Here is a 125873-nt window from a genome sequence, read left to right as displayed (position 1 = left end):
GAATAAACATGTGCACAAACATACCATATGCAAATATTAGATAATGTTATCACTGCCTCTGTTCATGATAACACCAGTTCACTAGCTCACTAGTCACTTCAGGTCACTTTTCATAGAACACAACAGAGTGAAATGAGAGAATCATGATTGAAAAATGCCACTGTGGTTTTTTCTATGGAGACGTGTTGGTTTCTTTTCTTTCAGTTAAGATGTCAGATCCATGTGTGTTTTTTAGGTCATTGATCTTTTCCTGACTGGTTCTTCTTGTATACATTGAAGGCACAATCATGACATTTCCCATATCTACTGGGTAACCAAAATTTATCTCTTATAATTTTGCAATTAAATATGCATCGCATTCTATACATGTGTTTCGAACTTAGTTCATGCAGTCAGGATCATACAAACATACACTAACCCAAAGTGTCTACTACAATCATTATCAACCTAACTACAACCACAAGAACGAATCCAGAATAATAATCTATAAAAATAAATTTTTAAAAAAAAAAAAGTGGCAAATTTTAACAGAGACCCAAATCCAGACTGACAAGGAAAATTTCAGTAGTTGTCACAAATTATTATTTTTTTAAAGTAACGAGAGAATATATTAATACGAAAAGGAAATACAAAACAAAGGACAACTGCTGAGGTAGCAGAAGCCGACTTTACAAGCCAAGAAAAAGCTGACTTCACAAACATTAATTGTAGTTGTCACATTCTATGCATGTGTTTTGAACTTAGTTCATGCAGTCAGGATCAGTGTTTAATTTAAGTACGAATGCTAGGAAGGACTAACTCGCACAAGAAAAATAATAATAACTCACATATTTAAAATCAGTCTGATGAATTAATAATATACATAAGCATGGTGAAAGGATGTGAGGAAGAAGAAACTCACATCGATCCCGGCAACCAATGCCTGGCCTCTACAGGACTAGGCAATGTATTGAAAGCCCCTCTCATCTTGTTCCAGTTACAGCACGGTAAGACATCATCTGATCCGTAGTCAATAAAAATAAAAACCCAAATTCAAAAAGAAAAAAAAAAAGGAACAGAAACAAAAGATGAGTAAATACAGTTAAACAAATGCCTCACAAACATTAATAGAAGAAGAACAAAAAAAACACTCTACATAAGGAAAAAATGTAACAATACAAAAACCCAATTTGCAGAATGACTAAATCAACCAAAACCAGGAACTAAAACCAGAGAAAATTATAAAAACAAAGAACGAAGCCATGAAGAAAATCCTATAAAAAGCAAGATGCAAAAATTAAAAAAGTGAAACAAAAGGAATCAATCAGCAAAAAAGAGTAACAAAATGAAGAAAGAAATGCCAAAATGGCAGGAACAGTCCTACAAAAGAATTTAGTGGTGATTTTCAAAAGTTCAACACATCCAGGCCTTTAATATCAATCGAAAAGAAAGGATTAAAAAGAAAATATAAACATGGGCATTGTATTTAGAGATATGGCAAAGCTCCATCTCCCATGTGGAGATCAAATGGCTATCTTCTAGACTCATAAATAAAGATAACTCCACAGAACAATGACTATAAGAAGAACAGAATCACAGTAATTACATTATTTAGTGAACAAAAATGAGTTTTCTCATCCGCAATAGCATGATATAGGAATCGGATATACGCCTTACCTGCTTCTAATGAAATTGAAAAACCAGGATTTTGCAGAGCAGGAAATGTAAATGGTTCATTTTCTCCATTGACTACCTTAATTTCTGCATCTGGTTTATCACCAGTGGTGTAACCCTATTCCAGATCATAATAGTTGCTAGAGGGTTTTGGGTTTTCTTCTATTTTAAGTCGCACCTAGATTTCAAGCTGCACCTTGATTTCACGCGTCCCGTTTGGTTCCAACCTTGCATTAGGTTGTTCCATTCCTCTACGAGAACCATGGTAGCCATGTGATGGAAAGAAGCAGGCGTTATATTCATCAATCTAAGCTATAGAAGTGGTTTCAAAATGGTGGATTTGGGGTTTAGGAAAGATAGTATTATTTTTCATTATCTGCATAATAAAAACAAACACTTCTCTACTGAAACTTTCAGCATAGTTTTGATGCTTTGAGGTAGTAGGGTGGACCAGAAACACTTCTAAACATGGTTCTAGATATCATCTGATAGGACGTATTGATTTTGGGTAGCAAATGGGTCGGTCTGGGCTGAGCAAAGATTAAAATGTTGAATTGGTCTGGCCTGACATGCCCAAAATTCTAAGAGATGTTGCATGGTACTTGGCCTGAAGTAAATGGGTTTTCCTTTGGCCAACATCCCAGACAGACAGGGTCCACATTTCAGTGATCCGTTATCATCCATCTGTTGTAGCCCACCTTGATGGTCAAGGGACCATAATTCTATCTGCAAATCATGTATATGATAATTCTCTCTAAAAATTTTAGAGTCCCCTCAGCATATAGCTGACATTTAACTACCTTCTCTTAAAGACAATTTACCAAACCCTCCAAAATCAATTCAAATCCAAACAAAAAAAAAGGGGCTTGAAAGGATCAGATTCACTGACCACCAGAGTGCAAAGCATCAATCTGCAAAAAAGTCAGCGAATGCAAAAACTCATCTTTTTTTTAGAACAGGTTTGGTTATGTTATGAATGTGATGCAATAGCTAATAGTAGTAACCACCATAGTCTTTCTTTTTTGGATTGTTAGTCGTAGTGTATTATAACAACTGGGAAGTAAAGATCAATTTTAAAAAAGAAGAAATTTATGGAAAATAACCATTAGGACAACCTTCATAATGGTGATTTTATTATTCCATTCTTCATAACAGATATGACAGTTGTTTGAACACAAAGTATAGATCATTTTAAAAAATGCAGAGATGAAGGGAGAGAATGACGATTGTCCCAGCTGTTATTAATTACCATTGTATAAGATTCCTGATTGTTCTTTGGAACATTAATGCTATTATCTCTCAATACCACTTGAAAAGCATATTGGTTCAAAGTGGAAAGTATGCTTCTGCTTCTTCGGTGTTTACACCTGCTAGCCATTTGTTACAGCCACTTCTGCACTTCCACACCCAAATCCCACTAACTTTGCCCTGCAATGTCTTTCTTTTCCTATACTTCACCATTTTTTTATTGCTTTTTCACTAAATGCGGTTGCACTGTCTAAAAGACTGGGTACAAGTAATGGACGTAGTGAGAGGGAAAGACCATGTGAGCTCAAGTGCATTAAAATCCTCAAAACCAATGACCCAGATATTGAAGGATTCCAGCAAACTTAAGAAATCAGCACTTAAGTGGATGAGACACAATCTATTTCACCGCAATAAGCACTTTTGCATGCTATTTGGAATTCCTCCGGGAAAAAAAAGTGTGAAAAGCGAAGTCTCACGGAAAAATCAAGGAGTAAGTAAGAAAAAGCAGAGAGGCTCCCTTTTTTAAGGACGGGGAATGAAAGACAACGTGAAATCCTCAATTCTAAAAATTCTCAAATTCCCAAAATTCTAAAATCCCCAAATCCCTAATTTGTAAAATCAGAATATCCCCAATTCAGAGTCCACATTCAAATCTGTAAGCCCTAAAGTCGCCAAATCCCTAAATGGGGGTCCAAATCGAATCGGGAATCCACAAATTACTAAATCCCCAAATTCCTAAATCGGCATTGAGATTGAGAGAGAGAGAGAGAGAGAGAGAGAGAGAGAGAGAGAGAGAGAGAGGGCGTGCGTGGGTATGGAAGGCCTCTGGATAGAAGCCGGCGACCGGAGCTCATGGGTGCGTCTGGCTATGATAGTCTTTGGATCAAACACACAGAGACAGAGAGAGGTTGGGGAGCGGAAAGAGAGGGGAATCATGGGTGGAGAGAGAGAGAGAGAGAGGAATATGGCGGGGATAAGGGCGAGAGAGCGAGTCGAAGAGAGAGGAGGGTCGAGAGCGAAGTAGCGCGAATTGGGCGGAAGCGGATAAGCTCCTCGAGTGCTGACGCTCCACGAGATCGAGTTGTACGAACGGTTCATATGAGATCAAAGATAAATGGGCTCAAAATTATGTATTTATCATATCTACACCGTTCATCAATTTGGAGAGATCATTTTACATCGTGAGCCCAAAACTGACTAATTTAAAAAGTCAAGTGGACCACACCACAAATAGAAGTAGGGACACCGTTAAAACATTTGCAGGGCCCACCGTGACATTTACTTTCCATCCAATCTGTTCATAAGGTCACGAAGACATGGATGAAATGAAAAAACAAATATCATATTGATCCAAAATTTCTTTGACCCTCGAAAGGGTTTCAATGGCAGACGTTCAATTCTCCACTGCTTTTTACAGTGTGGTCCACTTGATTTTTGGATCTGTCTTATTTTTAGTGACGAACGATTTGGATATAACTCGTATCATATAATGAGACCCACATAGCTTGGCGACGTCAACACATCCGCTAAGTTGCTGCTGGACGGGGATTGGCTACTCCCCTGCCACCAGCCCGGTGGCTGGTGGTCGGTGCTCTGTGGCCCCCACCATGATTTATGTGTTTCATCGATTCAGTTCATCCATTTTTACAGATCAATCTAGGGCTTGATCCCAAAAAAGAGAGGGATGTAAATCTCAGTTGGACCACACCACAGGAAAAAAATAGTGATTGGATGTCCACCATTAAAATCCTCCTAAGGCCCAATGTACTGTTTATTTGACATCCAATCTGTTTATTAGGTCATACAGGCCCAGATGAAGGGAAAAAACAAATATCAGCTTGATCCAAAACTTTTATGGCCCCCAAAAGGTTTTTAACAGTCGACACTCATTCAACACTGTTTCTTGTAATGTGGTCCACTTGAGATTGGAAATACCTCATTTTTGGTCTTATATAACAAAATAATCTGAAAAAATAGATGGACGGCATAGATGAAAAACATACATCATGGTAGGGCCACAGTTCACTGACCACGAGTCATAGCCAATCCGTTTCCGTTGCTGGTGCATGGTACACCAGTCATGGACTTCCAAATTAGGTGCCTGCTAGCCCTACGTGGAACAAGAGATGGTCCAGTTGGGGACTCCTGGAGCCCACCGTGATGTATGTTGTCCATCCACTCCGTTTTAGGGTTCATTTTAGGATATGATACCAAAATGAAATTAGATCTAAGCTTTGAGTGGAACACACCATGTATCAATTGTAGACGCTTAAATCTCTATTGTTTTCTATGGAGTGGCTCATTTGGGTGAGCAATCTGCCTCCTATTTTAGCTTATACTTTAAAATGAATTGTTAAAATGCATTGACGGTCAGCAATCTGCCTCCTATTTTTAGCGCAATTGTAATGAAGTTATCCTGATTCACCGACTTTAGCCATTGGGAAAACTACTACACGACCGTTGGCATTGGTCATTTTTTTTTAGTGGAAGTTCCAAATATTCCGAGAGTAGCCTTTGATATGTCTTGAGAAGTTTTTAAGATCAAATTACCATTGTTTTTGGTTTAGTAGTTGTACAGTTTTTACGGCTGTATTGATTTTCCATGATACATGTAAATTGCGATAAATAAGTGTCACGTCTCGAAATTCAAATATAGAGTGTGCACCTTTAGACCTAAGTTTTGAGTTGTAACTCGTACATAAAGTGTACTAACTTCATTATATTATACGATTATTAAAAGATAAAAGTAATATTTATTTTATTACATTCCAACTAGGCCCATTCACGATCATTCACATAAAATGATTTAAGAACCAACATTCATTTATTCTCAATATTTATAAACATTCAATTACCATAAATTAGACGTCATTCACCAATCAATACAATTTGCCAATAAATACTTACTAAGAACTTAAAATAATTCAATTAAGTAAAATCAATCAAGTCTCACGTGTGTCGTGCACTAGTTCAATTATAATTTCTTGTTTCTTGTACTATAAATGCATCAGATGAGATGATCGTTCTTGAATTAGAGATCGTCAACCCCCGTTGGGTAAGCTTTTACCTTTTGGTAAGTAAGAAACTTCTCCCGTATTCCTTTCTAAAAAAACTTCTCTTGAAGAGTTACTATTACTATTCCAAGGATTGATTCATTGACCTCTCTTTCAACTAAGAGTATCTCTACCAACTCAACTATTGACTTGTTTTTTATTTTTTAATTAACATAAAATATTTAACTATTTATTTTATTTTTTAGTGCACAAAAATTTAGAGTTGTTACATTCTACCCCCTTAAAATAAAATCCCGTCCTCAATTTTTAAAAACTAGCATTTCAAAAGTTTTTTATTTTATTTTTGGCACTAGTTATGATGATATTATGGATAGCTCTAGGCACTAGATTGGTCTCTTAATTTATTTTTTTTTTATATAGTAATGAATTTATAATTATGTAAAATTTTGTCAAAAAACTAAGGTCCGTTGGATTATACACACATTTCGATACCCCACCCTTCCTGTCCGATCTTATTCACATGGCGAGGATCGTATCGATTATAAGGACTTGGAGTATACACTCCACGGAGGTTGCAACATGCGGATTCAGTCTTGTAACCATTTCCAATGGGTAGAGCATAGCATTGGGCCCAGCACTGGCTATGATCTCAAATGTCTTTAGATTGACCATGGCTCACAGGACCATTGGGAGGCAGATGATGCTTGCTAGATTGATGGCCATTAAATGTTTTGTATGATTATGAATGTCCGTCTTATGCATATGCTTCTGGTGTTGAAGTGTTAAAGTCTATTGATATACATTGATACACTATTCTCTAACAACTTAAGCTCTTAGAGAAAGTGGTTATCTAACATGGTATCAAAGTGGAAGTTTTGTGTTCAAAGCTTGAAAGTAGCAAATATTTCTTCCCAATATATTTGAGAACAAAATTTTCATATTTATTTTCAATGTTACAAGATGGATATAGATTTTTTTTTTTTATTATTTTTAAATAAAAAGGAGATCATACTTGTATTGGTATGGTAACTATGGCGGCCATTACAACCACTATTACTGTTACCAAGTACCTTGATTAGGTCTAACAAATATTTTATTAGCTACCATGCAAATATCACATCAATATAATAATGGTAACTAATTAATCATTAGCCTTTTAACTTGGGAACCTATGATCGGCGCCACATGCCCCAAGCTCTATAAGGCCCACCATAATATGTGTTTTATCTGCACTGCATGTCCATGTGTTTTGCTTGCTCATTTAAGGGCATGAGCCCAAAAATGATGCATATCAAAATCTTAAGTGTACCACACCGCTAAAAATAGTGGGGATTGAATGCCCACCATTGAAAACTTCTTAGGAGACATGGAAGTTTTGGACCAAGCTTTTATTTGTATTTTCCCTTCATCTAGGTCTATGTGATCTTATGAACATTATGGATGGCAAATAAAACATCACGGTAGGTACTAAGAAGTTTTCAACAATGAGCTTTCAATTAATCCCCAATGTTTTTGTGGTGTGGTACACTTGAACTTTGAGTTACATCAATTTTAGACTCATGACTGAAAATAAACTAGCAAAATGGATAGAAGGTGTAGATAAAACACATACATCATGATGAACCCATAGAGGTTAGGCCACATTGTGCCGCAGGATATCCCTATGGCACCTGGCAATCCACTTCCTTAATTTGGAGGGAACGGATTCGGTGTGGCCCAGTCTCAGCCAAGATGGTGCAGCCCTTACCGTAGGGCCCACCTTGATGTATGTATTCTATAGCCATGCCATCCTGGATCATTTCAGGGCATGAGCCTACAAATGAAGCAGATCCAAATCTCAGGTGGACTATACCTCAGGAACAGTGATGATTGACCATTAGAAACTTCTTGTGGGTCATTGGATCAAGATTATAACCTTTTTATTTTTTCCTTCATCCAAGCTTGTGTGACCTTATCAACAAGTTGGATGACAATTAAATATTATGGTGGGCCCTAGGAAGGTTTTAACGTGTGATATTCAATCAAATAGCAGTGAGTGGCACACAAAAATACTGTCACATCGCGTCACAAAGAATATCCCTAGCAATCAGCTAGTGAGATTTGATTGGATCACGTACCGCTCTTAGGAACATGCTTTGTATGAGCTCCATTTCTAAAGAAAATAAAATGACATAGCTGAGGAATAGTTTTATAGTTACCAAGGTGAAAATAGTCGAAGATCTCCCACGTTGGCAGTCCCAACCTTGCCCTATATGGCCCACAAACATATGGTTAAGAGAAGAGGTACAAAAATGAGCTACATCTAGTAAAATAAGAAAGGCCACAAATTGAAGGGCTAGAATCTTTCAATCAGAAAAATTTCAAGAGCATTATCAATTTGCAGTTGGTCCACCAGATTGACGGTTGGATCATCTAACCATGGTCAAAGAATCCCCTTCAATAGTGAATTGTAGTTTTGGTGATTATTTATTTTCTTTTTTAAAAAAAATTGTATATATCCCCACGTCTTTCTAGCATTTGTTTGATATCTCTTGCTTGTTTTTATTCTTGAAATTTGTAGCATGCCAAGCTCATGATAATTTATAATAAATCTCCCCCTGATGGGTTTTTATCACCCACTACTTCCAAATTGCATGCTATAGCTTTAAAAAGGAAATGACCAAAATGTCCTTATCACCTGCTTTAAATCATGGCCTTTGAAAAAGGTAGGTTGTGTCTGAAATGGAAGGGAAACTATATTAAATTAAAGGAAACTATATTCTTTTTGTTATAGAATACATGATTTCAATCAGGCCCTTAGTTATAAAAATACTCTCACGAGCCATTATAAAAATCATGCCTACCAGCAAGTTCAGCATGCGTGGCCCACCTGAGTTTCGGATCAGGTTGGTTTTTGGAATGTCACTTCATCTTAATGATTCACACCTGATGAATGGATTGGATGGAATATAAATACTATTGTTTGCCATATGCACATTCTACAATTTGTGGTTGGTGTTCCCTCCCTCTCCATTGTTCCCTGTAGTGTGGCCAACCTCGGTTTTTTTTTTTAATGAGGATGGCTGCTAGGCCTAAAATCCAGGGACGCACCCGATGTCCCGTGGGGAGTGAGCCCAGCTCAATTGTTGTAGGCACTACGTACAACAGGTGGTGTAGGGGATTCGGGTCCAATATAAGCAGGCAGCTCACCTGGTTAAAGAGTTTGATGAAAGATACGATAGTCCGCCCCACGGCCCACTTGAGAACAGAACCTGATGGAGAACGGATTTTACATATCCTACGTGGGCTCATTTGAAAGGCAAGTGCTAGAAATGTGCTTGCATGGTCCATCTGATTTGGTTTTAAAACCAAATGTTAATGGTCCACATTCAATGGAAAACTAACGGTGAGGATCCTCTGTTCCGGGTGTTCTATGTGAATTCCGGTTTGTGATATGTAAAAGTAGTGCATGTAAGGTCTTTATATGGTGGGTCTTATTGATCAAATGGTCTAAATTGTCCTAAAGGTTGGATAAGCAATCGGGTAAACCAGTGAGACCCACTGCATTGATATATCCTGAGATTTGTGTAAAGGGTAGAATGCTATAAGTGTGACATGCACACAGTATTTTAGAACAGAGTTCTATATTAAGAGGGCTGGGTCCCCAATCCTACACCAAGTCAGAAAGATAGGCATTCGATTTCACAGCAATGGCGACACAACAAGGTACACAATATAGTTCTTCATATCTTCATATCCAATGCACAGCAAGATCCGTTCAATTCCCCATATTAGAAACTTACAGTGCATACAAATACTCGGGTGTTCCATGTGCGCAGGCAGGATTATTACTTTAATTCTCTGCCTGTTGATGAACTCATACATAAATTAATCCAGACCACACAACCGCTTTGTGAAATGGGGACTAATAACATGGAGATAAAACATAGAAAGAGAGGAAAAAAAGAAAAAAAAAAAAAAAACACTAGTCTAGCTTTCTTTTCCCATTGATTACTAGAGATATCTGTAATGAGAAATGCAAAGCCACGTAGCAGTAGGAGAGACTAAGAGGTGTTCCATCCTGAGCCATTCATTAGGTGGGGTCCATCATGAATGTACCACGACCCAACGATCCAACTAGTCTCAGTTGGGCCAAACACGTGTTGTTGAATTTATGGGTATATTCAACTGGGACCCAGCTGACGATTGGTTCGGATCTCACACACGTGCCACATCAGCACATGTGCAACCTCTTTAACTTCCCCTCTATCACTATAGCCTTGTCATTTGCTCACTTTCACTAGCATGCTAGTTCTTGAGCGAAATCCTCTTGTAGAATTCAATCACATGAATGCCCAGCGAGATTGGAATATCCTTTGTTTCTGCAAATCCGGCTGCTTTTGCGAGATTGTCATACTCAGCCGCCGTCCGTTCCTTACCGCCGGGACTGCAGGACATCATCAATAGATCTTCAACGGCCGTCTGGCGTGAAACGGCATCTGTGCCAAGTACGGAAGGGACCACGAGCTCAACATTGATCACCTTTCCACCATCAGGCAACGCATTCCAGCAGTTCTTTAACAGCTTTACGCAATGATCATCGTCCCAGTCGTGAAGCACAAACTGCATGCAGCCATGTTTGGGTTTTAAATTTTCAACGTTAATAAATACAATGGACAGCTTAAAGACACGTAACCAAGCTTGTATGGCTAATCTTAGGATTTCAAATGGGCTCGTCTGGTTTGTTCTGCAACTAGAGCTCTCGGTGGGCTGGCTGGGTTCTGTCCAATCCCAGCCCACAAAGTAAAACCAGGCCTGACTCCTGCTGGGCCCACATGGGAAAAAAGAAATGGGCCCGAGCCCGTGTGTCTAGTAAAGGGGTTCTAATATTTCAGCCCATAGACAACCGCGGCACTCACGGCGATGTGGGGAGATTAGGATGGATGGTGGCTCATGTAACACTTATAGCATAGGCATATTAATACACATGGCAGGTGCAAGGCATTAAAAGATTGATAGTGACCCATGTAGATGAAATTAAATAAATAAACATCTAACTAACCTTCATAAAAATGGTCTCCGCACTTGGTACATCCTCAAACATATTTCCACCCACGTGTTCCACGCCTGCAAAACCAGGTAAAAGAACTTAGGACCATAGATACATCCATCCAAACACATGTACCACTATAAATATGCATGTATGCATATATACACCTATTTACACACCGGGTACAATCCTCGCATGGACAAATGTGCAAATGAGCTTTTAATGACTAGGAAATAATGGTTAGATCTTCTGTCTGGAAAAAATTAGATACTTACATTCTTTAGGTGGGCCATGACATACGAAATTGGCAGTTAAAAGAAATTTTTAGCCTTCCGCCATTTGTTTTAATATGCTGCAGCCTATGGGAAGTATGCAGCGACCTCATTTTTATGACAAAAGAGTAAACGGTGGAGCTCTCTGGATGTAAAGCTCATATCTCACACACATGTCACACGGTGACATACACCGACAATAGGTGTGGCTCCAATACACGTGTGAAATTAGCAAACCTAGAGAGAGAGAGAGAGAGAGAGAGAGAGAGAGAGAGGTATACCTGGGCAATGAGGTGCACTTTCAATTACATGAGGCAAATCAAAATTCGAACCACGTATGTGTGGAAAGTGGGAGACAATGGAAGAAATGCAGGTGCCCGTGCCCCCACCCACATCCATCAGTTGTTTCACTTCATTGAAACCTTTATACACCTTAAATATCTCTTTCATAGCAATAACAGAGGTATTGCTCATACCCTCTTGGAACACATTGTTGTACCTTGGCTCCTTCGAACCAAACCCAAAGATATCCACACCATGGGCCATCTCAAAAGGGGTACGCCCGCCTTCAATCACGGCATCCTTGAGATAAAACAAGCCCTCCATCGTTACTCGATCGAGGAAGAGTCGTGCTATTGGAGCTGCCGTGACACCATCCTTGTCAGGCACCAGGAAACCAGATCGGTCAGTTAGACCGTACAAGTGTTCCTGCACCCCACCCTTACCGTCTGATCTTGCCGACATGGTAAGGATCCTATCCGTTACAAGGACTCGGAGTATACGCTCCAAGGAGGTTGCAGCATGTGGATTAGATGTGGGCATTTTGGCAACCATCTCTGATGGGGAGAGCATAGCTTCAGGTCCAGCATTGGCAATGATCTCGAAGACCTTTAGATCCATCGCAGCTCGCAAGCTCATCGGGAGGCAGATGATGTCTCCCAGGATGATAGGCGTTAGACCGTTTGCATGATCGTAGACGTCCATCCTATGTGAGTCTGGAATCTTAGCAAAGTTGATACCTGCACTTCATTGATTTATAGGGGTTTGGATGATACAAGTCATTCAATGGAGGTCAGGAAACGGCAGCTAGAAGGAATCGTTGGGGTCTTATATGGGCGTACAGTGAGCATTAACGACTGACCAAGTGCAGTGATCTAGAAGGCCCATCACGTGAAATGGAATTTCACTTTATATATAAATATCTATAAGGCTCATGTCATATTAGTCCAAGTTGGTGACCCATCTATAGCTCGACTTCGCCGGATTATATTTTCGCCCTGAGTCCTACTTAATGACCCATCAATAATGGATGTACCATTTGAATGGTTTGGATCAATATACAAGTAGGCTTTAGGGCCTACTGTGATGTATGTGTCTTATCCACACCATCCATCCATTTTATCATCTCATCTTAGATCATGAGCCCAAAATTCAAACAAATCCAAAGCTCAAGTGGACCACATCACAGGAAATAGTGTGTATTGAACACCTGCCGTTGAAGATTCTTGTAGACACAAATTTTGAATCAAGCTGATATTTGTTTTTTTTTTTTTTCTTCTTCTTCCGTCCATGTCTTTGACCTTATTAACAGTTTGGATGGCAAATAAACATCATTGTGGGGTCCAGAAAGGTTTCAATGGTGGACATCATCATCCTTACTTTTTTCCTGTGGTGTTGTTTAATTTATCTTTAAATATACTTCAATTTTGGACTCATGCACTAAAATTGATCTAGTAAAACAGATGATCGGAGTGGATAAGACATATATTTTATCTCTAATCTCCCCGTGTTTTTTGGAGTTGGTAAGGAACCTTCCGAGGGTCATTCGCGTACGAACAGGAGTCCTTGATCCATCGGAAATACCTGTTACTTTTTAGAGAAACGCATCCACTGTTTTTTTTCTGTGGCCGAGCATCGGATCTGCCCTACTTTTTTGCTCACGTCATAAAATGATCCTGAGATAGTAATGGATGGGGTGGATTTCTCGCCCTAAAATGACCCTGAGATCGAGCGGACCACCAACCGGTGAAGTGCCTTTCTCAAAATTTCACAAGTTACATAGGATTATGGAGTTCTGGGTCCTGACCCTTGCTCCGGTGGTTGACTCTCAAGGGTTTCAACACCGGGTAAGGGTTCGAGTACCCATTGGTGGTGAAATTCCACTACGGTGTGAGTGCGTGTGCGTGCATAATTAAAAAAAAAAACAAAAAAAAAAAAACAAAAAAAGATTACCGAGTTCTCAACTCTCACAAGTGGTACCCGTGTTTAGATAACGTAGACCTCTGGTCTGGTGTGTCTCATCGTTGATGGACCGTATTTCTAAAATTTTCAGGCTGGATGATCCTATCCGCAGATCTTGTAATAATTTTCATTTGTGTGGACCATGAGCACATGTAAACAAATTCTCAATTTCTTGTGGTGTGGCCCACCTAAACTTTTGATCTGATTGTTTTTGGGCCACCGCTAGGCTCGTGAAACTGTTAGATGGAGTGGATGTTATGAGTAAGCACCCCACCAAAAACTTTCACGTGCCCAAGACTTTCCCAAGTCTTAACCCATTAAAATGAGGTACAACTGTGAAATAAAAGATCTTGAGGGGTAAATATGGGACGCGGATTAGATACTGATTGCTTGAGTAGCGAGACTGCTAATGAAGTGACGTCACCAAGTTCTGTGGACCTCATTATGATGCTGTATGTGTTGTATCCACAACGTCCATTCATTTAGATATATTATTTTAAGACATAAACCAGAAAACGAGGTAGATCCAAAGCTTTAGTGGGTCTCACCAAAGAAAACAGCCCGAAGATTGATGACCACTGTTGAAACCTTCTTAAGGCCCACCATGATTTTTTTCAAAATCCAACCTGTTCAAAAGTTAAAAAATACATCAAAGAAGAGAAAACACAAATATCAGCTTGATATAAAACTTTTGTGGACTTTGGAAATTTTTAACGGTGGTGTCACTCTCCCCACTGTTTTCTCCGGTGGGGTCTACTGGAGTTTTGGATGTTACTCATTCTTTGGATCCTACACTAAAATGATCTCTCCAGATGAATGGACGGCGTGGATACAAAACATACATCATAATGGGGCCCACAGAACTTGGTGACGTCACTTCGGTCGCAGTCTCGCTTCTCAACTCGTCGGTAGCCATTCCGCGCCCGTAAATATCTTTTAATGGTTCTGTTCCCCCATGCATCGTCGGTTGAATTCAATGCAACTTGCGTTTGACCGAATTTGCTAACACGAGGCGGCTACTTTAATTATTTTAAAATCAGCTTCTTTTTTTCGATAGCATATATCGTAGGCCGTTGTATTAAAAATAAATAAATTAAATTAAAAATCAATCAATAATTCGATTAATCTATCGATGTTATCCCTTTTTATTTTTTTTACACACGTGTCCCCACATAAGCAATCAAACCGGAAGCCTCAAGGTTGAAGTATGACCCTTTTTTTTTTTTTTTTTTCATCAATAGTCTAGGTTTTGGATGTTAGTTGACACAGGATGATTGTGACGAGGTCGAGCACCCTCTGACGAGGTCGAGCACCCTCTTCCTCAAGAATAACTACTCCAAATCGGGCTTATCTGAACTCCTCACATAGACATCTCAAATCCACAAGGAAAATGAAAGGAAAATAAAAATAAATGATCTATAAAATTTGTAATTTAATTGAAGATTGAAATAAATGAGTTCACAACCCTTTAAATAGGGATACTAAGTCATGGGAGAAGTTTGGAATCAAATTACAACTAAAACTCTTAGAATTTACAACTTATTATAAACAGTAAACTTACTATTTATAGACGGCTGTGATTTCCACGAGTGTGCAAGTTTTTCGGCCAAAAATAGTAAGTGTCCTATTTGGCTTCACCACGCCGTTCTACTAATTATTCTAAGAACTTTTCATGTTGGGCGCAACTCCTAAGGCCCAACAGATGAAGAGTTATAATCAAATTAAAACTTATTATTTATAGTAAAAACGAAATTAAAATATGGAAAGGACCGTCGATCAGATGGTATTTGGAAAATGCGGCATAGCAGGGTTGGGTGGCTAAAGTAGCTCGTCTTACCCCAAAATCATATATGGTACATCTGATAGCTCATTCTGGATTGCGAGATACGCCTGATTTAAGGTCCGACGGTCCGAATCACTCTGTCATCGATCGAGCCTTTTCTGATCCATCTTGGTTGGCCATGAAAATGTCCACGACCCGCTTTACATCACTACTCTAGATGGTCGACCAATCATAAGAATCTTACGGTGAGTGTATAATTCAATCAACAATTTGATCAAACTATCTGTAGATGGTTGAACATACCCAAAATCCAGGTGCAGCTTTGTCCATTGGCGCAACTCAAGGGTCGTTTAGGTGGGGAGCGAATTAGGTGTTTCCCGAGTAACACCGTAGTGGGTGTTTCCCTGACCATGGAGCAGGGCCTACCTTATATTGTTTGATATATCCACCTTATTCATTGGTTTTTTCTATTCATTTGGAGCACTAGCAAAAAAATTTATTGCATCTGGACGGTTTATTTTCTAAGTTTCCTTCTAATATTTATGTTGACTTATTGTTCCACATTATATGTGTTGATGCAGTAATCTAGTCGACCTCCTTAAACCAATTGAGACCTGCAAGACAATAAAAAGATGGAGACCCTGGCTGCTGCAGGGGACCTTCCGATGCCAAAGTCAGATAGGCAAGCTAAGTCCATCATCAGCTAAGATTTTTAGGTGAAAGGAATAAAAGAAAGGGAGAGAAGGTTCCTCTTCTCGCTCAGCAAGAATCCCCCCACGACCTTGGCTGACCTCCTCAACCAAGCTCAGAAGTACTCTAATGTTGAAGAGCTCTTCAGCTCACGAAAGACTATGAGGAATGGAGGAGACTCAACCAGGGAGAAATAACCCAGAGAAGAATGGACATCCGATCATGACAACAAGCGAAGGAGAGATGACAACTCAACCAGGGCAATGACTGAATAAACGACCTGAAAACAGGTTCAGCTCTTATACTCCCCTTAACGCCACGCCCGAGCAGGTCCTTATCGAAGTTCGAGATAAGCAACTCCTCAAATGGCTGAACAAAATGAAGACCAATGTCGATAAATGAGCTAAATGAAAATATTGCCACTTCCACCGTGACCACGGTCATTCTACTAGCAACTGCTTCGACCTAAAAGAGAAGATCGAAGCACTCATTCGCAACAAGCATTTTCGAGAATATGTCACCAAGAGAGAAGAACGGGCAGATCGAAAGAACGAACAACCCATCAACAATGAAGTTATAGGAGAAATCCGCACCATCTTCGGTGGACCTGCTGGAGGAGGAGATTTGTGCACCACTACCTGAAGGCTCAAGGACTTACGTGCCCCAAGAGGGTCTCGACGCAGAGCGCATTACGTCCATGATAGAATATTTGAATCACTAGTCATGATACATCTTACACATCACTTGCACTTATAGAGAATATAATTGAATCATAAGGAATATAACTGAATCTGAATCATAAAGAATATCAACTGAATTATGGAGGTTATAGAATAGCAAGACACATGCCTAAGCCGTAAAGATAGACGACACGAGGTCAAATATAATAAAGAAAAGAATGACAATAGTCAACTCTATAATACGAAGAATGGCAATGGCCAACTCAAATTAAGAGACAAGTGGCAGGGCTAACTCAAATATAGAGACGACTGACAGAGCCAACTCAATAAATTAGATAAGGCAGGGACAAGGCTTGTATCCATAGCCTCACACAAATTCAGAGAGTTCACTTGTATTTGACATCATGTCATAATCTCAAAATGGCCAATAGTTGTAATAATATTAATTAAATCAATTGATAGGATAATTCCCAGAAAAATATAAACATGGGAGGCAGGATGATTCACATCATTAAAGGTATAGAAAGACAAGATAATTCACATCATTAAAGGTAGGCAGGATAATTTGCATCTTTAAAAGCATGAAAAGACAGGATAAATATAATAACTTAAATTAGTGTAAGCTTAAAGGATAAAACCCTCACCTTTAAAGTCGAATTGTCCTCATCCAAGTCTATGTGTTCCCACATACCCTTTCACATTCAATATTATCCTATACCATCATATCTGAACTCGACGAGTCAACTTAGTCCTCTTCCACTCTTTCTTTCTTCCTTCCTTTCTTTCTCTTCTTTCTTTTCTTTTCCCTTTTCCTTTCTTTCCTTCTCCCCTTGTTGGACGTCCGCACTTCTAGCGAGTGGAGATTCTCTTCTTGCTGCCGCTTGACCGGTTTCTCTCTCTTTCTCCTTCACTATAATCCCAGGATGGTGGGTGGGGTGGTCTTTATATAGGCATGGAGGTTTTCGAACCTCCGTGCGTAATCTCTACACCAGGCGTGTCAGGCTGTAACTTACGCAACCCGGTAAAACAAGAGGAATCCCTTACACAGCCTCTGTCCTTACGCGACTGGGAAAAACAAAACAATGCAAAACGTTATCCGCATCCAATAGATCTCTTTCCAGATCTCTTCTTCTTCCCTCCCTAGATCAAATCAGATCTGGACGGGCCACCTTATAGACATTTCGGATCTTCCGATTGAATTAGCGACCGTTACCTAGATCACAGCTTTAGACGATTTGCGTAACACTCGTTCTTCCCGTAGTTTGCGAAAGAATCCCCTGTTTTCTGATGTCGTGGACGTCCCTCGACTTTCGAACGTTTCCGGTTGTAGTCGTATTTTGTTCTAATATGATTGAACGGTCCAGATTGGTATGGATCGTCGGAGGTTTGTCATGGAACGGTGGAAGGCTTCGGAGGTTTGTCATGGAACATTGGAAGGCTTTCTTTTACTTTCGTGTGTCTTCCGAACGCTGTTACAGCGAGCGAATGTTCTGTATTTCCTTGGTTTTGCTATATGCGATAGGTGGGGTCCACTATGAAGTGTTCTTAGAAGATCCGCTCCGTCCATCGGTTTTGTGGGGTCATGTTAGGCATCTACCTAAAAGATGAAGTAATTCCAAGTCTCTGGTGGGCCACACATTCAAGAAGCGTGTGGGTGACACACACCGTTAAAGACTTTTGTTACGCAGCGAGACATGGTTACATAAAGTCTGATTCATTTTCCTTTTGTGTGCAGTCATCCTGTGATGACCTTATGTGAAATCCACTTCATTCACCGTCTTTGTCCCACTATGTTAGGACACGGGATAAAAGATGAGAAAGTTTAGTAAATAAGGTGGGCGCACCATCTAAATAACTGGAAATTGACTTTCATTGTCAAATCATTAGTATCGGTTGAAAAGTGCAATGCATGGTGCTACTTTTATTTACCAAATTACCATCGATTCCTAAATCACCTTCCGACATCAGTTATGTTAGAGTGCACCGTCCAAACGCCCTCAAATTTGGTAAATATCCACTGTTTTTCATCCTCTTTCCATTGGTCTAATTTAAGTCCCGTTCTCTCAAGGATGTCCAACATGTTATTTTAAATGGCTAACGAACTTCGTACTCCAGGACTGGGATTACACATATCTTGTTGAAATATTACCCGGCGGTTTGGACATATAACCTAAGATCTTCAAAATGACTGGATTACCCTAATATTATGATGGCCCGTTTGGGAGATTCAAACGCGATGGGTAGTCAGATGACATTCTAAAAATGTGAAAACTTGATGGTTGGTACTCTGACAGTGCATACAAGTATATGTACGATCAATTTCATAAATGGATAGACATAAAGTGAGTTTATGGAGTGATTAAGGGTAGGACGTGTATACTGTTAGGTTCGAGTGACTTGTACACATGCATAAGTTTCTCATATTGTAATTCTAATGGTGGGTTAAGCATATTCATATGAGGTAAACAAGATGAACGGATTGGAATCTTGATCTGATAAGTGTACGGACGGATGTAGAGGTCAAGTAGCTAGTTTACTGTGATCTATGGGCTGAAATTCGACGTGTATGGTTAATTTATGATAATTAAGCCTGATATAAAATTTCACATGAAACGGATCGTGGGAACCATGTGATATAGAATTCAGGAGTATAAGTCAATGGCATTTTCGTAATTATTGCTGATAGTTTTGAGAAATCCAATGGCTCCACGTAGTTATAGGCACGTTTCTAAGAAATTCTTACCAAAGAATGCATATCCAAATCATTACGAATAGGGAGTTATTTGTCGTGTCATTTCCAGGAAAGTACTTACGTCAAATCACGTGATAGATGGTCTTGTCTTGAAATCAACTGTCAGATGGTTGAATTTATTGAATGGAGGTAATTCTCAACGGTTAGGTTTGTGTCAGGACGAGGATGTCAGGCTAGGATAGTTGGATTGGTATCGTACATGTGTACATACTAAGTAAATTTCTTGATAACGCTCGAGAACTTTCAATACTCGGGTATTGAAAAGTTCGGGGCGTTACATTGTGTCACAAGGGCCTCTTGCTTGCTAAGTAAACCCCTGAGACTTCCTCCTTGTCTCCTCATTGAAGAGACAGCTAGTTACCTATTCCATTGATACCTTTCCGTATGGCACGGAGTTACTTAAAGGCACCACCAATGTCTCCCAACTATCAGGCAATGAGCTAAGCAATAATAGAGCCTGTAATTCATCATCCAGGACTATCTTTATAGCGGAGAGCTGATTCACTATATCGCTGACATCATTCATGTGCTTACCCACAGAACCACCATCTTTGAACTTAAGATTCATAAGTCGTCGTATCAGGAAAATCTTATTGTCGGTTGTCTTCCTCTCACAGTTGAGGTCTCCATAGACACATGGTGGAATACGAAATCATCCAACCATTGTCTAATAAACCCCACCGCCTTCCAGTCCAACTTCTTCCAATCATCATCAGAAATATCATTGGATTTTGTTGATATACCTAAAATTGGAGAATACAGGTCCTTATAATAAAGTAAGTCCTCCATCTTAGCCTTCCATATGGTCCAGTTAGAACCATTAAGGCTGATCATCCTTGATGAGCCACCTTCCATAATTTAAAACCAATCCCACTCCGTTCAATGAACTTATCTCTGATACCACTTTGTTGGGGGCCTTGCACAAAACCTTAGGATCTAGCCTCCCAAAACACCAGAATTATGGGATAATAAAGCAATGTAAATAATCAAAGTATAAACCACACGACATAAGAGATTTTACGTGGAAAACCCTCAAAGAGGTAAAAACCATGAGACCTTGTTCAGATTAACAATCCACTATCAAGTAGAACGTTACAACCGATCACAAACACACACCGCTTGGATCAACCCTTTTTCACATACGCAGGAGTGGATAAACAATAAGAGAATAAAAAGAAAACGGAGAGATCTCACCGATCACGAGGACGTAGAAGCGCTGAGACGTCGACTCCCTTCCACAAGCTTCATCTCTCTCTCTCTTTTCTCTCTCTCTCACACCTTTGATAGCCCTAAACTCTTTGGCAAACCCTTGCAAAGCTTTAGGAAACCCTCTTACATTGTGTAGAAAGCCCTAGGTACCTCTTATTTATAGTTTAGGAAACTCACTTTCGCATGGGTGCGAAAACCGCCTCAAAATTCCACAACCTGCACAAAATCGCGGAAGTGAATCTGCGTAAGCTCGACTGGTCAAGCGGCCCACTTGACCAGTCGAGCACCTCCCTCGACTGGTCGAGCACCACGGAAAAATTCCAACTAATTTTGTTGAAGTTTGAGTCGAGCCAGGCTTCAACTAGTTGAGCCTCACCCTCGACCGGCCGAGCTTGTGAGGAAAAATCTCATCAGTAATAAGTAGCAAAGATTTTGCAAGATTTGAATTTTGGTGGAATCAAAATCTTTCAAAAGTGTCCTTTTTGATCCACCTCCAAGCTAATTTTCAAAATTCACTTGATTAGTGGTTATACAGGTTGCAAAATTCACTCAATTCCACAAGATTTGAAAACCCTGCAACCAAACGAGCCTTTCAATGGAAAAATATACGAGAGCAGTAATTTTTCCAAAAAGTGCCCAATATCGGAGGATTCAGCTTGGTAGATTGACCATGGGGCCACCATGATATATGTGCCCTGCATCCTTGTCATCCATTTATTTTGACAACCCATTGTAGGGCATGATCCGAAAATGAAGGGTGAATCACACCACAGGAGACTGATGTTTCCATGGTATGGTCCACTTGAGCTTTGGATCTGTTTCATTGTTTGGATATACCCTAAAATGAGTTGTCAAAACAGATGAATCGGCATGAATGTAAATGACATACATCACGGTGAGCCTCACAGTCAGGGATCCACCAAAGCCACGTCCTGTTTTGGGAATCGGAATGCATTCCATTTTTTTCTTGTAAGTAGTGGTGTGGTGTGTATGACATCCACTCCATCCAAAAAGATTCAGCACACTATGATTGACTAACCAAAAATCAAGATGAAAAATCAAGATGAATTATTAACTAAGTAGGCCATCCCATAGAAAATAATGTGAAAACAACCATGAACTCTTAATTCATGTGCAGTCCACCAAATGATTGGGTTAGTCTGACTTTTGGCCTTTGGGTCGTCTTATCATTATGGTGACACTGGTTACTCTAATTATAGTCCAATTAACTTATTTTAGAAGGGTTGCGTGTGGGTCCCACCATGTTGTGATTCAATTTGTTTTATAGGGTCTCTCGGGTCTCTCACCATGAAAGTCAGACGTCCCAAAAATCGTATCAATTCAACCGTCGTATGTGCCAAAATGTGAATTTGGAGGGTATGTTTTTTTTAAAGGTTATTATGGGAGCATGGATTTGTAACCCGATTCGGAACCCAGAGGATTAGAAACCCCTTGGATTTGCAATCCTCCCAGTGTGTTTGGCACCGGGGAGTGTGAATCAACTTTAATCCAAAAGTACCTATCCCTAGTATATTTACAGGAATATAAATTTAATTACTAAATCAACTTTAATATCTCTAATTAGTGAGAAATGTAATTTTTGATACAATAGTTGTGATAAGCCCGCTGAAATATATGGTTTGCCCGAAAATGATGAAATTCCAAGTCTTGGATGGGCCACAAGCATAAGATCATGTTTGAGTGACTAACCAATGATTTTTAATCATTGATTTACATGGACAATGTTTGGACGGTGCTGAACAATGTTTAGACGGTGCTAATTTACATGGACAATGTTTGGATGGTGTTGATCATCATTAGTGGGCCATGTGCCCAATAAAATGATAGTGTATAGTGACACACATGTTACACCTGCAACTATTAAAATGATTTTAGGTGTAATCCAAGCACTCAACGTATTGCAAACCCCCACAAGGAGTGGATCGGAAGCCCCCTTGATTTGAAACCCCCATTTACTTTATGCTGCCAAACAACTAGGGAATTGAAAACCCCCTCCAATCCCCTCCAATCCACGGTGCCAAACGCCCCTGATGATTGGTAGGCCTGATTTTTGTGGCATTGCATCATCTTCGCAGGACCCACTGCATGGATCAGATTTCTAGAGTTTCAAATTCAAGTATGACATAAGGGGCCCATCCACCCAAGATATTGATTGGACGAGACTCGCTTCAGTAGCGAAGGCGAATGAAGCCACTACGATTGATCATCTTTTGAAAGTTATTCCTTCCTCCCAACTTTTGGTTTAGGAAGTCGAAAGGTTCGGTTGGATAAAAAGGAAGTTGATTGGGTTTGACTCTGCACGGTCCCCAATGAATTGAGACCGACGAGTTGTGGTAATTTCAGGGGTGATGATGCGGTAGAGGTGAAAACTAATCTAGAACGTTGTATAGCAATCTCGCTACATTATATGTAGTTGGGTTCTCCATCAATCCGAAATGCTTAACTGGTCTGCTGATGGACAATGTTTCAAAGATCGTACATCACAGGTCTTTACTTTTCAGAACTTGACTTGGACCGTGAGCTGCTTTTCTTTCCCACTGCTGATTTGAAGGCTACCGACTACCTAGATATGATCCACTGCTCTCTGCATTTGAATCAATCTGCATCCATAATAACTCCCACTAAAGGACTCGGATTGGGTGCTGACCCAACACCCTAGGTAGCTGGTGGAAAAACTCTGTGCATGTAGACCATTGGTTTTGTCAGCTCATTTTAGGGCACGAGCCCAAAAATAGGAAGATCCAGTGCTCATGTAAACCACAGTATAGGAAACAATGGGATTGAACACTTACTATTGAAAACTTCTTGACTGCCTGACTATAATATTTATTTGCCATCCAACCAGTTCATAAAGTCACGTAACTATGGATGAAGGAAAAATAAAAATATCAGTGTAACCTAAACTTCTACAGAACTCATGATCCCCACTATTTCCTGTTGTAACCTAAACTTCTACAGAACTCATGATCCCCACTATTTCCTGTTGTGGTCTTCTTGAACCTTGGATATGCCTCATTTTTTGGCTCATGCTATAAAATGAGGTAGGGCTCACCCAACGCCATCCAATCCCAATCCGCAATTAAAAAAGAATCCTAGTAAGCGTGATTTATAAATATGGCTCTAGCCTATTAAGGTCCATACTCTACAGTATCATCTCCTTGGTTGGTAGGGAATTAATAGCAGGTCTAGTCGTTGCTGTTGGTATCATCTCCGCCATTGGTAGGGACTTAATAGCAGGTCTACTCACATTGCAAGATGTGACTGGATGCCAGTGTGTTGTTTAAAATATTTTGGGGATGCGAATTTCCTATGACCCACACCAAGAGAAAGTGCCTTTAGGCAAAGGTTACATGAGCCAATGAGAAATCCATTCTATCCATCGATCTTACGAGCTCATAATAGGACAGGACTTAAAAAATGAGGCAAATCCAAGACTTAGGTTGTTGGCGCCACACAAAATAGTGAGTATATTGAATTGACGGTCGTACTTTTGGGACACTGCTCACTTCCCATTGAAAACGGTTACATTTTAGGTATTAGGTCAAGATATCATTGAAGCCGGGCCATCCTGAAAAGAGCACGAATTAATGAGCACAGCTACGAGTAGACCATGCCCCAAGTTTCTCAAAGTTTAGAAGACCTTAGATATCCGATCTTTGGACTTTTCAATATATCTTAGCAGCTCCAAGTTCAGACCCATTATTTGGGGTATAGGTGTAGCAATGTTATTGGTGGAAGTCCCTTGATAAACATTGATATCCCTTCCTCTCATGGCTAGAGCTTTATAGAATGTGAGGATTAGTAGGGAAGGAAACATTACTCTTATTCTTACAGTGGTCTTTGGAAAGTTTTTTAAAGGTTAGAGAGTTCAATCATCACTGTTTCCTGTGACATGCTTCACCTGATATTTGGATATGCTAAATGTTTGGGATTGTGTCCTAAAATAGGCTGAAAAAATGGATGGGCAGAGTAGATATACAACATATTATCAAGGCGGGCCCTACGGCAAGGGTAACACCCACTAATCTGTTACCCAAGTAACACCTGGGGCTGTCAATGCGCTGGGTTAGGTCCGGGCCGAGTTATGTCCAACCCCAGCCTGCAATTCTAGAACCTAAGCCCCTATCCAGCCCATGACGGGCTGAAATAGTCCAGCCCGGGTCTGATCCGGGACATTTATACAAAACTTGACCTGAGTCCACCTAAGTCTGAGCCCTAAATATCTACGTGGATAAAGGATAATTTGGCGTGCGTCATGTGTGAGAGAGAGAGAGAATGAAAGAAAAGTGGGAAAAAAAAATAATAATAATAAAATAAGTATAGAAAAGGCTTACGGGCCGGGCCGTATTTGTAGGCTTTTTAGAGCTAAGCCCAGCCCAGCTCGGATCTGTTTATAATCGGGCTCTTGATTTAAGCCTGACCCGACCGTCGGACCTGATAAAGAAGCCCATTACGGGCTAAGCCCGAAGGCCCGTTGGGACTACCCGGCCCGCCGTCCTTTCCATGGGGCTAACCTTCTTTTATGTATTCTTTATCTACGCCGTCCATCCGTTTTGAAAGATAATTTTATGGCATGATCTGAAAAACAAAGTAGATCCAATTCTCAGGTGGACCATGCCATAGGAATCCATGGTGATTGACCATTAATGAGCCATAAAGGTTTTGGATAAAACTGATATTTCGTTTTTCCCTTCATTCAGGTTCATGTGAGTTTACCAACAGGTTAAATGGCAAATAAACATTACAGTAGTCCATGAAAAAAAATTTATTGATAGGGCGTGCAATCATCACTTTTTCTATGTTATGGTCCACTTGAGAGTTAGATCTGTTTCGATTTTGGGTTCATGTCCTAAAATGATCTGAAAAAATGGATAAATGACACGGATATATGATACATATATCAAGGTGGGCCCCACCGCAAGCGCAGCACTGTCTTATGTAGACAGGGGCCACACCTAACTCACTCTTAACAAACCATAGGCTCCACTTATTAGAAATCCAAACACAAGCACGTGCTTCAAAGCGTGAGGTCAAGGATCCTGAAAGTCCTGCAAGGACATCTCCGTGCTGGAAGGACTGAGATAAAATCACACCTCCTCCATCTACTTTGACGCGGACTCGGATTGTGCAGTCCAGCACACAGCATGACTAGGTACTCTTAAGCTGCTGAAAAATCTACGCGTGCCCCATCATGATATATGTGTTTAGTCCTACCATTCATTCATTTTGCAAATATCAGGTGGACCATAGCAAAGGAAACAGTGGTGAGTGAATGCCCACCATTAAAAACTTCCCCAGGGGTTACAAAAGTTCTGGACCCAACTGATATTTGTGTTTTCCTTCCATTCATACTGTGAGTTCAAAGACTGAGGTCATGGGTTCGAGTGCCCACTGTATGGTGTGTGGGTGTGCTTGTGAAGAAAAATATGTATGCCTCACCTCCTATTTATGATAAGAAAAATCTGAAATGGATCTAGGCCATCCATCATGTGGGCCCACTCTGATTGGCATACATAAAAAGAATCACTTTGATATGATGATCATAGACATCCATTCAATGACCAATAAAATGGGCAGTCCAATCATTTATTGGAAAGATATCTGATCATGGATCTGAACCATCTAGGTTATGGTCCCAACTCAAGTTCCCTTTCCTCTCGAGTATCACTTTGATGCCATGACCCAACATCTAACCAATAGCCAGAAAATGGATGGTCCAGATCATTTATAACCAAAAAGCTTGATGATATATTTGGATTGTCCATATCATGCCCACCACCTCTGATCTCCAATTCCACGTAAGAACTACTTTGATATGATGAACCTAGCACTCCAAACATCAGCAAATAAAATGGACAACCTAAAAAAGTAATGGGGAATTTTATTTTATTTTTAAGCATGAAGCTCATCATCCATCATCTGGGGAAATTACTGATCGTTGAAATAGCCCTTACCTGAACTTAACCCAACTTAGTACCAAGTTCAACATGCTTGACTGATCTAAGTTCAAGATGCCCCATCCCACACCAATGCATTGGATCGCGTTGGTGGAACAGAAAACCTCTGGTACTCTACAAAAGTATGATGGATGATAGTGTAATGTCTCGAAAAAATCCGTGCAAAGACCTGAGCATCAACTCAGGCAGAAATCACTAAGGATCGAAATCTGTAGAAATTAGACGAAAATTAATTAAGTACTAAACCGAATTAATCGATGAATTAGCTCGAACCACTTTCTATACAAACTGCAAGACTCAAAACTATTAGAATCACTAATTTAACATTTCCTAAAAACCTAGGATCAGTCTCAAAACCCAGTTGTTCCCTGGAACACATTGAAACTCCGTATCGGACATAAACCGCACGTCGAAAGTCCGATAACTGCGAAACTATAAGGTTATGACCACCTTACTAGGCTTGACAGCCACTACGGAAATTGAATCCAAAAAGTATCCAGAGACTCACAACTTGAGCCTGAAACGAAGTATGTAAGAAATGCAAATATCTTTAAAAAATGAACCCAAACTTAAGTGAATTGGGTCGTTCGCTTACGGGCGAAATTTAAGATTTCAGACCGTCATTTTTTACCAAACTTTACCCGTGGATCAGGAAAATTTCTCTGCACATGTCAATATACTTGTGGCCCTGATCGTGTAACGATGACCGTTGAACTGAAACGAGTCCCCCACGAATGATCCACTAATCCAATCGGACTAAAATCTTAACCTGGCGTAAATCCATTGTCAGGAAACTTTCTCCAGACCATATGCGAGCAATGGACCTCTAAATGAGCTCCGTTGGCCCGGAACAGCCACCCTTTGGCTATCCCCTAAGTATACTATGGCCCTGGGGCCATTGACATCACTTCTGGGCCTATATAATGCCCTTAACACACTCCTCTCTCATTCCATACGAATTTCTATAACCCTAAGAGAGAGAAGAGAGAAAAGAGGAGAAAAGAGTGAGGAGAAGAGTGAGAGATCAGGAGATCGTTGCTGGGATTTACTCCCACCACCTCACGTACCGAATCATCTCTCCCGTATCGCTACACCACCAATTCCAACTTCGTTTTGGGTAAGAAATTCTAACCCTAATCTATGTTAGGAATCCAAATAGAGAAATCGGTGAAATAGCTAACTTATTTCAATGTTTAGGTAGCCGTTGTGCTGTACACGAGGACATTGTGTACGAACCGAGTTCGTAACAGGCATACCGACGAAAGGTGCAGATTATAAACATTTAGGTTATGATTTTCAAGACTTTCAATGTCAATTAATGATTTATGACTGACTTGATTGCTGCCACATGTACTTAGATACGATGTTTTCCATGTATTACACATATATGAACTATGTTGAAATATAATGCATTCCATATGCTGTTGAAATGTTTGAATAAAAGTAAAATCATGACTTGTGTTTGCCATGACTATTAATCTAGAATACGTGACTGTTATATGTATGACAACTCCTTTGTCAAAGGATTTGCCCTAATATATGTTATAACTAATTTATTTCATGTATGTTGAAATGTGTAGTTAAATTGTTTGATAAATTGTCTAATTAAGAAATTGTTGATGAAATGTATTTATTAAGAGTGTCGAGATAAGATTCTCAACTACCTTTGTTGTATGAATGGTTTCCTTCATATAATTTAAATTTAACTACGTGATTTATGTACGAAATACATATGTATGATAATATGTTCACTATGTGTTTGCTAAAATGCTCAAATGAGATTTATATTTGAATTGGTTATTAAATGTTGTTTTAACTATCACATATGAATGCCTATTATATTTGAGTATGATTGACACTAATACGTAGTCCAGGCAATCGGTAACGATTTCCGATCAAGTGGCTGAACTAGTCTCGCCACAACGGATATGTTCGATGAATCCGAGTCGTAAGGTGATTATTGGCAGTGGTTAGGCCATGAGGAGTGCGTATGCACTCCATGTCGATTAATTTTAGCATGCGCTCGTACCAATTGAACTTGTCAAGTAACCCGATTGGCCTAATGTGTGTTTACCATGTATGGACACTACTGTTTGAATCTAAGGTACCACTTACCAATGTAAAGCTCGTTTAACCTTGCTACCACGATCCACTAAGACTCATGAGCTGGGCATGGTTGTATGGGACACCGTAATCGAGCTGTCGGCTTACGCTGGGGTGACGAGCCTCCCCATAGTGACTAGTAAGCAACCCAAACTCGTGAGCCGAATACGGTAGTATGGTATACTCTATTCGAGCTGTCAGCCTACGATCAGGTAACGAGCCTCTCGTAGTGACCTCGAGTATAAAATAGGCCTACATGGATGGTGATGAGCCTCCCATAATAACCTCGAGTGTAAACTTATGAACTTGTTTATCCACTGCTTTTAAATTAGGGGTGATGTTACCCTATAACTTGCCTATCGTATGTGATTAACTAGGATTGACGACCCTAAATGGATCATTGTTTGGATAAATGATATAAAGGGAGGTACCTTAGTTTCTCGAATCTGCTGTATGGATAAGCCTAATTAAGTACTTGGTTAACACGACCATGCACCGTACTGCATGTACTTTGGCGAGGAAGTGCACAGTAGGAGTTACATGCGCGATCGTGAGATGAAATCGCTGAGGGAGTGCAGGAGAGGGCATACATCATTATAGCATACCATTCCTGCATTAACAAGAGTACTTAGGATCTAATTGTTGTATTACTTTATCATTATTGCTTGACTGAATTAATAACATTTTAACCTTTGCCTTATAGTACCACTGAGTTAATCACTCACTCCCACTCTGGGACGATGTTTTAAAACACCAACCAGACTCTGTTTTAGCTGCAGATGATGATACGGCTTACGAGGCGGAGCCAAACTTTTATGATGATGAGGAGGAGTTCTCTTATGTACAACTATCAGGCGGGTCTATGTAGACCATGTACTGATTAACGGGATTATAGGGACTATATGATTTAGTCAGACATTCACATTTTTTCATTTTGTATATTTTGCAACAAAACATGTATATATTCAACCCAGTAACACACTCATACTCTGGAGGTTGTGAAACATGCATATACTTTATATATTTATCACAATCTTCCGCTTGCTTAATTTATCTCTCTTTAGAGTATGATATGCTGATTTAGTGTAATCTCATTCATGTTTAATGCACTAATACGGACAACATTTAATCATCATTATCTATGTTGCATAAGTGATGCGACGGATCTCGGGAGTTGAGCCTTTGCTCGACCCTCGAAATTCGGGGCGTTACAGATAGGCAAGCCCGTAATAAATTGCATCAAGATTACATGAGTGGAATACGCTTGATTCGAGTGAAACTATCCAAATTATTGCCACCAATTTAGATGTGTTGTGAACCAAAAAGGGGTTTATTTGGCTACCTGACAATCCAATTGAGGGACATTATCTGATAGTTAAAAATGAAAAAGTTTTTAAGATCAAATTGCCCTTGTTTTTGGTTTAGTAGTTGTATGGTTTTTAGGGCCCGTTTGATTTTCCATGATACATGTAAATCACGATAAAAAAGTGTTGTCCCAAAATTCGAATACAGAGTGTGCATCCTCAGACCCGAGTTTCGAGTCGTAACTCGTACATAAAGTGTACTAACTTCATTATATTATACGATTATTAAGAGGCAAAAGTAATATTCATTTTATTACATTACAACTAGGTTCATTCACGATCATTCGCACAAAATGATTTAGGTACCAACATCTGTTCATTCTCAACATTTATAAACATTCAATTAGTATAAATTAGGCGTCATTCACCAATCAATACAACTTATTAATAAATACTTGCTACAGACCTAAAATAATTCAACTAAATAAAATCAATCAAATACTTAAAAATCATACAACTAATACTATCATTCATTATATATAAATCAAATAATCCTAACAAAGAAAATTCTAATTAATTAATTAGGAACGGTCCAAATGCGGTCAATTCCACTCCTCACAGATACAGTCATGTCTCACATATGTCGTGCACTAGTTCAGTCACGACTTCTTGTTCCCGCACCAAGTCATTAGCTAATTTCTTATCTGTATGGTTTTTTCATCAATTAAAATATAAGCTGACAAGCTTACTGAGAAAACCCAACATGGTTCATGTTTATTGAAAATAAGAATAATATAAACAGATTATACACAATAATATGGATGCAATAATATATAAATATATTAGATGGGATGATCATCCATCTGCTTGGTTTGAAGATCGTCAACCTGCATCCACCCGTTGGGTAAACTTCCACCTTTCGGTAGGCTTGGGCATAGCTCGCATCCAGTAACACTCTACTAGGATCAACATTTCTTTCAGGGAGGACTCCTAGGATCGACCATACATTATATAAATGTAATGAATGATGGATGATGTATGAATGTATTATTTTTATAATTGTCATAGATAGTTGTCTTAATAAGTAAATTCAACGTACAATTATTATAATTCATGTAATCTGGCAAAGATTAGCATATAATTTACCACATCATATAATATTATAACAAAATAATCAAATCAGTACATCAATCAATCAAACCATCACAAATAATTTATTTTAATTCCAAGAAATCATGAGATACGTTGGGTTACTCACATGAGTCTAGTAGTATAGAATCCACAAGGTGATTAAGTTGGTTTGAATTCAAATATCCTATCAATTATATCAATGATATTGTTATTCATTAAGTTATATTACACAGTAGGGCCCACCTTTGATTAACATCCTACGTGGCCAACCTTAAATGATCAAATAATTAAATTCCATATATAACATATTCATTAAATTCAATTATTAATATTTAGATTTTCAAATAATTGATCGGGATGGCCCATCAGATTATTGGATCATTCATATTCTTTAGATCTTTGCATATTTTACCTCTGCACATTGGATGAATGGTATGGATTTAATTACACATACAACGATGGCTCATCTCAACCTTCTACGCCAAGTGATACCAACACTTATACAAAAATATGAGGTTTCATCATTAAATATTTTCATATCTGATCAGTGTGATCCATCCGATAGTCAGATTAATTTGAAAGTTTAGGCCCTTATATATTTTAGCCTTAAGGATTTAATCTGATTTAACCAAATGCACACTAATCCATCTCTACGACAAGAAACTTCGCATTTAATTTTAGACTTCCATAATTTTTACATCATATATACCCACAAATTATATTAACTGTATAAAAAAAAAAGTAATGAGAGAATGGACAATAACTTATCCGATATAATCCCTCTAAAATCCTCTCCCTTTTTCTGTAGGGTGTCGTATATAGGAAACTTCTCCCGTATCCCTTTTTAAAGAAACTTCTCTTGAAGAGCACATCCTCCCTTGTTCTGAATTTGAAAATTTTATGACATTTGATAATTAAATAATAATAATAATTATTATTATTATTATTACTTACTCTAAGAATTGATCCCTTGACCTCTCTCTCAACTAAGAATGTTTATACCAACTCAAATATTGACATTTTTTTAATTAAAATAAAATATTTAAATTTTTATTTTATTTTTTAGTGCACCAAAATTTAGGGTTGTTACATTATACCCCGTTTAAAATAAAATCTCGTCCTCGAGATTTGGAAACTAGCATTTCGAAGTTTTTTTTTTTATCTTTGGAGCTAGTTATGATGACATTATAGATAGCTTCAGACACTAGATTGGTCTCTTAATTTTATTTTTATTTTTTTATAGTAATGAATTTGTAATTATGTAAAATTTTATCAAAAACTAAGGTCCGTCAGCCTGTACACACATTCCAGCACCCTACCCTTCCTGTCTGATCTTAGTGACATGGCGAGGATTGAATTGGTTATAAGGACTTAGAGTGTACACTCCGCGGAGGTTGCAACATGTGGATTCAGTCTTATAACCATTTCCAATGGGGAGAGTATAGCATTGGGCCCAACACTGGCTATGATCTCGAATGCCTTTAGATCAATCGTGGCTCACAGGACCATTGGGAGGCAGATGATGGCTGCTAGACTGATGGCCATAAAACATTTTATATGATTATAGATGTCCATCTTATGCATATGCTTCTCGTGTTGGAGTGTTAGAGTCCCTTGATATACATTGATACACTATCATTTAACAACATGAGCTTTTAGAGAAAGTGGTTATCTAACGTGGTATCAAAGTGAAATTCTTGTGTTCAAAGCTTGATAGTAGCAAATTTGTCTTCCCAATATATTTGAGAACAAATTTTTCATATTTTTTTTCTACGTTACGAGATAGATATAGATTTTTAGAATTTTTTTTTTAAAAAAAAAAAAAGAGATCATACTCGTATTGGTAACTGTGGTGGGATATAGATTTTTAGAATTTTTTTTTTTTAAAAAAAAAAAAAAGATCATACTCGTATTGGTAACTGTGGTGGCCATTACGACCACTATTACCCTTACCAAATACCTTGATTAGGTCTAACAAATATTTTATTAGCTACTATGCAAATATCACCGCAACATGACAATGGTAACTAATTAATCATTAGCCTTCTAACTTGGGAAAGTGGATTGCCTATGGGGGGCACGACATGGCCCAAGCTCTACAAGGCCCACCATAATGTGTTTTATCCGCACTGTCCATGTGTTTTGCCTGCTCATCTAAGAGCATGAGCCCAAAAATGATGCATATCGAAATCTTAAGTGGACCACACCACTAAAAATAGTGGGGATTAAATGCCCACCATTGAAAACTTCTTAGGAGACATGGAAGTTTTGGACCAAGCTTATATTTGTATTTTCCCTTCATCTAGGTCTGTGTGATCTTATGAATAGGATGGATGGCAAATAAAACATCACTGTAGGTCCTATGAAGTTTTCAACAATGAGCGTTCAATCCCCAATGTTTTTTGTGGTGTGGTACACTTGAACTTTGGGTTGCATCAATTTTAGATTCATGACTGAAAATGAACTAGCAAAATGGATAAAAGGTTCAGATAAAACACATACATCATGATGGGCCCATTGAGGTTGGGCCACGTTGTGCTGCAAGGATATCCCTATGGCACCTGGCAACCCACTTCCTAAATTTGGAGGGAGGGGATTAGGTGTGGCCCAGTCTCAGCAAAGATGGTGCAGCCCTTACCATGGGTCCCACCTTGATGTATGTATTCTATAGCCATGCCATCCTGGATCATTTCAGGGCATGAGCCCACAAATGAAGCAGATCCAAATCTCAGGTGAACTGTACCTTACGAAAACAATGATGATTGACCATTAAAAACTTCTTGTGGGTCATTTGATCAAGATTATATTTTTTTAACTTTTTCCTTCATCCAAGTTTGTGTGACCTTATCAACAAGTTGGATGACAATTTAAAATTATGATGGGCCCTAGGAAGTTTTTAATGGTGTGATATTCAATCAAATAGCAGTGAGTGGCACACAAAATTACTGTCATGTCAGGTCACCAAGAATATCCTTAGCTATTAGCTGGTGAGATTTGATTGGATCACGTGCCGCTCTCAGGAACATGCTTTGTGTGAGCTCGGTTCCTGAGAAAAAAAAAATGACATAGTTGAGGAATAGTTTTATAGTGACCAAGGTGAAAATGATCAAGGATCTCCCAGGTGAGCAGTCCCAACCTTGCCCTTTATGGCCCACAAACATATGGTTAAGAGAAGAGGTACAAAAATGATCTACATCTGGTAAAATAAGAAAGGCTAAATATTGAAGGGCTAGAATCTTTCAATCAGGAAAATTTCAAAAGCATTATCAATTTGCAGTTGGTACACCAGATTGACGGTTGGATCATATAACCATGGTCAGAGAATCCCCTTCATTAGTGAACTGTAGTTTTGGTGATGAGAATGACCTGGTAATTATTAAAATAAAAATAAATAAATAAATAAATAATTGTACATATCCCAATTCTTTCTGGCATTTGTTTGATATTTCTTGCTTTTTTAATTCTTGAAATTTGTAGCATACCAAGCTCATGACAATTTATAGATATCTCCCTGATAGGCTTTCATCACCTACTACTTCCAAATTGCATGTTATAGCTTTAAAAAGGAAATGATCGAAATGTCCTTACCACCTGCTTTAAATCATGGCCTTTAAAAAAGCTAGGTTGAGTCTGACATGGAAGGGAAACTATATTAAATTAAAGGAAACTATATTCTTTTTGGTATGGAATACATGAGTTCAATCAGGCCCAGTTATAAAAATACTCTCACGCGCCATTATAAAAATCATGCCTACCAGTAAGTTCAGCTTGCGTGGCCCACCTGAGTTTCGGATCAGGTTGGTTTTTGGAATGTCACTTCATCTTAATGATTTGCACCTGATGAATGGATTGGATGGAATATAAATACTATCGTTTGCCACATTCACAATCTACAATCTGTGGTTGGTGTTCCCTCCCTCTCCATTGTTCCCTGTAGTGTGGACAACCTCAGTTTTTTTTTTTTCTATGAGGATGAATTTTGGCTGCTAGGCCTAAAATCAAGGGACGCACCCGATGTCCCATGAGGAGTGGGCCCAGCTCGATTGTTGTAGGCACCACGTACAACAGGTGGTGTAGGGGATTCGGGTCCAATATAAGCAGGCAACTCACCTGGTTAAAGAGTTTGATGAAAGATACAATAGTCGCCCCACACACAAACCTGTGGTGGGTATCCCATCCCCATTGTTCCCTATGGTGTGGCCCACCTGAGAACGGAACCTGCTGGAGAACGGATTTTACATATCCAACGTGGGCTCATTTGAAAGGCAGGTGCTAGAAATGTGCTTGCATGGTCCATCTGATTTGGTTTTAAAACCAAATGTTAATGGTCCACATTCAATGGAAAACTTCTAGGTGTTCTATGTGAATTCCGGTTCGTGATCTGTAAAAGTAGTGCATGTAAGGTCTTTATATGGTGGGCCTCATTGATCAACGGTTTGGATTGTCCTAAAGGTTGGATAAGCAATCGGGTAAACCAGTGGGCTGCATTGTAATATATCCTAAGATTTGCATAAGGGGTGGAATGTTATAACTGTGATAGGCACACAGTATTTTAGAACAACTAGGATGATCAGCGTGATGGGGTTTTCCTCCTCAGTTCAGAGGAGAGGTAGTGCAGATTGGATGCCTCAAATCTTGGCATTATTGCGCTGCTCGACCAGTTGAGTGGGCTGCTCGACCGGTCGAAGAGAGTTGCTTGACCGGTCGAGGCTCGCTTGACTCGAAGTTCAGCGTGCTATATTTTTTGGCCTCAACCAGTCGAGGGTCCGCTCAACCAATTGAGGGTCTGCCTCGACTAGTCAAGGGTTACGCAAATTCTGCACAGATTTTGTGTGGACTACATAAATTTGAGGCGGTTTCGTAAAGGTGCAGAAGAGGAGTTGCCTAAACTATAAGTATGGGTCCCTAGGGCTATTCTAGGGTATGTTAAGGCTTCCTAAAGTGATTCTAAAGGAAGAGAGAGAGAGGGAGAGAGAGAGAGAGAGAGAGAGAGAGAGAATAAAAACAGAGAAAAAGAGAGAGGAAGATTGTGAAAGGAAGGATTCTACTCGTAAAGGTGATCTACTGCGCAGTTGACGTCTCAGCGCTTCTACGTCCTCGTGATTGGTGAAATCTCTCCATTTTCATTGTTCTCTTATTGTTCATTCACTCCTACATGAGTGAAGAAAATTTAACCTAAGCGGTGTGTACTTGTGATCGGTTGTAATGTTCTACTTCGTAGTGAATTGTTCCTCTGGACTAGGTCCCGTAGTCTTTACCTCTTCGAGGGTTTTCCACGTAAAATCTCTTTTGTCGTATGGTTTGTGCTTTGAATTATTTCATTGTTTTATTATATCCCATAATTCTAATGTTTTGGGGAGGCGAGATCCTAAGGTTTTGTATAACGCACCCCAACAAAGTAGTATTAGAGCGTCCAAGTTGATTAAACAGAGTGGGATCAGTTCTGAATTATGGAAGGTGGCTCATTAAGGATGATCAGTCTCAACGGTTCTAACTGGACCATATGGAAGTTGGGAGACATTGGTGGTGTCTTTGAGTAACTACGCGCCAGACGGAAAAGTGTCCATGGAACAGGTAACTAGTTGTCTCTTCAATGAAGAGACAAGGAGGAAGTCTCAGGGGTCTACTCAACAAAAGTCCCTTGTGACATAAGATCAGGGGAGAGAAAAGAACAGAAAGGGAGGAAAAGCCCGAGATAAATTAAGAGGTAAGTCAAGTGCCAGGAAGGATGTTAAATGATGGAATTGTGGCAAGAAGGGCCACTACAAGTATGAATGTCATAAGAAGAAGAATGACAAGAAAGGGAAAGGAAAGGAGAAGAAAGATGAATCAGACTCCACTGCAGTCATTTCAGATGGCAATGTTGTACTTATTCTTTCAGCAGATCATGATGTTTGTCTCACGGCTACAAGTCAGGACACCGACTCGATGATAGAATCGGGAACCTCTTTTCATGTGACTCCACGCAGGGATTTCTTTACAAGCTACAAGTCAGGTAACTATGAGACCGTGAAGATAGAAAATGCTGGTATATCAAAGATCATAAGGGTCAGTGATGTCGATGTCGGCTGCACATTGGTTCTTAGGGATGTGAGGCATCTCAGGGATGTGAGGCACATTCCAGACCTTCGCCTCAACTTGATGTCGACAGGAAGGTTGGATGATGATGGCTATGAAAGCCGATTTGTTGGTGGGCGCTGGAAGCTTATCAAGGGTTCGTTGATCGCAGCCAGAGGGAAGAAGTGTTGCACCCTTTACAAGGCAAGTGTCAGTGTGTGCAAGAGTGGGTTGAACGCAGCGGAAGATTCAGCTACTGACATGTAGCACAGGCATCTAGGCCACATGAGTGAAGGGCTTCAACTACTAGCAAAGAAGCGGCTCTTTCCAGACGTGACAAGTATACCTCTCAAAACCTGTATTGACTGTTTATTAGGGAAACAACATATAGTTTCATTTGTTAAATCTGCTTCTCATGTTAATAAATTGCATGCATTAGATTTGGTTTATTCTAATGTTTGTAGTCCTATGAGGACAAAAAACTTGAGTGAAGCATTGTATTTTGTCACTTTTATAAATGATGCATCTAGGAGGGTTTGGGTTTATGTTTTGAAATCCAAGGACGAGGTCTTTGGTGTGTTTAAAATGTTTCACGCTATACTCGAGAGATAGATAGGTAGATCATTAAAGTGCATCCGCACTGACAATGGTGGTGAATACATTGGTAACTTCCATGAGTATTATAAGTCCCTGGGTATACGGCATAGACAGTGTGGCTGAGCGAATGAATCACACCATTGTAGAAATAATTAGATGCATATTATCCCATGCAAAGTTACCCAAGATGTTTTGGGGAGAAGCAATGCACACGGCAGTGTATTTGATAAACAAGTCTCCATTAGCTCCGTTGAATGGAGAAGTACCTGAGAAGGTGTGAACTGGACAAGATCCATCGTACAATCATCTCAGGGTGTTTGGATGCAGGGCATCCGTTCATGTACCAAAGGATGAGAGGTCAAAACTCGATACCAAGATCAATCAATGTGTATTCTTAGGATATGGTGATGAAAAGTTCAGATACAGATTATCGGATCCGACTGAGAAAAAGCTCATTAGGAGCAAAGATGTGATTTTCTTTGAAGATCGATGTATAGAAGACATTTGTAAACCTGAGAAGACCCAACCTAGTTCAAGTGAGCTAGAAGACATGGATCCGGTTATTCCTCTTATGGTGCCTGATGACGGAGGAGTACAATAAGGTGCAAAGGACAAGGGAGTTCCTATAGAAGATGGACCGGGGGAGCAGCCCCCACTTGATCTACCTGTTGAGCCACAGGTGAGGAGGTCATCTAAGAACAGACATCCATTCAAGAAGTACTCGCCGCATGAGTACATTATACTCACTGATGAGGGAGAGCTAGAAGATTATTCTGAGGCCCTAGCCAACGACCATAAGGTAGAGTGGTTGAAAACTATGCAAGAGAAGATGGAATCCTTACATAAGAACCACAATTATGATATGGTGAAATTTCAGAAGGACAAGAAAGCTCTAAGCAACAAGTGGGTATTCAGAAAGAAGGTTGAGCAGAAGAATTCACAAACGAGGTTCAAGGGTAGACTTTGGGTGAAAGGGTTTGGTCAGAGGAAAGGTATAGACTTCGAGGAGATATTCTCTCAAGTGGTAAAGATGACATCTATACGGGTGTTACTTAGGTTGGCAGCCAGCATGGATCTGGAAATAGAGTAGTTAGATGTTAAAACTACCTTTCTCCATGGTGACCTGGAAGAAGAGATCTACATACATCAACCAGAGGGGTTCGAAGTCAATGGCAAAGAACATATGGGTGTAGGCTAAGGAAGAGCTTGTATACGCTGAAACAAGCTCCAAGGCAATGGTACACGAAATTTGACTCGTTCATGTTAAAGCATGGATATGACATAACGGAATCGGACCACTGTGTGTTCACTCGCAAGTTCTCAAATGATGATTTCTTAGTTCTGTTGTTATACGTTGATGACACGCTCATCATGGGTAAAGACATCAAGAAGATTGACAGGCTAAAACAGGATTTATGTAAGTCATTTGTGATGAAAGACTTGGGCCCAGCTAAACAAATCCTAGAAATAGAGATAACCCGTGACAGAAGCAGCAAAAAGCTTTGGTTGTCACAAGAACGGTATATTGAGAAAATCCTAGAGTAGTTCAATATGAATACAGTAAAACCGGTCAGTACTCCACTGGATGGTCACTTCAAATTGAGCGACAAGTAGTGTCTAAAGACAAAGGCAGAAGTGAATGAGATGAGGAAGATATCTTACATATCAGCGGTAGGAAGTTTGATGTATGTTATAGTGTGTACGCGCCCAGACATTGCATATGCGGTTGGTGTTATCAGCTGATATCTTATTAATCCTGGCAAAGAACATTGGGCAGCGGTGAAATGGATACTACGGTATCTAAGAGGCTTATTCAGATTGAGCTTATGCTATGGTGACGGAAGATCTGTATTAAAAGGCTACACAGATGCAGATATGGCAGGTGACATAGACTCCAAGAAGTCTACATCGAGGTTCATGTTCACGTTTATAGGGGGAGCGGTCTCTTGGCAGAGTAAGGTACAGAAGGTCATAGCATTGTCAACGACAAAGACCGAGTACATTACAGTCATAGAGGCATGTAAAGAGATGTTTTAGATGAAAATGTTCTTACAGGAATTTAGCCAGAATCACAGTGCTATACACTTGAGCAAAAATCTAAGTCAGTACTCCAAGTTGAAGCACATAGAGATTCGGTATCATTGGATCAGAGAGACTTTTGAACAGAATGTGTTACAGCTTAAAAAGGTCCACATAGACGAGAATGGGTCAGACATGATGACCAAGGCATTACTCAATGGCAAGTTTGAGGTTTGTAGAAACCTGGCTAGCTTGAAAAAGGCGAATTCTTCCTGAGTCGGAAAGGGGGGAGTTTTGATGGCATTTTCCTCATCAGTTCAAAAGAGAGGTAATGCAAATTGGATGCCTCAAATCTTGGCATTACCGCACTACTCGACCAGTCGAGTGGGCTGCTCGACCGGTCGAAGGGAGCTACTCGACCAGTCGAGGCTCGCTCGACTCAAAGTCCAGGGTGCTAGATTTTTTTGTCTCGACCAGTCGAGGGCCTAGCTCCACTAGTCGAGGGTTACGCAGATTCTACATGGATTTTGTGCGAACTACATAAATTTAAGGCGGTTTTGCAAATGTCTGAAAGAGGAGTTGCCTAAACTATAAATAGGGGTCCCTAGGGCTATTATAGGGTATGTTAAGGTTTCTTAAAGTGATTCTAAAGAAAGAGAGAGAAAAAAAAAAAAAAAAGCTTGTAGAATGGAGGATTCTGCTCGTAGAGGTGATCTAATGCGCAGTCGACGCCTCAGCACTTCTACATCCCCGTGATCGATGAGATTTCTCCGCTTTCATTATTCTCTTATTATTCATCCACTCCTAAATGAGTGAAGAAGGTTTGATTTAAGCGGTGTGTGTCTGTGATCGGTTGTAACGTTATACTTCATAGTAAATTGTAACTCTATACTAGGTTCCGTGGTTTTTACCTCTTCGAGAGTTTTTCACGTAAAATCTCTTGTATCATGTGGTTTGTGCTTTGATTTATTTCATTGCTTTAATATATCCTATAATTCTAATATTTTGGGGAGGCGAGATTCTAAGGTTTTGTGCAATGCACCCCAACACAGCGTGTCCAACTTTTGAGAAGAAGAGTCCTATCTGAACTGGGCTGGGTCCCCAATCCTACACCATGTCAGAAAGATAGGCACTCAATTTCACAGCAATGGCAACATAACAAGGTACGCACTACAGTTCTTTGTATCTGCGTATCCAATGCACAGCAAGATTCGTTCAATTCCGCGTATTAAAAACTTATCGTGCATACAAATACTCGGGTGTTCCATGTGCGCAGGCAGGATTATTACTTTAATTCGCTGCCTGTTGATGAACTCATACATAAATTAATCCAAACCACACAACCGCTTTGTGAAATGGGGACTAATAACAAGGACTTCAGACTCAAAATTTTGTTGGTAGATATATTAAAACATAAAAAGAGAGGGAGAAAAAAAAAGAGCACTAGTCTAGCTTTCTTTTCCCATAGATTACTAGAGATATCTGTAATCAGAAATGCAAAGCCACGTAGCAGTAGGAGAGACTAAGAGGTGTTCCATCCTGAGCCATTCATTAGGTGGGGTCCATCATGAATGTACCATGACCCGACAATCCAACTAGTCTCAGTTGGGCCAAACACGTGTTGTTGAATTTATGGGTATATTCAACTGGGACCCAGCTGACGATTGGTTCGGATCTCACACACGTGCCACATTAGCACATGTGCATCCTCTTTAACTTCCCCTCTATCACTATAGCCTTGTCATTTGCTCACTTCCACTAGCATGCTAGTTCTTGAGCGAAATCCTCTTGTAGAATTCAATCACATGAATGCCCAGCGAGATTGGAATATCCTTTGTTTCTGCAAATCCGGCTGCTTTTGCGAGATTGTCATACTCAGCCGCCGTCCGTTCCTTACCCCCGGGACTGCAGGCCATCATCAATAGATCTTCAACGGCCGTCTGGCGTGAAACGGCATCTGTGCCAAGTACGGAAGGGACCACGAGCTCAACATTGATCACCTTTCCACCATCAGGCAACGCATTCCAGCAGTTCTTTAACAGCTTTACGCAATGATCATCGTCCCAGTCGTGAAGCACAAACTGCATGAAGCCATGTTTGGATTTTAAATTTTCAACGTTAATAGCATAAATACAATGGACATCTTAAAGACACATAACCAAGCTTGTATGGCTAATCTTAGGGTTTCAAATGGGCTAGTCTGGTTTGTTCTGCAACTAGAGCTCTCGGTGGGTTGGCTGAGTTCTGTCCAATCCCAGCCCACAAAGTAAAACCAGGCCTGACTCCTGCTGGGCCCACATGGGAAAAAAGAAATGGGCCGGAGCCCGTGTGTCTAATAAAGGGGTCCTAATATTTCAGCCCATAGACAACCGCGGCACTCATGGCCATGTGGGGAGATTAGGATGGATGGTGGCTCATGTAACACTTGTAGCATAGTCATATTAATACACACAGCACCTGCAAGGCATTAAAAGATTAACAGTGACACATGTAGATAAAAATAAATAAATAAACATCCTAACTAACCTTCATAAAAATGGTCTCGGCACTTGGTACACCCTCAAACATATTTCCACCCACGTGTTCCACGCCTGCAAAACCAGGTAAAAGAACTTAGGCCCATAGATACATCCATCCAAACACATGTACCACTATAAATATGCATGTATGCATATATACACCTATTTACACTCCGGTTACAATCCTGGCATGGGCAAATGTGCAAATGAGCTTTTAATGACTAGGAAATAATGGTTAGATCTTCTGTCTAAAAAAATTAGATACTTTCATTCTTTAGGTGGGCCATGACATACGAAATTGGCCGTTAAAAGAAATTTTTAGCCTTCCATTTGCTTTAATATGCTGCAGCCCATGGTAAGTATGCAGCGACCTCATTTTTATGACAAAAGACTAAACGGTGGAGCTCTCTGGATGTAAAGCTTGTCACACGGTGACATACACCGACAATAGGTGTGGCTCCAATACACGTGTGAAATTAGCAAACATATATATATATATATATATATAGAGAGAGAGAGAGAGAGAGAGAGAGAGAGAGAGAGAGAGGTATACCTGGGCAATGAGGTGCACTTTCAATTACATGAGGCAAATCGAAATTCGAACCACGTATGTGTGGAAAGTGGGAGACAATGGAAGAAATGCAGGTGCCCGTGCCCCCACCCACATCCATCAGTTGTTTCACTTCATTGAAACCTTTATACACCTTAAATATCTCTTTCATAGCAATAACAGAGGTATTGCTCATACCCTCTTGGAACACATTGTTGTACCTTGGCTCCTTCGAACCAAACCCAAAGATATCCACACCATGGGCCATCTCAAAAGGGGTACGCCCGCCTTCAATCACGGCATCCTTAAGATAAAACAAGCCCTCCATCGTTACTCGATCGAGTAAGAGTCGTGCTATTGGAGCTGCCGTGACACCATCCTTGTCAGGCACCAGGAAACCAGATCGGTCAGTTAGACCGTACAAGTGTTCCTGCACCCCACCCTTACCGTCTGATCTTGCCGACATGGTAAGGATCCTATCCGTTACAAGGACTCGGAGTATACGCTCCAAGGAGGTTGCAGCATGTGGATTAGATGTGGGCATTTTGGCAACCATCTCTGATGGGGAGAGCATAGCTTCAGGTCCAGCATTGGCAATGATATCGAAGACCTTTAGATCCATCGCAGCTCGCAAGGTCATCGGGAGGCAGATGATGTCTCCCAGGATGATAGGCGTTAGACCGTTTGCATGATCGTAGACGTCCATCTTATGTGAGTCTGGAATCTTAGCAAAGTTGATACCTGCACTTCATTGATTTATAGGTGTTGGGATGATACAAGTCTTACAATGGAGGTCAGGAAACGGCAGCTGGAAGGAATCGTTGGGGTCTTAGATGGCATACAGTGAGCATTAACGACTGACCAAGTGCAGTGATCTAGAAGGCCCATCATGTGAATGGAATTGCACTTTATTTATAAATATATATAAGGTTCATGTCATATTAGTCCAAGTTGGTGACCCATCTACAGCTCGACTTCGCCTAATTTAATTGATGGTGTTGGCCGGATTATATTTTCACCGTGAGTCCTACCTAATGACCCATCAATAAAGGATGTACCATTTGAATGGTTTAGATCAATATACAAGTAGTCTAAAGGGCCTACTGTGATGTATGTGTCTTATCCACACCATCCATCCATTTTATCATCTCATTTTAGGTCATGAGCCCAAAATTCAAACAAAGCCAAAGCTCAAGTGGACCACATCACAGGAAATAGTGTGTATTGAACACCTGCCGTCAAAGATTCTTGTCGACACAAATTTTGAATCAAGCTGATATTTGTTTGTTTTTTTTTTACCTTCTTCCATCCATGTCTGTGACCTTATTAACAGTTTGGATGGCAAATAAACATCATTGTGGCGTCCAGAAAGGTTTCAATGGTGGACATCATCATCCTTACTTTTTTCCTGTGGTATTGTTTAATTTATCTTTAAATATGCTTCAATTTTGGACTCATCCACTAAAATTGATCTGGTAAAACAGATGAACGGAGTGGATAAACACATATTTTATCTCTAAACCCCCCATTTTATTTTATTTTTTGGAGTTGGTAAGGAACCTTCCGAGGGTCATTCGCGTACGAACAGGAGAGTCCTTAATCCATCGGAAATACCTGTTACTTTTTAGAGAAACACATGCATCCACTGTTTTTTTCTCTGTGGCCGAGCATCGGATCTGCCCCACTTTTTTGCTCACGTCATAAAATGATCCTGAGATAGTGATGGACGGGGTGGATTTCTCGCCCTAAAATAAGCCTGAGATCGAGCGGACCACCAACTGGGGAAGTGCCTTTCTCAAAATTCACAAGTTACAAAGGATTCTGGAAGTTCTCAACTCTCACAAGTGGTACCCGTGTTTAGATAACGTAGACCTCTGGTCTGGTGTGTCTCATCGTTGATGGACCGTATTTCTAGAATTTCCAGGCTAGATGATCCTAACCGCAGATCTTGTAATAATTTTCATTTGTGTGGACCACGAGCACTTGTAAACAAATTCTCAATTTCTTGTGGTGTGGCCCACCTGAACTTTTGATCTGATTGCTTTTTGGGCCACCGCTGGGCTCGTGAAACTGTTAGATGGAGTGGATGTTACGAGTAAGCACCGGTAAGCCCCACCAAAAACTTTCACATGCCCAAAACTATCCCAAGTCCTAACCCATTGAAATGAGGTACAACTGTGAAAATAAAAGATCATGAGGGGTAAATATGACTTTTTAATGATCCCGTTGCCGCCATGCATCGTCGTTTTCAATGCAACTTGCATTTGACGGAATTTGTAAACACGAGGCGGAATATAATACTGGACTGCTATGATTCCAAGAATCTGATAACATAATTTAACACGTCCCTTCAATATAATATATTAATATTGCATGATTCCAAGGCTCTTGGCGTATTCATCGGGTTCTTAATAGCCTCCGTTTTGTAGGCCCCATTGGTCAATGGCACACAAAAATTGACTCATTCAGAATGTAGGGTCGCTGTCTAAAAATCAAGTTAATCTACTCATAGCCTCTCCTTAGATGTGCGACAATGTGTGACACCGCCTCATTAGAAGGGAGGTATTTACAATTGTCAGAAACTAGTGAGGAGATGTTTACCAAAAAAAAATACGACAATATGGACAGAGGAAATTGTTGGCAAGTCCAAGGTGAGAGGAGATGAAAAGTGGTTGTAAAATGTGGAAGATGCCGTTGTAACCTCAGAGGATATAAATATTATAGAGCTATATTCCAATGTACACAAGAAAGTATTGTATGTCAATCAAAGTAATTCATTTAGTAGACCCGTATCTTATAATATTGCAAAATCAAACTTTCCATTCTTACTAATACTTTTCTTCAATTTATATTTTTGTCTTCACGTTAGTTTGATGGCTACCAATGAGATAGATGTATTTGGTGGGTTGGAATTTTTATACCAAAGATCTGTACTATAGATATTCCATTCTTTCCGAGAAATTGCCCCAAAATTCTCCCTTATTGGAAGATCCTGGCCTCAACGTACTGTTGTATTTTTCCCGGTGAATGACTAATGATGCTTTTTCTTCTCTTTTTTTCGGTTGAAGTTCTTGCCACGGGCAATTGACGCTGGTAAGGACGTTAGATCGAGCACATCTTCCTCAAGGGGATAACATTTCAACATTTCCAAATTCAAGGAACTTCTCTCACATAGACTTCTTGAATCCACTGAGAAAAAAAGTAAGCAAAATTGGAAATAAATTCTATAAAATTCATAATTTGATTGATGAATGAAAGGGTGTCCTTTATGGCACCTAAATCATGCTTAAGAGAAAAGGTACAGCTGTAAATCTACATCTAGTGGAATAAGAAAGGCCAAATAACAAAGGTCTAGGATATTTCAAACCAGGAAATTTTCAAGGGCATTCTCCATTTGCAATCTTGACGGTTTCGATCATCTAAAATGGTTGAAGAATCCCAGCATGAGTGAATTGTAGGTACCTTGAGGAGCATGACCCTACAATTGACTTGGTTTTTTCTTCTCCTTTTTAAGTTTGTATATCCGGCTTGTCTTTCTAGCATTTGTTTGACACCTCAAAATAATAATAATAATAATGTAACATACTATGTTTGCACCGTTGGTAGACTCTCAGGAGTTTCAACACTTGGTCAAGGGTTCGAGTAACCATAGGTGGTGAAGTCCCACTACGGTGTGAGTGTGTGGGGGAGCATGTGCGTGTGTAAAAATAATAATAATAATAACTATTTATGCAAAAATCTGGTTCACCCTCACTGAGTTTTGAACACTGGTATCGAGCCCTGTAAGCCTACATAGGAGAAGGACAAACGAGACCCTGGCTAGAGCAAGGGACCCTTCGATGCCAAAGTCAAGATAGGAATCTGGGTCTAAGTAGTGTAGATGGGGCTTATTGTGTGAGATATTGCATACCTGTTCCTCTGTATAAGTCCCATATTTATACTTTTTGGTTAGACTAATCTCTTCCGGCAATCTTGGCACGATCTCTTCCATTAGGCGTAGAACACGCGCCCACTGATATCGTCGGTTACACTATGAATGTGGAATAACGGTCGATCTTGTCATGCGTTCTGCAGTTAAACCAGGATGAATGAGCCGAATATATCTATCCCAAACAAGTGCTCGGACTAAGCCGAGATGAGTGTATCCTAACCACTAGTGACCAATTGCTCAGATGATTCGAGCCCATGCATAGCGATGAGTTGGACCTTTATATTTTCGCTATTGCGCCACTAAGAGTATTTGGTGCATCTACTCGTTTGGCCAAGCAGACCCTAAAGATCACTTGGATTAGCCAAGTATTAATGTGGCTGTTTCGGGTTGGCTTCGCTTGTAGTCGAACCAAATTTTTCCCTAACAGAAGCCCCCTACTCTCTAAGTCCGAGCTCAGACTCAGGGAGTAAATGACTCAGAAAATGAACTGTCGCTCCCTCCATGATGACAAGTTGGCAAGATTGAAACGAACAGCCGTAATCATGGCTCTCCGCTATCAAGGCGTCGTACTACGGTAGTAGCCTTTTAGGTATGAGCCTATGATTGACGAACACGTGGCGACAGTTGAGGATTCGAATCACTCGGATGAGTAGGGTATTGTCGCATGGACATTGAGAGATGGAGGGTCGTCTATGCATTGAATGTCATTCAATGCTAGCAGCGTGTGGCTCAGCGGGTGTCAGTTCGGACGAATGATTTGACACCACATATGCAGCAGGGCTCGGCATCACGTCCTTTCAGCTTAAGAAACAGCTGTCTGTCATAATTACAACCGACGACTAACGCTATAAAAGTCGCCCTCTACTTCCATTTGAATCCTCTTGCATTCCATTTTCTCAGAGAGTTTGCGCTGCAAGTCATCCTCCGGAGAGCACTTTCCTGTGAGTTCTCTCAACCCTCTTTTAATTTCCTTTCATCTTACTATGTCAAATGATTCAGACGAAGTTCAAGTAGTCCGAGCAGTCGGAGACGACTCCGAGCCAGAGAGCACGGACTCCGGGCGTGGGGGCTCGGGAGGTCCCTTTAAGGCGATACCCCTTCGACCTCTTGTGAAGAAGACTACAGGCCCAAAAGCAAAAGGTCGCACCTAAGGGTTGAAGAGAATACCTCAGGATCCGGCTAGAAGGTGGCTGAGCCTTTGGAAGGCTGGCCCGAGGTCGTTGTCCCTGGGGGTTCGATCTTGGTTGAATCCTAGATTGCTCAAATTCATGTCGAGTACCAGATCCCCAACTCGGTGCACATCCGAGCTCCTTCCCCCCTTGACGCTCCAAGGGATTCGACTGATGGAGATGTTTCTATCTTCATTTACGCTCTCCAGCGCGGGCTTCAGTTTTCAATTCATCCTTTCACGCGCATGACGACCACATGTCTGAGGCTGGCGTCGGGTTAGCTTGTTCCTAATGCCCGGCGAACCCTAATCTCTTCGTGCATCATCTGGCGTCAGCTCAAGAAGTAGGATTTGACATCAGACGAATGCCTGTCTATGTACCAAGCCAAGTATGACTCATTTGAGCTGTGCTGGTACTATTTTTCAACGAGGAACCAATTTATCCTAGGGCTCGTCGTCAGACTCCCTTCTTCCAATAAGGATTGGAAGAGCAAATGGTTCTATGCCTCAGGAGAGTGGGAAGCACCTACGTCCAAACTCGATAATCTGCGGGTCAGAGTGCCCACCAATTTTTCCAACCCAGGTTGAATCTTTTGAGTTTAATACTACATTTTAGATTTCTGATTTGTTCTTTGTTCTGATCTTTGTCTTCTATTTGCAGATTATCTAAAAGGTCCCCCTGAACTATCTCCCTTCCTCCGAGCCCAAGTCACCAGGGCCTGGGTGCTCAAAGAAGAGTAATGCGTCTGGCATAGTATCATCAGTCCGGACAATCTTCTACAATCCGGACTTTGTAGATTCAAGCCCTTCCCCACCGCCCTGGGTAAGTCTCGCAGTCTTTTATACAATTTTAGTTTTCCTTGTAAACACGTCTCTCAGTTTAGCCTCTTTGACCAGGTATGACCGAAGCCTCAGGTTCTAAGAGGAAGAGGACGTCGTGCCCCCTTGTTAGTGTGATGATGAATTTCGAGCCTCGTGTGAAGATTACAGCGAGGAAGAAGAAAACTACCCCTTCTGTGGCCGAACCTGCCGTAGTTCCTGCTCCAGCCCCCAAGGCTCCTCCAACTGCCCCTCACCTTCCACCCGGGATTGAGAGGGAAGTGGTCGAAGAGACTGCTACCGTGAGTTTCTCCCGTGATAGGGACATCATGGATGAACCCGAGGGCATCAACCTTACAGCTGATGAAGCAGATTTTTTTGGCCGGAAGAACAGATACTTTGGTCGGAAGTGTTGCCGTGCCCAAGGCCGAGCCTCAGGCCTCAGCTGCTAGCAGTGTCGGGAGAGCCGCTGAACCGGTTCGAGATCGGAGGTATTTTCACTTGGCTATCATATGTCTCACCTAGTCGACTGGGCAGTAAAGCATGCACCCAAAACATCGATTGCCAACACTCTTACTCACCTTCCCAGTCGTTTGTCAATGACTATGCCTCGGTCTATTATACAGTAAGTTTTCAACTTGACCTGCTGGCTTTGATTGTCGTTTTGTATTTTCTAACTCCTTTCTTTCTCAAGCATTGCCGATGTTTCTTTTAATTCAGGAGAGACTAAAGGCGATGATTAAAATTGATGGGGAGAGGGTTGAGCTGGAAAGGCTCTTGAAGACCTCGGCCGAGGAATAAGAGAAGTTGATGGGCCTGGTGGGAGAAGGTCAATTAAGGGAGCTGATGCTCCAAGGGGAGGTCAACATACTTCAGTCTCATTTAGATTCGGCCGAGTCCGAACTGACGGACACTAAAGCTCATCTCAAATGGGTGGAGGAGGATAATGCACGGCTAGCGGCTGAAGTGGGGCAATCCAGACATGACACTACCGAGGCCCTGGCTGCGCAACATGCCTAGCTCGAAGCCTTGGCTGCTTCAAGACCTGTTATGACTGTTGAGGAGTTCAAGTCTTCAGCAAAGAGATCTTCCGAGATAGACAAAATCTGCTACTACGCCTATAGCGCCTGTTTGGGCGACTTTAGAGGACTCTATCTAGACCTTGACCTTAATGCTCTGGCTACTGAGGAGGCTGAAGATGCTCATGCCGCTGCCGAGGTCGAAGATGCTCCTGGCATTCAACATCCTAACTCCACTGCCGATCCTCCCCCTCAGATTAACTGATTTTACTTCCTCCTTTTGTAACTAAACACTATAGCGCTTTTGTGCTTTACACTTGTTAATTTTACTTTTTGGTTGATGATTCCATTCGTTAGTTGTGGATTGTGTTTGTGGGGGTTGTTGAGTGACGAGCCGACCTCTTCTTTAAGAGTTAGCTCATCAAAGGATTTCATTTCTACATATGAGAAATAACCCCTCGTAGTGTGCTTAGTTGACAAGGTGATCATCTTTTAGGTGGTCAACTCATCATCGAGATCTTCCTCCTCAGGAGGAGTCCCATGTAGACTGACTTCATGTAGAAAATAACATCTTTTATTTAAAATGTTGTCATAACAAACGGTCCCAACCCTTACATTATCCCCCTTTACGAATAGTAGATCTTTAAGTACTCGACATTCCAAGGATGCAGCAGTAGTCGTCCTTTCAAATCCTTCAAGCAGTAGGATCCCGGTTTAGCTGAGCCAGCTACTTGGTAGGGTCCCTCCCAGTTTGGCCTTAAAGACCCCACTCCGAGTTCCATTGTGTTCTGGAACACACGACCAAGGACAAGGTCTCCTCATCGAAATCACCTCATTTTAACCCTAGAATTGTAGAAACAGGCGACCTGCTAGTGTCAAGCCGTAACCCGCAATCTTGCGGTGTCCCTCAATTTTTCGAGCAAGTCGAGGCTTGTCATGATCTGCTCGGTATTCTGTTCATCTTGATAGGTACGTACCCGAGTGGTGGGGAGTCCTATTTCGACTGGGACTACGGCCTCTGCGCCTTATGAGAGAGAGAAAAAGGGGTCTTTCCTGTAGCTGATCGAGCTGTAGTTTTATAGGCCCACAGAACGAATGGGAGTTCTTCAGCCTAATTACCCTTAGCCTTCTCTAACCTTGTCTTGAGGTGATTCTTGATGATTTTATTCACAGCTTCCACTTGGCCATTGGACTGAGGATGACGAGGTGACAAGTAGGCGTTGACGATGCTGAGCCTTTGACACATACCCTTGAATCTGTCGTTGTCCAACTGCTTCCCGTTGTCAGACACAATGGTATGCGAGACGCCGAAGCGACAAATGACGTTCTTCCAGATGAAATACGTTATCTTCTACTCGGTGATATTTGCCACAGGCTCGGCCTCTTCCCATTTGGTGAAATAGTCCACACTACAATCGTATATTTAATTTATCCTTTGCCCCTAGGCAGGGGCCCAATGATGTTGATCTCCCATTGAGCGAACAGCCACGGCCCGCTCATGGGGGTCAGCTCTTTCGCAGGTTGTCTCAGGACAGTAGCAAATCTTTGGCATTAATCGCATCTTCGGACGAAATCCTTGGAGTCTTCTTGGATCATCGGCCAAAAGTATCCTTGACGGATAATCTTCTAAGCCAAGGCTTGGCTGCCGGAGTAATTCCTACAAATTTCTTCATGCGTCTCTTGGATCACATACTCTACCTCATTAGGTTATAGACATCTTAGATACGACTAAGAGTACCCTTTTTTATACAAAGTATCTCCTATCATTGTGCACCGTGTTGCTCTGACTCTCATACGTCAAGCTTCCAGTTTATCCTCAGGAACCTCACCGTCCGTGAGGTATCCAACTATATGATCTATCCAACTCGTAGTTGCTTGTATCGGGTTGATGGACCCTTGGCTGATAAGATCAATGCTTAGCTTATCCAAGAACTCCAAAAGGACAATCCTTGGGATATTCACTTCAGTTGCCGAGGCCAGCTTTGCGAGGGCGTCGGCCCAGGAATTTTCGGCTCTCGGTATTTTAGTCAAGATACACTCCTTAAATTTTCACATGATCTTTCGTGCCCCGCCTAAGTAGGCTATCATCATGGCTTCATTGGCCTCATACTCTGTCGACACCTGATTTACAACGAGTTGAGAATCGCACCGAACACCGATGAACTGGACTCCTAGGGTAACAGCTAACCTGAGTCTAGCTAGCAATACTTATATTTTGCTTCATTATTCGATGCTTTGAAGCCGAGCATTATCGCGTACTAAATGGTTGTTGCATCGGGCTCGAACAGAATTATCCCTGCTCCTCATTTTGAGTTGGATAACCCGTCCAAGAATAGGGTCCATTTAGTAGTCATCACCTCTACCCCAACATCCTCTGGGGGTGAAGGAACTTGGGGAACGGCAAGGTTTGTCGCTGAGCCTATAGGTGTCTTCGGGTCGGGTCCTCTGAGTTCGCAACTTTAAGTGGTGAACTCTGCTATAAAATCAGCCACTACCTAGTCCTTGATTGCAGACTTTGGTCGATACTATATGTCAAACTCTCCGAGCTCAACAGCCCACTTGGTCAGGCGTCCAGATACTTCAATCTTCTAGAGCACCTGTCGAAGTGGTGAATCGGTGATGATGATGATGGAATGTGATTAGAAGTATGGAAGTAGCCGTCACACAGAGACGACCAAGCCTAAGGCAAGCTTCTCCATGCTCGGATACCTTGTCTCTGCTGGAACCAGCGCCTTGGTAATATAGTAAACAAGATGTTGTTTTCCTCCAACTTCTCTTATAAGAGCTGAGTTGACCGCTAATGCAGAGACCGCCAAGTAAAGGAATAAGGGCTCTCCTTCCTCTAGCTTCGACAACAATGGTGGCGACCCTAAATATTGCTTCAGTTGCTGAAAGGCCTGCTCATAGTCTGAAGTCCACTCTGCCTTCTTGTGACCCTTCAATTGCTAGAAGAAGGGGAAGCATTTATCCGTGGCTCTGAAGATGAAATGGCTGAGTGCAGCGACCCTTCCATTGAGGCACTGGATCTCCTTCATTGTCTAAGGCGAGCTCATGTCAAGGAGAGCCTTGATTTTGTCAGGGTTTGCTTCAATGCCTCTCTGGCTAACTTGAAAGTCGAGGAATGTACCGGATCCCACACCAAATACACACTTAGTCGGATTTAACTTCATACAATACTTCCTTAGGATAGAGAAGGTCTCTCCAAGGTCTGAGATATGGTTGAATGCTCTGATGCTTTTTATGAGCATGTTGTCGACATAGACTTCCATGGTTCAACCGATCTGTCGGGCAAACATCTGGTTTACCAGCCTCTGAAATGTTGCTCCTGCATTCTTCACGCCAAAGGGCATGACTCGATAACAGTAAAGTCCTTTATCTGTGATGAATGTCATCTTTTGTCTATCCAGAGAATGCATCGCTATCTGATTATAACCAGAGTATGCGTCCATGAAGGTGAGAAGCTTATGCCTAGCTGTACTGTCAACCAGTTGATCGATCCGAGGAAGAGGAAAACTATCCTTAGGACAAGCTTTGTTCAAGTCCGAGTAATCCACTTAAACCCGCCATTTCCCATTAGCCTTCTTCGCAAGCACTACGTTTGCAATCCAATCTAGATAATGAACTTCTTCGATGAAATCAGTGTTGATGAGCTTAGTGACCTCATTAGCAATTGCAGCATACCTCTCAGGCTTGAAGGCAAATCATAATGAGACCGGGTGAAGACATCTCTATGCTGCCTTAGAAAGTTCAGAATTTACGCTCGCTGACTGTCAGATAGCAACGATCCGAGCCGAACTGTCTTGGAAGGGTCCATCTCATCAAGCGGGAATACCACAAGGTCCTCCATGGAAGAAATTTCTTCTAAGACATCTTCTTTGGGGTCGATCGTGTTGACTGTAAAGGTTTGTTTTACCGCGCCCTTCCTAACTACCACAGATTAGTAGCGTCGCGCCTCCTGTTGATCTCCTCGAAGGTATCCAGTTCCTCCTATCGCAGAGAATTTCATCATCAAGTGATATGTGGACACTACTGCTCTCATGGAGTTAAGAGAAGGTCGTCTAAGGATGATGTTGTATACCGAGGGCGTCTTTACTACCAGGAAGTTAACCAACAGGGTGACCTAGTTCCGACCTTCTCTGGCTATGACTGGGAGGGAGATTGCTCCCTCTGAGATCACCTTATCACTAGCAAAGCCATGTAGTGGGGTCCGAATGGGTCAGATGCGTGATCTGTCGATCCCCATCTTGTCGAATGCTTCGGAATACAAGATGTTGGTCAAGCTTCCTATATCGATTAAAATTTTATACACTTTTCGATTGGCTATGGTCATTGCAACTACCAGCGCTTCGTCGTGAGGGGGTTGAATCCGTCGCGCGTCGTCCTCCGTGAATGTCAATTTGCACGGGCTCATTCAAGGCTCCTTGCTCGGCCTGTCGGTAAGATGGATGTAATGCTCGAGGTCAATACTACGATCATGGGCTTTTCGAGCTTGGTTCGAATCCCCGCCTCCTGCCCATATATCGTATGTATCTGAATGGCGTCATTCATTGTTCAACTCAATAGTTCATCCTTCCGAGGTTGTTTCTCTTCCTTCACATACTGCCGCAGATGTCCTTTACGAATAAGAGTTTCAATCTCTTCCTTCAGGTCGACACAATCGCTGTTGTTGTGCCCATGGTTGCGATGAAAGCGACAGTATCTGCGCTTGTCTCGTTGACCTGCTTCTGTCTTCATGCAGCTTGGCCAGTGCAATAGCTTCTTATCCCGGATATCCAACAGGATCTGCTTCGGAGACATGTTGAGGGGAGTATATGAGTTGAATTTGCTTTCCAGTCTCCTACTCGGCCTCTGATCACGGGAGGTGCTCTCGTCCGACCTCCTTTTGTTTGCTTGTGATGGTATTTCATCTTTCCGCTTCTTTTCTTTTGATGAATATTTCGAGCCTTGGTTATTCTTCTGCGAGCTAAAGAACTCTTCAGCGTTTGAATACTTCTGAGCCCAACTTATGAGTTCTCCAAGCGTGGACAAAGGATTCTTCCCTATCGAGAAGAGGAACCTCCTATCTTTGAGTCCGCTGATCATTGCGGTCAGAGCCATCTTGTCGGAGTAATTGTCGACCTCCAAAGCCTCCTTGTTTAAGTGAGAAATGTAGTCTTTCAGCGATTCTCGGCTTTTCTGCTTGAGAGTGAGTAGGTAAGTTGACGGCTTTCGACTCTTCTTCCCGATAATAAACTACGTCTAGAAAGCTCTACTAAGCTCGGCGAATGTGCTAATTCACTTTGGCTTGAGCTGTCGATACCAGCTTCTCACAGCTCTGTCCGGGCACAGTTGCACCAGTGGGGCCACCGACGTGCCATCCTCATCTGGTACAAGGAAACGAGATTCGTCCGTTAGGCCATACACAGGTTCGGTCCTCCCACCCTCGCCGTCTGATCTTACCGACACGGTGAGGATTGAATCCGTTACAAGGACACAGTATACGTTCCAAGGTAGTTGCAGCATGTGGATTCGATGTATGCATATCTTGGCGATCATCTCTGATGTGGAGAGCTGGTCTCGAGCTTCGAGCCCAGCATCAGCTATGATCTCGAACACCTTTAGATCTATCGTGGCCTGCAGGGCCATGGGGATGCATATGCCGTCTACGAGGCGCAGGGTCGCTAGACGGCTTGCATGATCATGGACACCCATGTTATGTTTGTGCTTTTGTGGCCTTAGCACACCGGACGCTTATACCACTATGTGGAGTTGTATTGTGAGGATTCTAAGATGAGATTGCATGTCTAAAATTCGCCTCATTTTTTGGCTTAGTAGCTGGAAATATGGATGGACAGCTGGATATACGACAAATACATTGAAGTGGGCCTCACCTACTAAGTGGAGAGGATAGGAAGAGGAAAGAAGTGGCCACGAAAACTTCTGCCAAACAATGGAGAAAGAGACGTGCTTGGGTAAGTCAGCAAACCAAGAACCACTTGGTCGTAACTTTCATGAGATCCGCTCCGTCCATAAGTTATACTAAATAGTTAGGATACAACGATCACCACTAGAGAAGTGGCCACGAAAACTTCTGCCAAACAGTAGAGAAAGAGACGTGCTTGGGTAAGTAGGCAAACCAAGAACCACGTGGTCGTAACTTTCATGAGATCCGCTCCGTCCATAAGTTATACTAAATAGTTAGGATACAATGATCACCACCAGTTTTGTGTACGACCAACATTGATGCTTATATGCCATCCAAATCCATTCATATGATATGCCTATGAAAGAATTGCCAAATATCAAAAATATTCTAAAACTCAGGTGAGCCATCCATTACGGGAGCGGTTTGAATGGATCCCATAGAGGTCGGTGGATTCCTAGATGTCGGGCCCACTGTGATGTATGTGCTTTACATCCTTACCATTCATCCATTTTGATAACTCATTTTAGGGCATTATCCAAAAAAATGGAGATCCAAATCTTAAGTGAACCGTACTAAAGGAAACAGTCATGATTGAATCCCATCATTAAAAAATTCACAAGGCTATTAGAATGTTTATTTGCCATCCAACCCATTGATAAGGTCACAAAGACCTTGATGAAATGACCACACAATTATTAGCTTGATCTATTCTATATGACTTTTAATCTGGACCATGTAAAAACACATTCACTAGATGAATTTTGAATCCACACTTGTACCTGCCACTTATCAAGCACCACGTGTTGTGCAACCATTTGATCAGGTCTGTGGGGTCCACCACCTTCTTTGTTCTATCAAAGTACCGTTCTGAAACAGAAAAAAGCTGGATCATTTTTCACCTCGCCGCCTCTTCTCTATCTTTAGACTGACAGGGAGAGTAATGGGTCATTCCCAAATTGAAAGATCCAAAACGTGTAGCCCCCGACTTTTGACAAAAAATAAAAAAATAAAAAGAGTTAGATTGAACCACGGCCACTTGACCGGACTGAAAGAGGCTGAATTATGGTTGCTACTAGTACCTGTCAAGGAAATGACTCTGGTCCTGAGGCAACCCTGAGAGGACGTGCATAGGTATTTAGATGAAATTGGGTGGTGTTGGGGCCCTGCACAAAACCGTAGGATCTAGCCTCCCAAAACAAACCAGAATTATGGGATAATAAAGCAATGAAATAAATCAAAGCATAAACTACACCACACAAGAGATTTTTACATAAAAAACTCTCAAAGAGGTAAAAACCATAGGACCTCGTCTAGATCAATAATCCACTATGAAGTAGAACGTTACAACCTTCTTCACTCACGTAAGAGTGGATAAACAATAAGAGAATAAAAGAAAAAATGGAGAGATCTCACCGATTACGAGGATGTGGAAGCGCTGAGATATAGGAGATCACTTCTACGAGCATAACCTCCCTTCCACAAGTTTCCTCTCTCTCTTTCTCTCTCTCTCTCTCACACCTTTGATAGCCATAAATCCTTTAGCAAACCCTTGTGAAGCTTTAGAAAACTCTCTTACATTGCCTAGAAAGGCACTAGGCACCTATATTTACAGATTTGAAAACCCCTTTTCGCACCTCTTATGAAATCGCCTCCAATTTTCACAGTCCGCACAAGATTCAGACTCAAATCTATGTAAGCTCAACTAGTTGAGCAAAGTCTTCGACTGGTCAAGTACTATTCCCTCGATTGGTCGAGCCGGCTTTAACTAGTCGAGCACTATTCACTGAGCTCGCTGGACTTTGAGTCGAGTGACCCTGACTAGTGGAGCATTGTTCACTCGACTGGTCGAGCAGCACGGTGATCCCACTATTTGTGGCATCCGAACCGCACCACATCTCCTCTGACTTGAGGAGGAAAACTCCATCAAACCTCCCCATTTCTGACTCAGGAGGAATTCACCATCTAAGAACTTACACGTGAATACACAGTGGTCCGACTCCGTGCTGTCATACCCATGCTTCAACATAAACAAGTCAAACTTCTTGTACCATTGTTGTGGAGCTTGTTTCATCCCATACAAGCTCTTGCTCAACCTACACACTGTATGCTCTTTGCCTTTAACTTCGATGTACTCGGCCTCTGTCGTCGACAATGCTATGACCTTCTATAGTTTGATCTGTCAAGAGACCACTCCCCTTGTAAACGTGAACATGAACCCCGATGTAGACTTCCTGGAGTCTATGTCACCTGCCATATTTGCATCTGTGTAGCCTCTAACACGGGTTTTTTGTCACCATAGCATAGGCTCAACCTGAATGAGTCTCTTAGATACTACAGTATCCACTTCACCATATCATAGGTGTGGTTCTTATGCAAGAATCTCATCTCCTCTTGCATAGCTTTCAACTACTCTACCTTATGCTCGTCAGCTAGGGCCTTAGAATAGTCTTCTGGCTCTCCCCCATCAATGAGCATAATCTACTCATGCGGCGAGTACCTCTTGGACAGCTATCTGTCCCTAGATGGCCTCCTCACCTATGGCTCAACATGTGGATCAGGTGGGGGCTGCTCCTCTTATCCATCTTCTAAAGGAACTCCCTCGTCCTCTACACCTTGTTGTACTCCCCCGTCATCAGGCACCACCGGAGGAATGACTGGATCCATGTCCTCTAGCTCACCTGAACTAGGTTGGTTCTTCTCTAGCTTACCAATTACTTTTATACACTGATCTTCAAAGAAAACCACATCTCTGCTCCTGACAAGTTTCTTCTCGGTTGGATCCCACAGTCTGTGACCAGATTTTTCATCACCGTACCCCAAAAACACACACTGTTTGATCTTCATATCGAACTTAGACCTCTCGTCCTTTGGTACGTGAACGGATGCCCTGCATCCAAACACCCTGAGATGACTATACGATGGATCATGTCCAGTCCACACCTTCTCAGGCACTTCTCCATTCAACGAGGCTGATGGAGACCTGTTCATCAGATACACTACTGTGTGCATTGCTTCTCCCCAGAATGTCTTGGGCAATTTCTCATGAGATAGCATGCATCTGATTCTCTCAACAATGGTGCGATTCATTCGCTTAGCTACACCATTATGCTAGGGGGTCTTGGGAACCGTCTGTTCATGCCGTATACTCAAGGACTTACAATACTCGTGGAAGTCACCGATGTATTCACCACCATTGTCAATGCGGATGCACTTCAATGATCTACCTATCTCTCTCTCAACCATAGCATTAAACAACTTAAACACACCAAAGACCTCGTCCTTGGATTTCAAAGCATAAACCCTAACCCTCCGACATGCATCATCTATAAAAGTAACAAAATACAATGCCTCACCCAAGGTTTTTGTCCTCATAAGACTACAAACATCGGAATAAACCAAATTTAATGCATGCACTTTATTAACATGAGAAGCAGATTTAATAAATGAAACTCTATGTTATTTCCCTGATAAATAATCAATACAGGTTTTGAGAGGCATACCTGTCATGTCTGGAAGGACCCGCTTCCTCGCTAGTAGCTTAAGTCATTTCTCACTCATGTGGCCTAGACGCTTATGCCACATGTCAATAGCTGAATCTTTTTTTACATTCAATCCACCCTTGCACACAATGACACTTGCCTTGTAAAGGGTGCAACACTTCTTTCCTCTGGCTACGATCAATGAATCCTTGATGAGCTTCTAACGCCCACCAACAAATCGGCTTTCATAGCCATCATCATCCAACCTTCCTGTCGACATCAAGTTGAGACAAAGGTCTAGGATATACCTCACATCCCTAAGAACCAATGTGCAACCCACATCGGACTTCACACAAATATCACCGACCCCTACGATCTTCAATATGCCAGAATTTTTCATCTTCACGGTCCCAAAGTTACCAGATTTATAGCTTGTGAAGAAATCCCTGCAATGAGTGGCATGAAACGAGACTCCTGAGTCTATCACCCAATCGGTGTTTTGACTCGTAGTCATGAAACATACATCATGATCTGCTGAAAGAATAACTACAACGTCGTCATCTGAAACGACTACAGTGAAATCTAATTCATCTTCCTTTTCCTTTCCTTTTCCTTCTTATTCTTATGACATTCATACTTGTAGTGGCCCTTCTTGCCATAATTCCAGCATTCAACATCCTTCCTTATACTTAACTTGCTTCTTAATTTATCTCGGGCCTTCCCGCCCTTTCTGTTCTTTCCTCTCCCCTGATCTTGTATCACAAGGGCCTCTTGTTGAGTAGATCCCTAAGACTTCCCCCTTGTCTCATCATTGAAGAGATAACTAGTTGTTGAGGGTCAAATATTGCATATTAGACGCAGTTATTATTTGATTCTGCGAACATCATACTGTTTAATGCCCTGTTTTAATCGTGTTTATCATGCAAGGTGTATTTAGGACCTTAGACTGAAAAAGGGTACTAAAAGTATGGATTTGATGCTCTGAAGTCACCAAGGTAAGGGACGGACTCCAGTAGACCGAGATCGAGGAATTTACATGCCAGAGATCCAAGGAAATCAAGCTGTTCACGTTAAATAGGCCTGAAAAGTGTCCTAAATACAAGATCACAAGGTTCCCACCATCCGTTCGGCTCGAAACTTCATACAGGGCCTGAAGATCATAAATTAACCGTACACGTCAAATTTCAGCCATTGAATCATTGTAGAAGTGGCCCAATGGATAGATCAGCTCATAAAATCTCGAATTGGGGCCCACCTGAGATCTAGATATGTTCCAAATTTAGTCTCAACCCTTCAAATTAAGTGACAAAGTGAATGGACAGAGCAGATTTCTTACGAACATCATGACAGACCCCACATGTACATTGCATGTACATAAGGTACATGTGCACGAGAGGTGCACCGGACTCGGAGTTCGGTCAAACAAGGGGTTGACCCGTGCCTTCTTCTTCATGGAGACAGCGTCTAATGCTGTCCGATTTTTTTTGGCTAGTGGGCCCCACACATCATCCAAATGGATGATCAGATCCGTCCATTGTGTCTATATGGGGGAAAAAACCCTCGCCTAGGTGATCTTTTAGTCCCATGCATGTGTACCGCGTGAATCTTCAGAAAACGCAGGTTGGACGGCAAAGAAGAAAACTACATGGGCCACACCAAAATCAATTCAATATTGCCATTCCCAGATGGTTTTTTGTCGTGAATGCAATAAACGGAGTGGATTTCTCTTTTGATAAAGATCAGGGGTCCACCAAACATTCAGCGTCGGCGTACGGCCTATTTCTAGCGTCCGTGTAACGGACGGACTCTGTCCGTCTTGCGGAAGTTAGTGGGCCCCATACATCACCGGTACGACTGGTCCAAGCCGTCCATCTTGTAGAGAGCCTCGAACACTTCAAAAGCATGCTGATACTTTTCACCAATGCGTACATACGTGTGCGATACAGAGGCCACAAGCAGACTGCCCTGCAACGTTCAAAAGTAGTTTTATTGTGATTTCTCCTCTTGGCCGCATCAAAGGACGTTTAAAACCATCCGTTTCTGACCAAAATTTCGTTCTGAATCTAATGGATGGGGTGGATTTCTCCGAAAACACCTCTGTGGGGCCCACTGATCACGACAGCGCTGGACGTGCGGAAGGTTACGCACGTCCGTGAAATTCAATTTTTCAGGCGGTTGTGGCCCACCATCTTTGATCATATGGAAGATCTGAACCATCCATTGTGTAGGCCAACCAAAATACTTCCAAGAAACGTTGATTTTACAGAAATAATGCAAGGAACGCGAGAGTTATGAAGCCCCGAACTTGGCTATGAAAAGGCTTTTACCGCGTGTGCGATAGCTTTCCAAATCCGATTTCCACCACTCCAGCCACTCTAGTAGCTATAAAAAGAGTTCCAAAACGTGGAGAAGTGGATCCAAGCTTGGCGTGGGCAGCCGTGGAGGCCAAGAGAGAGGAAGAGACAGGGAATGAAGTTCTTTTAATTTTATTTTTTCTTTATTTTTGAGGATTAGTCTAATCATGTCTATTCTAGGCTAAACCTCTTAGCTAGGGCTAAGAGGTGAAGCTTGTAGCGTGATGGGAGGACTTTTTGCATGTGCTTTTTACTTACATTGAATTGAACTTGATATTAGTTTAATTTTAAGGGAATGTCTTTAGTTTTAATGGTCTGTTGTGACTGAACTTACAATGGGTCTGCGATAGCTTGGAGCATGTTCCTTTCCTTTTTATATTTATGATGTCAGGAAGCCCTGTTGTTCACCATTGTCCCCTGGGCATGGTCGGATAACAGTACCCTTCCTAACCTTCATAGCATGTTGATTGGTTGGTAATTAGTTTAATTCTGTTGTTTACTTTATCTCCTGGGCATGGTTTGGTGATGGAATCCATTCTAATTCATATACTTTTCATCTCTTTAAATTATATCAGAGGAAGTTCAGTTTAATTTCCATGATTCTTGATGCAGGCATAAGATCTCCTTGATCTCTACAAGTGGATCCTCTAAATCCCTAGTTTCCTATCTCTGATTTCTCTTAAGTTTTAGATTAATCTCTCACCATTATTTATCACTTTATATTGGATTTAGATTTCATCTTAAGCTAGTTCTATTTCTACCTAGTTTCAGATAACGTATAAGTATCAGTCCCTTGGGATTCGACCTCGGTCTCACCGAGTTTATTACTACATCACAACCCTATACTTTGGGAGTGAACACTAGTTACCTGTTCCATGGACACCTTTATATCTAGCGCGGAGTTACTCAAAGACACCACTAATGTCTCCCAATTGTCAGGCAATGAGCTAAGCAATAGCAAAGCTTGTAGTTCATCGTCCAAGACCATCTTCATAGCAGAGAGCTGGTTCAATATGTTATTGAGCTCATTCATGTGCTCAACCACAGAACCATCTTTAAACTTGAGATTCACAAGTCGTCTTATTAGAAAAATCTTATTGCCGGCTGTCTTCCTCTCATCTAACCCTTACAATTTCAGCCATAGGCTAGCGGCTGAGGTCTCCTTAGACACATGGTGGAATACGGAATCGTCCAACCATTGTTTAATAAACCTTACCACCTTCTGGTCCAACTTCTTCCAATCATCATCTGGCATATCCTTGGATTTTGCTGATATGCCTAAAATTGGAGAATATAAGTCCTTGCAAAAAAGTAAGTCCTCCATCTTAACCTTCCATATGGTCCAGTTAGAACCATTGAGGTTGATCATCCTTAATGAGCCACCTTCTATAATTCAAAACTGATCCTACTCCGTTCAATGAACTTAGCTCTAATGCCACTTTGTTGGGGGCCTTGCACAAAACCGTAAGATTTAGTCTCCTAAAACAAACCAGAATTATGGGATAATAAACTAAAGAAATAAATCAAAGCATAAACCACACCACACAAGAGATTTTTACGTAAAAAACCCTCAAAGAGGTAAAAACCATGGGACCTCATCTAAATCAACAATCCACTATAAAGTAGAACATTACAACCTTCTTCACTCATGCATGAGTGGATAAACAATAAAAGAATAAAAGAAAAAATGGAAAGATCTCACCGATTATGAGGACGTGGAAGCGCTGAGATATAGTAGATCGCTTCTACGAGCATAACCTCCCTTCCACAAGCTTCTTCTCTCTCTTTCTCTCTCTCTCTCACACCTTTGATAGTTCTAAACCATTTAGCAAACCCTTGCAAAGCTTTAGGAAACCCTCTTACATTACCTAGAAAGGCCCTAGGCACCCATATTTATAGATTTGGAATCCCCCTTTCGCACCTCCTGTGAAACTGCCTCCAATTTTCACAGTGTGCACAAGATCCAGACTCAAATCTGTGTAAGCTCGACTAGTCGAGCAAAGTCCTCGACTGGTCGAGTACTGTTCACTCGACTGATCGAGCTGACCCTCGACTGGTCGAGCATTGTTCACTCAATTGGTCGAGCCCGCCCTCGACTGGTCGAGCACTATTCACTAAGCTCGCTGGACTTTGAGTCGAGTGACCATCGACTGGTCGAACAGTGCTCTTGACTGGTCGAACAACGCAATGATTCCACTTTTTGTGGCATCCGAACCGCACCACATCTCCTCTGACCTGAGGATGAAATCCCCATCAAGTGGAATAGAATTGCATTTCGTCCCCTGCAATTCCATCCAACATTTCGAGAGGATGGAAAAGGTTGGGATTATGTGAGACGGAATTGCATTTAGTCATGCCAAATTGCATTTGGTCCCATGTGGGATTTCTATGAATTTTGAAATCTACTACACGTGGGCCCTACATTGATGCATGCATTTATCCATGCCATCCATCGATATACACCATTTACATGTGACATTCTTATTATATATGTGTACAAGTGAACGACATCCATTGTGAATTTGGTCTATTGATTACAATTTCATACTCCACCAAACATGATTTTGCTTAATATGGTGCTTCACCATAGCAAAATTTTTTATCCCAAACATGGTAATGGATGGCTACAATACCACGGTATTTGCGTACATGCAATCATTGTGCAATCTGGGTTCAAGTACCCAAGTGGGCAATGTGTTTAAAATATAAAAATAAAAATAAAAATAACAAGGCTATGAATGGGATAAATTCATGAACTTATTATATTTATGGGTTTGCATTAAATATAAATTCTAGAAGATTGCATTTATTACAATGCACAAAGAAAGTCTCTCATCCTTTGGATGATTTAGTAAATCCCGTAATAAAAACTAAAATACACTATACTTTTGTTTCATTAAATTAATCATATATAATCATAAATAGCAGCTACTAAACAAATCAAAAAATCCTATGGGAAGACTTGTTATCCATGTTATTGATTAGGTGGGTCCCATTGTTGATATGGAATCTGAAAAGGTCTCTAAAATAAATGGGGCCTTCTGATGGGGTTTTCCTCCTCAGTTCAGAGGAGAGGTAGTGTAGCTTGTTGTACATCGGATGCCTCAAATCTTGGCATTACCACGCTGCTCGACCGGTCGAGTGGGCTGCTCAACCAATCGAGACTCACTCGACTCAAAGTCCAGTAAGCTGTATTTTTTGGTCTCGACCAATCGAAGTGGTCCTTTGACCAGTCGAGGACCTGGCTCGACTAGTCTAGGGTTTCGCAAATTCTGCGCGGATTTTGTGCGGACAGCGTAAATTTGAGGCGGTTTCGCAGAGGTGCAGAAAGAGAGTTTCCTAAACTGTAAATAAGGGTCCCTAGGGCTATTCTAGAGTATGTTAAGGCATTTTCACGACCAAGGTGAGAGAGAAAAGAGAGAGAGGAAGCTTGTGAAAGGGAGAATTCTGTTCGTAGAGGTGATTTACTATGTAGTCAACGTCTCAATGCTTTTTACGTCCTCGTGATCAGTGAGATCTCTATGTTTTCATTATTCTCTTATTGTTCATCCACTCCTACATGACTGAAAAAGGTTTAATCCAAGTGGTGTGTGCTTGTGATTGGTTGTAACGTTCTACTTTATAGTGAATTGTTGCTTAGGGCTAGGTCCTATGGTTTTACCTCTTCGAAGGTTTTCCACGTAAAACCTCTTGTGACGTGTGGTTTATGCTTTGATTTATTTCATTGCTTTATTATATCCCATAATTCTAGTGTTTTGGGAGGCGAGATCCTAAGGTTTTTATGCAACGCTCCTAACAAAGTGGTATCAGAGCATTCAGGTTGGTTGAACGGAGTGGGATCAGTTCGAAATTATGAAAGGTGACTCATTAAGGATGATCAGTCTTAATGGTTCTAACTGGACCATACGGAAGGCTAGGATGAAGGACTTGCTTTATTGCAAGTACTTGTTTGCTCCAATTCTAGGCATATCAACAAAGACAAAGGATATGTCAGATGATGATTGGAAGAAGTTAGACCGAAAGGCGATAAGGTTTATTAGACAATGGTTGGACGATTTCGTATTCCACCATGTGTCTAGGGAGACCTCAGCCGCTAGCCTATAGCTGAAATTGCAAGGGTTGCATGAGAGGAAGACAACCGGCAATAAGATTTTTCTGATAAGACGACTTGTGAATCTCAAGTTCAAAGATGGTGATTCTGTGGCTGAGCATATGAATGAGGTCAACAACATTTTGAACCAGCTCTCCGCTATGAAGATGGTCCTGGACGATGAACTACAAGCTTTACTATTGCTTAGCTCATTGTCTGACAATTGGGAGACATTGGTGGTGTCTCTAAGTAACTCCGCACCAAATGGAAAGGTGTTCATGAAATAGGTAACTAGTTGTCTCTTCAATGAGAAGACAAGGAGGAAGTTTCAGGGATCTACTCAACAAGAGGCCCTTGTGACACAAGATCGGGGGAGAGAAAAGAACAGAAAGGGCTGGAAGGCCCGAGATAAATTAAAAGGGAAGTCGAATGTCAGGAAGGATGTTGAATGCTGGAATTGTGGAAAGAAGGGCCACTACAAGTATGAATGTCATAAGAATAAGAATGACAAGAAAGGAAAATGAAAGGAGAAGGAAGATGAATCAGATTCCACTACAATCGCTTCAGATGGTGACATTGTAGTTATTCTTTAAGCAGATCACGATGTATGTCTCACGGCTACGAGTCAAGATACCGACTGGGTGATAGACTCGGGAGCCTCGTTTCATGCGACTCCACGAAGGGATTTCTTCACAAGCTACAAGTCTAGTGACTTTGGGACCATGAAGATGGAAAATTCTAGTATATCGAAGATCGTAAGGGTCGGTGATATTTGTGTGAAGTCCGATGTGGGCTGCACATTGGTTCTCAGAGATGTGAGGCATATTCCAGACCTTCACCTCAACTTGATATCGACGAGAAGGTTGAATGATGATGGCTATAAAAGTTGATTTATTAGTGGGCGCTAGAAGCTCATCAGAGATTCGTTGATCGCAACCAGAGGGAAGAAGTGTTGCACCTTTTACAAGGCAAGTGTCAGTGTGTGCAAGGGTGGGTTGAACGCAGCAGAAGATTCAACTACTGACATGTGGCACAGGCGTCTAAGCCACATGAGTGAAAAGGGGCTTCAGCTACTAGCAAAGAAGCGGCTCCTTCCATAAGTGATGGGTATACCTCTCCAAACTTGTATTGACTGTTTACCAGGGAAATAGCATAGTTTCATTTATTAAATCTGCTTCCCATGTTAATAAAATGCATGCATTAGATTTGGTTTATTCTGATGTTTGTGGTCCTATGAGGACAAAAACCTTAGGTGGGGCATTGTATTTTGTCACTTTTATAGATGATACATCTAGGAGCGTTTGGGTTTATGCTTTGAAATCCAAAGACGAGGTCTTTGGTGTGTTTAAAATGTTTCATTCTATGGTCGAGAGAGAGACAGGTAGATCATTAAAGGGCATCCGTACTGACAATGGTGGTGAATACATTAGTGACTTCCATGAGTATTGTAAGCCCCTGGGTATACGGCATGAACAGACGGTTCCCAAGACCCCCCACATAATAGTGTGACTGAGCGAATGAATCGCACCATTGTAGAGAGAATCAGATGCATGTTATCTCATGCAAAGTTACCCAAGATGTTCCGGGGAGAAGCAATGCACACGGCAGTGTATTTGATAAACAGGTCTCCATCAGTCTCGTTGAATGGAGAAGTACCTGAGAAGAGACTGGACAAGATCCTTTGTACAGTCATCTCAGGGTGTTTGGAAGCAGGGCATTCGTTCATGTACCAAAGGATCGAGAGGTCCAAGCTCGATGCGAAGATCAGGCAATATGTGTTCTTGGGGTACGGTGATAAAAAGTTCCGCTACAAATTGTGGAATGCGACTAAAAAGAAGCTCGTCAGGAGCAGAGATGTGATCTTTTTTGAAGATTAATGTATTGAAAACATTTGTGAGCCAGAGAAGTCCCAGCCTAATTCAAGTGAGCTAGAGGACATGGATCTGGTTACTCCTCCTGTGGTGCCTAATGATGGGGGAGTACAACAAGGTATAGAGGACAAGGGAGTTCCTACAAAAGATGGACCAAGGGAGCAGCCCCGCTTGATCCACCTGTTGAGCCACAAGTGAGGAGGACATCTGGGACAGACATCCGTCCAAGAAGTACTCACCGCATGAGTACATTATGCTCACTAATGGGGAAGAGTCAGAAGATTATTCCAAGGCCCTAGCCGACGAATATAATGGGGAGTGGTTGAAAGCTATATAAGAGGAGATGGAATTCTTGCATAAGAACCATACTTATGATATGGTGAAATTACCTAATGGCAAGAAAACTTTAAGCAACAAGTGGGTGTTTAGAAAGAAGATTGATCAGAAGAATTCACGAATAATGTTCAAGACCAGACTTGTGGTGAAAGGGTTTGGTCAAAGGAAAGGTATAGACTTCGAGGAGATATTCTCACCAATGGTGAAGATGACATCCATACGGGTGTTACTTGGGTTGGCGACTAGCGTGGATCTGGAGATAAAGCAATTAGATGTTAAAACTGTCTTTCTCCATGGTGACCTCAAAGAAGAGATCTACATACACCAACCAGAGGGGTTCGAGGTCAAGGGCAAAGAGCATATGGTGTGTAGGCTTAGGAAGAGCTTATATGGGCTGAAACAAGCTCCAAGATAATAGTACAGGAAGTTCGACTCGTTCATGTTAAAGCATGGATATGACAGAACGGAGTCGGACAACTGTGTATTCACACAAAAGTTCTCAGATGGTGATTTCTTAGTTCTGCTATTATACGTTAATGATATGCTCATCATGGATAAAGACATCAAGAAGATTAACAGGCTAAAACAGGAGTTGGGAAAGTTATTTACGATGAAAGACTTGGGCCCGGCTAAACAGATCCTAGGAATAATGAAGATAACTTGTGACAGAAGCAGCAGAAAGCTTTGGTTGTTACAAGAGCGGTATATTGAAAAAGTCCTAAAGCGAATCAATATGAATGCAGCGAAGTCGGTCAATACTCCACTGAATGGTCACTTTAAATTGAGTGACAAGCAGTGTCCAAGCACGAAGGCAGAGGTGGATGAGATGAGGAAGATACCCTACACGTCAGCGCTAGGAAGTCTGATGTATGTTATGATGTATACGCACCCAGAAATAGCATATGCAATTGGCATTGTCAGCCGGTATCTTGCCAATCCTGGTAAAGAAAATTGGGCAGTGGTGAAATGGATATTGCGGTATCTAATAAGCTCATCCAAGTTGAGCCTATGCTATGGTGACAGAAAACCTATGTTAGAAGGCTACACAGATGCAAATATGACATGTGACATAAACTCCAGGAAATATATATCGGGGTTCATGTTCACAATTGCAGGGGGCAATCTCTTGGCAAAGCAAGCTACAGAAGCTTGTAGTATTATCAACGACAAAGGTCGAGTACATTGCGGTCACAGAGGCATGTAAAGAGATGCTTTAGATGAAGAGGTTCCTACAAGAACTTAGCCTGAAGCAGGAGCAGCATGTGGTCTTCCAACTAATTTTAGGGTATGGATTAAAAAAATGAAGCCCATACAATAGTCAAGGGGTCAACACGAACAATGAAGATTGGGGATTGAATGCCATCGTTGAAATATTGGTAGGCCACATATTATTTTGAAAAATGGACCGGTCAAACTGTTTTTAAGCTCATTTTAGGGCATGGGTCCAAAAATGAGGCAGATCCTAAGCTCAAATGAAACACATGAAAGGAAATAGAGGGAAAGAATGCCCACCATTAGGTCCCAATGGGGGGTCATTTTTGAGACTTGGATATGACTTCTGTTCGAGGCCATGCATGGATTTCTCATAAAAATCAAGGTGGGCCCAACGTCAGTCAGGTGAGAGTTGCACGGAAATCAACATTTTATAGTCAGTTAAACGTGACCAGTGGGGCCTTTAGACGTTTAAGTCTAGTGCTGTGGTGGCATTCACCATGATGTTTGTGACAAATCCACCCTGTCCATCGGATTTGTCATCTCATGTGAGGACATGGGTCCAAAAAATGAGGCAGATACAAAGCTCAAGTGGGCCACACGAATAGGAAGGACTGGAGATAGAACGCCGACCATTGAAACATTTGTGGGGCCAAATATTGTGTGCGTGACAAATCTACCCTGTCCATCTGTCATGGGTGAAAAAATGAGGCAGATTCGAAGCTCAGGTGAGCCACACGACAAGAAAAGGTGAGAAAGAATGCCCACTGTTGATATATCTTGGGGCCATTAGCGGACCACAAATGGATGGTTAAGAGAAGAGGTAAAGCAATGGTCCACATTCAATAAAAGACAAAATTAAAAAAATTTTAAAAATAAAAAAGATATCGAAGGGCCCATTTCAAGGACATTATCCACTTGCAATATGGCCCATCAGATCTATGGTTTGGATCATCTGATCATTCAAATAATCTTATGCATAAGCAAACTTCACGATTGCGGATTAGTTCCTCGCTCTCGTGAGAGTTCTCGTTATGACAAAACCATACGCTACCCATTTGCTTCCACGTGGCAGTTGCAATCAGTGGATCCAGACCATCCGACTAGATGAACCTGTCCATAAGTGTCCCACGAATTGGAAGTATCGATTATATCAGCTTTTTCCTGCTGACTGTTGACCGTTAACTGCTTTGATTTTCATATCCATTTGAAAAACACTATTTATATGGCTATCCGTTCTGTTTGACATTCAAAGTGGGCCATCTAGAAACTTTATCAATCTACGGTTCATTTTCAAATAAATGGTCCTGATCATGGGACCCACTTTCTATGGGTCTTAAATCTTAAACCAAAATGGGAATATCTGTGAAATGACTCCATATTTAGGGCTGTTTTGAAGACTTTTAACTGAAAGTTGTTAGAAAAATGACAAAAGTAACCAGAGATCTTTATATTTTATTATTTTTCACTTTTCACAATTTCAAAGAAAATTGGATCACAGGCATTGAAGCCCTCTGCACCCTGACAGGCACATGTGCAATGCCTTTGCCACATTTTCATTTGTGCATAAGGAAAGTTTGTGCCACATCGAAGTTTTTAGTCATGGTACAAACTGCTTGGATTTTTTTACCAAAAAAAAATCAGGCCATTTCACACTTTGAGTGGGCCACATAATACATGAATAATTAGATGGCTTGAAATCAAAGCATTAACTATCAATTTACACTATGCATGTGACTCACATGATGCTCGGATTGGGCTTTTTAAAAAAAATAATAATAATCTAAAATCTTTCTAAGACTTGTATATGTAACATGTGTGTCACTATACTAATAATCTATTGGGCACATGGCCTACTGTTGATATCCCAAAATAATCATATTATCAATTGCATCACTATAATTACTTCAATAGGATAATTTGTGTGCTACAAACACTATCCATGTAAATCAACGGTTAAAAATCGTTGGTTAGTCACTCAGGTGTGATCTAGTGCTTGTGACCCATCTAAGACTTGATATTTCATCATTTTCAAGCAAAGTATATATTTCAATGGGCTTATTACAACCATTGTATCAAATAATACATATGTACACTAATTAAAAAATATTAAAGCTGATTTAGTAATTAAATTTAAACTAGTATAAATATACTATGCATAGTCACTTTTGAATTCATGGAGCCAAATATAACAAGAGGATTCCAAATCCATGCTCCCAAACAGACCCTTGGGTCAGGTTAGGGTTGGAAAACTCTTACTTGACTTGAAATCAAGTTGGGTTTGGGTCCTTACTCACGCCTGAGTGGTAGACTCACGGGAAGGGGTGGCTAACATGGAGTGTGTGTAATGACATGGGTGTGTACTAACAAGCTAACCGTAAAAAAATAAATAAATAAATAAACACAAGATTATAGGTTCGAGTATCCATTGTAGTAAAAATCAACTGTGGTATGATTGCCTGCGTTTTAGAAAAATGAAAAAACAAAAACAAAAAAGGGAAGCTGGGTTCTGGTTGAGCAAATTTAGCATAAGTTGACTGGTAAGTATTTGCATTTTGTACTGTTTCTTTGAAGATCATCAATTGGGATGGATAAGCATGAGCACATTTAGAGGGGATGTCGGGTCTTGGAAGGATGCCAGAGTACTCTTACAAAGATATTTAAATTCATTTTAAGCATACACTAGAGGAAGAGAGGATGGGAGAGAAAAAAAATTGAGAAAATGGGAGTAAAGAAGGGAGAAATTATGGGAAAAGTGTTCCAATAATTTGAAGATAAAATCTTAAACTACGAAGATAAATAGCCTGTTATTGAATTTATAGGGTTATTAATAAATAAATAACCCTAAAAACAAGATTATTCAACGGTTTTTTCCAAATCAAGATTTAGACGGCGTTGATGTCCCAACTAGCCCAATGGTGGGTATTAGCCCAATGGTGGGAATTCGGTGGACTCGACTATATCCGAACGGCCAACTGGGGGCGTCTAAAAGATTTGAAAAAGAAAATAAATGTTGAAACTTCAATAAGAAAATGTCCATTAATCATTGATTACGATCCATTCAATCAATCTGATTCCAGGTCAGTGAACCATCCACAGCAGGTTCCATGATTTCAGTGGTTGGATTTGACCTACCTAGGAGGACATGATACAGTGATCCAGAGCGTTTATCGATGGCCCCTCATGAATTTGGAATACCCATAATATGTATCAGATCAGGGCAGGGTCCATTAGTAGTGGGGGCCATCAGAGAACAAGTACAATGGAAACTGAAGGTCATGGTGCATTGCGACACAAGGTGAAAATGGTGACTGCCTTCGGCGTGCTGTAGACAATGACTGACCATCCCCCATCATTTAGACGTTAGGGAAAAGCTCGACCATTTGAGACAGCATCCAATATTGACCGACCGATATTTGTAGAATCTCAATCTGTTGATAAAGATGGAGAAGACGTTTTGTTAAAATTCGTATTAAAAGAATGTTCACGTGAAAAATGCTCACGTTTGTAACGGTTTGGAACCGTTGCTCTGGTGGACCACCACCACCAGTTTGTTGGAGGCTGAAAGGCATAGTAATTAGAAAAAACTGTAGATGGGCGACTCTGTGTCAAAATGCTGCAGGTCACAATCGTATGGCTAACAGAGTCACTCCTCTTGCTTTAGACTAGGAGGATATGGCTTACTAACGTGATGACGCACCAGTTCAACGGTCCCACAGAGCCCTGACAGGACCGTCGGTCTCTAGCCATGTCCTGGTGAGGGTAGTACCGTACTATTTCTGAGGCGCACCATGACATTTGTAATTTCAGTACGGCATCCATCCGTTTTGTCACGAGCCCAAAAATTGAATCATATCCAAAGCTAAAGTGGACCATACCACAGAAACCAATGGGTATAATGACATGCACCATTGAAACCTTCCTAGAGTCCACGGGGAAAATGCAAACATCATCTTGATCCAAAACTGCTGTGGCCCCAAGATATTTTCAACGGTAGGTGTTCAATCCCCTCTTGAGGATATTCTTCTATTAACGGATGGGCAGTGGATAAAACATATATCACAGTGGGCCCTACAGAGTCCTGCCACCACGGACGCAAAAGATAAAATGGCCAGCGGTGCAAATTCAACAAGTAAAATAAAATATTAGGAGAGTCTAATTACTGTAATTTTTGATATATTGTCCATCTTGCACCGTCCATATTGTCCCACAGTAGTGTATGGGTAACCAGGAAACTGCTTTTTCTTGTGTCTGGGGCATGGGCCTAGCCTGGGTGGAATCCATTTAAAAACTGTTTCCAGGTCGGGTCAGGTCAAATATTGAAAGGATGCCAGACCCAATTGATTTAGTAATTCGGGTAAAGACCCAGACATGCTCGTGGCTCTAAGTTTTGGAACAGAAACCAACTAGCTTTCTGTTGGGTCCAATAGCCCGTTGTGTTGACCCAACCCATTTGCACCCATATTCTTACCTCATCATGATATTTCGAGTAGCATATGAATCCACAACTATCATAATTAGGGTGAATAGGTGCCATTTAACTTTCTCCACTTATTTTTTCCGGTTGCAATCCGAACGGCCATAATCACCATTACCTCATATGGATCCATAATTGCAGTCATTTCAATAGATATGATTGTCTAACAAAAGCTAGATGGACGCAGATGATACAATATACTGGAATGGCTTCATAACACGAAATTCCTGTTCATCCTGCCCTCCTTTTGCCAAGTAATTGGGTCACCACCACCAACCCCCCCCCCCCCCCCCCCGCATGCGGTGCCCGTACTGACATCACTTAAGGTGCCCGTACTGACATCACTTAATCGATGCTCGGAAAATATAGAATCCCATCAATATACGGCCATCATTGTGGATAATGAGCGCTGCAAAGAAAAACTCCGTCCAAACTCACAGGCGAAGGATCCCATGCATATATGGGACTGAACTCACGGGCAAAGAATCCCATGAATATATACATTGCAAAAGGCTTTCGTAGTTCATGGGTGTCCGGATTGATGATAGATTATAAAACCCAAGCAAACAGTGTCCACTACTTGTTTTCACGTTTTACCACCCATTTATGCAATCACCAATTGAACCGTTCTTTACATCATGAAAACATCTCTACAAACATGATTAGCTAAATTATCAAGCGAGCAATGATGATGTGTGAGTGGCAAAAGCTGTGTGAGTGGCTACCGCATTGTAAAATCACAGGAACGGTTGCAAAATCTTAGATCATTTCTACCCGATCATTTCTACCCACACAAAATCCTCCCTCTATATGGGGGGTATGATCACAGATGGCACAGCTAAACATCAAAATATGGTAACCCATGAATCTTGGTTATCCAGTGTGGGAGGCATTTGCATAACTTTCGATCCAAACCGACAACATATACTTCCACCCAACAGATTAGGTAGTAACCAGCAGGTTCGTACGTTCGTAAAAATCACAGATGGCACAGCTAATCATCAAAATATGGTAACCCATCAATCTTGGTTATCCAGTGTGGGACTCTATATCAGGCATTTGCATAACTTTCAATCCAAACCGACAACATATACTTCTGTGTGTGTGTGTGTGTGTAGGGAAAAGGTACTATGCGTAAGTCCATCCCATGAGGTCGAGCTGTGTGGGCGCTGGATAGCGATCCCTAGAGAGAGGAAGGAAACTGCGCATGGAAGGGCAGAGAGAGCGGGGGTACTTCAGGCTGCTGGTCACGCTCCAGAGCTTCCTAATAGGCGCATAGGAAAGAACTAAATGCCCTGCTACTCAATCCCAACGCTCCACCGTGGTGCGTTTCTAACATCTACCCCATCAGTCAGATGCACCATTCCATGGTGGGCCTAGGTCTCAAAAATCAAGTCAATCCGTGACTTGTGTGGCCCACACCACATACAGAAGTGGAGAGGGGCCGTGCACCATTAAAACATTCATAATCATTTTTTGGGCCCACCGAGATGTGGTTTGCAAATCCAGCCCATCCATTATGTGTGTCCCACTTGGATGAGGGTTCAGACCAAGTTTCAGACGCAAGCAAATTTCAGGTCGGCCCCACCAATTGCTTTTATATGTTTTAACGGTGTCTTCACATGATTTTAGATGGTATAGCCCACCTGAGTTCCGTATACGGCTGATTTATGGGATATCCCATAATTTAAAGGGGACCCATCAAATGCACGGTGTTGATGGTCGACATGCATCACGGTGGGGCCCACACAGCTCGACCTCACGGGAGCTTATAGTGAGGTCGAGCGCATGGTACCTTTTCCCATATATATATATATATATATATATATATATATATATATATATATATATATAAACTCACCTGGCAATCCTTGAACAAATGTTAGTGTGGTTCTCACACCAACCAATTAAGGACACTGTCTTGGTCGCTGAACCAGTGATCAAAGCGTACTTCTTCAATTTACTACCGTGAATAGAAATAATAGTAATAATCCAAAACACGTTTATTTTTGCTTGATTCAAACAGAAACTCCATAGTCATCATCCGATTTTGTTTAGTAAACATAAAATCCACGCCAAAATATGAGTCTTTTAAAGCAAGGAAAAGGAGAGAAGCACACTTACCTATGCCACCGTCGATCGAGCACCCAATTCTGCATCCAAACGCTCGACACTGCACTACTTGACTCAAAACTGCAGCAACAAAAACACAAACTACTAAGACCAATACCAACACCCAACTCCTCTGTCACACATTTCTTCTCGATTCACTTCTTCTTTGCAGCAGACTTGGTGACCTTGGCACCAGATGGATCCTTCTTCTCCACACTCTTGATGACACCCACTGCAACTGTCTGCCTCATGTCCCTGACGGCAAACCGACCGAGAGGTGGGTACTCAGAGAAAGTCTCCACCACCATCGGCTTGGTTGGAATCATCTTCACGAACCCAGCATCTCCATTCTTCAAGAACTTGGGCTCCTTCTCCAGCTCCTTGCCCGACCGACGGTCAATCTTGGTCAGTATCTCACCAAACTTGACAGCTATGTGGGAAGTGTGGCAATCGAGGACGGGGGCATACCCATTCCCAATCTGCCCAGGGTGGTTCATGATGATAACTTGTGAGGTAAAGTTGGCAGCCTCCCTAGCTGGGTCGTCCTTAGAGTTGGAGGCAACAAACCCACGCTTCAGATCCTTGACAGCGACATTCTTGACATTAAAGCCAACATTGTCACCGGGAAGGGCCTCTTGGAGCGCCTCATGATGCATCTCCACAGACTTGACTTCAGTGGTGAGACCAGTTGGGCCAAAGGTGACAACCATGCCAGGTTTGAGGACTCCAGTCTCAACACGTCCAACAGGGACAGTTCCAATGCCACCAATTTTGTAGACATCTTGCAAGGGAAGTCTGAGTGGCTTGTCTGTAGGACGCTTGGGCTCTGAGATCAAGTCCAGGGCATCAAGGAGGGTAGGGCCCTTGTACCAGTCGAGGTTGGTAGACCTCTCAATCATGTTGTCACCCTCAAAACCAGAGATTGGGACAAAGGGGATTTTGTCTGGGTTGTATCCAACTTTCTTGAGGTAGGAAGAGACTTCCTTCACGATTTCATCATACCTTGCCTTTGAATACTTTGGAGTGGTGGCATCCATCTGTCAACACAGCACAACCACCAATCAAGAAGCCATCACATTACCATTTTTAGACAAAGGTGATGAAGAGAGATGGCAGGGACCAATGATCAATCAATAAGGAATGAACTTAAAAGACCCAGTAATCACTGAGTTTACATGCCTCGCTACAAAATAAATAGCACACATAGTATAATCAACAAACTATGATGTGGAACAGATGAGCATATCCAACATATGGTTACTACATTTGGTTAAGCCGAACAAAAAAAAATAAATCTCTTTTGATTTTGGTTTCTATGCTTCAGGAAAAGAGAGAGCATGAACTGGATATACATTACTGTCAATCCTTGGAAGATGATATGCTTAGAAATGGATGGGAATTTCATGAAAAACATAACAAATTACAGCTTTGAAAAAGATAATTGAGCAAATGCAATCTATTTTTTTAGAAAAAGACAAGAAGCATATTCAACATGGACTTACCACGTTATGGATGGGGAAAAGATTTAGGGTTCAATTGGGTAGGCGATGCTGCACAATCAAGATTAAGCCTAATCCCGGATTTTTGCAGGCCACATGCCGCTTTCTTCCATGTGAATGCAAAAGGCAGCAGCATTTCATGCTTTTTTTTCTAGAACCTAAGTAATTGCACTTATGAAGGGGAAAGCAACCACTTTAGGCAAATCTGATGTGGAAGGGCCCTACCAAAATCAGGATTGGGCTTAACCCCAATTTTGTAGGATCATCTGCCCAAACAGACCCTAAACCTAACTATTTACAGTTCTGAAAAAGTTAATTGAGCATTATGCTAACCATACCCAGAAAAGACAACTGAAATTTATTGCAGAAAAAAAGTACCACTGGCTAAAAGCAAATATTAATGGAGAGAGGATACAAACCTTGTTGCAGCAGCAGATCATCTGTTTGACTCCGAGGGTAAAGGCAAGCAATGCATGCTCACGAGTCTGGCCATCCTTTGAAATTCCAGCTTCAAACCCACCAGTGGTGGAGTCAATGATGAGGACAGCACAGTCAGCCTGGGATGTACCCGTGATCATGTTCTTAATGAAATCACGATGTCCTGGGGCATCGATGACAGTGCAGTAGTATTTAGTAGTCTCAAACTTCCAGAGAGCAATATCGATGGTGATACCACGCTCACGCTCAGCCTTCAGCTTGTCAAGCACCCAAGCATACTTGAATGACCTCTTGTTCATTTCAGCAGCTTCCTTCTCAAACCTCTCAATCACACGCTTGTCAATGCCTCCAAGCTTGTAGATGAGATGCCCAGTGGTTGTCGACTTCCCGGAGTCGACATGTCCAATGACCACAATATTGATGTGAACCTTCTCCTTACCCATTACAGCTTTCGTGCAAAACTAAAAGCTGGAAAAGAAAACTGATATTCATGTCATCCAAATACCAAAATTAACCAAAAAAGCTAAAAACTGCATGAGAACTGAAAAAATAAATATACATGCTTACAATAAGAGATAAAAACCAAAATCATATTCTGCACAAACAAGTTAGTGACTCTGACATCGAAACGATTAGATTAAAACCTCCTTTCCAATACATGAAATATTATTGATCAAATACATGATGAAAATAAGCATCTAACTTGAAATTCATACCAACCCTATTTTTAATTGAGTTAACAATGTGAAAGAAAATTGATTATCTTCTAACACTTCCCAAGTAAATATCAACCCAATTGGAGCAATCGAAGTGTCCTCAATAACACTGGTGCTGCCTCAAAAACACTATCGACTGATCATCAGTACACTTTCAAAGGAGCTTATAGGCAAAAGTTTTATAATAAAAAAAATGGAAATTTAGAGCAATGGTGAGAATAAACCATGAAATTGGGCATGCATGAGGACAGACACGGATGTGTCCTTACTTGTGTACATACACAGTAGTGACTTCTACTGTGTATTGACTGAACTACCATCATTGATCAAGTGGACCACACCATAGAAAGTAGTGGGAATTGATTGAACTACCATTGAAACCTTCCAAAGTACAGCCTGTGGTGTGGTCTACTTCAGGTTTGAATCTGGCAGTGCGGTGCAGCATATTCTGGGAGAAAATATAAACAGCAGTGTTGACATGTAAAACGTCTGTGGGCCTCATCTTGATGTATGAGAAAGATTCACACCATCCATCTAATTTTCCAGATCTTAGGAGACCAGATCCAAGGCCCATGTGACAGATCCATACCATTCATTATTTTAAAGCAAAATAAAAAAACCAGCAGATCCACATCAACTTTCATTTGTTGTGGTCCTTTGATCGATATCAGGTGGACTACATTATCGGATTCATGTCATCATATTAGCTGTGAAGACAGATGAACAGTGTAGATTTATGATACAGAAATGACAGTGAGCCCAAAGAGATGCGATAAACCCACTTCATTAGATCCTATAATTTAACAAAGTTGTGCCCTTGAACTTCATCTTTCCATCCTTGCACATAGTTAGAAAAACAAACAGACAGATTTGCATCATGCCTTATTTCACGAAAATTACAAAAATTTCAAACCAGTGAAAATAGCAATGATGAAGTCTGACATTTACACTGTAAATAATAAATGCTCATTGCATTTCATTTAAGGTGAAAATAAAAAACAAACAGGCCTTTAGGATTCTAACTATGAAAGTATCAGGGTATATTGCATGTATCTAAGTTATCAGGCATGCTATCACCACACTTGTGGAGCCGTGTGAATGGTGACTCATCTGATGTTGCCTGTATCGAAGTTATCAGGCATGCCATCACCACACCTGTGGAGACATGTAACTGCTAACTCATCTGCTGGCACTACAGTGGGCAAGCCACACTACAAAAAATACATGGGTCCAATGCTCATAACAACTAATTGGAAGAGATTCAGAGATTGGAAGGATATAGTTAGAAAATGTTAAGCCACTTATTATGAATCATCAGGCAAAACAACTTTGAATTGGCAGCTGAAATCATCAAACTTCTGCAATTTTTGGGGTGAATGCTAGACTGGATGTATGACCAGTCGATATCCCATACATGTGCCACAAATATTTATAGCTGAAATGAATGACAATGAACTTAAAAATAAGTGTCATTATCTCAGATGCTGGACCATTTTCATTTATAAAAATAAAATTAAATTAAAAAAAAAAAATCAGAAAACATAATTCATAAAAAATGGTTCAAAGGTAATAGAGCACTAATTAACCACAATGAGTACATAACCTCATCATTGGCAAATGTGAGTAATGAAACTATGAATTACAACAGAGGCAACACATCATAGCCCAGCAGACAAATGCCGTATAAAATTTTTCATTTACCATCCATTGATGGACAGAAGAGCATGCCTCATCATGCAATCCTACACAGAAATTAGTCGTTGGTGAAAGTTCTCATAAGCATGGTTCTCCTTATGGTGGAGAAAAAAGATACCCAAAACAGGTATGTGGTTACAGGTAAGCTTGCAGGCTAGCATAATTAAGTGAGTGTGAAATGGTCACCAAGAATACAAAGGAATATAATAAAATGCACTAAAAGGAGAGAACAATAAAGTAAACCTGCATTATCATCATGGAAAAGCTCTAATTTTAACATAGTTTACAATACAAGCTCTGGGATCAACACAAAATGGAGCTCCCTCATGTTGTATGAGAAAAGAGAGCTCTTATATTTTGGTACACAAATTGTTACACAACCATGGTCAAAAATCACAAATTATTTTGGTGCACAATGAACCAAATTGCCAGACCCAAAAAAGGCAAAAACATGAAGAAAAAAAATTCAGAACAAGTCATAACAGTTTCAGTGTCCAGGCCAGTTGCAGTCCAAAATGAAACCATCATCACTTGCTCCGATTCGTTCCATTTCAGTGCTTCATTGCCCACTGCAGTCTCTGTTGGCAGCAAAACAAGGCTGCAGTGCAAAACAGAATGAGTTGGGCAAGTCATATCAATTTTGATCTCCGGGAAAGTCCCAATTCAAAACCACCATTCAAAGCAATGCATGGCCCAAGACAAATAACCTAATCCACCATCTATACATTTCATAGTGAGATGACAGGATTTTAGCAACCAGAATCTCACCAAAGAATGATCCAGTAACCATGAGAATCAAAAAATACAGCATATAAAGCTGAATTCTCATGCATATATAAGTGAGACACATTACATGGGAGATCTGAAAGCCACAGAAAACGTGGGTTTAACATGGTAGAAGAAACCATCATCTGACCCAGGGTTTAACATTTGATATGTTCTAATCAACACGAGTTCTGTAGAAGAAAGCAAGTCATCATGGGACACAACAAGCCTTGCAAAACTAAATCTGTGAAGGAGCCTCCAACTAAATCAACTCAGAATCTCAAGTTGACTAGTCCAAGTTCCAAGCCGAATCAACGAGTTTTAACACTGTTCCAATGTTCGAGCAATAAGTCTAAATTTAAACTCAATCACTTGTAACATGCTCGTCTAAACAATGTAACCGTACTCTTCCTCTTTCAGCCATCGCAACTGACTCTGGATTAGAGAGAATCCATCAGGAAAACAAAAAACAGATTATCATACTACATCTATTTTCTTTATTTTTTAGGATACTGAACTATCTAAAGAACAGATCGATGCTAAACAAAATACTAGAGCAACGCATACGGAGAAACGCTTACTGAAAGTTACACAGATCAACAGGGATGTACTAAGGATAACGAGATTTTTATTCTTTCAGGAAATACGCCGGCTTAAACAAAAATAATAATAATAAATAAATAAATTTGAGAAAAGCCGCAACAAAGATTAATCAAGAACCAGATCCAAACATATCGTGGAACAAGAAAAAATTTTCGAGTAATCTATACAGAAGCATACAATCATCAAAAGCCAACGAAAGAAAAACAATCACATCAAAAGACTAAAATAACAAAAATATTTCATCCGATCCTTCTACCACAAACATGGATTTGGAAACATGCATCAAAATACAAGTGCTCACACTAGATTCAATGGGGAAAAAACGGCAAACGAAAGCAAGAACGAAATCGATCCAGAGAAACTACGAAAACTAGCCAAAAACGAAATAAAACTACTCGCGATCGCTCTAAAATATGAAATTTAAGGTTTGGGGAAAGGAATTACCTCAAACAAACTGAGATCTGGTGGAGACTCCTCTGCAGCGGCTGCTCTCGAGAGTAACGCAAGCAAGAATGAGAAAACCCTAGGTAAGGGTTTCAATTTATAGGGGAAGGGTTTACCAAATTGCCCCGGTGGTAGTTTCGTCTTTTCAGTTCATTAGTGCGAGAGTCCGGCCGGCTTGGGCAACGCGCGAGTCGCGACGTGGGATGGGAGGTGTCTTGATGAGGACCGTTTTCGTAGCGCGCCGCACCACATGAAATTGTGGTTCGCCCAGTCCCTGTGCTCTCATGCCGTGGCTTTTCTGGCCCGATGTAGATGGGCCACAGCCACACATACTGTACCTAGACGAAAATCCTAGCCGTTCAACTAAAGGACTTCTTTCTCTTTGATCATGAACCAGTGACCGCTAATATCCATATTGTTCAATTTTTAGGCCACTTTGATCAAACTAAAACCATCAGACTTATGCCAGTGGCCCACCAACGGTAAGCCCAGGAGTGAACGTGTTGGGGAAAAATATGACAAGTCCGGAGACCCGGTTATGAAATGGACCAACTCTATTGATACTGCCCGGGATTTCGAGGCAATAAGCGTGTCCGAGGCAAGAGAATCAAATGCCTCCAGGAGAGACTTAGCTCAGAAGGTGAGAAACGAACTCTGACCGAGGTCTATAGAATCATGAACCATAAGCAAAATATATAATACGCATAAAGTTGACTTGAATAACGAGGCAGCAATGTTTAAAGAGACCGATTAAGGCCCAAATGCCAGAAGTCCCCTGACCGACCGCAAAACCGTCTCATATTAGGTCGGTTATAGTATCAGCTATCGGATTAAGAAAGGATATCGGTTATAAACTGACCCTATCTCATTCGACAGAAGGCAAAAAGCTTCATCCTTACATCCAGCCGAGACTCGGTTATTACCAGAGTTGGTTAAAGCCAAGTCGAGCAATGAATAGACGGTGTAAACACAAATACCGTCCCGAAAATCTTGTAAAAGGATTCCCGGCTCCGAAGATCTCGAGATCGGACAAAATCCATAAACAGATTACAACCAAATCAAATCTTCGAGATACACAGAAGAGAATCCCTGCACGACGGGACCCTTCCATTCCTCTAAGAACAAGAAATCTCTACGGTAAAAGGTACGCAGAAAACTCTCTCAAAAAACCTTCCTACCTATTCTTGTCCCTGACTTTAGCATCGGAGGGTCCCCAACTCTAGCCAAGGTCTCTCGTGTCTTCTCCTTATGCAGGTATCAGGTAGAGGAAGAGCGCACCGGTTTTTTGCATTAATAGATTGGCACCGTTTGTGGGAAACAGTACGAAAAGTCATTTTTCAGGCTCTATCCAGAAGCTTCAAACAAGTTTTAATAGCAAGAACTAGAAGGATTGTTCAAGATGAATCGAATGAGGTCGCTGTCACTGGACCGCCTGCAACCGAAGGACCGGGTACAAATGGAGCCTGAGGTGCTCAGAATCAACCCGACAATCGACTAGGTTCCGCTGCTCGTTCGACAACCTCTGCCGCGGTTAGGAATACTTAACAGAATCGAGACAATGGACGATTGAACAAAGAGGTTCAGGAACTTAGATCTGATATAAATGTCATGAAGTAAATGTTAGAACAAATTTATCGCCAGCAACTCCCATTACTGCCGCGTACAGAAGGTCAAGGGATGAACGCTCCATAGCAATTCGCCGACCCCCAGTATGTTGCTCCGCAATTTGCCCCTCAGCAAAGTCGGCAGCATGGCCCGTCCGAGCCTGTACCCGCTCATTCCGTAACCGCTCTGCTGCCCAACAACTATCTTCGACATGAAATAGATCGAAGAAGGCACAGCAAGCCTCCGGTTGAAGGGACTGCAGAAAGCGACGAACCCTGGAAAGCCTACCTCCAGAACTTCAAGAGGGAAGTATGAGAAGAGATTGCATACATGAAACAAGGTCGCGATGCACACTTGATGAGGCCCGAGGCAAAAGTGTCTCCATTCATAGAAGAAATAATGCAAGCTTGGCTGCTCGAACGATTTCGTCTCCCGCAGATTACACCCTTCACCGGTAAGACCGATCTGACCGAGCACATTGAATCCTTCAGAACATATATGGAACTGCATGACGCCTCAAATGTCATGATGTGCCAAGCCTTCTCTCTTACTCTGGCCGACGTAACTCGACTTTGTTTCAAACAGTTAAAACCGAAGTCCATCAGCTCATTCACGGAACTCAGCGACACCTTCCTCATTAACTTCATTGGTGGGAAAAAGAAACTGAAGCCGCTCGCGCATCTGAACAACATAGTTCAGAAGGAGGGAGAACTACTGAAAGATTATATCAAGCGTTTCAACTTTGAGTCGCTCCAAGTCCGGAAGCATTCAGACGAAACTGCCCTTAACTCGATCATGTAAGGCGTTAGGGATAAGCCGTTCCTAGCGTCCTTGGACAAAAATCCGCCCCTGACTCTGGCTAAATTCATGGCCCGGTCAGACAAGTATGCAGATGCCGAGGAAACCCGGATCATGCTCAAAGTTTCCCAGACCGCAAAAATCCCGTCCAAAGAGTCAGTGAAAAAAGAAGTTGACTCAATCAGTGAAAAGAAACGTAAGGAAGATCGGGCACGTGATGAGCGTAGGTCGGGTAAGCGGCCCGATGACAAGTTTTCGACATACACTCCACTCAATAAGCCACAAGAGCCGGTATTGTTAGAAATTAAGAGTGAAGGATTCGTCAATTGGTCAAATAAACTCCGAGGCAATCCGAACTGACGGAGTAAGGACAAATATTACCATTACCATCACGATCATAGCCATAATATAAGTGATTGTTATCACTTAAAAGAAGAAATCAAGAGGCTCATCCGAGAAGGCCGACTCAAAGAGCATGTCAAGAGAACCGAGACAACAGACGAATGTCAGGGTAATAACTGATCCACTGAGGAAATCCGAACAATTGTAAGTGGTCCCCAAGGCGAGGGCGACTCAAACAATGCTCGGAAAAAACATATCAAGAACATCAACCGGCCCCCGAAGGAGAAAAAAGGAGAGAAATATTGCATATCCTTCACCGACGAAGACACTCGAGGCATTTATCATCTGCATGATGATGCATTGGTCATCACACTGACTATAGCAAACCGAAAGGCATTCCGCATTCTCGTCGATGCAGGGTTGTCTATAGATGTACTGTTCACTCAAGCATTCGACAAAATGGGAATCGAACGATCAGCTTTGTGACCGGTTCACACCCCATTGATCAGTTTCTCGGGAGTACGAACACTTCCTGAAGGAGTCATTCTGTTGCCTCTCACTACCGGGAGCCCTCCCCATCAAGCAACAGTAACGGTCGACTTCTTGATAGTCGATCAGCCGTCAGTTTACAATGCGATACTCGGTCAACCCTCTCTATGTCTTCTCCAAGCTGTAGTGTCGACTTACCACCTTTCTATGAAATTCTCGACCGAGTCGGGAATAGGAATCGTTAAAGATGACTAACAGGATGCAAGACGTTGCTATGCCACGGCCGTAAAAGCTCCAGCTGAGGTATCCACGATTGAATCGCTGGATCCTCATACCGAGACCCCCGAGCGAGGAAAACTGGTAGAGGACCTTATCTTGGTGCCTTTGGTCGAGACGGACGAGTCCAAAACAGTGCAGATTGGCTTGTCTCTGCAGTCTCCCCTAAAAGGCAAATTGATAGCTCTACTTCGATGATATGCTGAAGACATGCCAGGAATTAATCCTTCGGTGATGACTCACCAACTCAACATTGATCCGACCTACAGGACGATCTGACAGAAACGAGGTCCCCTCGGCCCTGAAAGGTACGCTATCATTGAAGAAGAGATCAGCAAGCTCCTCGAGGTCAAATTCATAGAGGAGATATACTAATGGGTAGCTAATGTCATACTTGTGAAAAAGCCAATGAGAAGTGACGAGTCTATATTGACTATACAGACCTAAACAAAGCATGCCCAAAGGATAGCTTCCCTTTTCCGAGAATCGATCAGCTGGTAGATAGCACGGTAGGGCATAAACTCCTTAGCTTTATGGATGCTTATTCTGGATACAATCAAATTGTAATGCATAAATATGATAAACATAAGACTACCTTTGTCACTGACAAAGGACTACTGTTACCGTGTGATGTCATTTGGTTTAAAGAACGCTGGAGCGACCTATCAGTGATTAGTGAACAAGATGTTTGCTCGGTAAATCGGCCGAACCATGGAAGTATATATTGATGACATGCTTGTCAAAAGTATACACACGGCCGATCATATAGTTGACCTAGAAGAGATGTTCATAACCCTTCGAGAGTTCCAAATGAAGTTAAATCCGAGCAAGTGTGTCTTTGGTGTAAGCTCGGGAAAGTTCCTTGGATTGCTTGTCAGTCAACGGGGGATTGAGGCAAACCTAAAAAAAATCAAAGTACTACTCGACATGGAGTCCCTAAGAACGATCAAAGACTTACAAAGGCTGACCGGACGGATAGCTACACTCAACCGTTTTCTCTCCCAAGCTACCGACAAATGCCTCCTATTCTTCAAACATTTGAAAGGACGGCAGACATTAGATTAGACAGAAGAGTGTGAAGCAGCGTTCCAGCAATTGAAGTCTTATCTCGGATCCCCACCTCTCTTGTCGAAACCTGAGCCAGGAGAAACTCTGCTACTATACCTGGCCGTATCCGACGCAGCTGTTAGCTCGGCTTTGATATGTGAACATGAAGGAAAGCAACTGTCAGTCTATTACGTCAGCAAAGTATTGTTACCGGCAGAGACAAGATACCCGCTTTTGGAGAAGGTGGCCTTCGTCTTAGTCGTCTTATCGCAACGACTTCAGCCATACTTTCAAGCTCACACGATCACCGTTATGACCGACCTCCCACTGCGCCAGATCCTTCAGAAACCAGAAGTGTCCGGCCGACTAACAAAATGGGTGATCAAGCTCAGCGAATTCGACATTCAATACAAGTCGAGAGTAATTATTAAGGGACAAGCTTTAGTCAACTTCATAACTGACGCAGGGATGAATGTGATGAGGATAACTACTCCGAATCCACGGAGCTTCTCTAGACTCCTCACAGAGACTTCTCGAATCCACGAGGAAAGAAAGTAGAAAATAGAAATAAATTCTAAGAAATTCGAAATTGATTAATTCATCATTAATAATAGTCTAATGCGTCTCCTTACACCATTAATATAGAAAAAATAAACTAAAATTCATAATTACCAAAAATAGCAAAATTCTAACTCTAATAAAAATCCTAATTCTAATAAAACTCCTCTAAGGCCTAATTTCTAAAAATAAAAATTGCAAATAAACTTTATCTAGAAGAGTTCTAGTCTAACTAAAAGTTATTTCTAAAAGGAAAGAAAATTTAAAACTCTAAAAATATTTAAAAAATCAAAATTACTAAAAATAGTAAAAAATTTCTAAAAATTTGTTTTTGAGCTAAAAGCGCACGTTTTCTGATGAAACGGATAGATGCGACTCACTTTGTGGGTCGGTTCACCTCAGATGGCCCGTTTCAGTAAAGATTGATTGGTTGTACGCCCCATAACAATACCCGGATCAAAAGTTATGGTCAATTCACGGTCCATCTTCTTTTGGCTCCACCATGCTGGGAACCTATCTGTGACACGTTCTACATCAGACCCCTCCACTTGAAAAAAACTCGTCCTCGAGTTACGCAAGAGACTTGGCACATGAGTCTAAGATAACTTCTGACGCCGATGTTCATTAACCCTTTTTTTGTACTTGACATTAAGCTCTTGAGCTAACACAATACATGTACTCATATTTTCCTTGACTTGACTAATGTTGATCAGTTCCTTCACATCTGTCTTCAAGATCTCATATTTTTTCTAATAATGTGGGCAATTAGGCAGACTTGCCCCTGAGACGGGATCAACATGATTTTATATATCTCGTATGGGAGGTAATTTATTGGGGGGTTCATCGAGCACAATCTCCTTGAACTCCTGCAAAATTGGCTTCAAATCTTCTGGGATATTCACAGGCTCCATATATTCTTTTTTTTCAACTAATGGATATATATGTCTTATTTCCTCAGATTGTTTGACAAAAGCCTGTTCAGTTGTGAGAGACTTTTCCTTAACTTTAGAAGTCTTGGGTTGGTTCTCCCTTCTCATAGGGCCGAGGATAATCTTTTTACCGTCTTTAATAAAGATAAATAGGTTATCTCGATCCCTATGTGTAGCATTAATATTATTTTGCTAGGGTTGACCAAGTAACATGTGGTAAGCTTCCATGTTGACCACGTCGCACATTACTTCATCCTTATAATATTTACCAATGGAAAAAGATATACGACATCGTTCAGTTACCTATATTTTGTTGACCTCCTTGATCCATGCAATCATGTAAGGAGATGGGTGTCTTTCTGTTTTCAGTTGTAGCTTTTCCACCATTATTTTCGACACAAAATTCTCATCGTTCTTGACATAGATGATCACATTGCAGACTTTTTTATATGCAGTGCACCTTGTTCGAAAGATGTTGTCTCGCTGTAATTCTATTTCTACCTTTGACATGTATAACGGCTTCCTCATAATCGAAGTAGTGGCATGTGATTTACCATCATCTGACGGTGCTTTATAGAAATTGGGGCTATGTCGTTCAGCGTTCACAGGCGGTTAAGCATCACTTTGAGCTCGGGGCGGAATTAACGCATCTGCAATATGGTTGAGGGTTGCCTGCAGCCCTTGCATGGTCAACTGACTCTCCCGGTGGAAAGCTTCTATTCTTTCTAAAAGATAACGAATCCCTAGATCACCGTCCACAGGATTTTAATTTATACCTTCATTATTTGCCATCGGCCCGAGGGGAACCCTTGCTTTGATACCAATTAACGCAGGGATGAACGTAATGAGGATAACTACTCCGAATCCACGGAGCTTCTCTAGACTCCTCACAGAGACTTCTCGAATCCACGACGAAAGAAGGTAGAAAATAGAAATAAATTCTAAGAAATTCGAAATTGATTAATTCATCATTGATAATAGTCTAATGTGTCTCCTTACACCATTAATATAGAAAAAAAATAAACTAAAATTCGTAATTACCAAAAATAGCAAAATTCTAACTCTAATAAAAATCATAATTCTAATAAAACTCTTCTAAGGCCTAATTTCTAAAAATAAAAATTGCAAATAAACTTTCTCTAGAAGAGTTCTAGTCTAACTAAAAGTTATTTCTAAAAGGAAATAAAATTTAAAACTCTAAAAATATTTAAAAAATCGGAATTACTAAAAATAATAAATTTTTTCTAAAAATTTATTTTTGAGCTGAAAGCGCACATTTTCTAACGAAACGAACAGATGCGACCCACTTTATGGATCAGTTCACCTCGGATGGCCCGTTTCAGTAAAGATTGATAGGTTGTACGCCCTATAACGATACTCGGATCAAAAGTTATGGTCAATTCACGGTCCATCTTCTTTTGGCTCCACCATGCTGGGAACGTATCTGCGACACATTCTACATCAATAACCGAAGTGACACCTCGGTTAATCTACCTACCGAGCTTAGAGATGAATCAATTAATGAATCGACAGCTACTTCTCCTGATTCCTCGCCCGACCCAAAGCCCTGGAAGCTGTATGTCGATGGCTCTTCCAACTTTAAAGTAAGCGGGGCAGGAGTCATCTTAGAAACTCCCGATCAAGCCTACATGCAGTATGCCTTAAGACTTAGATTTCAATTATCGAACAATACAGTAGAATACGAAGCCTTGTTGTTCGGCCTTCGACTCGCAGCTAGCTTGGGCGTGACTCATCTCAACATCTTCAGCGATTCGCAATTGGTCGTCAATCAGGTTACCAATGTGTATCAGACATGAAAAGAGCAGCTGAAAGTGTACACGAAGAAAGTCAAAGAGCCGATCAAAGGCTTTCAACTATGTTTTGTCACTCGGATACCTCAAATAGAGAATGCTAAAGCTGACCTTTTGGCAAAACTTGCCTCTGCCGACGAGGACGACATACCCAAGTCCGTCCCAATCGAGTACCTTGTTAAACCGAGTGTCGATGATCCGGTTAGCTCGACTGTACATACAATCGATATGAAACCTACTTGGCTCGATCCAATCTTCAGATATCTCGGCAGTGGGGAGTTGCCCAAGGATCACGTCGAGGCCCGACGACTGAAGATCTGAGCCTCTCGTTATACCATACTCAATGAAGTATTGTATAAAAAAGGATTTTTCGCACCTTGCTACGATGCCTAAATCCCAATGAGGCTGATTATGTGTTACGGGAGATCCACGAGGATATTTGCGGAAACCACTCAGGAGGATAATCACTCGCACACAAGGTCCTACGTCAAGGATATTATTGGCCGATCATTCAGCATGACGCGCGCAAACTTAATCAGAGCTGCGATAAATGTCAGCGATTCGTGGCTGTTCCGAAACAACCTCCCGGAGAACTGACTCCCATGGTCGGCCCTTGGCCATTCGCGCAGTGGGGAATTGACATCATCGGACCGCTCCCCTTTGGAAATAGGCCAAACTAAGTTTGTTGTTGTAACGGTGGACTATTTCAAAAAGAGGGCCGAGGCTGATCCACTGACAAAGATAACCAAATAAAATATCACAAACTTTATTTGGAAAAACATCATCTGCCGATTCGAAATACCTCGGACCATTATATCGGACAACGGAAAGCAGTTCGATAACAGGCAGTATCGAAAAATGTGTGACAATCTCAGAATTGGGAATGTTTATTCATCCCCCTATCATCCTCAGACAAACGGACAGGTTGAGGCAGTCAACGCAGTCAACAAAATCATAAAACAACATCTCTGAACCAAGCTCGACCGAGCTAAAGGAGCATGGGCCGAGGAGCTTCTTAAAATATTATGGGCATACCGAAGCACCGCTCAAATAGCCACGGGAGAGACTCCCTTCTCCCTCGCGTATGGATCGGAAGCTGTCACCCCGATCGAGATAGGATTGCCTTCAGCCCGGGTCAGCTCGTTCGATGAGCAAGACAATGAAGAACTCCCGACGCTTGGACTCGACCTCGTGGAAGAACAGAGGAAAAGAGCTCGACTACGAATGATGGCTCAGCAATGACAAGCAGCTCGGTTCTATAATGCCCGAGTCAAGGTCAGACGTTTTCAAATCGAGGACATGGTCCTCCGAAAAACGTTCCTAAACACCAAAGAAGTTGGCACGGGTACACTGAGACCCAATTGGGAAGGGCTCTATGTCATCTCAAGCACCATCCGACCTAGGACGTATCGATTGGAAGACCTAACGGGGCAATTACTACCTTATCCTTGGAATGTCGAGTATCTAAAAATCTACTACCCTTAAGTCGACCGATTGTAGCGTTTGGGAAGACTCAAAAAAGCAAAGAATGAAAAACATGTAAACTGAGTCGAGTAAATAAGAAAAAAATCAAATATATTCATTCATCGGTGTAAGTGTTGCATCGAATTACATTTAACCATACTTCGGCATTACATAAAAGGAATAAACAGAAATAAAGGCAAAAATTGTTTGCCGCGACATGCAAAATCTTCTCTTGGCTGCAGTTACTCTCGAGCTCACCTCGAAGCTTGGTGTGCTTAAAGTGCTTGAAGCTTGGTGTGCTTGAAGTGCTTGACACCATACTGGCCCCAAGGTTCATCAAGAGCTTACACAGGAGCTGGCACGGATTCAGCTACTGCCGCCACTCAGAGCAACCTCTGGTGCCGCCTCAGGTACAACCTCGGGCTCGACCTCAATACCAGCCACCAAGTCAGCAAACTCAGCAGTCTCAGCCTCCGGATCCTCAAATCCAGCGCCATCGTCATCGAATCCCGAGAGATCAAGGTCGAGAAAGGATTGTTTCATCACTCGGATACATTTGGAGTACCCTTCCTGATACAAGTGATCTCTCTCGTCCGAAAACTCTCGGGACTCAAGAAAAGCCTTTATGGCTTGATCCTTGGCCTGGTCTTTGGCCTGCTCAATGGTTGCCCCGGCCTCAGCTTTGACCCGAGTCAGCCTCTCATCGCAAGAGGCGTGAGCCTGGCAGATTAGCCAACTCTCCTCCTTAGCCTCTTTCAATAGCGAGGCTACATGGGCACACTCGGCCTAGGCATCATCGGACACCTTCCTGACAAGCCCCAAATTGCCCAATAGCAAGCCAACCCGAGCCATGGCAGCTTCGAACTGTGCCTCCAATTCCGCAACCCGCTTCTCAGCGTCGGCAAGATCCGAATTACCCCTAAGCAGACAAGGAGCGAACTGCAAATGAAAACTTGAGGTCAGAACTGAGTCGCCGAGATAAGGGCAAAGTTCAAGAAAAAGGACGAGATCAAAGATGTTACCTCGAGCAGCACCTTCGCCGCATGAGCGAAAGTCCGTCTTGAGGGGGAGTTGCAGAGGCCAGCAAAGTCTTTCTCGCCCCATGAGAGATGGCCCAAGGGACCATGTCCGTCACGGTCAGCTGGAAGGGCGAAAACTCCTGTTGAGTCATCTCCCCTCCAGAGGTCTCTCCTCTCTTCTCCTCTCTCTGCTCCAAGACCTGCTCTGCAACGAGTCCTGGCTTAGGAGCCATGTGGGCCTCGGCAGCTACTGGACCCACCTCCTCCGCCCTTTCTTCCGGGTCGGAGAGTACGACCACAGTCGGGATAACCGGGGTGGCTGGCCCCTTGGCCTTTGGAGCCGCTTTCAGCTTCTTTGAAGGCCGAGTCTCCGACAGAAGCGCCGACCTTGGAGGGGCCTTCATTTTGGAAGCAGGTTTTAGCAGGGGACGAGCCTCAGCCATCTCTGCATCAGTAGAAGCATAGAATTAGAAAAAAGTCAAGGAAATGCATTAAGATTACAGAAAGTACCTATCACGGCTGAGTCCAAATCCAAGAGAAGAAGGCGCTCCGACTGAAGAAGAACCTTCAAAAAACGATCCCCCGGACTTAATGCCCTGAGATCCTTGATCCGAGCCAAAGCACTGGCTTCTAGCTTCGGCCTTTTCTTGGGGATATCTACAAAACGCGTTTAGTCAGACTCAATAGTATCATAACAAAGAATGACAGAGAAACGACAAGCCGAGTCACCTGCTTCGGAGAACGCCCGAGGAAAGCGAGGCTCGAAGAGCCCTGGATCAGCAGTCTCCCAGCGACCACATGCCCAGAATCATCTCTCTCTCTCTTCAATGCTTGTTAGACGTAGGAGGGTCGGTTATCAAAGGATCGCCCTTGTTCCGTCAAGCGCATAAAAAATACCAGTCGGGTTGTTAAGGGTTTGACCGTACTTGATACAAGAAGAGAAACTCGTCGATGGTCAGTGGGGGCTACTCTATCTCAACCCACAACACTGAGCACCCGAACAAGTTCCTTCACCCGTTCGAAACTATTTGCCCGGGAGCGATTTGGAGCCGGGAAAGAAAATTCCGAGCAATAGGTTGAAGGGGCAGACGCAAGCCGTACTACAGAGCGACTTGAAAAATCGCGACCATCCCAGTAGAAGGATGGTCGAGCAATTCACTCGGCAGAGAAAGACGAAGGATGACCGAGTCTGGTACATGATACCCGACTCTAATCCTATTCAAGTCCGCCTCAGTTAAGACCGAAGGGACCGAACCCCTTTTGCTCGTCTCCAGCCTCCCCTTCCTCGGCGACCTCCACTTCCTCGACAGTCGATTCAACAGCCTGTGCCGACCTCCTAGTGGGAACCGACTCAGTGGTTCCCTCAATCTCCTCATCCTTAGGATTAGGTCTCCTAGAGGCAGTCACCAGCGGCATACCTCCATGAGAAGGACCTACCGAAGCAGGATGCTCCGCTGAAGTCTCAGATACTCTCTCAGAGTATTGGAAAACTTCATTGGCAGCGATCGTCATCTTCGCCAGCAGTGAGGGCGATTCCGAGACATTCTAAAAATGTCCCGCTTCGTCCTCATTACCGAAAGCTCCCTCCCGGGGGCTCTGAGAACCTTACATTACTGTGAAAACTAAAATGAAGGGGAGGGAGAGAGTTGAGACTCACCGAAGAGGCGAAAAGTATGCGAACTAGGATGCAAAAACAAAAACAAAGATGGAAACGGCGAAGATAATGGGAACAGGGAAAACAAGATTGGGAGAGGAGAGACCAGGCGCGCGAAAATGAAGAAAGAGCGTCTCGCTCCTCCTTTTATAGTCGTGGCACGTGGCAGAGGCATTTAAGGAGTCGAATCGACGGTCGTTTCGACTCCCCCGCCTGACACGTGGCGCACGCCCACTGACAAAAGAACCGCACTCGCCATGCGTCCAGCGCTTATAAGCCAGAAAGGCGCCCCGACGGCTATCCACGCGTGCGGCCTCGGGTAACGAATCGACGCCTGTTGAGGACGACGCAAGGAGCATTAAATGTCTCATCATAACATCGGTCTCCGATTCAAGCCGATCTAAAACTTTGCTCCTTAGCGTTTATGCAGTCAATGCAAGGAGTAAGGGGGCTCACTGTTGGGGAAAAATATGACAAGTTTGGAGAGCCGGTTATGGAATGGACCAACTATATTGACACTGCCCGGGATTTCGAGGTAATAAGCTTGTCTGAGGCAAGATAATCAAATGCCTCCAGGAGAGACTTAGCTCAGAAGGTGAGAAACGAACTCTGACCAAAGTCTACAGAGTCATGAGCCATAGGCAAAATATATAAGATGCAAAAAGTTGACTCGGATAACGAGGCAACAATGTCTAAAGGGACCGATTAAGGCCCAAATGCCAGAAGTCTCCTGACCGACCGTAAAACCGTCTCATATTAGGTCGGTTATAGTGTTGGCTATCAGATTAAGAAAGGATATCGGTTATAGACTGACCCTATCTCATCCGACAAAAGGCAAAAAGCCTCATCCTTGTAGCCAGTTGAGACTCAGTTATTATTAGAGTTGATTAAAGCCGAGCCGAGCAACGAAGAGACGATGTAAACACAAATACCGTCCCGAAAATCTTGTGAAAGGATTCCCAGTTCCGAAGATCTCGGGATCAGGCAAAATCCATAAATAAATTACAACCAAATCAAATCTCTGAGATACACGGAAGAGAATCCCTGCATGACGGGACTCTCCCATTCCTATAAGAACAGAAAATCTCTACGGTAAAAGGTACGTAGAAAACTCTCTCAAAAAACCTTCCTACCTATTCTTGTCCCTGACTTTAGCATCAAAGGGTTCCCGGCTCTAGCCAGGGTCTCACGTGTCTTCTCCTTGTGCAGGTAGCAGATAGAGGAAGAGCGCACCAGTTTTTTCATCAACGGAGCTTATGCTCGAGTAGTGCTGTCTACAGTGCCATAATAGGACACTCCCCTCCAAACAGGAAATAGGCAGCGCCCCAAAATCGACTAACAAATTTCCATTAATCGAAGGCCTGCGTCCTAGTCATCTAGTCTAATCATCTAATTAGGCTAGATGACTAGGATGCGACGCCACACATCCTCCACTCAGCCTCACCTACGCGGGTAGAAGAGCACTATGTTTCAATCACGATCTACTGGAGATTGAAGTGACCACCGTTTCACGTGGTAGATCGACCTGTCGACATCTAACCTTTACTAATCAATCCCTCAGTGTTCTCTTCTAGTAAGAAACCGGGAACTTCCCCGTCAAGGGGCCCACATGGTTGATTTCACGGACCCTTCGTGGATGTGTCATACCCTCCAACAATCTCCCAAATGGGGATACCTTTAGCTGGTTACGATAATACGCGTTCACATTAACAATGCACATCTTATGTAAAAGAAAGTAAGATTGGTGGCTAAGATCTTCCAACCTAGGATATTTTTGAGTCATAGTGTATCCACAGTGGAACCAATCAGATCAACGGTCTGGATCACCAAACAATGGGCCCCACTTTGTACAGTTTCGCTCTAAACGGAAAACTTTCGTGTTTGGTGGTTTTCGATGACGAATTATGTTGATTTATAGGTTTGCTAAAGTACATCGCTAAGTATTACAATACCATACGTCGGGACTTTTGCTGGTGTCAGTTCCAATGATCCAAACCGTTTACATGACTGTACGGTGGATAGATGTGGAAAGCTATCAAAATTGAGAAATTTTGTTTCCTCGTTGTTCTGACAACTGCCATCCAAGGAGAGCCCTAAGACATAAACCGTTTGGATCATTTAAAATTTTAAATAAAATAAAATAAATAAATAATAACCTAAATCCAACTATGGATGAGCACGGCACTAAGATCCCATTATCTTCGCCATACAGTCCTAAACCAGGGTCGGGCCAACGTTGACCAGCCTCTTTTCTTCCTTTTGCTTTCGGTAGATAGTCCACACCAGACCCGTGACCCACCTTTCCAACTTGAGGGTGGAGCAATAAAATATAAGTATAAAGGATAATAATAATAATAATAATTAAAAAAAAAAAACACTAAGACCCCATTTGCTGATCACGACCCTTCATCTGGAAGGCCCCACAACAGATGGGCCTCTTTGCCAAGAACTCTCTTACTAATGCTGCTGATTGCCCGACAAAATAGTTTAAAGAACGCGCCAAAATTCAACTAATGTACGATGGTAGGTCACCTAATGTGGGACCATCTACATGGATGCAATCAACCCGTGATGGTGGGCCAGAAGGGGCAAGCATCCCGAGTAAAGCTGGAATAAGAACATGGGCCATTGGCAAAAAAAAAACAGGGAGACCGCATATGTGCTTGGCAGGTCAGGACCATTCATCTTGTGGGCCCTAACAAGAAGAGGCAAGTGTACTATATTAAACTGAATTTTCAGATGACCATTATGTTCTTGACCGTCCTTTTGACATGAGGGACAGATGGATGAGTCATCTGTACGGTCAATCATCCGCTATTGAGCACATTAGATGGATGGTCCAGAATATTTGTCCGTGCAGCAAGCGGGTCCTACCCAAACAGGCCATGCAATGGCCTGAAGCGACGAACCATGTCGGCCTTGAAAGCATACCCAACAAAGCTTCTTGGAGCCAAACTATGGTTCACCACACCATGAATCAATGTACTGACTGATCAGCACTCTACACCTTGCATTTCACCCTACGGTTGACAAGCCTAGAACGTTCATCTTTTGTGCCGCCACCACAGGAAGTTCATGCTAGAAGTACACTGAATCAGGGCCGTCCATTGCAGGACCCACGAGATGGACAATCCAGTTTCACAAATACAGCCATGTCTACGTCCTTGAGCGGCCATGAAGTACGTTGCAGGATAACGCCAACCACCATCTTACTAATGGCTCAAAGGTTGCCCTGACTATGGATGATAGGCCCTGGTCTGCTGGTCAGAACGCTCTATAGTCCATTCAATCATGGGCATCCGAATGGATAGTTATAGACAAAAAAATTCAGAGCTGCCCACATTCAATGGACAGATGCAATCAATTAGATGATTAGAATTGTCCAATCACTCTTATTTTCAGATCGAGGTGCATCTAGAAGGCCTACCAGAAGGGGAGCTCAATGTCACCAAACCATGAAACCATGTACAGAGATGTGATGGTAACCAGATCCATCACAGTTCACAATGCCTGACCAGAAATTTGTTATTCACAACTTTCAAAATGCATTGTACATAAATAGGAATGATCAGATTCATCTTACTAAAAAAGGGGAACATCATCATCTGAATATCTACTTCAGAAACATGTCATATTTAGGCACTTGGACAGCTTAACAAGCGGAGTCGCTCAAATTGGTTCATCCTATTGTAAGAATGGTTCAGAGTGGCATTTGGTACTGCAATCTGCATTCAGATGAAAATGCAAGTTGGGTAACTTCATTTCAAACTTACCAAGCATTTCAGGCGGCACTGAAAGCAGGAAAGGCAGATTGGTATGTTATCAGATTTTCTATTTTTATGCTCCAAAATAAAATTTTCATTCAGGAATGAACAATTTTGAGGAAATTGGCCTGGTTCGCGAGAGATACCTCCAACCGCACCCTTAAGTCTGTCGCAGCATCATCTCTGGAGATTAGACTATGGAATATGCATTTGGATGCAAATATCAATTTGAATTGCAGTTCAAATTGAATTAAATATCATGAAATTTCTTGATATTTTGGGCAGGGCAACCAAATGCAAAGTGAAGAACATTGAAATCAACAAATTGCAATGGAGCGAGTTGGACTTGAGGGGCCATTTCCATTATGGACACTATGAAACACCACTAATGCTTCAGATATTTCCTCATTGCCTAAATTGACCGACCCACCTCAAGTTCGTGTCGGACCGTCAAGGTCCTCGGGTTGGGTTCAGGTTGAAAAAAATGCTAAACCAATTTGAATTCGGGTTGGGTTCAGGTTGAGCAAATTCAGGTGAGGTTAGGTCAAGTTTGAAATAATCACACTTATTTGGGTCGGGTCAGGTTGGATAGAGAGGACATTGGGTTGAGTTTGGGTTGGACATCTCATGTTGGAATTCGGGTCAGGTTGGGAAGGGTTTGGGTCCTCTTGAGGTCGGGTTGAGTTGCACCCCTCAGGCAGGGGAAGGGACAAGTATAGAGGCTTTTCCCTGAGGTCTACCTTGTGTGGACCTTACCAAGTTTCCAACATAGAGCTGAAAGAAATTTTCCACCTTGGATAAGGATGTCAATGATTGGGCCACAAACCACCAGGTCTTCAGGCATGGCCCATCAGATGCCTAAACCCTTCTCGACGGATCTAGAAGTTTGGGTCAGACGCCAGGCTCAGGTCAAGCTACTTGGTCTGTCAGGTTGGGTAAGTTGAGCCATGCCCAAGCATTGATAACAATAGCATAATCCAGTCTGTCAACCTTCACTCCATTAGCAAAGGGAGTTAACCTTCACCGGCCTTCATTAGCCCTCATTGGTAATGTGCTCATTTAGCCGGGCTGCTCACCAGAATGGCAATAGCCCACTGCTGAAACCCAAGATTGATTTGGTCTGAACAATAAAGTAGCCTAAAATCTCAATTAATTGGATGGTGAATATAATGTTAGCCTAAATACAGGGCTAGAATATTGACCATTCATCATATGGACATTGCTTTTTTGTTTTTTGTTTTTGAGAAATAATGAGCAATTTCATTAAGAAGAAGAAAAAACAAAAGAGAGAAAAACCGCTGAGGGAGCAGCAAATCAAGCTCTCTCCGCACACAGATTACCAACAACAGTGAGAAAAGAAAAAACAGCCCAATCAGTGATGTAGAAGTGGACTTTAGCCACTATAGACCCCACCGAATTAGAGGTTCCTTTAAAGCATCTCTCGTTTCGCTCTTTCCACATTGCCCACCACACGGCTAGCAGGGCCAATCTCCAAATATCAGATTTTTGCTTACCGAACAAAACTCCATGCCACGCCTTTAAAAGCATACCCGTTGAATTTGGAGAGCACCAAGAAACGCCAAACCAGGAAAAGGCTGATGCCCAAATCTGATTTACATGGTTTAAAAAATGAATTTTATAGCCATCCGATAGGTGGCCATTCTAGTGGATGCCCTGGAGCAATGAACACATTCACTGACAAGGGTCTGGGAAAGGTTAGGGAAGGTTAACTCCTCCAATAAGATGGGCGTCAACAAAACCCTAATGCATATTAGGCATGCATGCATGTGTGCAGCCATCATTACATACCATTACCATATGTGTCCGTGCGTGCACTTAGAAATTGCATGACAGAATGGGCTTGGACTAGACAAACGCTTGTATATTTTGGCTTCAAGAGGAGCTCAAGCTTGGGCCTTGTATTTCAGTTCAGGCTAGGCTAGGGTTAATCCTGACCCAGCTCCGATCCACCCATTTGTTTGGAAATGCACTCTTAAAAGTTGAATTGTGTGATACTCGCAATAGATTGTTAATTGATTAATTAATTGTGTGGTTGTGATTGATTGTATTCTCATCATCAGGTGTGCATCAAATGAGTTATACTATAAAATATATTGCGGTATAATCAAGACCATGGATTGAAGTCCATTGTGGCCATTATATCAAGTCCTGTGCATGCAGCAAAAACCCATGACATTTGAGAGATAAGACTTTGACCTTCCCTATCCATGTGAATAGGGTTTAGAACCATGTGTGTTTGAGCTGACACCTGCGCAAAGTTCCCATGACAAATGACTTGCATCAAAGTATTGTTTAATTTTGTGTAATTTCAGCTGTCAACTCACATCAATACATGGGTATGTATAATCTCATATGGACCAGCATATTGAACAAACAAATCATGTGAAGAACACACCCAAGTTCCATGTAAGGAGCATACACTCACATGCGCCCCACCCATGCATGCTTAGAGCTGAGGGTCAGTCACATATCTCCGTTATCTACCTAGATACCTTTGACACATGTCATGATTCTTAATAGCCAGGATGACATACACTTGTGATTGAGTTAATTATGCAGAAATACGTAGTGTGTGAAGATCCAACAAGGAATCAACACCATACAATTTTGTTGCATATGTTACTTCACCATAGAAGACCACTTGAATTGCCCAGTTGGTCATGTGCTCGTGTAGCTATTTTGAGTCAAAAGGATTTTGATCCATTTATCATAGCCAGTCCTCTATGAAGGGGCTTGTTCTTAATATTGGTTTTTGTAGGAATCTAGTCAATGCCACCCCTAGGCTAAACCCATCTAAACCAACTTAGAGCCTTGACAAATGAGCTAAGAGGTGAGAGGTGTGGGACCCAACACAAATTTGGTCCGGAACACACACCCCTCAACTTTTCAAGGCCTTTTCTAGCTGGGGGAATCCCCTTTCAACTTCTCCCATATCTAACACCCAATCTTCAAGATCTTCCATTCCATTGCGCCAGCCTTTGAACTAGCTTTACAACGAACCAAAATTCGACCCAATCCAACTTTAACCGCAAGATACTATTGATCTACCAGAAAGTGAACTGAGATCGATTTGACTGCAACAGTTCAGAAACTGGCCCAACTTCCTGAGCTCATACCTTCCTAATCCCTAATAACTCCAACCTCAAATCAAGTCCATTACTTAATCCACCAAATCAAATTTCCATTGACCCCTAGTTCACCCAATTATGGCACCTCAGCGCAAAGTGCAGATTGAAAATCCAAGAGGTGTGCAAACTGATTTCCATGTAGGAAATAATTCAAAAATATGACCTTTATACTCTTGTGCAGAAATTTAAACCCTATACCTGTTTTTCTTTGACACTTAAACCCAATTATTACCGAAATACCCTTAGGAGTCTAAGTTTGACATTAACCCATCATTTATTTACAAAAATGTACCCTAACTATCTTGGCTAGTCAAATTTCACTTCTACCCCCTTCGAGCCATAAGATCTTCATAAGTGGCCAAATCATATTCTTTCAAAACCAAACTCCATATCATAATGTAGCATGCATAGTATTAGAAAGTCCTTTCAATACACTAATCCCTAGGCAATATTTAGGGTCTGTTTGGCTTTGCTGTATAAAGTTTTTTTTTTTTTTTTGTTTTCTTTTTTGTGATTGAGATTCTGAACATCACTTTTTTAGGATTTAAGTATGTTTGGTTAGCCACATAATTTATTAACTTCAGATAAACATTTTTCCAAATTTGCCATAATGCCTAGCCCCCCATTTCCTCCAATCGTTTCCACTTCTACAAACTTGCAAAAAACACTCATAAAATCGAAGATCTCTCTTGTTGGAAGGTTTGTTAATTGCACATGAGTGTACAGCTGTACACCTCTACACCAGTGTATCAAATAGCGTTCGTAGCATAGCGGTAGCGTAGCGTAGCGATTTTGCTACGAGCGCTGAAAATAGCGTTTTTCCCCTGTAGCGTGCGCTACAGGGCTCGTAGCGTACGCTACAGATATGTAGCGTGTAGCAGTGCAGGAAACAGTGGTGAACTCACACCACAAGCTACAATTAAGTTTTAAAAAAAAACAAAAAACCTAATTCTAAAGGGTTTCCGATCCCAAACCGCAGCAGCTGACGCAACTACTCTCCCTTCCGATCCATCTGGAGACCCAAAATCATCTCAGAGAGGCCATTCGACGCTGCTGCTCTCCCTTCCGATCCATTTGGAAACTCAAAATCGTCTCAGAGAGGCCATCCGACGCTGCTGCTCTCCCTTCCGATCCATTTGAAGACCTAAAATCGTCTCAGAGAGGCCATCCGACGTTGCTGCTCTCCCTTCCGATCCATTTGGAGACCTAAAATCGTCTCAGAGAGGCCATCCGACGCTGCTGCTCTCCTTTCTGATCCATTTGGAGACCCAAAATCGTTTCAGAGAGGCCATCCGACGCTGCCGACGCTGCTTCTCTCCCCACCCTTCAGTGCTTTGGTCAAAGGTTAGCTGCCAGGCGCAAACCAACCTCATCTTGAGACAAAAACAGGTACGCTCCTTCCTTTTTTTTGAATTTTTTTGATGTACATTGAAAATAACTTGGTATTTTCAATTTTTTCCTCATTTTTTTCCCTTTTAAAATACTAGTTACCGCCGGTTTATTGTCTTTATACCTTTTTTTTTTCTGTGGTATGGCCCACGTGGGCCCCACTGAGGTGCGTGAAGGGGTGGGATGTGCATTATTTTCTATGGTGTGGCCCACGTGGGGCCCACTGAGGTGTGTGAAGGGGTGGATTTGCATTATTTTCTATGGTGGGCCCACTGTGGTGTCCGTATGAGTGTAAGTGGTGTGTGTATGTTTATTTTTGTGACTCACTGATTTATCTGTGATGTTTTTTTTTTTTAGTCAAGTAGTGAACTAAAGAGAGAAGAAGGTTTGAAGAAAAAGAGAGAGAGAGATTTTGCATGGAAATATGTGGCTGATAATCCACTTGGACAATCTCATAGAAATTATGTGCTATGCAAATTTTGCGGTCAAAGATGTACGGGAGGCGCGACTCGCCTAAAGCATCATTTGGCCGGAACCCACAATGGGATAAAGCCGTGCCCAAAAGTGACGGAAGAAGCCAAGGAGGAGTGTAGAAAGGCTTTAAAGGAATATCATGATGGAAAAAATAAAAGAAATGAGGTGTTTCGAGATATTGGGAGAGGGGGAGCGACATATTTTTCTGGTTCTGGCTCTGGAAGTGATAGCGCTAGTGTGGGTAATGATGCTTTTATTGGCAACCAACTTGGTAGTGGATCTTCTGGTAATCAACCAATGAGAGCAAGGGGTCCTATGGATCAATTTGTTAGTAGTGAGCAACGTCAATCCACATTGAATTCAAGGTGGAAGAAGGAAGAAAGAAAAGAAGTATGCAGGGTGATTGGAAGATTTTTTTTTTGGAAATGCTTTGTCATTCAACCTATGTAATAGCCCATACTTTTCAGCAATGTGTGAGGCTATTGGCAAGTTTGGACTGGGATTGAAGCCACCAAACATGCATGAGATGAGAACATGGATACTAAAAGAGGAGGTTGCTAATACTGATAGTTTAATGAAAGCATACAAAGCTTCCTAGAAAACTTATGGATGTTCAATTATGTCTAATGGTTGGACGGATGGAAAGAATAGAAGCATCATTAATTTTTTGATTAATTCTCCGATCGGAACAATGTTTTACAAGTCTATTGATGCTTCAAATTCAATAAAAGATGGGAATTTGTTATTCGAATATCTTGATGAAATTGTGGAAGAAATTGGGGAAGAAAATGTGGTCCAGGTTATCACGGATAACCATTCAAGCTATGTGAGTGCTGGGAAGAAGTTGATGGATAAGAGGAAAAGGATATATTGGATTCCATGTGCTGCACATTGCATAGATCTGATGTTGGAGGATATTGGAAAAATGAAAATATATTCTGAAACGCTTGAAAAGGCAAGGACAGTGACGAAGTTTATTTATGGGCATGGAATTGTATTGAGCATGATGAGAAGCTTCACGAATAACCATGAGCTTCTACGGCCAGCAGTAACACGCTTTGCAACATCATACCTCACCCTTAGAAGTATTTACAAGCAAAAGAATGGTCTTATAGCCATGTTTGCATCGGAACAATGGTGCTCATGTTCATGGGCTAAAAAACCTGAAGGAATAAAGGTACGGGCTATTATAATGTTTGATCCGAAGTTTTGGCTTCATGTTGCCTTATGTGTTAAGAGCATCATGCCATTGGTAAGCGTTTTAAGAGAAGTAGATTCGGAAGAGAGGCCAGCAATGGGGTTCATTTATGAATTGATGGACTCAGCGAAGGAGAAAATTGCATTTAATTGCAATGATGTAAAAAAGAGATATGTTCCAATTTGGAACAAAATAGATGATAGATGGACTCCTCAGCTTCATCGTCCTCTACATGCAGCTGGGTACTATCTGAATCCTCAAATACGGTACTCAGATAAGTTCTCTACACACCCTGAGATAAAAAGGGAGTTGTTTGAGTGCATGGATAGGATGATCCCCCGTGAAGAGCATGCTGATGCTGATATTCAGTTGGATGAATATGACAAGAGAAGAGGGGATTTTGGCTCTCGCCTTGCACTCGAAACCATGACAAAGCGTTCCCCAGGTAATTTATAATTTTATATTTTGATATTTTCATTGTTATGTAAATTATATTTTTATAATTGGTGAAAATATTTAATTAATTTATAAATTACAACTAATTTATGTAGCTGATTGGTGGGAACGCTTTGGAGATAGAACTCCACAACTTACGAAGTTTGCAGTACGAGTTTTAAGCCTCACATGCAGTGCTTCTGGCTGTGAGAGAAATTGGAGTACTTTTGAGCAGGTGACATTTGTACCATTCAATATTCTAAATTGGCTAATTTTTATTTACTAGATTAGCAAGTCTTTGATAATTGACTGACATAGATCATCACATGATCAGATCCACACAAAGAAGAGAAATCGGCTAGAGCAACAAAAACTTAACTCTCTAATGTATGTGATGTATAATATGAAATTGAGAGAAAGAAGCATGAAGAGAAGGGCGGCAATGGATCCAATATTGGTGGACCACATTGAATCAGATGATGAATGGATTGCTGAGAAAGAAGGCCCTGTTCTCCCAACTGATCCATCGTGGCTCGAAGATCAAAATATGGCCTTTGATATTAGTGCCATTACAACTATTCCGGAGTCTGATGATCCAGTTGACAGCAATGCACCATCAACATCTAATATTTCTGAAGGAGATTGCCCCCCACCTTCCTCAAGGAAAAGGAAGGCAACTACTTTAAGTAAGTGTTTGTAGTTATAGACTAAGTTACATGAACATTTTTAACAAAGAAAGTAAAAGACCCATGAATCTCTTCTTTTTTTTCTTTTTTTTTTTTAAATGTGTAGGTGGTCCCATGGGAAGATTTCTTACTCCTATAAGAGAGGAAGGAGATATAAGAACGAGTGTTCATGGTGTGGATGATGTACATGCAGATGTAGATGCTGATGCTGATGATGAAAGGCCTAGACCTGGTGACGAAGTGAATGAGGATGACGACAACGACGATGACCTATTAGATATAGATGACCTTTAGAGTTTAGACACTAGAGTGTAGAGACTAATTATTGAGAATTTGAGATGTTGATTTTGAGGAATATGACATTTGTATTGTACTTAATGCTCTTAACTTTGGGATTTTTATTTTGAAGAATGTGACATTTATATATTTTGCTTTTTTTTTTTTATACTATTTAATATTTATCATATATATATATATATATTAAATTAAAAAATAGAAGTATCGTGTAGCTTACGCTACACGCTACGGAGGGTTGAATGCTACGCAACACGCTACCGCTATTTAAAACACTGCTCTACACATGTGCCATCATGGCATGTAGGTCCGAGATCAAATCTATCCACCAATTGGTCCAACCATGCTTTCCCTAAAATTCACGTAGTCAACTTAGAAGGCCAGCCCAACATTGAAAATAGGTGGATGGATTAGAAAACTTCAGCCTAGTGTTTTAGAACCATACATTTGTTTTGCAAACTGCGACCCACCTAACCAGTGGATCAACCTAATTCTTGGGTCAGGTCATCAATATAGTGGTGCCTTTCTAATGGATGGATTGGATCTCGGACCTGCATTCTATGATGGCAAACGTGCAGCGTATACATAAGTCGTATTGCCCATGTGCATGGGCTTAACAAATCTCATCTCTGGAAAAGCTAGACAGACCCAACTTTCCCATAACCCCCACCTGCAACACTGTCAGGCTTACCACAATGACCGTGTGACATTCACTCCGTCCATTCATTTCACCATATCATGTTAGGGTATGACTCCAAAAATTAGGTAGATCCAAGACATAAGTGGGCCACGCCACGCCAAAGGAAACAGTGGGGGGGTTCAATGTTCACCACTGAAACCTTCACGGGGAAACTGTTTTTCTTATGCATGTTTGCCAAACATGCACTTTTTCACATAAGCAATTAGAATTGGCTCTTGAGAATCAATTCCGCAGCTACTGGAAGCAACACCGAACAGGCCTTAAAGGCATTCAATATCAGGTCAATGATGTCAAAAGTAAAGTATCAGGAATGCATTGCAACAAGTTCATGCACCAATATAATAAATTTGAACAATGTTTTTTAATCTAGGTGTTTAGGAATCATGCCATTTACAAAATGGAAATGAACACACGCTGGATCCTAAACTAAATTGACATTAAATTACATGAAACGAATACATCAGTTGATATGATGAAGGAAACTCTGACAGAAAAGACTATAGTTAACTGAAACCAATTAACAAAACAAAATATTGGAATTCATCCTACCCATTGGAGGTTCAGTTAAGAGCATTTCTTAACTTCGTAGCATTCACTGGGAGTGGAGCACAATGCAGTTTCAAGAGATCTTTAGATGTTTGAATCAATACACAACAGCAAATACTAAATAAATGAAATGGATGTTTTACTGATACAAGCACCATGTGATTGAATTAAGAAGAAATCCTAATCAAAGACGCTAAAAGCAGCCCTAGTATCTTGTTTCCAACTAACTAAACTTAGAGAACAACCAACTTACATGTGATCCAGAATCATTAGAAGCATCTTAAGGTTTATCTGAATGCACCTTTTCAGCGATATCGAGTTCCTTCCCACATTGCTCTCTCAGTTCCTTTAACTTGAAGAGATTCGATTGCTGCCATGGAGAAGAGGAGAACAATTGGTGGTTTGCACAACATATAAGAAAATTGAAGTTCAGATACATTGAGTTGAACAATGGGCAAAAATCAAGATAGAACCGAACTAATTTCATTAAGCATACAATGACTATATCAAGAAAATTGAACGGTTCAAGAATAGCAAAAGTCCAAAAGTCCACCAAAATATTTTTACCATCTCTGTGTGGTGTTTGACTTATGAGACAAATGAAAAGTTCGAACTTCAGTGTGTGTGTGTGTGTGTGTGTGTGTGTGTGTGTGTGTGTGAGAGAGAGAGAGAGCACGTGCAAAGAGCAAACCACACAAGAGGGGATGGAAAACGGAGTTACTCACTTGCTGGGTGATTTCACGCACAAGGACGTCATCAGTATGAATGAAGAGTGACTTCCATTGATTCATGAGATTAAATTCCAGTTTTGTAGATTTGTTGAAGCTCTCTCGAGCAACTCTTTGAATATCATCATGATTATAGTTTCTTGCTAACAAGAGTTTTACTTCTTTCCTGCTCTTGTTCAATGCTGCAGAAAGCAAAGCACATAAATAAGTGAAAAAGAAAATGCCGCAATTCAAGGTTAGCCTTTGACTTAATTACTTATACTGAAGAGAAAGTTGATAGAAGTGTACATGCCAGGAATATGTATCATGTATGCACATGCTTACCAGCCAACCGCCCTTTGGTGTCCTGGTAGTGGAGATCCGACCACAGATAAGCAGCTGGTTAAACCAACACAAAGTGCCCACATCATTTCAATTGCATTATGAGATGAGAAAAACTTTGATAGTCTGCAGTGTGATGGATGATACACAGGCACTTAGAAATTACTTAGATATTGCACATGTGGCATACAGGTAGTTAAATTAAACTACACAACTTATGGTATCCACTGTGGATGTCTCATGGTCCAAAAATTAAGCTTTACTGATTATCTGACTAGGGGATTGGTGGACATTTTTTGGACAGTTAAAAATGAAAATTTTAAAATATCCAAAGGTACTATTTCCATAAACGAGTGTCCATGAATCAGAGGTTAGGATTGTTCCACCAATATTATCTTTGGATTGTGACTTGGCGACAGTGGGCTGCAAAATCTAGTCGGTTTTATTTGAGTTCATATATGTGATGTGCACGATTTCTGAGTGCCTGTGTATCAAACATCAAATGCAGCTGAGTATCATATAAGTCCTCTTACAAGATTAAGGAACTGTGTTTTGAGAATTGAACTGCAATCTTCATATGCATGGCTTACTAAACCCAAATGAGTGTCTAAGCATTTGGACATGACACAATTTACCATTGGACAAGACAACTGTCCATCTGGGTGGATCTTTTTCTGGAAACTGCATCATGAAACTGTGCTTTCTCCCCAAGATAGCATCTGGATAACTTCAACTCGAGCATGAAGTTACCCAGGTGAGATTTGCAAAGAGCACATCCAAGCCCAGCATGAAAATAAGGAACACCAAACACCCAAACAGGTCCCAAGGGATCAATACATGACATAGAAAGATTTAGAAAGCTAATCAAAACCTTTGAGATAGTATCAAGATATACCTTTCATACAAAAAGAACATGAGCAAGCTTTCTCCGAGCCTAAGCTGTCATTAGTATTAAGCACGTCATCACTGCTACATCTCACATCCATTTTTACATTAGAAGCTTTAGAAACGGATGACCCGATTACACTCGATTTGTTCAGGGATTCTTGACTCAGAACAGCATCAGTGCCCATTGAGTTTACTCGTGAATCCACACACTCATAACTGCCACCACTTGAGGCCAAAAACTGCACATCCCCTACAACATATTTTCCCTTCTCATTCTTTCCGAAAGCATGTCTTACAAGTGCTTCCTTCACATCATCGATTCCAATGGCATTTCCTGTAGTATCAGCATCAACCATCACACTGTCATCCTGGGATTCTTGTTCCGGTGCAGTTGAGGATTCCATAGCTTTATCACATTGTGCGGGAACAGAAATGCTTGAAGTGCAGCTATCTCTCGACCCTTCACCCTCCGTAATTCCATGCATCAAGGTATCACCTCTCCTCAACTGCAAATCAATGTTCGATGAACTCGGAAACTCCTTAATCCCATCCAATACTATGGTGTCTTGGGTGGACTCAACACCGATGTCAGAGTTCACAGAATGACAGGCACGCTTCACCTTCGAGAAAGGCAAGCATCTGTCAATACCATCTGCCACCTTTTCAGATACCATCAACGCACTGCCCGCATTCTCTTTCCCTTTATCCAAATTCTCTACGCCACAAGAAACATGGCGCAAAAAATCATCTTTTTCAGCTTTCCCATCCCCATTTTTCAAACACCCATTTCCATTACCAAGAACGAAATTGCCCAGATTCAATGGGAATCCCCTCTTCCCATTTTGATTCGTTACATCACCCAACACGCTACGGGGCTTGAAAAGCCCACCGCAAGAATCATCTCCATTCATCATCCCACAGCTTTCTTGTTCCAAATTATCAGGTTTTTCCGATTTTACGAATTCCCAATCACATTCCAATCAAAACCCGGATTATCTTCGACATGCCTAACTTCAAGGAAACCCAATTCATCAGACAACAAAAATAGAAAGAAAATCAAATTAAAAAAAAATAAATCGAATCTTTGGTGTCGTGTGGAACTACACATTGACGATCAGTGACCCAAACGAAAAAAAAAAAATCGATCGGATTTATTTCCGATTTGTTCTGATTGTGATCCAAACTGATTACATAACAGAATCATCATGATGTCAGGAATTAGGAAAGAAAAGCATTGGCTTTCAGGGATTATTAAAGAAAACCATTATAAAAAGAGAGATTGAAAACCATGAACTGATGGAAGAAAAAGAACAGAAATGCATTCCAAGAGAGGAAAGATGGAAAAATGTTAGGGCTTTGGATTACTAACCTTCTCTTATTTTCAGATCTACGGAGAGAGAGAGAGAGAGAGAGAGATTTTTGGGGCCTGTTTCGGAGGGAAAGGACTTTGAAATGCGGCTAAAGTAAGCGGGAGCGGATTCGGTGAGGACCGGGGCCACACCAAACGGAAGCGGGCTGCGTCACGTTCTGCCCTTCCTTGGATGGACTCGGACTAGGCAGGAGCTACGTGGAACCACCGTGATGCATGTGTTTTATCTACGCCGTTCATCCATTTCTCCGTATCACTTTACAGAATTAACCCAAAATGAGTAAGATCTAAGGCTCAAGTGGACGACACCATGGGAAGCAGCGGTCATAATGGCACCCGCAGTTGAAACCTTCCACCGGAACCTTCGGTGGATCCCTGACTGCGGGGCCCACTTTGATGTAAGTTCCTTACATCCACGCCGTCCATCCATTTTGAAAGCTCATTTTAGAGCAATGGCCTAAAAAATGAATTAGATCAGGTGGATCACACCACAATAAATAATCATGATTGAATACCCACCGTTAAAAACTTCCTGAGGGCAGCTAGAATGTTAATTTTCCATCTAACCTGTTCATGAGGTCACAAAGACCTGGATGAAGGGACCACAGAAATATCACCTTGCTCCGAAACTCTTCTGGCCCACAAGAAATTTTTAATGGTCGATCGCCTTTGTTTCCTGGGGTGTGGTCCACCATAGATTTAGATTTTCTTCATATTTTGGATGCCCTAAATGAGCCGTCAAAATGGATGGACGGCGTGGATGTAAGGTATATACATCAAGGTCCCAAAGGATCCACCCGCTTTGGTGGATCCGGGGATCCACCCAAGCCGCGCCTGTTTGTTTGCCATCAACCTGTTTCACAAGGTCACGTGGATCTCGACGAAAGGAAGGCACAAATATCAGCTTGGTGAAAACCTTTACAGCTCTCAAGAATTTTCTAACTCCCCATCATGCGGTCCACTTAAGCCTTGGATCGCCTCATTTTTAGGTTTATAACCAAAAATGATCAGACAAAATGAATGGATGATGCGAATCCATGAATTACGGTGGACCCATGGAGGCCTTTGCCTATGGTAGATTAGTGTAGCCCAAACTGTAGGGCTCACATTGATGTATTTATTGTATATCCACACCATCTATCTATTTTGTTAACTTATGTTAGGACATGATCAAAACAATGAAACTGTATAAATCTAAGGTGGACTGCACCATAAAAAATAGTAGTCCTTGAATGCCGCCATTAAAAAATTCCTTAAGGCCCACCATATTTTTTTATTTGCCATCAAAGTTTGGATGAGGGTACACAAATCAGAATGAAGGTAATAAAATAAATAAATAACAAATATAAGCTTGACTGAAACTTTTATGGCTGACATAAGTTTTTAATGATCAATCATCACTGTTTGAATCTACTTTATTTTTTATATCACACCCTGAAATGAGGTGGAAAATGGATGGACAGAGTGGGTATGCAATAGATACATCAGGGTGGGCCTTACTATCATGGCCATAGGGTCACACCTAATCCGCCTCCCCTGCCTAGACGAGCTCACCTAGTCAGGGGTAGGACGCAATCTGCTACCTCTTCTCTGCTACCTCTTCTTTGCCAAACACAGTAATGCAAAATAAGGCCCGGACGTGGCAAGATTTGATTGGGGGCACCTGCGTGTTGTAAGAAATGGGTCATGCAAAGTATGTTTGAAAGATGTTTGTTTACCAAAGCGTAAAGCTGGCTCAATCAAACCGCATCATGTAAGAGATGAGTAAATGGATCATGAAAGGCATGTTTAAAAGAGGTTCATGACCCGTTCAAATCTTGCTGTGGCTTTACCCTGCCGCATCAACTCTCGAGGTCCGCGGTGTGCAATACACTGCACATACCTCAGTCCGTAGGTTAGAAGCCCCGCATAAATAATGGGAGGGACCACCATACATGTAAATGTTTTTAATTTTTATTTTTTATTTGCTTTTACCTCTTGTTAAAAGCCAAGGTTGTATGTGCCACGGGAGACTTGAGAGGGGATCCCTTAAACACTTACATGAAATACATGCGAGGTACCTGATCACTCATCACGTGAACTAGGGGCCACTTGGAAAGATGCAATGCATTGCATTAGATGGACTTAATGCCACTATTACACAATGATTATATATTTGGGAATATCATGGTATTTTAACCATCCAATTCTACATTTGAGATCAAAATTTTCATTTGGGAAAAATATTGTTTTGCATGAAACCATTATTTGGTGGACACTACAATTGTAATCTATGTCATATGTTAGAGGTGTGTATAGATGCACGATGTGGATAATGCATTAGCATTCGAGACCTGCATATGTAGTGGATTTCAAAATCTTCAAAAAATTTCATAATATCTCTTGTTCGGACTGTAAGTTTAAATACTTAGATTAATCTAATCTTCTCATTGATTTCAAAAGCCAGATGGAATTTATATCCCAATAAATGTAATTCAATATCACATAATTTTGCATACCATATTAGCCCTAAAAGTCAAGGCAATATGCAGCACATTGACATGAATTAGTGTGATGGATCCAATTACTCTTCATGTGAACTAGGCCTACCAATGGGTCGAGTTTGGATTGAGTCCCAGTGCCATACTTGGTTTGATCAAGCTCAGGTCTCATGTTGGACCTGGGTCCAATTATAATTAGGTTGGGCTCGGATCAAATAAAGACAAGGCAAACCCAATGTATGGAATACAACACAACGCATGTGTGCCACTTTTTCTATTGATAGAATATATAATGTGTATAGTGTGTGTAAGAATAGTACTAAACTTATCTACAAATCAAATGCATAGGCGTAATTCATCACCACCCGAAGTGGAGGACAGAAGGGCAGATCCAAACCTAATCCAATTTCTAAATTGATCCTATAAATTGGACCCTTGTGCCCAATTACACAAGGTTGGGTCCAATAAGTTACCTACCTATCAAAATCAAGTCGGATCCATTGGCGTAATACTCAAAATATATCAAGGTTGCACAACAGTCTATATTTTATAAGTGTAGGCCCCACAGTTAGGTGGTCCAAAATGCTGGTGTAATAGAATCTATCATGGATTCCCATAAATGAGAAATTCTCATATTGAGGATCATTTGAATATGTGCCCTACCTTGTTGGGCACGTGTGTGCATGTGGCAATATGGCTTCCATTGTTTTTTTAAGATCACACTTCTTTCCGTTGACATCTCAATTTGTGATTGATATTGATTCAGTGCATACATTTACAGATGTTGTCAAATATACCCAAAAAACAAAAAACAAAGAGTAGAACAAATAGTTAAAAGGCTTTTATTACTTTGATTCTTATTATATTTGAGGTCATGGTATGAGATATGCCCTTAATGACATTACATAGAAAGGCATTGCTCATGAAAAAATTTGATACATATATAGAGCCTTTGTGCGGCTTTTCAGTTGATGGCAAAAAGTATCTATCATTTTTTAAGGAGAAAATAAAAAATAAAGCTGGATGATTCACATGACATTTTGTGATCAATTGATTTGGACTCTGCACCCATCAGATTCTCTGATTAGTGACCATTTAATCCATTGTCATTTGACTTAAAGCCTGCGTTTTTTAAACATCAAGCCTACTTCAACTCTCGATTGAGTGCACATAAACTATCATAGCCTAAGTGCAACTTGGAAAATGTGTCTTTTTCCTGTATTAACACTCCTGCAACAAAAGGGAGTGTGTGGAACCAGTTAATGTAGCAAGTGTGTTTGAGTATAAGAGGTTTTTTCCCAAATTGCAATGAAAGGCCTAAACTAATAGAAATCATGGGCCATGCATATGGATAGTCATAGCCATGAAAAACAGAAAAGCACAACAAAAAAAAGGTGAAAATCAAAGAAGTTGATGCCTATTTGCCGACAACATATTGGACCAGCAATCCAAAGCCTCACCATATCTTTTTTCTCTAACTTGCTTTTGCACAATGCACTCTTCGGTCATGGATGTTTGATTTTATGGATTAGAGTCACAAGTATTTTGCATTGGCGTTCATGGAATATTAATATTGGGACATGCTTGATGGACTACTAAAAAAAACGAGGGATTAACTAATTTTAGATGAAAGTGTCTACTTGATGGTGATCTAAAAATGGGTACACAAAAATCCTAATTAGAAGTCATATATATATATCATACAAGTGTACATACATACATACATTTGTGCATATGGATTAGTATGCAGCCGAAAATAAAAGAAGCCATGGTTTATAGTCACAAATGATGGAAAAATTATCCTTGTACCACGTGAGAAAAGGAAAAATGCTACTACTAAAACAGGGGTCCTCTTTTCATAATGCACAAGAAAATAAATTATTATATATTATTACAAACTAGATAAATTAACTAACAAGTTGAACTAGGAATCAATGGGAAATAAATCTTATAAGTTGGCATCAGTCATAATAGCCAAGCGGGATATCGGTCCACTTAAGCCTTTGATCTCTTTTTAAGCTTATGTAATAAAATAATACGTGAAAATGGATGGAAGGCATGGATAAAGCACATAGCTGGGCCGCAAGGACCCCTGTTAAGACTGCCCATCTCTAGCTTGGCTAGTGGGGCAGCGTCCAACCCTCGTCCAAATTTGTAGGCACTTATAATAGACAATGGATAGCATGCTACACGTGGGTATGAGGAGAAGGGTGTGAGGTTGGGGCTGCCCATTAGGTGATCCACATTTTCTAGATGCGAGGTCTCAAAATTCAAGTCCACGTGATCAACCTGTGGCCCCACGTGCGCATAGAACTTGGACCGCTGGCCACTTTATGCCAGCCATTCATTTGCTTTATTCACGTGTGGCACTTTGTGATTGCATGGACCATAGTACAGGGAACAATGGTAATTGACCATTAAAAACTTCTTGTGGCCCACAAAAGCTTTAGATTGAGATGATATTTGTGTGGTCTTTTTATTCAAGTCTTCATTGCTATATCAATCGGATAATAATTCAGGTTGAATCCATAAGTTTTTAACGGCGAGGATTCAATCACGACTGTTTCCTGGATGTGGTCCACTTAAGATTTGGGTCAGCTTCGTTTTTGAGATCATGCCCTAAAATAACCTGTTAAAACGGTTGGACGGTGTGAATTCAAGACACACGCATCATTGTGAGCCCCACAAGCAGGGGTCCCACCCACGTCGGTGGATCTCCGGATCCACTGAAGCCGCGAACGGCGTCAATGGAGTGCCAGTGTGCCACGGGATCCAGTGATCCCATCCTGATTTTTCGTTTCAGACCTGGCCCACCTGCTGTTTTATTTGTAACCATCCATTTGATAGCTCATTAATTGGATGGTTTGATTGCTTGATTAGTATGATTTCAGAGAAATGATCCATCTAGCATGCGACCCACGATTTGTATGGTCTGGGTAGCCGTACATCAGTGCCGTATGCGACAAGGCTGAATCAGCCCTTGTTTTTAATGACTAGCAAATAACATCCTAGCCTATCATGTATATGCGATATCAAACCCTTCCAGTAGGTTGTCCCCACTGTCAATATCCTATTAGTTAAAATTCAGTCCATACACTCATCGGGTGGGCCACATCATTTAAAAAAAAAAAAAAAAACCAACACCTAACCATTTATAAATAAGAAAATACAAGTGTGGTCCACCGGATGAGTGGATGTGGCTGCTTTTTTCACCAGGTGATTGTCATGATGCGGAAAACCTATTGATAGCCTGGATGTCACTCGCACGTGAAAGGCTAGAACCTGTTGTGCGGACCGTCAATGATGGTCAGATCGGATGGACCTAGGACCTCCTTTTCTTGGATATTAAGGGCCTCTTTGGCCCGCGGATTGAATGGGATTAGGAGGGATGAGATCAATTTTAAGGTAACGATGGTGATGTCAGTGGATTGGTTTAAGATCCATGGTATTGTTATATACCTGGACAAGTTCACCGGGTCTATTTGGCATGTTTGGCATATCCTTAGATTACAGAAGTGAGGTTGTTTGGATGTGGCATGGAATGGTATGAATCCATTGGGTGCAAACTTTGGCAGTTTGGATTATAGTTTCAAAATCCCATGATTGATATTGAGTTGGATAAAACTCCATCTACATGCATGGTACGTTGTACTCAGTCCGGCGAATGAAAAACGGGTCTACAATGGACCGCGCAAACTGAAATAGTGTCATCTAAGTCATCCAATATAATTGATGCAAGGAGGACTTGGCGTCTTACAAGAAAAAGAATGTGGTCCAGATTCCAGTGGGCCACACCATTCTCATTATGGGACATTATAATCATATGCATGTGTAGCAAGTCCATTAATGAAATGGTGCACGACGTGAAGATCGCCTATTCTGGACCATCCAATGTAACTGCCCAGTTCGTTTATGAAAAGTTAGGCAAAAAATGAGTGTTGTCCAAATATCCATTGGACCACACAAAATGATTAGGCCCCCAATAAAAAAACACTTTCACATGTATCAGGTCCACATATCTAGTGAACCACACCAAAGGACAATGGTTGGAGACAAAATTATCGACAAAGTGAAGCAGTCGATAATATACAGGTGACCACGCCAACTGTTACTGATCTATCCCAAATCAACCTATTGATAGCCTGGATGTCACTCGCACGTGAAAGGCTGGAAGTTACCTGTTGTGTAGACCGTCAATGATCCGATCGGATGGACTTAGGACCTTCTTTTCCTGGATATTAAGAGCCTCTTTGGCCCGTCAAATTGAATGGGATTAGGAGGGATAGGATCAATTTTAAGGTAACGATGGTGATGTCAATGGATTGGTTTAACATCCATGGTATTGCTATATCCTGGGACAAGTTCACCGAGTCTATTTGGCACGTTTGGCATATCCTAAGATTACAGAAGTGAGGTTGTTTGGATGTGGCATGGAATGGTATGAATCCATTGGGAGCAAACTTTGGCCGTTTGGATTATAGTTTCAAAATCTCATGATTGATATTGAATTGGATAAAACTCCATCTACATGCATGATACGTTGTACTCAGTCTAGCGAATGAAAAACAAGTCTACAATGGACTGCGCAAACTGAAACAGTGTCATCTAAGCCATCCAATATAACTGATGGAAGGAGGACTTGACATCTTACAAGAAAAAGAATGTGGTCCAGATATCCAGTGGACCACACCATTCTCATTATGGGGCATTATAATCATATGCATGTGTAGCAGGTCCATTAATGAAGTGGCGCACCACGTGAAGATCGCCTATTTTGAACCATCCGATGTAACTGCCCAGTTCATTTATGAAAAGTTAGGCAAAAAATGAGTGTTGTCCAAATATCCATTGGACCACACCAAATGATTCGGCCCCCAATAAAAAACACTTTCACGTGTATCAGGTCCACATATCCAATGAACCACACCAAATGATAGTGGTTAGAGACAAAATTATCGACAAGGTGAAGCAGTCAATAATATACAGGTGACCACGCTAACTGTTACCGATCTATCCCAAATCAACCACCATATAATGATAGTTCAAAATATTTAATATTTATTCAGTTACACAACCACTGATACCTAGAATTTAAAAATAATAAATAACGCAAAGAAAAAAAAATCAGGATGGCAATCAGAAGTGCACAGAATCTCTCTCTAAATGATGGGGCAGGATCATCAATTGACATGGCCCTAGAAACCATGGCCCGGGTCTATTGGATAGATGAAGTTGATGAATGATGGATGTCAACCTCGTCAGAATATGGGCAATATATCTTGCACGAGATTTTGTGTCAAGTCCCGACTGTGCACTGGTATTACCGAAGTGACTGTCCCAACATGCAACAGGTTCCTTCCAATTCTTGAAAGCTCGATGTCTCCCTCCGCTGTATCCCTCGAACTCCAATCTAGCATCATCCCATGTCAGATATATGCCCGGCCGACGACCCACCAGTACAACGTAGTACTTTTCTTTTGCCATCTGCATTAACATGTCCATTATTGACATAAGATTCGTGTATTGGAATAAGATCGCGTTTAAAAAAATATCCAATATTGTCCAACCGAGAAAATAAATATATAATGAAATGTTCTGTATTAAAAAAGTTGTGAGTACATACCCTTTCTCCAAACGAAGTGTGTGGTCCTATCTGTCTTAATGTGCATACAACAAGCAAGTGATTACATATATTAAAGATATTAAATAACAAAAAGTATTCATCGCCACATTCACATTGGTATACACTATATACCGAATATATCAATCCAAAAAAAAAAAAACCATCATTAGTGTAAAAAAGTTATTACATGTCCACAAAGAAACAGATCAATAGAACCAGGGACCAGTCCCTGTTAAACGGATCCAACACCTGCATCACCAAAGTTATCGCTGAGTGTTTTCTTCAACCACTCGACACGACGCTCAAGTCAAAGACTAACAAAGAACGATGTCAGCTTCTCGTCCCTACTAACAGTTGACCAACTTTGATAAACTCTGAGTTGGTCAACCCTTGCACCTCTTCTAGAATATTAAGTACTTTGCTAATGCGATTCACCTCTTTGCCTAGGCCAAAATCCACGTAGTCTCTACAACAGTCTCAAGAGAGATGCTGAGTATATCACAAGGACAAGGAGGCCGCATACGTTTCTTTGATGTGGTCCTATCTCGGCTACCATTAGAATTGAAAGTTCGAGTAGGAGTGCCACAGGATACGCAATTTTCCATCGAAGGAGTGTCCGATGAAAATTGATTGGTTCCTGTCGAGTCCGCTACGTTATCCTCTGAGAGGTCAATGGTATCGTCAAGATCATCTTCGAGGTCTCTCCAGGACTCATTGAGATCTTGTTGAATCCGAGAGGATGATGCGGCCATACTCATACTTCCTTGCACATAATATCTCATAGCCTGATTGCATCCGACGATAACCGTAAGGTCATCCATTCTATCGATTCTTTTCCTGCGGAGTCTTTCAATGCATAGGTGAGACTACAGTCGTAAAAGATAGTTGTAAGTTAGCAAAATGTAGATATTATTTAAGGTTTTTACAAGTAATAATGGGTGAAATTGTTATGTAAACTATATTTTTTGTAAATCTTACCCCAAGGTATTCCCCCTAGACTTCATCAGGGGTTGTAACCACCATTCGCTCATTATCCCATCCAAAACTACTGGCCGCTAGCATGTCATAGCATTATATTTTCATTTGTAATACCTCAGCCGGTTCTCCACGTTCTGCCAATTGACAGCTATGTCTGTATGCTTCGCGACCTCTTCAGCAGTTGCTTGGTAGGCTTCATTCTTGAAACCATTATCAGCTTTACGTCCCAGTGCAACCTGTTCGAGCAACATGTCAACAAGAACTTGATTCATAGCTTTAGTCCATTTGATTTTAGGTGCTCGAGATAGAGGCTCGATGAGAGATTTCATTGTCTTCCCATGTGGAGAACATCAAGCTGGCACCACTGGTGTTTTAATCGGTGATTGCGTTGATGTCGATATATCATTGGACCATAAGTCTGTCATTTCACCTACGCATGCAACACGTGTCAAGTATAGATGAAATTCAGCTAATGTCAACTGATTTCGTGAGAATCTACATAACATAAACAAGATTGATCAGAAATTGAACATACTTATTTGAAATTATATTTCAAACTTTTAAAAGACCATAATTCCATTGACAAATACTTAATATTACGAGCAACTAAATAGTGTATAGTTCATATGGAAGATTGCAAAAAAGAACTAAAAATAATTCAACTATTTACTCCTACTGTTCTGATACGCATCTACCCACATTCGAGTTGCAATATCATCTCGCACTCGAATCCAAGCATCCTTCTCTCGGTGAGTAACTCGCAGCAATCACTGCCTCTCGTCATTCGTTGATACCTCATGCGATGTTGGGTTACTCTCCCCATCAACAAAAGATACACCAGCATCATGTAGATCGTGACGAGACTCATGTCCGGTTCGTATGAAATTGTGTAACACACAGCAGGCTATCACAATTTTCACTTGTGTGTGTAATTCATACTGCATGACCATCTTCAATATAGGAAATCTACCTTTTATAACACCAAAACAACTCTTGATTGCATTGCGCAATTGTGCATGCTAGTAATTAAACAGCTCCTTCATGTTCACGTGTGCTCTCCCGGTTTGGTACTCCTGTAAGTGGTATCGAACACCCCCGTAAGGAGCTATAAAACCAGGTGAATGAGCGTATCCAGCATCAATAACATAATATTTTCCTACACATTTGAATAAATGTTCCATTAAGTGGACAATTGAAGATTTCATAAGTATTAATTAAATGAGTAATCTTTGAAAATCAAACTAGTACCATGTGGAACAAGTAAAGGATCATTTGATCGAGTCAAAGCATTGCGTAGCACCCTCACATCCGAAGCAGAACTCTCCTAACCGACCAATACATATATAAAATTCATATCAAATGAACATGCTACAAATACATTTTGAGAGAGGAACCCTTTCCGATTGCGGAAGCTCGCATAATCCGCTGCTTGGACGTGAGCAGGTATGTGTGTCCCATCAATTGCACCAATACAATCCTAGATGTATTTCATCAAATTTCGTTTAGGGATGAACTTATTAATAGCAGTTTGTGAAAAAAATATAAATATACAATGGCTATCAATCAAAATGATATGAAGCCCAATTTATATTTATTTGGATCTAAGAGGGTGTTTCTGATCCTGACCGTTTAATTAAGTCATAGTACAATGATACAATGACATCTAATACACGATGAAAGTAGCGGCTAATGGTTTCACCTGATCAAATAAATTTGTCCTATTACCCGATTTCGAACATTATGACCCACGGTGTGAAGGAAAATAACTAACTGTTCTTTTAGACTCACATTACAAGTATCGCACAGATGTATCTTCTCGCGAAGTTTAGTACATAATTCAAAACAAGTATCTCGAGTCATCCTGAGTTGAGTTACATAATCTCTGTCTGTCGCCCGAATGATAGAGTTGATGAACCTCACCTGCTCATCATCTCCATGTCGAGACGGTTGTTTGAACATGTATACGCGGCGGTATTTCCCAATAGCTGCTACATAAGCTGTTATCGCTTGAATGACAACAGCCTATTCCATATCTTCGTCCTCATCATTATCTACTCTAAGCCAACTGTGCACCTACACATGTATATACTATTGTGTTTTTAATGTAAATCCTAAATCGATAGCTTAATCTAGTTCCCAATTTGAATATCTTACCATGAGGATTATCTGATAAAAAGAATGTAAATGTGTGATTTACATACAGCTACGTCATTTTATTTATACCAGAGTTTAATTCCAGTAAGTATATAAACATCAGAGGTTCAAATACTTTTGATAAATTACATATGGTATATATGCAACAGATATCCAGACCTTTCACTAAAGCATATATTGAATTACGATTGTATGGTAAAGTAATAGTTTTGAATGGAAAAAATTCAAATATTAGTAAATGTAGTAACAATGTACATACCCGAAATTTAGCTGAAAATGGCCTGTGTGGAATAAATTCCTAAGAATTAGAGTAATAAACTCAGGAACTTGAACTTGAGGAATGACGTAAGTTTATTAGGAATGAAACCGATTCACAGATGACATGTAAACAACAGTAAAGAGAAGCAGTCAAAAAATTATATGAAGATAAATGTCTTTTGCGCATGTATAAGGCACCAAGTAAAACTAGTGGACCCTGTTAGAACAGGTCCTGCCAGTTGGGCCCTGCTAAAAATAGCTCAGGCCCCATTCAGTCTTGAAAAACTGACCTAGAGCGTTCATCGGATGTGGATGCTTTGCATAACAAAAACAAACTTCTTTTAGACAATCTATACCATATGATCACTCACCCGCAAAATACATCACCAATACCTCATGGATAAAGAATGTACATGAAGGAGGCCATAACCTGTTGATTTGCCTTACATGACAGCAATGCCATTACCCCCATGGGTTTCTTGTACCTTTCATGAAGGCAATGCGATTCCACGCCTACCAGTTCATGTCCCAGGAAGAATGAAATATATGCAGCTGGAGATGAACCAATCCATTGGGCTAGTTTACATTAATAGATTGAACACAATTTACACATAGTAAGAAAATTCATGAAGTACATACGGGTCTCCATTAACAGAACATACTCTATAACAGTTCAGTGCCCATGAAACTTAAAATACAGGAAATGTAACAGTTTCAGAGTAAAAAATGAAAGTCATCAAAATCTTATATGGACCATACCATAAGAAACAGTGGTGACTTATTGATTTAAATTACATATGGGTTGTAAAAACCATTCAACATCTAATATATGTTCTGCCCACCTCAGGCATGAATCTAATATTTGCTTAGCCTAATATGTAGGAAGTGTAACAGTAACAAATTCACTTTTAAAAAATAAAAACTTAAAAAAAATAAAAATACAATGAAACATTCAAATCTAGCATTATGATGGCCAGACCCATTTTACAAAAAAGGCATCACAAAGCACATACATTGAGTCTTGAGCATGAAGGAGAAGAAACAATCTCTGTATGTCTGGCCACAATGAAATGACACGATGAATATATGTGAGAAGACATTTGATTTAGCATGGCTTGGACATACTTTACAGTAAAATACATCACCAATACCTCATGGATAAAGAATGTACATCAAGGAGGCCATAACCTGTTGATTTGCCTTACATGAGGGCAATGCAATTATTGGAATGGGTTTTTCATAGCATTCATGAAGGCAATGTCATTCCAAGCCAACCAGTTCTTGTCCCCGAAAGAATGAAAGACATGGAGTTGGAAATGAACTATTTGCAGGGGCTAATATACATGATAGACTAAACACAAATTACATATATCATGAAAAACCATGAAGTAAATTAGAGTCTCCATTAACATAACAAACTCTATAACAATTATTATCCGTGAAACTCAAAATACAAAAAATGTAACAGTTTCAGAGTAACTAAAATCATAGGAAACGTAACCAGTCCAAATACATCACCAATACCTCATACTTAAAGAATGAACATGAAGATCTTAAGTGGACTGAAACTCATCGCCATTTTAAGTGGACCATACCATAAGAAACAGTGGTGACTTACTGTTGTAAATTACATATGAACCATAATAATTAAAAATAAAAAATAAAAAACAGTATATAATATATGTTCTTCTCACCTAAGACTTAGATCTAATACTTGTTTTGCCCAGCACATAGTAAGTGTGTAACAATAACTAAGTCACTTTTATGGTTTGAAAAAAAATAAAATACAATGAAACAATTTAAATTGGATTATAATGACAAGACCCATTCTACAAATAAGGTATCACCAATCACATACAAAAGAGTCATGAATTTAAAGGAGATGAAACAATCTCTGTATGTTTGGCGATAATGAAATCACACGATGAAAGGAACTTGACCAACAGTTTGATTCTCATGCACTCATGTAGATCTCTGTTTTTCTACACATGTAGATTAAAAACCCCAAATATTTCAAACATAAATGATAGAATCCAGATGATGTAGATTAGGGTCCCATGAAAAAGTTCTCAACCATAAACACATAAATAATCAGAAAATTTTTATAAAGTTGTGGAAATCATCTCAAGTACCATGCACTTCATCTACAGTAAACCCCCAAATTTCAAGAAAAATTATATGAAATCATAGAAACCATCTCAAGTACCATGCACAATCTGCAGACAGCAAACCCCCAAAATTCGTGCAGAAAAAAATCCATTCGACATGATAATCAAAGGAACAATGAATCACAACATGAAGGAAGCAAAATCCCCAATTTCTATCTCAAATTCGAATTAAGACTAACAAGGTCATGATTTTAGGAAAGCATCGTATGAGAAATCAACATAATAATTCAATTCAAAGAAATCAAAGTAACAATCTATGTTGCTACAATCATTTAAGAGGGAGATTTACCTCGGCCGAAATGGGATTGAATCAAAGGTCATTGCTCACCTGAAATCGACCGTCACAAGGACAAAGACAACCATCATCGTTCCAAACAACCCTATTTGTAGACATACCTGTTTACGCCAACATTTCCACTGCCGCCAACTCGAGCGACCACGTTGAGCTGAAAGTTTCCATCCAGTCAATCTATACGACTGGATGGAAGAAGAGCCATGGGATGGGCTCGATGTAGTCTTCAAGAGGGATTTCACAATCCCTCCCTTCGTAGACAAATCCCTTTAAAATCCAGTGCGTCTATGGCATATATACCCGCCCAAACACACACGCCCTTTGTACTCCCGAGATTTTACCATTCTATCCTCAATCCCTTCCAATCCGTCCATCCAAACACGCCTTAAGGAAATGATAGCCTCCCAGCGCTATATTTTGAATCTGAGTTCCACAAAAAATTTGCGGTAAAAGGTCCATAGGCAATTTTCAATGGTAAAATCGACATCCTGTCAATTTCAATTATGGCCATCTGGCCAGATGGACAGATTTGATCCACTGCTCGGGTGCGGATTAGGTGCGGGCCTAGCCTCACCTAAGACAGTGCGGTCTTTACCGCAGGGCCCTGCATTCTATATCAACGCCATTCATCCATTTTTCTAGATAATTGTAGGGCTTAGCCCAAAAATCAAGCAGATTTAATTTCCAGGTGAGGTTAGGGGTGTACATCGAGCCTAACCGAGTTGAGCTGGCCTCAGCTCGGCTCGACTTGGTCACTAGGCACACCCAACTTGAACTCGACTCGGCTCGGCTCAGTCAGCAATCGGACCAGTTTGAGTTAGTTTCGAGCTTTTGAGTTTTTAAGTCGAGTTCGAGCCGAGTTGGTCCATGTGCTTACCAGCGGGCAAAGGGCGAGCAGGCTAGTCGGCGGTGAACATCTGCTAGTCGGGCGGCAAGACGACCAGAGAGAGGTGGACGACCTCTGCTGGTCGGTAGGGAGACAAGCAGGGAGGAAGAGGGCCTCTGCTGGTCGGGCGGCGAGACGAGCAGAGAGAGGCAGATGGCCTCTGCTGGTCGGGTTACTAACCTTGCTAGTCAGGCGAGACGAGAGAGAGAGAGATTAAAGAGAGATGAGAGAGCTAAGAGGGGCGGCTAGAGACGAGAGAGAGATTAAACAGTTGAGAGGGGTAGTCGGGCGGGAATCTGAGACAAGTAGTGGCCAGGGGGAGAGGGAGCAGGGAGAGAGGGTCGTCTGGGACTTTGAGACGACCAAGGAGAGAGGATCGGGCGTAGGTCTGAGACGAGCAGGGGCCAGGCAGAGAGGGAGCAGGGAGAGGGGCAATAGGGTGTATTTTGAAAAGAGGTAAATGGAATTTTAGGGTTTTTTTTTTTAAATAATATATATATATATATATATATATACACACACACACACACACACACACACACACACCATATCACCGAGTCGATCCAAGTCGATTCATATATCGATTCGAGTCGAGTTGAGCTGGGGCCAGCTTGAACTCGGCTCAAACTCATTTTTGAGTTGTAAAAAATAGCTCAACTCAAATTGAACTTAGTTTCGAGTCAAGCTTATTCGAGCTTTTTTGGGCTGAGTCGAGCGAGTTGACCGAGTTGGCTCGGTTTGGTTCGTGTACACCCCTAGGAGGCTACATAGGTTTTGGATAAAACTATTATTTATTTATTTCCCACTATCCACGTTTATTTGACCTTATCAACGGAACGATGCTCGAGGAAATTTTTAATAGTATAGTGTTAGTCCGCCTAAGATTTGAATTTTTTCATTTTTTAAAATTATGCTCTAAAATAATGATCTTTTTCATTTTTTAGAATTATGCCCTAAAATCACATGGAAGACGAATGAACGGTGTGGATATATAATACATACATCAAGGTGGGCCCACGGTAAGGGCCGCACCCTCGTGGGTGAGGCTGGCGCGCAGTAATCCGCTCCCGCAACCAATCCCCTTTGCTTCGCTACATCAGAATTTCGTTTGTACCCAGGATACTCCCCACCAAAGTCTCTTATCGTATTGAGTAAATTCTGTTGGGCCCACCTTGAATGCACGTTGTTTATCCACGCCGTCCATCCATTTTCCCAGCTCACTTAAGGGGTTGAGACAAAAAATGAAGCATAATGAAAGCTGAAGTCAACCATACCAAAGGAAACAGCGGGAATATTGATTTCCACCGTTGAAACCTTTCTAGGCCCGACAGTGATGTTT

At 41.3% G+C, this 125873-nt stretch overlaps 6 protein-coding genes across 7 annotated transcripts; 1 reads left to right on the top strand and 5 right to left on the bottom strand.

The window, feature by feature from the left end:
• Positions 1-9866: 9866 nt before the first annotated feature.
• On the bottom strand, positions 9867-12201 carry LOC131242248 ((S)-scoulerine 9-O-methyltransferase-like). The gene is made up of 3 exons (XM_058240770.1): positions 11498-12201; positions 10957-11021; positions 9867-10517 (listed from the first exon to the last, which is right to left on the bottom strand). Exons 1-3 carry the CDS (start codon positions 12198-12200, stop codon positions 10203-10205), a joined length of 1083 nt encoding a protein of 360 aa, XP_058096753.1. The 5' UTR covers position 12201; the 3' UTR covers positions 9867-10202.
• Positions 12202-41081: 28880 nt separating this feature from the next.
• Positions 41082-43556, bottom strand: LOC131242247 ((S)-scoulerine 9-O-methyltransferase-like). Its single transcript, XM_058240769.1, has 3 exons — positions 42833-43556; positions 42287-42351; positions 41082-41841 (listed from the first exon to the last, which is right to left on the bottom strand). The coding sequence occupies exons 1-3, from the start codon at positions 43533-43535 to the stop codon at positions 41527-41529; spliced, it is 1083 nt and encodes a 360-aa protein (XP_058096752.1). The 5' UTR covers positions 43536-43556; the 3' UTR covers positions 41082-41526.
• An 11484-nt stretch (positions 43557-55040) lies between these two features.
• Positions 55041-55457, bottom strand: LOC131241998 ((S)-scoulerine 9-O-methyltransferase-like). The gene has a single exon (XM_058240352.1). The coding sequence runs from the start codon at positions 55455-55457 to the stop codon at positions 55041-55043; it is 417 nt and encodes a 138-aa protein (XP_058096335.1).
• A 20018-nt stretch (positions 55458-75475) lies between these two features.
• LOC131242244 (elongation factor 1-alpha) lies at positions 75476-81919 on the bottom strand. Its single transcript, XM_058240764.1, has 3 exons — positions 81763-81919; positions 77521-78007; positions 75476-76639 (listed from the first exon to the last, which is right to left on the bottom strand). The coding sequence occupies exons 2-3, from the start codon at positions 77980-77982 to the stop codon at positions 75758-75760; spliced, it is 1344 nt and encodes a 447-aa protein (XP_058096747.1). The 5' UTR covers positions 77983-78007; positions 81763-81919; the 3' UTR covers positions 75476-75757.
• Positions 81920-103778: 21859 nt separating this feature from the next.
• LOC131242243 (uncharacterized) lies at positions 103779-105284 on the top strand. Its single transcript, XM_058240763.1, has 4 exons — positions 103779-104173; positions 104280-104398; positions 104498-104849; positions 104956-105284. The coding sequence occupies exons 1-4, from the start codon at positions 103825-103827 to the stop codon at positions 105141-105143; spliced, it is 1008 nt and encodes a 335-aa protein (XP_058096746.1). The 5' UTR covers positions 103779-103824; the 3' UTR covers positions 105144-105284.
• Positions 105285-106316: 1032 nt separating this feature from the next.
• On the bottom strand, positions 106317-109836 carry LOC131242242 (uncharacterized). 2 transcript variants are annotated; one of them, XM_058240761.1, is made up of 5 exons: positions 109696-109836; positions 108334-109333; positions 107442-107495; positions 107115-107299; positions 106317-106759 (listed from the first exon to the last, which is right to left on the bottom strand). In XM_058240761.1, the coding sequence occupies exons 2-5, from the start codon at positions 109238-109240 to the stop codon at positions 106670-106672; spliced, it is 1236 nt and encodes a 411-aa protein (XP_058096744.1). In that variant the 5' UTR covers positions 109241-109333; positions 109696-109836; the 3' UTR covers positions 106317-106669. The 2 variants fall into 2 exon arrangements, with proteins under 2 accessions (XP_058096744.1, XP_058096745.1); XM_058240762.1 differs by having other exon boundaries at positions 108334-109337; positions 109696-109783.
• Between the last annotated feature and the right edge of the window lie 16037 nt (positions 109837-125873).

This window comes from Magnolia sinica, chromosome 4 (assembly GCF_029962835.1).
Source record: "Magnolia sinica isolate HGM2019 chromosome 4, MsV1, whole genome shotgun sequence".
Taxonomy (NCBI): Eukaryota; Viridiplantae; Streptophyta; class Magnoliopsida; order Magnoliales; family Magnoliaceae; genus Magnolia; species Magnolia sinica.
Note: the sequence above shows the minus strand (reverse complement) of the source record. Positions and strands in the feature narration are given on the sequence as shown.

Bases quoted from the DNA above. Each gene is read 5' to 3' on its own strand.
- LOC131242248 (XM_058240770.1), bottom strand. From the start codon at position 12,200: ATGGACGTCTACGATCATGCAAACGGTCTAACGCCTATCATCCTGGGA. The intron at 11,022-11,497 runs GTATACCTCTCT...CTGGTTTTGCAG, and splicing joins AAGTGCACCTCATTGCCCAG to GCGTGGAACACGTGGGTGGA. The intron at 10,518-10,956 runs GTTAGTTAGATG...GGCTGCATGCAG, and splicing joins CGGAGACCATTTTTATGAAG to TTTGTGCTTCACGACTGGGA.
- LOC131242247 (XM_058240769.1), bottom strand. From the start codon at position 43,535: ATGGACGTCTACGATCATGCAAACGGTCTAACGCCTATCATCCTGGGA. The intron at 42,352-42,832 runs GTATACCTCTCT...CTGGTTTTGCAG, and splicing joins AAGTGCACCTCATTGCCCAG to GCGTGGAACACGTGGGTGGA. The intron at 41,842-42,286 runs GTTAGTTAGGAT...GGCTTCATGCAG, and splicing joins CCGAGACCATTTTTATGAAG to TTTGTGCTTCACGACTGGGA.
- LOC131241998 (XM_058240352.1), bottom strand. From the start codon at position 55,457: ATGGGTGTCCATGATCATGCAAGCCGTCTAGCGACCCTGCGCCTCGTA.
- LOC131242244 (XM_058240764.1), bottom strand. From the start codon at position 77,982: ATGGGTAAGGAGAAGGTTCACATCAATATTGTGGTCATTGGACATGTC. The intron at 76,640-77,520 runs GTTTGTATCCTC...CTGTGTTGACAG, and splicing joins TGATCTGCTGCTGCAACAAG to ATGGATGCCACCACTCCAAA.
- LOC131242243 (XM_058240763.1), top strand. From the start codon at position 103,825: ATGGGGTTCATTTATGAATTGATGGACTCAGCGAAGGAGAAAATTGCA. The intron at 104,174-104,279 runs GTAATTTATAAT...TAATTTATGTAG, and splicing joins CATGACAAAGCGTTCCCCAG to CTGATTGGTGGGAACGCTTT. The intron at 104,850-104,955 runs GTAAGTGTTTGT...TTAAATGTGTAG, and splicing joins AAGGAAGGCAACTACTTTAA to GTGGTCCCATGGGAAGATTT.
- LOC131242242 (XM_058240761.1), bottom strand. From the start codon at position 109,240: ATGATGAATGGAGATGATTCTTGCGGTGGGCTTTTCAAGCCCCGTAGC. The intron at 107,496-108,333 runs GTATATCTTGAT...TGGTTTAACCAG, and splicing joins ATGTTCTTTTTGTATGAAAG to CTGCTTATCTGTGGTCGGAT. The intron at 107,300-107,441 runs GTAAGCATGTGC...TGCTTTCTGCAG, and splicing joins CACCAAAGGGCGGTTGGCTG to CATTGAACAAGAGCAGGAAA.